The 102,543-nt window shown below is 39.5% G+C and overlaps 6 protein-coding genes and 2 long non-coding RNA genes across 9 annotated transcripts in view; 2 read left to right on the forward strand and 6 right to left on the reverse strand.

Moving 5' to 3' along the window:
• The window catches only part of LOC135462996 (uncharacterized), a 7,680-nt gene extending 7,260 nt beyond the window's left edge, over window positions 1-420 (reverse strand). The window contains exon 1 of the long non-coding RNA XR_010443515.1: window positions 297-420. This is a non-coding gene — a long non-coding RNA (uncharacterized LOC135462996). The remainder of the gene's footprint in view (window positions 1-296) is intronic.
• A 1,075-nt stretch (window positions 421-1,495) lies between these two features.
• On the reverse strand, window positions 1,496-8,706 carry LOC135462576 (putative mediator of RNA polymerase II transcription subunit 29). Its single transcript, XM_064739800.1, has 5 exons — window positions 7,761-8,706; window positions 6,559-6,837; window positions 5,161-5,745; window positions 4,217-4,339; window positions 1,496-1,566 (listed from the first exon to the last, which is right to left on the reverse strand). Exons 2-5 carry the CDS (start codon window positions 6,635-6,637, stop codon window positions 1,496-1,498), a joined length of 858 nt encoding a protein of 285 aa, XP_064595870.1. The 5' UTR covers window positions 6,638-6,837; window positions 7,761-8,706.
• Window positions 8,707-14,425: 5,719 nt separating this feature from the next.
• On the reverse strand, window positions 14,426-26,229 carry LOC135462848 (uncharacterized). Of its 2 annotated transcripts, none has more exons than XM_064740134.1 (7): window positions 25,999-26,229; window positions 22,869-22,913; window positions 20,167-20,523; window positions 18,643-18,804; window positions 17,256-17,387; window positions 16,770-16,844; window positions 14,426-15,317 (listed from the first exon to the last, which is right to left on the reverse strand). In XM_064740134.1, the coding sequence occupies exons 2-6, from the start codon at window positions 22,909-22,911 to the stop codon at window positions 16,771-16,773; spliced, it is 768 nt and encodes a 255-aa protein (XP_064596204.1). In that variant the 5' UTR covers window positions 22,912-22,913; window positions 25,999-26,229; the 3' UTR covers window positions 14,426-15,317; window position 16,770. The 2 variants fall into 2 exon arrangements, with proteins under 2 accessions (XP_064596204.1, XP_064596203.1); XM_064740133.1 differs by having other exon boundaries at window positions 14,426-15,660.
• Window positions 26,230-37,961: 11,732 nt separating this feature from the next.
• Window positions 37,962-44,410, forward strand: LOC135462577 (probable E3 ubiquitin-protein ligase MID2). The gene is made up of 6 exons (XM_064739801.1): window positions 37,962-38,642; window positions 39,043-39,138; window positions 39,477-39,707; window positions 40,964-40,986; window positions 41,248-41,435; window positions 43,827-44,410. Exons 1-6 carry the CDS (start codon window positions 37,971-37,973, stop codon window positions 44,408-44,410), a joined length of 1,794 nt encoding a protein of 597 aa, XP_064595871.1. The 5' UTR covers window positions 37,962-37,970.
• Window positions 44,411-56,195: 11,785 nt separating this feature from the next.
• LOC135463202 (uncharacterized) lies at window positions 56,196-60,204 on the reverse strand. Its single transcript, XR_010443539.1, has 4 exons — window positions 60,116-60,204; window positions 59,117-59,164; window positions 57,898-57,982; window positions 56,196-56,418 (listed from the first exon to the last, which is right to left on the reverse strand). It is a non-coding gene; the product is annotated as an uncharacterized LOC135463202 (long non-coding RNA).
• Window positions 60,205-62,498: 2,294 nt separating this feature from the next.
• Window positions 62,499-66,332, reverse strand: LOC135462578 (scavenger receptor cysteine-rich type 1 protein M130-like). The gene is made up of 4 exons (XM_064739802.1): window positions 66,098-66,332; window positions 65,059-65,145; window positions 63,333-63,471; window positions 62,499-62,685 (listed from the first exon to the last, which is right to left on the reverse strand). The coding sequence occupies exons 1-4, from the start codon at window positions 66,180-66,182 to the stop codon at window positions 62,499-62,501; spliced, it is 498 nt and encodes a 165-aa protein (XP_064595872.1). The 5' UTR covers window positions 66,183-66,332.
• A 2,383-nt stretch (window positions 66,333-68,715) lies between these two features.
• On the forward strand, window positions 68,716-77,932 carry LOC135463145 (collagen alpha-1(XVI) chain-like). Its single transcript, XM_064740462.1, has 6 exons — window positions 68,716-68,942; window positions 71,011-71,097; window positions 71,861-71,944; window positions 72,169-72,231; window positions 75,250-75,323; window positions 77,223-77,932. The coding sequence occupies exons 1-6, from the start codon at window positions 68,840-68,842 to the stop codon at window positions 77,361-77,363; spliced, it is 552 nt and encodes a 183-aa protein (XP_064596532.1). The 5' UTR covers window positions 68,716-68,839; the 3' UTR covers window positions 77,364-77,932.
• A 3,032-nt stretch (window positions 77,933-80,964) lies between these two features.
• LOC135462726 (angiopoietin-related protein 6-like) lies at window positions 80,965-95,732 on the reverse strand. Its single transcript, XM_064739949.1, has 9 exons — window positions 95,366-95,732; window positions 93,966-94,091; window positions 93,580-93,737; window positions 92,065-92,188; window positions 89,250-89,624; window positions 87,417-87,570; window positions 86,632-86,907; window positions 84,925-85,084; window positions 80,965-82,230 (listed from the first exon to the last, which is right to left on the reverse strand). Exons 1-9 carry the CDS (start codon window positions 95,619-95,621, stop codon window positions 82,054-82,056), a joined length of 1,806 nt encoding a protein of 601 aa, XP_064596019.1. The 5' UTR covers window positions 95,622-95,732; the 3' UTR covers window positions 80,965-82,053.
• Window positions 95,733-102,543: the final 6,811 nt, after the last annotated feature.

The following is a 102,543-nucleotide window of genomic DNA, read 5'->3' on the forward strand; positions in this document are numbered from 1 at the left end:
AATCACTGGACTGACCATAGTATTGTGTCAATTTTATTGATATCTAACACCCTATTCAGGAAATTATTGGTCCGTTGTATAAATGTACGATGTCGACCAGATTTAAACTGGAGACAGGAAGGCCTCCAAAACCACCGCCCTTTATCGAGTACTTGACAAACCTGCTGACATATTGCAGTATTATCAGCAAGAACTGAATTCGAACCTGTGACCTCACTGACAGGAATCGATAGGGTAAAGCCGCAACAATAGTCCCTAATATGGTCAAATAAACTAATTTTCAAAGGGTTACCAACCTCTGTCAAGCGGAACTGGATGTCGAATTGTGCGCGTGTTGCCTGTAAACAGAAACGAGTGGATCGTATAAGGAAATGACAGACTGATTTCATGACGATGTGGGGGGAGAGGGAAGGATGGAGAGTTAAGAAACCTCAGGGGTAAAATGGAATCTATCTGAACTTGATAACAAAATCTTTTCTTGCTTCATTTGGCAACAACTAGAAAGGCACTGTGTGATGGAAAATATCGCTTTTCTACGTGAATTTACTTCAGAATCATGCACCTATCACATTTAGCTGATAATTATCACATGCAAATCTCGTTGTAAATCGTGCTTGCCTTACATGTACAGGGATTCCATTCCCTGTTTTATCGTTTAATGGCGTCTGACACCATCGATGACCTTCAAGGTCACTGCTGTCTGTTACACCACCGTTCAAATGCAGTTAGTACAATGTAGATATTTCCGAGTTCAAAGGTTTGGGAGCTTAGTACCAGCCAGACGAATTGACATATATCGGAAATGTTTGCATTAATTCATTGAATCATTTATGGCTTATTTATTTATTTTTTAATTTTTTTTTTTTTTTTTTTGGTGTTTTACGCCGTACTGAAGAAAATTCATGTATGGCTTGTATGTTTATTGCACAAGAACATATGAACTTCACAGTTAACATTGTAATGAAATCTTTAAAAACAACGTTGCCATACAAAACAATTTAGTCAGTTAACTTGTTGACCGAATTTTGGGACCTTATTCTAGCACCTAAAAATCTTTCTTTTTTGTCACTTACAGTAAGATTTCATTATGATCTGTTGAATAAAATTACGATAAATATGAATTCTCTTTTTTTAATAGCAGCTGTTTAAAAAATAATATTGTCTACACAAAATGTTATTTACCTCTTTGGACTGAGACAGGATGAAGATAGCAGGTATAGCCTGAAATTAAAATAGGTATATTTATTTTTGAGCCACCTGGAATAAAATTTTGAAAATGTAGTTTGTTAGAAACAAAATATACATACATCTGTAAAATTTATTTTCGAAAAATTCATTTCTGTACGGAATAAAACTAAAATTTTCGCTATTTACCACACTGGGTTCTCTGTATACATAACGACTATATATAATCATGTGTGAAGTCGAACAGAGGGTACACTCCTTTATTTGCATTCACGCAAATTTCAATTCAACAAAAATAGCAGTAGACAAGTCAATAGGACTTACCGTCATCATTTACGCCAAGTCCAGTTTGCTCGGCTGAAGCGAGTTGGTGAACAACACCTGCCAAAGAGCATATGTGAGCAAGAGGTACTAATATATATTTATACATTTCATTTGATTACGGTATGGTGAGAAACTATTCCCTGACACAGCGGCGTGCATTCTGCACTGTACATCAAATAACATGCACAGAGTTGATCAACGATGTCACCCCCCCCCCCCCACTCCCTCTCTCCCACCTTTATTTTATTCTTATTACATACATGAAAAACTTGAGCTCAATACATGCAGTACTTTTTAAGATACCACTCTTAACCTTTGTACTTGAAAGTAACCCAGATACTCAAGAGGCTAGGTCGTGAATTTTATAATCTACTGCAATTAATATATACAATGACTATCAACGACGGAACATCCCACCCGTATTATTGTGCTTTACATTCATGAAAACCCTGAACTCAATAGATGCAGTACTTTTTCTTTAACAGTGACTCAGATACTCAAGAGGTCAGGTGTCTTTTTCTATAATCTACACCAATTAGTATGCAAACAGAGCATCAACGAAGGAGCATCCCGCTTGTGTCGTTGTGCTTCACGTGCAACACCTGAGCGCAATACATCCAGTATACTTACAAATATTTTGTTATAGCAACAGTATATTCTGCTTACCGTTTCTGTCTTTGACGTTTAATCAAAATAAAATAAGTAATATACGTTAGCTTGATGGATGAAACTTTTCCGTTAAAACTTTAAGCCAACAATACATGCAAAGGGATATATGTAGGCATAAATAATTATTTTATTTGAGTGAAGGCCACATTTCAAGGAACGGGCCATTAACGAAAAACTTTCACATTTCTGTCATTTTATCAATCTGTATATTGTTGGTTCAGATAGTTAAAGCTCTGGGATGGCCAGACTCTTGACCAATGACGGCACAATTCTACACAGGAAAAGCATTTGTGTGAAACAACACAAGTTTTTGTGTTAGATTACGTTACCTCAACACAAACAGGTGTTACATAATTGTGAAATACATATGTCAGTGTTATAAAATAATAAAACACAAATTTGTGTTGAACCAAAAACTTGTGTACATGTATTTTGCAACAAGTATTGTGTCTAACATCCAACATACGTTGTGTTCAGTTCTTTCAACACAATTCCTTCAAATATGACAAGACATTTGTTGGAAAGAACACAAATTTGTGTTCATACAGCACAAGTGTCTTTGCCTGTGTAGCTCTCCTTGCTTCCACTGCGGCTTTAAGTCAGGGGATTTGTCAGGTATCAGTAGAAGGCCGGTGATTTACTTCGGCCATCCACAAATCTGACCGCCGGGATAGAAGTAAAAAATCCCTGAGTACGTATTCAAACTGCAATCAGTTCAATTAGATGCTGTTAACGCCCATCCGAGTTGACTGTTATTATCAACTGGTGCTAGTAGTCGCTACTCAGTTATCTCCCTTCATGTGTATTCTACTGTTCTAAGTTTAAACTTCATCTTGGGACACAGATTGTCGGCCTGATGCTAACGTTGGTTCGCGAGTAATTTAAGGGTGACCAGCATATTTAAGCTAAGACGTGATTGGTTAGTTAAGATCTGTGACTCGGTGTTTCACGCCGAAACGGTTTATTCCCTGGCTGTTGATGCGCCTGCCCACAGAGAAACACTGCTTCGCTACAGGAGACAAGTTACAAATTGAGTTAACATTTTGATTTCTAATTGATCGGAAGCTTAGGTCAGCACAACAGTACAATGCTGAGGTAGACATAAATTCCTGGGCAGTGTGGTGTGAGGTGATTCGTTCGCCAGAAAAGTGTCGGCGGCTGGTTTTATGGCCTCGGTAGCATCTGGAAAGTCCGCACAGGTAAGGCCATCAACCCGAGTGTAAACTATTCAGACTTTCCTGTGGTGCTTAGCTGCTACGTCACTTCCGAGTGTAAACTATTAAGACTTTCCTGTGGTGCTTAGCTGCTACGTAACTTCCGAGTGTAAACTATTAAGACTTTCCTGTGGTGCTTAGCTGCTACGTCACTTCCGAGTGTAAACTATTCAGACTTTCCCGTGGTGCTTAGCTGCTACGTCACTTCCGAGTGTAAACTACTGAGACTTCCATGACATTTCGCCACATTGTGCCCTGTTACTTGGAGTAGTATTCAGTATTTTGCTACGTTTCCGTTTGAATGCATGTGTGATATGGCTTTTCTTACACAGTTATGAATGGCCGCGGTTGCCGACAGCCATCAGGTTTGCGAGGTCTCCATACAGTCAGAACTAAGGTCGGTACCAGGGACTTTATTTGTGTAAACCCAGGGGACACTAGGTCAGATCTTCGCCGGGTTAAACGTCGAGGCGCCATTTTCGTATTACATTTTAGTTATCGTGGTTTCAGTTCGCCGGTGTATATCTTGGGGACTCGCCTATAGCGGACGAGTAATTTGGGACAGCTTGCTGTTTAGGCCTAATTTTCTTCCTATGGGGACCAGTAGGCCATTCATGACCTTTGTCGAAATAAAGCAATGACCATGTCTATTCCAAACCACTACTCTGCTATTCGAATCTGCAGGATATAGTTGATTATTTTACTTCATACCACAACTTGTTGTTAGACGTGATAGGCGTATTACCTATTTAGGATGTTTATGATATAACTGCGAGTTAATGAAATAAAATAAAGCAAGGCGCATTCTACCAAGGAAAACTTACCCCTTCTACTACATCGACATTTCAGTATAACAACAACGACTACCAGGATCAGGGTAAAGCCGGCTCCAGCTGGCAGTACGCTGGTCAACGTGGGGTGTATGGCGTTGTTTTGGTCCGAGAGTCCTGAAAATCAATGCCATCATCATGTGACTGTTTACTTGTGCGATTGGTGCTTAAAGTCGATTTCATTATTATATGGATCTTATCTAGCCCCAGAATCTGCTCTCTTTGACTTAAGCCATATTTAGTCTCCCTATTTTTTAACTGTAACGCTAAGATAATTTCAATTTTGTCTTGAATGTCGAAGACAAGTCGTTTTAAAATTGCAGTTCCTAAGGTCAATAGCAATTCCTAAGGTCAATGGCAATTCCTATGGTTAATGGCAATTCCTAAGGTCGATGGCAATTCCTAATGTCAATGGCAATTCTTAAGGTCAGTCACAAATTTACTGCGGTAATGTAAATGCAGTAAAAGCCAAATGTAATTTCTAAAATGTTAAATCCCACATTTTGGCAGTGAAGGTAAAGCCAAATAATACCAGGGTAACACCTTCTAGAGTGTTACAAATCGAACATAATACAAAATGTTTACAAAATGTCATTATAATTTAACAAAAGTGTTGTGTTTCGCGTGCTGTATGCTAAAATTGTGTTTTCTAAGATTTTATTTAAAAAAGTAAAACATGTTGAGATGTTGACACTCACAATTTTACAAAATTTAACAGGTTGTTCCACTTCAACTTCTGCAAAGTGTACATTTCTCGATGCCTCCTTTACACGCTTTTAAAAATGAACAATTAAACAGCATATTCATTATGTAATTATATTTTGGTGGTAACTAAGGCAATTAGAGAAAAAAAATTTAAAAGTGGTAACAAAATCTAACAACTGGGTATACTTTTTATTGTTAGTATCTGATAAGTGCACCTGTAAAACTGTTCTCACCTCGCATAAAGTTAATAGTCAGGAGACCTGATGCAGCACCTTCAGAATTCTCTGCAGTGCACGTATAGATTCTAACATCTACACCATCGAGTCTGGTGACTTTGTGGATAAGGACAGAACCGATATCATCCCTTCCAGATGGTTGATTGTCGTTGTTTCCGTCATTGCCGTTATTGTTGTTATCGATGTCATCATCACTTATCAGACTAACATCAGCTAAGGTAGTTTTGTCGCTGGCACCAGTACTCATTTCTGCGAATACATCTTCTTGACTACGATGATTGCCACCACTACTATTGATGCTCTCATTGTTGCTGCTCTGGTTATGGCTGTTATAGTTGTCGTTGTTGTTCATGTTGTTGTTGTCGTCGTTGTTCATGTTGTTGTTGTTGTCGCTGTTGTTCATGTTGTTGTTGTTGTTGCCCTTTTTGTTCCTGTTGCTGTTGTTGTTGTCAGCTATGGTTGTACCTTCAAACACCCACTTCATTTTTGGCGGAGGGTTTCCATCGGCTATACACACCAGAAATATTTCTCCAACTGCAGAATTCTGGACTGGTCGCTTCTGAACCTTAACGACAGGTTTATCTGTGGACAAATTAATCAACTGTAGTCACAGCACAGAACAATATTTCTGCACGATAGAAAACTGCACAGAAGAAGCTTAATCTGGGGTATTGATTAAGACTCATGAAGACAGTCTGAATTAATATCCACAGCAGCAATTCTTGTTTTTGCTCGAGACTTAGAATTAGTCAGAATGGGAACAATTACATACTAAACGCCTGAAATATTCATTTTATTTATCTGACTGATGTTTTACGCCGTATTCAAGAATATTTCACTTAAACAACGGTGGCTAGCATTATGGCGGGAGGAAACCAAGCCGAGCCCGGGGGAACCCTCCACCATCCGCTGCTTGCTGGTCTGAAATAGTGTTCCTTAGTGAACAATTTTTCACTAAAAAAACTTATTTTGCTCACTTTACTACAATATCTGTTTGTAAAGGACCCACCCTAATGTGGTTAAATTAGAAGACCACTATGCACTATCAGGAAAATAAGTCGCATTAATTTCTAGACTTTTTTTCTGTGGCGTGTAACATCTTTGAAACATGCTTGCCGTCACTTCCGGGTTTTGCCACTTAACATATAGCCTTACTCACAAGTTTTATGCTTCTACATCCAAAACAACTTGAAGTAAATATACAGATACAGATCCGCAGTTATTTATTTAATTTTAAAAACATTTTATTACTCTGTTGGAAAAATTGTAATAAAAACACCGGTCTATTTTCCAGGACAATGCTTTTGGACTCTCTCTGCCCTTTTCCGTTCTTTCCGTTGAGTCACAGCGTTTCATTAGGTTGAGTCAGTTTCGTTGAAAGCACACAACACTTACATCTTATATCAAGAATCTTTTCCTCCGAGACAACACGGTCATACACTGACGCTTCACATTTGAGGCTTTTCCCGTTCATCTCTTTCTGCACAGTCAGTCTGACGTCACTGCTCCCGTCTGATCTCCCTATCTGTGACGTCAGTGGCTTTGTGGAGTGACCCAGATACCACCTTAGGATTGGGGCGGGGTTTCCTTCGTACACACGACATGTATACGTCACAGGGCTGTTGGCGCTAACAGAATTTACCGGGCCAGTCAGATTCACATGCTTTGGTGGCTCTAAGGGAATAAAAATGTTTATTTTATGCTTTTAAAGCAAAAACCACCCTAAAATTAAGTATTATTAGATAAAAGTCCATTAAAAACTGCCCCGGAAAATAGTTGGATTTATTTTTTTACAATTTGTTTAGCCCGGTAAAATACATTTGAATATCTTATTCTATGGTGGCCCGTTCTGACTACAACGTGACCAGTGATGTCACATATGCTTTTTTACAACTTAACACACATTAAGCTGCTACATTTCGTCATTCAAAATGCCTATGCATATAGATATATGGATGCATTTACTGATTTGACCTTGAGACGAATTATTTTGAGTCAAAAAGTATAGATATGACGGAACTAATACCTTCTGGGTCAGAACAGACCCTCGTAGAATCTGATCTTTTAACACAGTTTAACTCGGTTAGAAAAATTCCAAAAAAAAAAAAAAAAATAAATCCAACTGTTTTCCTGATCTGTTTTTGATGTTCTTTCACCTAATACATACTTCATTTTAGAGTGGTCTTTGCCTTTAAAGACACGGTGGAATAAACAGAGCACGCAGTAGTCTTTATTTAGAAATACGCATTTCACGGACAGGGCTCTGTGGCATATATTCGTTATGTGCCTATGTTGAATAATAATTCCTTTATATATTTGGCTGTGCGCCAACTCGACCCGCGTGCGAAAGGGATATTATTAGTACAGGCCAAATAAAGAACAAACAAGAGATTAGTCCATACAAGCAAAAGTTAGTGATTTTGTTTTAATTCCTACTTGCATCAAGGTGATACATGCCGGATTCCACAAAATAATTGTTGTAAGTAAGTACATTTACAAAAAGCAATCTTACGCTTAGTTGATTGCAACTACATTGATGAGATTTCAAACTCAATTTAACATAAAAATTAAATTAAATTGTAAACAGAAGTGCTCACGTAACACAGACAGGTAGACACCGCTGCTCCAGAGCTTCTTTTCGCACAGGAAAATTCCATCGTCTCTACTAAATGACGTCGAATTGATCAGTAAAGACGAATTTGATACCAATTCCACGTCCTCGCTAGTCCATGGTTTCTTAACTATGGCATCGCTGTCTCCAAGACTGGCGAAAACCAGCTGACAGGAGTGAACGGTTTGCTTGCACCATTCGATATCCGAGTGGTTCCTCTGGACCAAACATGGTAGCACGGCCTGATCTCCTTCCCAGACTGTAACGTTCGTGGTACGAACCGTACCACAGGAGGCCACACTCAAAACTGTGGACCAGGAAAAATAGGCGTTTCTTTTAAAGAATGTACTGTGAAAAATGTATGTTATCACAACAGGAGTGTTTATATAGGAATCTCCGTTATACGATTATGGGAATCCCTTTATTGAGTCTCATATAGGCCTGTGGTTTCGTAGTCCCCACAGTTCGTGGTAACCTGTGTTTCATATCGAAGTTGTTAAAGTGTAGCGGAAGTACTTTTTTCTTTCTAATTTAATGTTCTCTTATTGTTTTGTAAGTGGGTGTGAAATTTTAATTGGACAGATCAACGGTAGGATACGAAGGTCTAAGGGTAGCTCTAAAAGTGTGCCATAGAGCGCCATCCATGCTGCCAGCGTAAATTTGTCACGCTGACTGTCCGATTGTAAACATTTCTGTATTTATCTCACCCACCTCTTTTGTCACTTTCATATAAATCATGAGTAATCAGAATATCTTTCTGCATGAGCAATATCACAGATGTAACGTTAATTGGCAGTTTAATTGTGTTACATGATTACCGGTCATTAAAGCAGTTGTTGTGTGCGTTCAGGGCAGATAACTCTTGCTACCACACATTGGTACTAAATGTATGACTGTGACATTTCGTGTTCACGTGTTTAAATAGGTTATGATTTCTTTTGTATAATCCACTACTCTGTACAAGGAAAGCGCGACTTATGCGACTACATATAAGTAAATGTGAGGCAATAAGCATACGTCCAGATGTGTGCCCCAGGATGCCATCCCTGCTGCCGCTGTGAAGTTGTCACGGTGACTATACTGTTGCAAACATTTCTGTTAGTGACAGAGATCCTGATCAGAAATAAAGCACCAGAAACCGAAATGGTCTATCCACCCCTTATGATCTACCCACAGCCTTGCATTTAAGTTTATTTGCTTAATGTTTAAAGGTGTTGCTAAAGACAGGTGGTAAAAAATAAACGGCAGCTGGATTATCTCTTTTTTTAAATTTTTTTTGTCAAGGCCGCCCATATTAATCGCTTAAGCTACATATGCGTAATTCGGCCAGTTGGGTGCAAAACTTGCCTCCGAACTGAAGATTGAAGGAGGTTTGATTTTGTAATACTGCCACACAGACATTTTAGGTTGTTGATGCACAATAAATTGGTGCACAATTAGTTTGCACCTAATTAAAACATATCAGAATTTTGTCTGTTTTGGATAGAACTGAAAACTTTTTGCCATTGTTACGTCCCACGCCTTGGAGATTACGAAGGTAACAAAATGCTATGACCTCTCTTCCAACAACCACAGTTCAAAAAAGTATGGTCATGCGAGATTGATGTTTTGTTCCCGAGAAAATTGCAAGCTGTATGTGGTGATGTGACATTATACCAGGCATACATATTTCTGAGGTTGAAGTTGACAAATTTATAATGTAAATAGTAAGGAAAATCAATGCGCTCGTGTAACCTATAATGAGAAGCATGGCTTGTAAAAGGGCCATAACTCTTGATCTTTTTTCAATACTAAACTAGTGGCGGTTTCTCAAGTCAGAGCGCAGTTATACAGAGTGTCCTGACTCTTTCGTGGGTTATGGTGATCGTCAATCGATTTATAAGAGACTCCTAGCTTACTTTGGCGATGTGTCACAGCAAGAAAATGTTCTGCTCATGTGGTTAAAAGATAGACTTTACCATCCTGCCTATGTGGTTAAAGTTAGGCCATATCATCCTGTTCATGTGGATAAAGTTAAGCTATACCCTCCTGTTCATGTGATTAGGTGTGAGCTATACCCTCGTGTTCACGTGATTAGGTGTGAGTTATACCCTCTTGTTCATGTGGTTAGGTGTGAGCTATACCCTCCTATTCATGTGATTAGGTGTGAGCTATACCCTCCTGTTCATGTGGTTAGGTGTGAGTTATACCCTCTTGTTCATGTGGTTAGGTGTGAGCTATACCCTCGTGTTCACGTGATTAGGTGTGAGCTATACCCTCCTGTTCATGTGATTAGGTGTGAGTTATACCCTCCTATTCATGTGATTAGGTGTGAGCTATACCCTCCTGTTCATGTGATTAGGTGTGAGTTATACCCTCCTGTTCATGTGATTAGGTGTGAGCTATACCCTCCTGTTCATGTGATTAGGTGTGAGCTATACCCTCCTGTTCATGTGATTAGGTGTGAGTTATACCCTCCTGTTCATGTGGTTAGGTGTGAGTTATACCCTCCTGTTCATGTGGTTAGGTGTGAGTTATACCCTCCTGTTCATATGGTTAGGTGTTAGCTATACCCTCTTGTTCATGTGGTTAGGTGTGAGTTATACCCTCCTGTTCATGTGGTTAGGTGTGAGCTCTACCCTCCTGTTCATGTGATTAGGTGTGAGCTCTACCCTCCTATTCATGTGATTAGGTGTGAGCTCTACCCTCCTATTCATGTGATTAGGGGTGAGCTATACCCTCCTGTTCATGTGATTAGGTGTGAGTTATACCCTCCTGTTCATGTGATTAGGTGTGAGTTATACCCTCTTGTTCATGTGGTTAGGTGTGAGCTATACCCTCTTGTTCATGTGGTTAGGTGTGAGTTATACCCTCCTGTTCATGTGATTAGGTGTGAGTTATACCCCCCTGTTCATGTGGTTAGGTGTGAGCTCTACCCTCCTGTTCACGTGATTAGGTGTGAGCTCTACCCTCCTGTTCATGTGGGTAGGTGTGAGTTATACCCTCTTGTTCATGTGATTAGGGGTGAGCTATACCCTCTTGTTCATGTGGTTAGGTGTGAGTTATACCTTCCTGTTCATGTGGGTAGGTGTGAGCTATCCCATCCTGTTCATGTTGTTAAAGGCAAGTTACACCATCTTGTTCATGTTGTTAAAGGCAGGTTATACCATCAAGTGATTAAAGGTGAGTTCCACCGCCCTGGAATGTCCTCAAACATGAGTTTTAGCATTTTGTATATATCAATAAAGGTGATCCATACTATCATGTTCATGTGGTTAGAGTTTTATCATTCTTTTTATGTTGTTAAACGTGGACTTTACCATCTTGTTCGTGTGCATAAAGGTGGGTTGTACCATCCTGTTCGTGTTCATAAAAGTGTGTTGTACCATCCTGTTCGTGTTCATAAAAGTGGGTGGCACCATCCTGTTCGTGTGCATAGATGTGGGCTGCACCATCCTGTTTGTGTTCATAAAGGTGGCATCCTGTTGGTGTGCAGAAAGGTGGGTTACACCAACCTGACTATGTGATTAAAAGTACTTGTTCGCCTGTCCATGACGCAAATGAAGAACGTCAGTGACGTTCGCTATCAGTTAGCACCAATTAAGGCGAATATAAATTAATTTTGTTAAAGCAAATTGTGTTATACATCCCAGCCAAACTTCCTAATTGGTACTCGTCTAGTGTGAACCTAATCCGATCAAATGACGTCATTTCTTTCTTTATCTCATGCAAATTGTTCAATACGCTGTTAATATATTATAATAGTTAACAATAGACCTTACACATTGAGAGTTCATGCTTGCCACCCTTACACACTGAGAGTTCATGTTTGCCACCCCTACACATTGAGAGTTCATGCTTGCCACCCTTACACACTGAGAGTTCATGTTTTCCACCGTTACACATTGAGAGTTCATGTTTGCTACCGTTACACACCGAGAGTTCATGCTTGCTGTCTTTACACATTGAGAGTTCATGTTTGCTACCTTTACATGTTGAGAGTTCATGCTTGCCAACCTTACACACTGTAAGTTCATGTTTGCCACCTTTACACATTGAGGGTTCATGCTTGCTGTCTTTACACATTGAGAGTTCATGCTTGCCACCCTTACGCACTGAAAGTTCATGTTTGTCGCCTATACATGTTGAGAGTTCATGCTTGCCAACCTTACACACTGTCAGTTCATGTTTGCCACCTTTACACATTGAGAGTTCATGCTTGCTGTCTTTACACATTGAGAGCTCATGCTTGCCAACCTTACACATTGAGAGTTCATGCTTACCACCCTTACACATTGAGAGTTCATGCTTGCCACCCTTACACACTGAAAGTTCATGTTTCCCACCTTTACACATTGAGAGTTCATGTTTGCCACCTTTACACATTGAGAGTTCATGCTTGCTATCTTTACGCATTGAGATTCATGCTTGCCAACCTTACACATTGAGAGTTCATGCTTACCACCCTTACACACTGAAAGCTCATGTTTGACACCTTTACACGTTGAGAGTTCATGCTTGCCATCTTTACACATTAATAGTTCATAATTGCGACCCTTTCACAGCCTGCCAGCCTTAAACAGTCATCTGTATGACTGTGACAGTTATCATACTCTCAGTGTGTATGGGTGGCAAGCATGGACTCTCAGTGTGTATGGGTGGCAAGCATGAACTCTCAATGTGTAAAGGTGGCAATCAAAACCTCTCAATGTGTTAGGGTGGCGAGCAAAACCTCTCAGTGTGTCTGGGTGAAAAGCATGAACTCTCAATGTGTAAGGGTGATAAGCGTGAACTCTCAATGTATTAAGGTGGCAAGCAAAACCTCTCAATGTGCTAGGGTGGCAAACATGAACTCTCAATGTGTAGGGGTGACAAGCATGGACTCTCAGTATGTTAATCCTCTGCGGAACTTGCGGGTGGGGTGGGGTGAGTGGGTGAGGGGTGGGAAGAAGCTGGGAGAAGATCAGGGAACATATCTGATATAAAACATGTCTGATATAAAACACCGTGGAATCTGATAGTCTGATCTGGTTTGATGACGTAAGCAATTCTGGCTTGATGACATAAGACATTCTGGTTTGATGACGTAAGCGATTCTGGTTTGATGACGTAAAACATTCTGGTTTGGTGACGTATTCATCGAAAGTGTAGACATATATCACCTCTCTGGTGGAAAGAGTGGTCAAATAAATGACCTAGATCTCTAAGTAATACTTACATGCCACAAGGATGACACCTACACCTGCCATGTCTTGTTGTATTCGTCCTTTCCCTTCGCCACACATACGCTGTATATGTGGTATGATATATAACAATATGCTATATTTACACCTTAAAAACTATTCTGTTAAACTGACAGAATACTGTTAGTCTGTCGGGATAGGTTATGTACATGTCAGACTTGTTTTGATATCCCAACAGAATATATTCTATTACTGCAACGGCGTATTGTGTTTTTCATTACAATATTATGTTGCTGTGGCATAATATCATGTATTCTACCATCACTTGCTCATAATATTGTTGAATTTAACAGATTAGTTTTTGCAGTGTAAAGCCTGTTCGTCGTTTAGCGTAAATGTGTGTTCGTTTTTTTAAAATTCTATCGACGAGATGTAAGGAAGTATTTCATTAAAACTACTGTTTCAAACGGCATAGAGGGCCTATTAAAAAGCCTATTAATACTGTTTATAGTTGACATTTCTCCAGGAAGTTTCCGGTCAGAATTAAATGATACCCCAGTTCATTCCAATACTACAGCGCGTCACAAGATCGAATCCAGCTGGCGGTAAGCTGTATAGGCTACAATCACACGTTCTTCGTAAATAATACATAAGAAATCGATAGCTAAAAACCTATTTTGTTTTATTTTAACGATAAAATACAAAATTAAAATCACAGATCCGATCACCTTATCACAAAGTGGAGTGGTCATCACGCCTTGTATGTAGATTCCAAATTAACAATTTGCATCACCCAAAACAACCATACGCGCAAACCTCTCATTCTTCGAAGTATCCAATATTCATGGCGTTGTGATGCGGAGATTGCCAGTCGCAAGGGGAACAACTCTGTCATATGAGTGGGTAATACTGCACAGCGAGTTTACGCTTTCACCGTGAATCACAGAAATATGTCCCTGGCTCTTACTTGCACATCATACAACCAATACGTCATTGTAAAGATTTAAATATTAATGTGACATTGGTATCTTCTTCGATTTTCCCCTTTAACATAAAAGACAAGAGTACAATATAACAACATTCAATCCATCCAATCCATCCAACTCATCCAATGATGTTCCTATTCATATTTCCTTCATAACCGCTTACCTGAGTGAAAAGTGCATTTTGTTCACTTGTACTAACGATCACAATTCGCCACAACAATTTGATGACCAAGTATAACACAAATCATACCGTCATATACACATTCAAACATAACCAAATGCATAATAAAGTGTAAGCGTTATCTGTCATGCAGCAGGTTGTATATAAACATGAAAAATGGCCCTGAATGTTTCTGTATGTCATATGCCGTAAATAGTAACATAGAGGCCAAGTATTAATTGCTATACAGCATTTGCCCGAAAAGCAGGAAGTTCACGCATTTTAAAGCAGCGTTGAATTTATTTATTTATTTATTTATTTATTTATTTATTTATTTGTCTGATTGGTGTTTTACGCCATACTCAAGAATATATGGGCGGAGAGGAAGCCATTAGTCAGTTCGGGTTGCCAATACAAATTGTCCAGAAAAAGAAAATAACTCGCTCTAAACTAGTTAAAATTGAAAACATGTCGGCGCTCTCGATTTTGTCGATGTACCCGATTTTGTTTACTTTGAACTTGAACGTCTAGGTTATGCCACACCACAAAAAAGTGAGATGCTTTGCTCTTTAAATATTATGTGGGATACTTTAAAATGGTCATATACATTTTGTCCGGTGTTGTCTTTTCTTTTAGGTTGCACAGACCGAACTGAAAGTCATACTGGCCAGGTTGAAGGTCGTACTGGCCTCGTAGCAATGGATGAATCACGTCAAAGGTGTCCGGCTTGGTCCTGTAGTGGGACTATTGGGGTGTCATAACCGGTGTCCGGGTTGGTCCTCTAGAGGCACTATTTGGGTGTCATAACTGGTGTCCGGTTTGGTCCTGTGATGTGACTATTGGGTGTCATAACTGGTGTCCGACATGGTCCTGTAGAGGGACTATTGGGGTGTCATAACTAGTGCCCGGCTTGGTCCTGTAGTGGGACAATTGGGGTGTCATAACTAGTGTCCGGCTTGGTCCTGTAATGGGACTATTGAGGTGTCATAACTAGTGCCCGGCTTGGTCCTGTAGTGGGACTATTGGGGTGTGATAACTGGTGTTCGGCTTGGTCCTGTAGTGGGACTATTGAGATGTCATAACTGGTGCCCGGCTTGGTCCTGTAGTGGGACTGTTGTGGTGTCATAACTGGTGTTCGGCTTGGCCCTGTAGAGGGACTATTGGGGTGTCATAACTGGTGTCCGGCTTGGTCCTGTAGTGGGACAGCACTTTATCTCGACATTCCAACAGATCTGCTGCACAAGGACAACATTGCAATAGTACAATCTACGTATAATACTATGACAGGGACGTTAAAATAAATAGGTATCCTGAATATGCAATAACGTTTCATGTCGTCACTACCATGCAGTGACAAGAAAACAAGGGGAACAAGAAATATTACCAAGATGCGCTCACAAGCATGCGCGAACACCCTTCAACAATACTCATGGACACTTAGAAAAAAAAGAACAACAACAACGCCGTTCCGCATGACATAATGCTGCTCGCTACAGCTAAAAGGAAATACAGTGAATTGCTGAAGACAAACACTTCTTCAGCAGCTGTTTCGTGACCTTATATTCTTTTGCACATTCCCTGCAAAAAAAAAGAGTTTATATGTACAGAGTACCGTAACCGCCACGTAATATTTTTGTGGAAGTGAGATCTGAATGAATGAATGAATGAATGGGTCTGTAGCAGCGTGCGGATGGTCGTGGGTCTCCCCTGAGCTCTGCCCGGCTTCCTCCCACCACAATGCTGGCCGCCGTCGTATAAGTGAAATATTCTGGAGTACGGCGTAAAACACCAATCAAATAAATAAATACATAAATACATAAATGAATGAATAATTAGGGTTTAACGCTACACTGGCAGTATTTCAAGAACATGATAAAACACAACATCAAGACAAACAGGGAAAAGACAGCTAAAATAAGCAAAAAACATTTAAAATTCGACGAGAACATTAAATAAAGTTCTTGTAAAAGCTTACATTTCTTTTAAGTACCTAACCTCAGTATCGTCAGCAACACTGTCATGCCGACCGTATTACATGAAAACTACATCGGGAACACATTTGTCCTGTCCCACAAGGGAGTTAACTAGGTTAGTCAGGCATGTAAGGTCTGAAATAGTGTATATCACCACTTGGGGAACGTACAAGTACAATTGATCATTTTCGTATTAATTAACTGCTTGTATTCAAAGTCAGGCATTTTATTTTCTGTAAGTACCGCAGCAATGAATATAGTAGGCCTAATTGCTGTACCTGTAGTAAAGGGAAACTTCACGTTCATTTGTACAAGTGGGCAATCAAAATATATTACACGATAGTTAGTAGAAAGAGCTAAAACTTCTAATCGTTTTAAACCTCGGAACCTCAATATATCGCAGAATTTGAATGGCAGAGAATGCCCTTAAGGCTAGTTTGACTACTGACTGCTTTTCTTTGCATGATTCCGTCCTAATGTTGTACTTTATATACTTTTTAGTTCTCTCGGTGGTTTGTGTCATACGTCGCTTGGAGAATTGACCCGGAACGTCCATTTCGGATGACGGCTGGCATATGAATGTCTGTATCGACGTATAGATAAATGTAGCGGTTGCTTTGTAGATATACAGGTAGCATACGAACATCAAGACATGATGCATTATACCATTGGGATAATATGCCGATGGAATAAAATCAAAATGGCGTGACTTACCTCATTCGAGCTTCATATACTTCGCCATGTAAAAACACTGAATTGAAACAGCGATGATGAACGTACTGGCGCTACCTGTAACCAATGTATACAATGTAGAAGAAAAAAAATCAAATTTCGAAAAACAAATGAGAATGTCAGTCTGTCCGATAATTTGATTCACACCTTACTTTAATTCTGTTACGTAAACGCTTTTTTTCTCATTTTACCTATTTTGGATTCTATAGTTTCTGGGACGGAGAAGGGGAGGGGTAAAATTAATGGCACATTTTTCTCCATTGGATAAGACTAAAAACTACGTTACATAAGGTTTGTAATCGGTTACCCTGCTGTAGCGGTTGTTTTGTTATTTTGGTTAAATCCCTAACTAAAAAATATTCGCTTGTTTTTTTTATTTTGAGGGTTTTATAATTATAAATTATATTTTGTATTATATTATAATTCCCAAGTGAATTAGACAAGAAATGGCATGATTTTACGGGTTACCTGCTAGGATGGCTGTATTTCTCTCCACAACTCCGAACGCCGACGCCACGAATACTGCTATAAACAAGACGAACACGGCACGTGACAGGATGTAACGACATACGCGTCTGTTCCTTTGCTGGATTGTCTCATCTGAAGATGATACATGTGACATGCGCAATATGAGTGACTGATTTGATAACTGACTAGTTGACATACAAGCCCACTGACAAAGTCAGGTATGAAATTGAAGAAATATATGTAGGTATAGGCACGGGTCAAGACAAGCACATAGTGTGGTGATAATAATTGATGTGCTTTTGTGCAGTATGACTGACTTGATGCTTGACTGACTGATTGATAAAAATGACAGACACGCTCATTCACTCATTCACTCACTCACTCAGGTACGAAATTGGACAAAATATATTTAAGCATAGTGACCACACTGAACAAGCAGACTGTCGTGACAACACAAAATCTAAAAGAAAACGACATTAATTCTGCCCCAATATTGCAAACCAATTAGCCAACCTTGGGAGGGAAAAAACAGGTCGTCCTTTGGTTTTGTTCAGGCGCCTCTGAGTCTACTATGTCATTTGTACCAATTTATAATAAAAGAAACAATGAACAGATTAATTAATTTATGAATCAATTAACTGACGCATGAATGTAGGTGACAATGTACAGTGTAAAGCTCTGCTCCCATTTCCCTCACCACGGATTGTATAAATAAACTAATTTTAGGCCTATATAGACTTTTTGTACCTATTCAGTGGAGAATGTTGAAGGATACATAACAAAATACTGTAAAACGAAGTGCGTGTGGTTTTAAGGAATATATATGCCACAAAAAAGAGAAGAAAATCATCTTGCGAAATATTACATATTTCTTTATTTTTATTTTATTGTATATTTCTGGCTATTTTATGCACCATTTCCGTCAGCGGCTGGAAATATTCGGCTATGACTTCATCAATGAACATACTGGAAACGCGGGATCGGATCAGCGCCACCAATTCTGGTTTTCCCCTCAACAAAGTTGTTTTTTACATCTATCACTGTTGACGTCACCACAGCAAGCTACTTAACAGACTGGAAGCTGGGCCTGGGAAAAACCGTAGTTAAAATCCAGTTTTACGCCCCAAGCTGATAAACTTTAATGTAGTTTTGTATGTTAAACCACATCATATACTACGTGCCAAGAAATAGAGATCAAGCGTTTATTGAATCCTGTAAGCTATGTGTGCACAAGTAGGTCACAGCTTACGGGACATATTTAAGTAAGGCATTTCCAAGCTGACTTACTTGTGCACACATAGTTTAACATAGTATTCTCATCTCGCTTGATGAATGTGGCGAACATTTAATTTGCTGAACAAGGGCTTTCATTTTGTGTCACATTTACCTCTGCGGATGGAAATGGCGTCTTTTATGGAGATTGAAAACTGAATTGCCAGGCAGATTGTAGACAAGATTAACAAGATAATGGCAGGCCATAAATATCCCACTTCGTCAACTGAGGATGACTTGTCAGTGGTTGTTCTTTCTTGGTGCGGTTGTGTGTGACCTTGAAAGAAAAGTATAAAACACCAAACAAATAAACAAATACATACATACTGAAGACATTTTCTCACATCTACGTTGCAGTATTTGTTATAGGCCTAATATACTTGCACATGTGCGTAAAACACCAAGCAAATAAATAAATACATACATACTGAAGACATTTTCTCACATCTACGTTGCAGTATGTGTTATAGGCCTAATATACTTGCACATGTGCGTAAAACGCCAAGCAAATAAATAAATACATACATGCTGAAGACATTTTCTCACATCTACGTTGCAGTATGTGTTATAGGCCTAATATACTTGCACATGTGCGTAAAGCACCAAGCAAATAAATAAATATGCTTTGCTGTGAACCCCGTCTTTAAACATTGTACTATGTTTTGTTTTATTTCTTCCTGATTCATTGCCTGACCTACATTTTTGACCTACGTGCAGGGCCTGTTGAAACGCAGACCTTCCCACGTACGGTCGGAGAGGAAGCCAGCATGAACTGGACGAACTCACAATGGTAATGGTGAGAAGCGCCACAGTCAGTGCCCCGCGCTGCTCGACACACAAATCACACATGACTGGCTAAAGCATTGTAATTTACGGTATTTTCACACAACATTCGTTGAGTTTCGTGCATGTTAAATATTTGCGACACCTAATACATCACATGAATTCCTTCATTGTGGCAGACAACAGAAAAACCCTGGGATGTCGCCAAAGTCCTAAAGTCACAGCATTTGGAGGCGTATATAGTAATGAGCTCTGCGCATGCGCACTGAATTTAAGGACTAACAACCCGAAACAGCTATCTGGCTAATATGGGCTGTAAAATTAGTACAGTGTAACTAGAAGGTAGGATCTGACGTATTGTTCTGTCTCAATACAACAAACTTGGTTAATTGCTATCTAAAGCTATACCCAAGAATATTTCATCGATTTGATGGTGGTCGTTTTCATTGGTGAAAGAAACGGACCTATGGCAAGTTATAATTGTGAACTTTTTGACCTTTGACGTGTGATAATGGTGGAAGCATGTGACCTCAAGTGAATATCATGTAAAACTATTTCCTAAATAACTATAACATCAAACCAAAAAAGAGAAAAACAATAATGTGATTATTGAAATCTTCCGGTTTTCACTGCAATCGATTAAAGTTAACTGGAGGAAAGCTTTCGAAATATTAATTTTCAATATACGAATTATGAAATTCTCGGTGCCAAAAAATATTTTTGTGAATTGGAAGTTGTTACCTAATTGGAAGGTTGCCATGACAACAGTGGTTGAATCTTTCTTCTGTCTATCATGCAAACGGGTTTAGGTGTTTACGAAGGGTTAAACAGGAATAAAAGAACCAAGGATACTCACTTGTTCCGTCAGTTAACGGTTTTGTCGTAACAACCAGACTCACACGAGCTGTCACATCTTTGACAGTGTCGTCTGCAGCGAGAATTCGTACAACGAAGGAACCGCTGTCGTCAAACTTTGGCTTCAGCAGAACTAACGAGCAGGCATTTCCCAAGAAAACACGTCCTTTGTAACTGTCTGCCTGATGAACTTCACCATCAGAGTCTTTCATCAGGACGTTATCGTCATCTATTTTCCATCGAATAAGGAACTTACCATCCGGGTTCTCAAGCTCATAATCGCAAGGCAACGTCACTTCCGGCTCTTGCAAGCGAGCCGAAACTGGGCTGGTGACATTAATCGTTACTGCAGTGATTCCTGGATGAAAGAAAATGACGTCATCAGAACTTATTAATCTAAGCAAGCTTCTGATATACCAACACACTGTAAAACTGTTTACAACGCATAAAGTAAGTTATCTATTGGAATTAATACGCTCAAGATCATATTGCACTTGAACAAAGGCAGTCAATTTTACAAGCAAAGGAAAGCGAACGAGACAAACCGCTTGACGTACATCAACCACATACGGTAAATCTGTCACCCACTCATGGTACATGTGTAGATCACGTAGTCCATGTACATATGCAGGTGTAAGAATGTAATTAAGACGTACAGCATAGAGACAAAAACCAGCGCAGAGACGACAGTATGATAGACGTACAGTATAGAGAGAAAAACCAGAGCAGCGACGACAGTATGATAGACGTACAGTATAGAGAGAAAAACCAGAGCAGAGACGAGAGTATGATAGACGTACAGCATAGAGAGAAAAAACAGTGCAGAGACGACAGTATGATAGACGTACAGCATAGAGAGAAAAAACAGAGCAGCGACGACAGTATGATAGACGTACATCATAAAGAGAAAAACCAGAGCAGCGACGACAGTATGGTAGACGTACATCATAAAGAGAAAAACCAGAGCAGCGACGACAGTATGATAGACGTACAGCATAGAGAGAAAAACCAGAGCAGAGACGAGAGTATGATAGACGTACAGCATAGAGAGAAAAAACAGAGCAGAGACGACAGTATGATAGACGTACAGCATAGAGAGAAAAAACAGAGTAAAGACGACAGTATGATAGACGTACAACATGGAGAGAAAAACCAGACAAACGACGATAGTGTGATATACGTACAGCATAGAGAGCAAATCCAGAGCAGCGAAGACAGAGTGATAGACGTACAGCATAGAGAGAAAAACCAGAGCAGAGACGACAGTATGATAGGCGTACAGCATAGAGAGAAAAACCAGAGCAGCGACGACAGTATGATAGACGTACAGCATAGAGAGAAAAACCAGAGCAGCGACAACAGTATGATAGACGTACAGCATAGAAAGAAAAAACAGAGCAGAGACGACAGTATGATAGACGTACAGCATAGAGAGAAAAACCAGAGCAGAGACGACAGTATGATAGACGTACAGCATAGAGAGAAAAACCAGAGCAGAGACGACAGTATGATAGACGTAAAGCATAGAGAGAAAAACCAGAGCAGACACGACAGTATGACAGACGTACAGTATAGAGAGAAAAACCAGAGCAGAGACGACAATATGATAGACGTACAGCATAGAGAGAAAAAACAGAGCAGAGACGACAGTATGATAGACGTACAGTATAAAGAGAAAAAACAGAGCAGCGACGACAGTATGATAGACGTACAGCGTAAACAGAAAAAACAGTGCAGAGACGACAGTATGATAGACGTACAGCATAGAGAGAAAAAACAGAGCAGAGACGACAGTATGATAGACGTACAGCATAGAGAGAAAAAACAGAGCAGCGACGACAGTATGATAGACGTACAACATGGAGAGAAAAACCAGACAAACGACGATAGTGTGATATACGTACAGCATAGAGAGAAAATCCAGAGCAGCGACGACAGTATGATAGACGTACAGCATAGAGAGAAAAACCAGAGCAGCGACAACAGTATGATAGACGTACAGCATAGAAAGAAAAAACAGAGCAGAGACGACAGTATGATAGACGTACAGCATAGAGAGTAAAACCAGAGCAGAGACGACAGAGTGATAGACGTACAACATAGAGAGAAAAACCAGACAAGGGACGATAGTGTGATAGACGTAAAGCATAGATAGAGAAACCAGAGCAGTGATAATGTACAGATCTGCACAGGTCTGCATGGTTATTTATATATTTATTTTATTGCGTTTTTACGCCGTATTCAAGAACTTTTCACTTATACGACAGCGGCCATCGATTTGGTTATTTTAAAGGTGCTAAATGCGTTAGGTATTGATAATTATCATCGAAAGACAATGATTTTTTTATTATTTTATATTTTCTTTTCCTTTATCGTCATAGTCCAGCCAGCGAGAGCTAGAATCGAGCATATGACCTGATCGGTCAGGGACTGGTTGGGTGTGGTGAGAACAAAGCTTTAGAAAAAAAATGTATATTAAATATTTGCAAATAAATCTTCACGTTCTTTCATTTGATTTTGTTGTCATTTTATATTTTTTTCTCCTTTATCGTCACAGTCCAAAGTCGAACAAAGCTTTAGCCAAGGAGCCGGCGAGAACTGAAGTCCGGATGTAGTCCTACCCTCTCCGTCTGCGAACACGTCACTACAACATATCATTTTACTATTCTGGCTTGATACGGTACTGTAAAGAAGTTTACTTACCGGTGAAAAAAAAAGTACAGGAGAACAATAAGATCCACCGCATGTCTGTAACACAAAATAAGAAGTATTGAGCTCGTGAACAGAGTGCCACATGATGCCTGGACTTTCTATTGGGTAACTGTCCGTCAACTATGTGTAAATGAGAACTTGACTGGCCCTCAGTCACTCATGATGTCTCGCTTTGTAATGCATTAGCGTGAGGTGTGGAAATGCGTGTGAATTATCAGCATAGGTTAGTAGGTATGGTGTCAGTTAGAGGAGGTAACCCGCCTCTGGCTACGGCTGTGAGCCTGTTTTATTTTTTTCTCTCTTCTATTTTACTGAAGCAGACTCTAGATTGAAAGATTTCATGTTTTAATTCCTTTATCATGTTCCCAATGTGTCAGTGAGTGTGAGCCTGTTACGCTGAGTCGTAGCTTGCGCTATAAATAGCCCCGGTTCTCGAGTGGAAAAACCGGTTTTTCAATCGATATGCTGTACAGATCAAGGGTATTATATGGTGCTTCGAAATAAAATCCCAGTTATACACGTAGTTTATGCAATATACACTGGTTAAGTACACTCGCTGTTTCATTATTCGATTAAAGCCAACCGACACCGGAATAATGAGGTCGTGGGTTCGAATCCAGCCTGTTGAATAGTTCGAGGAGCTAGGGTGCTCTTAATGCATCTTTTTCCCACTCATAACATATAACCCTTGTCATACATGTATAAATAAAAAAATTATCATACGGAAGTCAAACAGCAGTCAAATACATGAAATAAATACACAGACACATCAGCATTTTTTGTCCGGAATTTTTGTAGTCGGAAAATCATTAATTACAAACTTTCTGACATTCCTCTACCTCTTGTACACTGTAAAATGGCGTTCCAAGTCCAAAATCGCAAGGCACATTTCCAAAACAATGTAAAAACCACTTTCCAAAGCAATATACACACAATAATATATATTCAAATAGTAAACAAAGTCTAACTCTTAATCCATAAATGATGAAGACTTCTCAATAGTTCAGGCCATGGCTCTAATGGTTCATGATTGTGCCACTCCTAGCACATTTGCTAATCAATTTTACCCATGAAAGGACTCGATGTTATCTATTAATAAAGAATATGACAAAGAAAATGTCAAATTGATAGAAGTATTATGAGAAAGATTCCGTTATATTTACTGTTAACGTTTTTTCACCTACACTTTTTTGACAAGTGTTAATGAAAAGACAGCACTGGGGTTTTTGTGGCGTTTTTGCACCCCACAGAGTCGATGCACCCCGTCATACGTGTAGCTGACGGTCCACCCAGCCATAGGCGTACATGTAGGTCAGCTCGACATTCAGCGTAGATTTAACTTTACCAAGACTTGGTCAAGATATCACAGCATTTTGAAACACGACGTCTTCAATGTGAAATTGAAATTAGACCTGCCGAGGAGTATTTGTTAACTGGGTTTTGTTTGACTCAACTTATTTAAAGCCAATTGTCTCTATTTTTACTCATTCGTCTTGTTTACCTGATCACAGAGATTTAATCCGCAGCTTTGCTATCTATATCTACCACCTCTGTACAATAGGATAAGCTGCTTGGTAAGTCTGAACTTCGATTTAAAAACTGTAATTTTTCGTAATTTTGTATAAAGTGAATAATCGACCCATTCAGTTTTGAAATAACATAACACTGAACACATCGAATTCGTATAAATGTACTCAGTCTCACTTTATACCTGTTTTTATGTATAGAACATCGGTGTTCAATGCTGTGTCTAAACTAGGCCATATGATTATAGATTTTACAGGTGTGTTTTGGAGTTACGCTGGTGACGATTCTAGCGCTTATAAATTAATAACAGACTTTAACAAAGTATATGGCAACAGGACTATGTGCCCGTACCTATTAACGCCGTATATGTCTAAGCAAATGTTGGGTAATAGCTTCTCCTATAGGTCGAACAATCGACAAAGAGGTATTTATGTATGTATTTATTTGTTTGGTTGCTCATTTGTGCCATGCTCAATAAAATACCGGTAGCACACCTACATCTCAATAAAATACCTGTAACTCACTAACACCTCAATAGAATACCGGTAGTTCACTTAAATCTTAATAAAATACCAGGAGTTTACTGACATCTCAGTAAATACCGCTAGCACTGATATCTCAGTAAAATACCGGTAGTTCACTTACATCTCAATAAAACACCGATAGTTCACTTACATCTTAATAAAATACTGGTAGTTCACTTACATCTTAATAAAATACTGGTAGTTCACTTACATCTTAATAAAATACCGGTAGTTCACTTACATCTCAATAAAATACCGGTAGTTCACCTACATCTCAATAAAATACCGGTAGCACTGACATCTCAGTAAAATACCTGTAGTTCACTAATACCTCAATAAAACACCGCTAGCACTGATATCTCAGTAAAATACCAGTAGTTCACTGACATCTCAATAAAACGCCGATAGTTCACTTACATCTTAATAGAATACTGGTAGTTCACTTACATCTTAATAAAATATCGGTAGTTCACTTACATCTCAATAAAATACCGGTAGTTCACTTACATCTCAATAAAATACCGGTAGTTCACCTACATCTCAATAAAATGCCGGTAGCACTGACATCTCAGTAAAATACCGGTAGTTCACTAATACCACAATAAAACACCGCTAGCACTGATATCTCAATAAAATACCGGTAGTTCACTGACATCTCAATAAAACGCCGGTAGCACTGACATCTTAGTAAAATACCTGTAGTTCACTAATACCTCAATAAAACACCGCTAGCACTGATATCTCAATAAAATACCGGTAACACTGACATCTCAGTAAAATACCTGTAGTTCACTAACACCTCAATAAAACACTGCTAGCACTGACATCTCAGTAAAATATTGGTAATTCACTTACATCTTAATCAAATACCGGTAGCACTGACATCTCAGTAAAATACCCGTAGTTCACTTACATCTTAATAAAATACCGGTAGTTCACTTACATCTCAAAAAAAATGCCGGGAGTTTACTGACATCTCAGGAAGATACGCTGTATACTAAGTAGATATTAAGCTCCTCATCGTCATACAACTGAAAAATTTTTCAACGTAAAAACCCAAGCGTACATACCTGCGCAATAAGCCGATGTCAAACACACTTGGAATTATACATCCATAAGCGTTCACACATATCCAGTAGCCTAAGTGCTTGTAGTTGTTTACAACATCAAATGGTACTTCAAGCTAGCGTGCTCACATTCTATATGACAGCGCATGTTATACGACAGAATGAGCTATAGTCCTGTACCTTCATATATACAACTACATCCACGCTAATATTGCTTGTGTTAACATGAGTTCAGTGGACGAACCAAAATGTAGTTCAGCATTACAATACGTAGGTAGGTTATATAAGCTTATCTCTGTTTGTAATGCGATACCGTCATAGCCATTACCAGGCAACCTGTGGGGGTTTTTGTGGGACACAGCCTACATGACTTGTAACAAACGTTTTTATGGTTGTGGGCGATTATAAATACGATGGATAAAGTGCTATCAGACTCGAAGTACGTCGACTGAAATTCCACGCAATATGTGGTGGTCACGTGATTGGGAATCCCGCTGGAAAGTCCGGTGGGGTTTACACATTGTATTGGCCGAACAAGTCTGTGCTTGCCCTGACGTTAGGTTTGACAAAATTTGGTTCGGCCCAAATTTTGTTCAAACCGACATCTTCATTTAAAAACCTGCCGCCGTCGTATAAGTGAGATGTTCTTGAGTACGGCGTAAAACACCGATCAAATAAATAAATAAATACGACAGCGAACTCCTTTACACCCCATGCATCGAGCTGCATGCTCTCTTTCACAGTTGCCAAGTCTGACTTTTTGTTTTTTGTTTTTTGATTTTTTTTTTTGTTTCAAGGTTTGCTTCACGACTTCACCACGGACGTATTTTCGGAATTTATCACTATGATTGCTCTATTATTCTGCTGTGAAAATGTGGTATATATATCAAGTACTACATATAACATAGAAATAATGGTTAAATGACACAAGTGTGTGTTGGGTTGGAGGTGGGCGTGGGGGTCGGGAGCTGACAATTACTGCTTCATCGCCAAGACCCCAGTGACCATGCCGTTGCTCAAGTTTTCTGTACAAAATTTACCAGTTGTGTTTGTGATATTGTATACAGCGAGCGTAGAGAGCGGCGCATGTGCCGTAAAGAGTATGACTGAGACCTGCTTCCGAGAAGTATTTTACCGGATTCTCCCAAGCGATGGATATAGAAGCTAGTACATGTAACGGATGTTGCATTTGTGGCGTTTTTATGTTTTTTGATCGTTGAATGAATATATAACTGAAGAACTATTGACTTCATTGTGAATAATCGTGTACAGTTAGAACAAAACCCTAAACCGAGATAAATTGACAAGAGGCCGTATTTTACGGCTTCAAGTGACTATTTGCCAGCTATCAAACTGTCATTGCTTCTCTGGTTTTACTCTGTGCAAGCTCGTCTTTTATTATACCTACGATTACAGGTAGTGTTTGTTTACACTGGCGGAGGTTTACCGTCGCTCTCAATTTTATCTTTGTTATATCACTACTGTGTCTGTATTTATGGCAAAACGGGTCTGTTGTAGAGTTGGCTATACTCCCTATATAGCGGCTAATACTGCCTACGTGCTATATATAATCACAAACCAAGCCAAGGCTCGAATGGCGCATGCCGAACTCGAAGGTATCTTATCATTTCCAGCGTCTTAGTCTTCTTAGTACACGGAGTTCACTTAGTACACGGAGTTCACCTGTACACGGAGTTCAGTTATACTCGGAGTTCACTTAGTACACGGAGTTCACTTAACGAATGCCGCTTAAACTTTGTTCACAAGTCGTTAAACAAGTTTCCCGCACTGTAGTAAATGTTCTATCCACAACGGATTGCCAAGAACTGCAGTTAGTAAAGCATGGATTTTTTTAATGAACACAAAACACAGCCTTAATTTTTAAACTGATATGGTTTTCAAGCTGATATATGCGATAACAATTAAGACAAAGGAATTTTCTTCACTGAGGGGCTGTACTAAAATTAACCACGTACATATTCTCAAAATATTCCCGCCACTTTCTTTGAAGGTATTTAGATTTATGTTTGGCATTCTATATACCCCTAAAGTTAAATCTTTTAAAAATCAATTGCATCCATCTGGTCTGTGTTGTCTGTTTGATGTAGTGGAGAAGAGAAAAAAAATCATTTTTAATCTCCATTTACAGTCTTCATAATATATTATGACTAGAATGTAGAAAACTTGCCCTTTTTAGTTTGACCGTGGTAAACTTTCCCCTGCTACAGGCAGCAAAAACGGCTCCTCGCTGCTCAACGAGGCTGAACCAGGTGATTGAACATGGAAGCGAGCAAGGGCCCAAAATCACATCCCAACTAGTAGGCATCGCAGAAAACGCTGGATGTTCAAACTATCTTGACATAAACTGTATGCGAAGCTCAAATTGTACATTCCGTCTCAAAACTGCAACAAATTATTTGTACCTAAGGTTAACACACCTCTTCGGAGAAAACTCGACAGTTTCGCCAGAAAGAAATGACTGGCGTTACGCAAATTTACCAAAAAAAGGCCTTAATTGCTGTCACTCAAATGCCCCCCCCCTCCCCCCCCCACTGTGAACTATGCCACTGTTATTTCCATGGCAACCGACCAAATCGCCTGCTTGGCCATGGCTTTTGTCTTCCCCAGACATTAAAGGATGCCAAAGAAGCAAACAGAATTGGACGCCCTGGGGATTAAGCTACCGTTTCATGCATTATAATAACAGTGGCAAAGGTAGTTTTTCGGTGAGTAAGAAAACTCTTTAAGGGAGAAGACAGTCTTACAAGGCATGGCATCCAAGTGTTATATGGCTTCTGTTGATCTGAAAGATCTTTTAGATTGACATATTGACAATCAGACACTTTTGAGGAGTGTGTATTTGTTTGACTCCCAGGGGCGTCCATGGCCGAGGGGGTAAGCACACCAGCACGGCAAAATGGCCCAGGTGCCTCTCATCAATGCGGTCGCTGTGAGTTCAACTCCGGCCGTAAATGGGAAGGCCTGCAGCAACCCGCGGATGGTCGTGATTTTTCCCCGAGCTCTGCCCGGTTTCCTCGCATTATAATGCTGGCCGCCGTCGTATAAGTGAAATATTCTTGAGTGTGGCTTATTATTATTATTCTTATTTATTTCAAATAAATAAATAAATAAATGTTTGACTCTCTTGGTTTTATTATCCATCCATTTAAGTCTGTATTGACACGAACACCAAGAATGTCATACCTAGCGTTTGTTTTGGATCCCTAGAACATGACCATCCAGGCTCTTAAACTAAAACAATTGTGCAGTAATTTGTTAACCATGCCTTTTGCTGTCTTCTGAGATGTTGTTAAACCGATGGGGGTATCATGCTTCCCAGGTGTTATGGACCTCTGCATTATCGTTTATTAGACCGGGACAAGACTAAATATCTTAAAGTCAGTAAGGGCAATTTTGATGCCCGGATGATATTGTCTGCAAAGACAAAACAGGAATTGCACTGATGGCGTGTTAATGTCGAAACCAGTTGTTGAAAAATTGCCGAAACAAAACCCGATATGACTATCCACTAGAGGGATAGAGTGAATGAGTGAGTGAGTGAGTGAGTGAGTGAGTGAGTGAGCGAGCGAGTGCTTGGGATTTAACGTCGTTCTTAACAAGTTTTCAGTCATATGACGACGAAGGAACCCTTAGAGTTTATGTAATGTGCCTCTTTGTTGCACGACGGATTTCCACCGCTCTTTTATCTAGTGCTGCTTCGCTGAGACGCCTTACCGGAGGCAAGGTAAGCCGCCCCGCCCGAGCCATTATACTGATACGGGTCAGTCAGTCGTTGCACTATCCCCTTCATGCTGAACGCCAAATGAGGAAGTCAGAAGTCTTAGGTATGACCGAAGCAAACTCTAGAGGGATGGGGAATATCTTATAATGGGATATCATCCGGAGGCCAGTAGATACCAGAAGGGTGTAAATATCACATTAATTATTTGAAATTTCTTGCTGGGTTTTTAGAGCTTACATGTTTTTGACACTTAGTGGAAAATAAACATGTCAGACTTAGGATGGTCCACCACAGAGCCATGGTCCATGCAGAAATACAATATAATTAAAGACGTACATCATTGAGAGTAAAACCAGAGCAGCGACGACAGTGTGACAGCTAACAAATTGTCACAAGTAACCGGTGAAATACAGTCTCTTGTCAATTTACCTTAACCATGGTTTATTCTAACTGTTCATGTAAATGCATAAATAGTAGCTATTCGTTTCTGCAATAATACGGTCAACACCACAACTACAACTGAATAGGGTTGGATTATGAGAACCCAAAGCCCTTTGGTAGACTGTGATCACCACAAGTTTTGGTAAAAGTTATGTCCACCCGTTGTGATAATGTTTTTGAGGGCACAAGTACAAATTCACACACAGAGGTAATGTGGGCCTAAAGTTAAAGGTGAGTCTTTCTGGTGCCATAAAATAGCATGATGGAAAAGCTAAAACAATAAAACCCTTTTCTCGCTTTGTTTGTATTCAAGTTTCTTTGTTTGTGAAATTGTTAAGGAATATAACTCAGAAACGACTTTAACAATAAGCTGGCGCACTCTAGTTTATGCTTAAATCGATGACTGCACGCGCAAGTCCAAGGATTCCCAACACCGACTCTCTACATCAGACATGCCAATGACGGTGGCAAAATCGGCCAAGGAGACCGGAACTAGTCCTGTCGATAAACCAGCAACATACACGTTACGCTCCAGCGCCTGACCCCAACAAACTGGCGGCCTCATACACCTGACTAGCTTATAAACCGTCCGTAACATAGCCCGGTACCGGGCAAGAGGCATATTTGACCTGGAATCTCATCCAGGTGAAACAAAGAAAACGCGCTATTAGGTCTTAGCTGACGGGTAACTAAGGATCTTCCAATCTTGACAAGACAGAAGTTTGTCCAAGAAAGGCCAACACCCTTACAACCGCTTCAAAGACTTTCAGAACATATAACAGGAGCGAAAGAGGGCAGCGCTGACGAGCTCCTCTTTCTGGAGATATATGGATGCTGGTAAACCCGGTGCCAGGACATGGAATATAAACTGCCGCTCCAACCTATATTGCTATATAGAAATTTTGCACTTAAATGCAGTGCCATGACTCCTACTTTGAAAAGAATCCCTGTTGGCTGTTTAGAGCTGCTGCTATAAAGAAAGTTGATCTTAAGAGGCGCTGGTGTTCTTACAGAATAAAAAAAAAAAAAAAATACACACAAAGCTTGGCCCTGGAAACGCGCTCTACAAGTGCTGTCAGTGGATTTTGTTTTCTCGTCCAGACGTTCTCTGCACTCTATTCACACACTTTGTACACAACAAAAACTGATAGGCACATACATGTTAAAATACAAATGGCTGTAAAAACCACCCTAGAAGACATGTCATATGTTTCTATAAAACCACAATGTTTTGGAGAAAACGTGGAAATAATATACTACAACAAGTTGTAGTACTTGACAGAGTTGCCACAAGTTACCCTAACAGAAGAAAGATCCAGTATATCCCGACCACATCACACATGTTTGAATCTTGGAGATACTCCATAATTCATGAAGTCAAAATGACTCATTTCTACAGAGGACATCTTCACACTCTCTGAATGCGAGCTTAACTTAACCATACAGCGCCAAAGGCTGTCCCCCGTTTATAGCCGTGTCAACAAGAGGCCCAGAGTTATTCCCCCTGAAGTTCTCTCTCACAAATGGTATTGCTGATTCTGTTGCTGACTTAAAAGCCGTATCCAATAAACGCCATCTGGATTTCAACTCTTGACCAGTGTTGGCCTATAAAGGATTATACATATCACTAAATACTTGTTAGGGGAGAGGTTTAGAACAACCGCTAGCCCAACAAACTACATGTAGTACACAATTATACCTTTGTTCATTATACATGTATAATATATTCCATATGTGTGTACATATATACATGTAAGCATACCTGTATTTAATGTAAAAAAATGCTTGAAATTACACAAAGGGATGTTCATATCAATTACTTCGTCCGTACACCGTATATATTCCTGGGGTAATACATACGTGTGCGTGTGCGTGTGTGCGTGTGTGCGTGTGTGTGTCATATTTTCACTACAGAGAGGCACTGATTATGTACAAAAATATGAGCAATTTGTCATTTAACACAGTTTAAATAACAAATAAACAAACAAACGATCACCATTTCCCTTTTTACATCAAAGACACTTGTACTGTCATCAGGTTACTTAAACACCGTGGAAATGGTGCAGGGAACATAAAAATATGCATACAACATTTTAACTGATGGTCTCTAAAATACTTCTTGGACTAGGTCTATGCCTGGGACATAGCTCATCGAGGGCGAAAAAGACGTCTACTGAAAGTTTCCTAGCCCTTCATCAATGATACCTATCGTAATCACACCGAGTTTAGCAGGATTATTGATTTCCAACCTATAGACATTCCCGCCGACAAATGAATGCAAGAATTTTGAGTCAGGCCTTACACACCAACTAAACAAACAAATAAATGACATCACTTTACCTTATAAGTTAGCCTGCATCCACAAATAAATAAAACTCCTTTCACCGTTAAACACTCTCTTCAAATTGCATTTTACTTCACGGGATATGTTGTAAAATAACAAACAAGAACTCCTTCTAGCACGTCACAAACAATACAACGCCACATACATGTAGCGTGGTGGATTAAAATACTGGCGTGATCACGTGTAAAATGAGATCGGTTCCACTCAGTGAACAAGCTTCAAAAGTATATATATAGGCTAGGTTATCTGCCCATGTCCGTCTGTTTTCGGTCCATCTGTTTTCTGTCCACCAGGGCTGCACGTTGGACACCCGGAAAGGTGGACAGTGAGGGTCCTTGGGCCACTATGGCTCTGGCTTGTTGCTTCTGTAATAGCAAGCAAATAAATAAATAAATATAATCATAAAAAATAAACAAAAATAACAATACAAAACACTGCTTTATTAATCCAGGATTTTACAGTCCAATAGTAACGCCTGATTAAATTAAAGGTCTGACATTCCTATGTTTCGTTTCATAAAATTCAGGGGATGTAACTCATTATACAATGATAATACACCCCCAGGTTTATTCCCCGTGTTAAAACTGTCCCAAAATGTTCGCTGCATACCAAACATGTTTGCGCCTTGTCATCAATGCTTTAAGATTCAAAGCACACATCGCCGCTTAGACACAAAGCAAAATAATGACATTGCCATTAACATGGTCCTAATTACAGGAGTTCAAAAGAAAGCGCAGCCGGCGTCCATCAGGGGATTACCGATGAGTCCCCATGGCTCTCAAATCAAACAGACAACCAGGGTGGGCCAGTATGCTCCATGGGTCTCTTGTTTAATTGTTATTTGTCATGGAACTCATTCTCGGACTACGAATTTGAACGTTGATATGGAATTCATGCCTGGAATATTCATTTTCTGCCGGCATCATTGAAAACTGATGACCGCTTCTCTCTTGTGTGTTACTGTCTTTATTTCTTATTTGTATAATTTCTTACATACCGTTGTCTTTGGGAGTTAGTGTTAAACGTTGTTTTGGAAATGGATCTTGCGATTATCGACTTGGAACGCCCTTTACGGACTACGAATGGTATAGGAATGTGACTTGACTATAGGACTTGACGTTTATATTCATATGCCCCATGGGTCTCATATGCCCCATGGGTCTCAATTAAACAGACAATCACTGCGGGCCAGTATGCCCCATGAGTCACATATGCCCCATGGGTCTTAAATCAAATAGACGATCACTGTGGGTAAATATGCCCCATGGGTCCCACATGCTCCATGGGTCTCATATGTCCCATGGGTCGCATATGCCCCATGGGTCTCATATGCCTCATTGGTCACAAGGAAGCAATTTTACATCTCTTCCGAGTCGTTCAATAACACACAGCGTTCAGACACATAAAGATATTTGTGGAATGTGCAGGCTGGCAATTTTAACTGTCAAGTTAATGCCAAATTTTGGGAGATTACTCACTTTCAAAAACTGGTACAAACTTTATAATGGATTGCTAAAGAATGTATGTCGTTTGTAGAAGATACGTAAGTTGGAAAATATTATAAAGTAACTGAATGTGATTGATTTAATATTTAGACCCCTCGGCCTACAGCCTTACATAACCTCAACCAACAACACCACAATGCTGTATCATCATTTGAAAGGTGGTTTATGACAGAAAATCGAAATCAATTATATGGGTGAACATAAAAAAAATAATCTCAGGCTAAGAGTAAATTTTAAAATCAAAAGGGTTTAAAATGGAGTATATCTTTTCTGGTTTGTGAGTGATTGATACTTCATATTTAAAGACGTTTTGTGATTATCTCATAACACTGAGTACAAAATTATATTGACTGGCGTAAGCCTGTACTGAAGGAAACTGAGTAACTGAGCATCTAAAGCCTTTAGGGTGTTACAGATATTACATGATCACTTCAACACAAATGACTACGTGAGTTTTTGGTTGGTTACAATATTCATAAGTTGTAAAACCACAAACAGTAGTATTCACCTTGTATTCCCTTTGGGTTTTTTTGCACATGTATGTCTGATGTGTTTTGCGTTCACTATGGGTTTGTTGTACATACATCTAATACATTTTGAGCTCTTTACATCTAGTGCATTTTGCGTCCCCTATGTATATGGGTTTCTGTTACATCTGGTCCATTTTGCGTCCTCTCTGTATTTGGGTTTCTTTTTCATCTTGTGCATTTTGCGTCCTCAATGTTTATGGGTTTCCTCTACATCGGGTGCATCTTGCACCCCCTATGGTTTGTTTTACATCTGGTCCATTTTTGCATCCTCTCTATATATGGGTTTCTTTTACATCTGGTCCATTTTGCGTCCTCTCTGTATTTGGGTTTCTTTTACATCTTGTGCATTTTGCGTCCTCAATGTTTATGGGTTTCCTCTACATCGGGTGCATCTTGCACCCCCTATGGTTTGTTTTACATCTGGTCCATTTTTGCGTCCTCTCTATATATGGGTTTCTTTTACATCTGGTCCATTTTGCGTCCTCTCTGTATTTGGGTTTCTTTTACATCTTGTGCATTTTGCGTCCTCAATGTTTATGGGTTTCCTCTACATCGGGTGCATCTTGCACCCCCTATGGTTTGTTTTACATCTGGTCCATTTTTGCGTCCTCTCTGTATATGGGTTTCTTTTACATCTGATGCATTTTGTGTCCTCTGTGTGTATGGGTCCTTTTACATCTTGTGCATTTTGCGTCCTCTATGTGTATGGGTTTCTTTTTGCGTCCTATTTGTATACAAGTTTCTTTTACATCTGACGTATTTTGCGTCCTCTATGAGTTTGTTGTACATCTGGTGTGTTTTGTATGAATTTGTTGTTCATGTGATGTTTTCTGTATGAGATTGCTCTACTTTTAACGCGTTTGTGCATGTAATATATTTTGTGTTATCAGTGGGTTTGTTGTTCCTCTGATGTATTTTGTGTTAGCAGAGGGTTTGTTATTCCTCTGATGTGTTTTGTGTTCTTTGTGAGCTTGTTCAGTTAACATGTGATGACGATAGTGCTCCATATCAATTCTTTACTCATCCTATGTACTTTCTTTTTCCGTATCAGTTTGCTGTACATTTAATGCCGCTTGAGTTCTGTGTGCAACTGCTGTAGCTATGGCCTAATACCATCATACTAGTGTCAGAAAACCCATCTTACGTTCCCACCAAAATATCAAGGATATTTTGAAAGTATTCTGTTTGAAAGCAAATGTGGTAACAAATATAAATGGCTCCCTCGCATGCCAGTCAGCACTGGAAGTATAGAGCAAGGAAACAGGGGTGGTTGGTCCCGTATCGGTATAATGTGACTGGGCGGGCTGTCATGTCTAGTGTCTTCGGCAGGATACATCAGTGACGGCAGCCCTTTTTGTCGCATTGACACGTCCTGCTACAAGGAAACACGGTATATCTTCATCCAATGACTCTTTGTCGTCATATGACTGAAAAATAGTTCAGTTCGACGTAAAGCCCAAAGCATGCATTGTACATACATATTCAAACTAATATGAATGATTTGAGCCCAACTGCTGAAGTAATTTTAGGGAAACTGGTATATTTCTTAAAATACGGCGCTCCCATGCATATAGCCTAGAGTTAAAAGGGAACTGAGTTAACCATTGCAGGGTATAACTGTTTAAAAGCATATTGACGGATTTACGTCCCCTGCTCAGATCACGTGCATTTCTCAGGACTAAGTATTTTCTATTTCAGACTGCGCAGTTTTGTGAAGTTGCGAATCACAGTGGGATTTGTGTCGACAGGTAAGCCCTATAAGATCGAGTACGTCTATTTTATGACGGGGTGTTTCTATCAAGTGGGGCTAGAGGCAGAGTAAATTGCCTTTACTCGGTCGTGATACCGACAGTATTTAGTTAGTCTGGTCGTCCTCGAAGCGACACAAAGTAGACATACGACTGAAGCTTGTCTTCATATAGACTTTACCCTCAGCCTGTGGGTGAACCTCCAACACTGTCGATACGCAGTCAGAATATTTCCATCTCACGAAAAAACAACTAATTTTGGTTCATATTGTTAATTGTGTCCATCACTATATCTGCAGGGCGATTGTAGGCCTACGTTAGTAATGTGAGTTTTTAAAGATTTGACCTTGAACGGCATTATGCACAGTTATGCCAAAGGTCGATTACTGGTGGTGACGTGTCGCCCGTGGTGCTCAAAGCCGGGACAACCTAACCAGGGATCGCTGTTTGTTTACTTTCTTACTTATTTACTTTGTTTACAACGCTTGCCTGCCTGAGCCAAATATTAAAACTTGTATATAAGCGACTTTCCCGTAATCACGTCTATTTTATAAAAGCCCGGATGTATATTTATGCATGAAGTGACTACATGTATTATTAACGCCACACACAGCAGACATTACAGCCTCGCCTCGTGATCACGGACAATGGAGGGTGTAACTTGACACAGCTTAGCCCGTCAGGACACCCATATACCCACATGCAGCACTGCTGATACATTAGCCAAGGCTGTCTATGTGAGGTTTTATCAGACTACTAACCTACTTCTACAGCCTACAGCTTGCATATCTCCTGTCCAGGCTGATAGGTTGTCTTTATATTGTCCGATTACCATGACAGCAGCCTGGGGTACCTGTCTGGGCATGTATGTCACATTTCTGGTGTGCTGCGAAGTCAACACTTACGGTTTAAACACTGAGCGTTTTATCAGCGTTGATCGCACGATATAGTAACACTATAGTCTTTACCTCTGTGGTTCATCACAATAACACAATACAACACTGAAAGCTGGAAGAGTTTGACCCGTCACAATTTTCTCAGATAGAGAAACTTTAGACATTCGACCCGATTATCATATGGTGCCCAGTTCTTTTCACTACCACTGTAGTCCAGACGTTTGACTCCATTATCAAGTAGAGTTAAGTTCCTTTCTGTGCCACAGTCGTCCAGACGTTTGACCTGATTATCAAAGAGGGTCATGCCTCTTTCACTACCACTATAGTCCAGTATTTGACCCAGTTATCTTATACCTGAAGTCCCAACATTTCACATTTTGAAGGTGTTTGCTATTCATGGGTGGAGCTGTACAAAGGTTTTATCATTGTCAAACACGTCTGGCCAAATTGGCTTGACCAGATGTTTGTCAAAAAAAATGTCAGGTACATGATAAATGCTAGAATCGTCAAATGTCTAACTAAGTTATTTTCTCTCCGGGAAGCGAGGCGCTCGAACCCTCATATAACATATGTATAGTAATGCTTCTTCAGCAATAGCGACAAAATATACTGTATCCCATATGTTGTTGGAAGAGAGGAACAGGCACTGAACCGCAGATGGAGACTGTGTACTGTGTTGAAATTTTATATTTTCGTAAATGGGTGGACCTGTATTCGTATTAGTCTAAGTAATTGGCTGGTTTTATTTCAGTGCAAAACCAAGCGTGTAATGGCTGAAAGCAAGGAAAATCCTGAAGAGGTTCTCACATGTCCGATTTGTGTGGAAACATTCCGGAAACCAGTAATGTTACCTTGTCAGCACAGTTTTTGTAGAGAGTGTATTGGTGTGTATGCTGACAAATCTAAACCTGGACAGACAGATGCGGCCTCATGCAGGACCGGGAGTGAGGGCGTTCACCAGCTGATCTCATGCCCTGTATGTCGGACGCCATCCAGTCTGGGGAGAGAAGGTGTGGTTGGCCTGCCTCCCAACTTTCATCTGGCAGAAATAGTGGAGAGGTTCTCTTCTGCTGTAAAGGTTGAGGATGAAATCCCATATTGTTCTCTGTGTGAGGATGATAATCAGACTAAAGCCGTCAAGTTTTGTACCGATTGTTGTTTACTGTATTGTAAAGACTGTCTGGCTTCTCTTCATCCCATGAGGGGGGCTATGAAACGTCACCGGCTGATTTCGTCCCAGGAGTACCTCTCACAGGAAACATCACAGCGACAGACCAGCGGCAGGGATGAACAATCAACTCAGCAAACGTCATGTGCGAGACATGGTCAGTCATTCTGCTTGTACTGTGTACCGTGCCGGATGATGATATGTTTGGGGTGTGTGGTTGACCATCCGAAACACGCTATGCAAGATATACCATCAGCAGCCGAGGATGACAAGGTAATGCGAAAAAGACAATCGTATATCAGCCATCAACCAAAAGAGACGTTATGAGTCAATAATTGCAAGGTCAATTCCCCAAAAAACGATTAATATGAGCCAGTAAAAAATAAGAAATTGCACGCAGTGCAAGATTACCTTGAAAAAAAGAGGTACAAAGAGAACTGTACTAAACAGTTTTCAATGATGTAAGAAAACCACAAGGAATGTTCTAAGTGAATGATTCAAATCGTGCACCATGCTAGAGTATCAGTCGATAATCAAAATAAATGTCATGATTTGGAACTAAATATTGACCCAAAATTTGTGATCTATAGTGAAAATGGGGCTTTTTGTCCTGTACCGTAATGAGTCGTTTGAAAGGGGGATTTTGTAATGTAACGTTTTTTTTCCATTACAGCCAGCTGTTTTGAAGAAGACTAGGGAACTGGAGAAAGTGCTACAAGAAACTAAAGAATTACTGTCAGGAGTTATGAGGCTGCACAATAAGATACAGGTTAGTATTTTTGATGACACTTGGTCAACTTGTGATTTATTGCATACTTGGTCACTCATTTTGCGTGTGTAAATTATTGCTATCATTCATAAATCCAGGAAACGTACAGCTGTTAATTATCTAGTTTTATAAATATCTATTCTGTCACATATTATGTACGTGTAGATTACAATTACAGAGGTTGACACGTGTACACTGCTAGACTAACAGGAAATCCCCTGTAGCCAGGAAGTACATTGCAGATATAGTTGTGTGGCACTTATATTTCACCCTGTTACACAGACATGTATAGTTCTAATGGTCTGGATAAGATAATAAACGATTTTTCTGTTCGGCAGGACAACCAGGAACTCCACACTCAAGAGGTAGAAAGGGCTTATTGTGCAGCCTTGGAGGCCTTACAAGCCTGGAAACAACAGTCTTTAGATGGCATAAAAACCCGCTATTCACAGTGGAGTGTGGAGTGTAGCGCCATACTCAAACATTTCCAACTACAGGCCCAGGAAATAGAGAGGACGGTACAGGCTTCCAAGGATTTGTTGGCGTCAATGGACGTCGAGTTTTTACAGGTAAGTCAAAATGCACAATCTTTACCATTCGTTCAACTGCCTCAACTCCAGTTAAATACCTCAACTAACCACACAGGACAACCGGTCATAACTTGTCAGCTTCAGAGAACATATAAAGATTTCTTACATGTATGGGCTGTAGATATCTTTATTTTGACCACTCATTTGTAAACAAATGTGATATGTATGTTGTGTAAGTACACAGAGGCGCCTCATTTACCATTGTCACATTATTGAAACTGTGACCGACCTCATACAATGACCCTAATGAACAGTGATAAGGTGTTCAAATCCATCTCATACTACCAAATCTACTGAAGTTTTAGGTTCAGAGTTCAATTGCTTCACTTTGTTCAGTGGTTCTCTCTAGGTCGCTGTCCGTTTTTCTACCCATAAACCTAACCGCTCTGCGATTAGACCAATAAACAACTCCAGGATCCTATCTATGTAATATTAAAAAAGAGTATGTTGCTTGATGTTTTTCGAAAAGGACGTGTGAATACGAACAGTAATAAAGTGAAACCGTAAATGGACAATCATTGGCTTATATTCCTCTCTTTAGCATGCTAGCGGGGACTGTGAAACTATGCATAGGCCTACGTCTGCGGTCGATTTACGGAGATTCCCACACTTCTCCGATAGTAGCATAGAATTAAATCATTATCACAACGTAGTATTTATACAACTAACCTCAAGTTGGTTACTGTTTTACTTGTATTTGGTGGAACAAACCGTTTCATTGTCAACTAAGATTGGGTGGTCAGGAAATCTTTGGAGGAAAAATTTGCACTGCCACAAGCTCCCTAGAATTTATTACACCGGACTTTAGAGCTAATTTTGACTATGTGATTGACAAGAGGGTAGTCTAATTTTTGGAGAGAAGAGACAAGGGTCCCTGTTTCTTATAGGGGAGGTAAGACATTAAAAATTTAACTGTGTTCTTGTTACATGTTGCGGTGAAGGTATACCCTAATTCTTCTAAAATTTGGGACATATATTAGCGGTGGTGAAAGTATATTACGTGTGTTTACCGTTTAAAAACGGTAAAGATATGAGTATGTTGTTCATTAGATGATCTAACCATGTGGGAAAAAAGTGGGAAACTCAATATTCCTGTCAGAATTACATATATATTGGCTAAAACGAGCAGACCAGGTGACCCAGATTTTAGGAGGAATAAAGTAGGTAAAGAATCTTAGTTTTGGTTGTCATGGTTACATGATGTTATATGTATGCTAAATTCTGTTTGTTGACAGGGTTCCACGGACTTCACCAAAACGTATGTATAAATGTGTTAAGCCTATACCTCTCTAGCTTTGTTATACATGTGACTATTGTCAGCAGGTGTGTTTCTGTAACACTGAGTACCAGCACTGTAGTTGTCCAAAACATGACCTAAGTGTAAAATATATCTAGTGTTCAAATATACATTTGCTCAGACAAATCATGAACATCATGACATTTTCACAACTGTGTGGTACACAGGATTACTACACGACAGTGTCTCTTTGTTTTCTCTCCTCTCACCTTTCTCTCACAGAATTGATGTCCAGTTGAATGAAATAAGAACAGATCTGAAGAAACATCAGGTCAGCAGACAGAAGCTTCTAGATTCTGTACAACATGACCTTGTTGTTCCTAGAGAGGTGACTGTAAAAGAGACACTGCAAGAACATCAGGACTTGGAAGCAGCAGTCGGTGGACAAATGTCACGCCCACGTGTTACAAGTAAGTTCTTATATGTATAAAAGATATACAGTAGAGTGTGCTCAGAGGCCATAAACGACTGTAGGGTTTACATTGGTATGTGCATCAAAGACACAAACATAAAGTGGTGAAGGCGCACAGTTGTGTGTGTGTGCAAACCACACGGTAGACTGTGTTAAGAATAAAACAAACCAATATGAGCTGTAATACAGAACGGTGCGCCCAGAAAATAAACAGTATTCCAAGAGTAACAGAAGTGAGAAAAGTGTGCAAAAAGCACAGATAGTGTGAGGTGTACATTAGGGTGTGAACAAAACACTAACTGATGTCAGGTTTACAGTAGGGTGTGGGTAAAACACACAAAGGAATGCGGTGTGCAATAGGGTGTACACAAAAGACTAATGTGAGGCATGCATTAGGGTGTGCACAAACATAAACTTATATCAGGCATCCATTGGGGTGTCCGCAACAGATACAAACTAATGCGAGGCAAAAAATTAGGGTGTGCACAAAACATAAACTTATTTCAGGCATCCATTGGGGTGTTTAAAAAAGATACAAACTATTGTGAGTCATGCATTAGGGTGTGCACAAAACATAAACTTATGTCAGACATCAATTAAGGTGTCCACAACAGATACAAACTAATTAGTTATGCAGTAGAATGGGCAAAAAGACACAAAGTAATGTGAGGCATGCAATACAGTGGGCGAGACAGATACAAACTAATGTGAGGCATGCAATAGAGTGGGCAAGACAGATACAAACTAATGTGAGGCATGTGATAGGGTGGGCAAAACAGATACAAACTAATGTGAGGCATGCAATAGGGTGGGCAAAAAGATACAAACTAAAATGTGAGGTATACAGTAGGGTGTGCATAGAAGACACAAACTAGTGTGAGGCATACAGTATGGTGTGCACAGAAGGCACAAACTAATGTGAGGCATACAGTATGGTGTGCACAGAAGGCACAAACTAATGTGAGGCATACAGATGGTGTGCACAGAAGACACAAACTAATGTGAGATATACAATAGGGTGTGCCCAGAAGACACAAACTAATGTGAAGTATACGAGAGGATGTGCACCAAAAAGACAAACTAATGCTAGGTATGCAGTAGGCGGGTTTGCCCAGAAGACACAAACTAATGTGAGGTATACAAAAGGGTGTGCCTGGAAGACACAAACTAACGTGAGGTATACAGTGTGGTGTGTACAGAGGACAAAAATTAATGTGAGACATAAAATAATGTATGTTACTTGTAAGTTGTACACTGGGCACAGAAGTCAAAAGGAATTCAGCAGGCTGTTCTAAGAAATTAATATTTTGTCCTCTGTACACACCACGCTGTAAGCTATATACAGCATGGTTTGCGGAGAAATAAATAAAAATGTAGTGTATACAACAACATGGTTGCCGAGTTATATATCAACAGGTGCACAGTTCATGGATGAAAAAACAATACATAACAATATAAAAATATAGTAAATATCGTAAATCTGTCAGCTGCAGCAATAATTCAGCCTTGAGTGTTATCTTCACGCACAGTAGAAGTGTAAGGATAAAGTGTACAGTAAAATTGTCTTTGTGCGTAGTAAAATATCTCGCACAAAGACAGTTTTACTGTACACTTTATCCTTCCACTTCTACTGTGCGTGAAGACGACACTCAAGACTGAATTATTGTGGCACCTGACAGATTTACTATATAGGCCTATACCTATCGCAAGATATGTTGAAAGAAAGCTCTGAAGAATCGTCATGATGCATGATGCGGTGAAACTAGTAAACTAAATCAACAAGTTGTGTTAACATTGATTAATTAATATTATGTAATTCCTCATATCTGTTTTTTGTATTATTATTTTTTATCATTAAAGCGTAGAGAATCCATGTATGTAGGCCTATATATTAATAATTGTTGATCTACATTTATTTCCTTACTTAATATGTTTTGGCTTTTTTTAATGTTGAAATGTTTAACTGTTTTTTTTTTCCAATCTACTGCAAAAAATTTAATTCAATGGTTCTTTACTACTAATAATTCTGATAGATTAAATAGTTTTTTGGGGTATTGTAGCAAAGAAAGTCACTTGCTAAGTTTTGTTTGGCGAGTTACCTCCCTTACTACACAAACTGCTTCGGCAGGTTCTTACGCCACGTCTATGTCGTACCCATCAATTAGTGATGGATCCAGCTCTTGTCGAAGCTCAACTCTTTCAAACTGGCTGAAAATGACTGAAATCTGTGTATAAATTACATTTATATCAGCAGTATGTGTCATTTTATTTCAAGAGATTGTGTTGAGAAAGTAAAAGTACCGTATGTGTATAGGTATTTACACCTCAGTCTTACAGCGTGTGTTTATGGTTTTCTGTTGTTTATACTGCTTCTGTTGTGTTTTTGCAGAGCCGACGCTGAGATTCACAGAGACAGACGACAGGAAGCTGAGAATCACTGACAGCGGCTGTGTGGTAAAGGCTGAGGTCTTGTCCTTGGATGGGTTCTGTGGGAGAGCTGTGACAGACGGGCGTTACCAGACGGGCAGGTACTACTGGGAGGTACACATCACTTGTTCACATGAGTGTTCCTGTCATGTAGGAGTGAGACAGGAGAGCTGTGGCGTGAGGGGGAGGACAGTCCCTCGCCGTAACTCCTGGTACATTGGGATGGACTACCATGGTGTTAAGGTCAGGTGTTTTAGTCACTATGGAGGTAAGATCAAACCTGGCTATCGACAGTACAGACGTTACACACACCCTCATCACCTGGGTGTGTACCTGGACTGTGATGAGCACACACTGACAGTCCTGGACTGTGACAACAACCAGGTAATGTACACAGTCAGTGGTGTTATCGTCACAGAGCCTCTCGTGCCATCGGTTGTGTTTGTCGGATCTGAATCTGTGTCTGCTCGTCTGGTAACGGGTGACTCTGCAACTCTGCCTCCTGTTCTTTGTGATAACCTTAAACACTTCCTGACCATCCGGTAATTATTCATTACATCTTTTCCGTCATATTATAATTTGTTTAAATAGACTAGTTAATTATGTCTCTGTGTACAAATTTTTTGCGTATAGATGTTTTAGTTAATGTCAGCAATGTGACTAATTCAGTATGTATAGCTTCTTCTGCAAAGTGGTCAGTGATCTGTCACAAGCTTACAGCTTGGTGTAGTTGTACACAGTCTGTCTGACTTGTCCTGAACATCAATGTCAGTTTTCTTCCAAACAAAATACATGTAGACAATGACTGGGTAGTTTTATTTTTAGTAACTTGTATTAGTGACTTGTAAATCGACATTATCAGGTGTGTCACTGAGCAAAACAGGTCACAGTTTATACATGACAATATATATAGTCAACATGGTACGTGTGGTAGGGTGTACATTTGTGACAAAAAACCTTGTCAAAATTAAAAAGCAATCGTTTGCATATGCAGAATAGTGCATTTACCACGTAAATAACAGTTCATTCCACTTTAAATTCACGCTCTGTAACAATAAATTTGGGTTACACTTTGTCAAATCTGCTGTTTTTCGGTGCACTGGTCTCCTGTCATAGTTGGGAAGTCGAGGATACGAAAGTGAGGCTCTCGTACCTAACCTCGTGGAAAATTGCCGCCGTATTTGGCCACATTGGAAAAAAAACGTTTTGCTTGTCACAGAACGCGAGTACCTCTATGTCGGATGTAACTACAAAAAACAACCTTTTTCGAAATAAGTAGCTTTCTGAGAAAGTGGCTAAGGGTATAGAAAATTATTTTTCATGACGTGATCGGGCCGGTATATGGTAACCCAGGACTGGTTTCAGATTTAATCGTAAAAAAAAAAGATCAGATCAGACTGACTTTGCTGTTGCAGCACTTTACACAAGATAATTCTGTTTTGAATGATATTGGCCATGTTTTTGAGAGAACTAAACTATAATTATAATGAGTTTGAGAGTGATTACCAGGCTGAAAGGTATTACATAATTAGCGACAACAAAGAAAAAGATCACGTGGTCGGGTACAAGTAGATCCTTTGGCCGAGGATGCAGATGGGCCTAGAACAGGTTGGTTGGATAAGCTACATGTAGTCATCTAGGTTGTGTTATGTAACTTGGATGTGAGTTTCAGATATAAATGAGAGAAAAGCATAGCCTGTGGGCCATTATTAAATTAAAACTGTCTCTTTTGAGCGTAATTCAACCAGCCCTCCAACAAAGGATCCTATTTGAAAGGGTATTTTTCTGATAATAGAAGTTTCATTACAAGAATTCTCTATCCACTGGCCGACCCTATTTGTTCTGCATGATGAGGTTAATCCTATGCTGAACAAGGACTGTTTTTAGGATGCCATTGGCTTGATAATGTTGACAGATGTAAGTTCCTCGTTTCCTGTATATTTCTCTATTTTTTAATTTTGGCATTCTTAACACTTTGTCAAGATCTGGGTATAGTTTGAGTATGTCACATGTTTACAATTGTAAACATTCTAAGCTGTTTATCAGATTTTTATCTTCAGTATAAACACAGTGACATTTACTGGACTATTTGTATTTATTGAATACATCTACCGCATTACTATGTAAACATCTGATATGTTTTCTGTAATAAACACTTATGTCTTAGTTACAAAAGAGGTTTTTCTATGAATAAATACCAGTTGGTATTAATCCACACTGTAAAGAAAATGTTTTTAAAAAACACTTATTTTTAGTGAGTACTATAAATCTTTTACAATTTTAGCCACTAAAAGTCTTTACTGGAATCTATGCATACATTTATTATGAAAATGATGCTAAAATGATTTGTTTGTGTCACTCAAGAAGTAAGCTTCATAAAACTACAATTATTTCTCTACAATCCATATTTCTCTAACAATATTTCAAATTATCGGTTAAAGAGGTGGCTGAAGAGGTTAAAAAATTAAGGTAAGCAATATGAGGAGGGTTGAAGAATTAGAGTAAACAATATGAGGAGGGTTGAACAGTTAGAGTAAGCAAGATGAGGAAGGTTGAACAGTTAGAGTAAGCAAGATGAGGAAGGTTGAACAGTTAGAGTAAGCAAGATGAGGAAGGTTGAACAGTTAGAGTAAGCAAGATGAGGAAGGTTAAACAGTTAGAGTAAGCGAGATGAGGAAGGTTGAACAGTTAGAGTAAGCAAGATGAGGAAGGTTGAACAGTTAGAGTAAGCAAGATGAGGAAGGTTGAACAGTTAGAGTAAGCAAGATGAGGAAGGTATAAATTAAGAAGATATATCTTATGGGTATAACCTTTTTTCCTTCAAATGACTTTTACATGTAAGTGCTGTGATATGACCTGTGACATGTATTATTGTATTCACTGTCCTCTAAGCACTATACCCACATTGTGATATTTTCTAATACATAGTTTCTAAATACATGTATATACATTGATTATGTTGTGTTTTATTCAGAGTAGTTTTTTATTTTTTGCTTCCATGTACTTAGTTTGATGAAATAATGGAAGTGTCATTGTTACATTGCTCTATTCTGTTGTTTTTTTTTAATTCTGATCCTGTCCACATTTTTTCTTTCATAAATGTAATAAGTTTTCTCGTCCATGTATTAACGTTGATTCTCTTCTATCGCAGACGTGTATGAATAACTACAAGATGAGCTGCCTCTTTCTTATGTTTAATTAACTTCACCCAGAGCTGCAGACCTACACGTGCCTAAAGTAAATTGACGTATATATTCTACACCCTGACATTATTTACTTGTAAGTTTTTCACAGCTGGCTTGTTATGGTCATGCATCACAATGTGTGCTAGATTGATAGTTTTCATTTTAGGTTTAACCTGCAAGACCACCTTTTGTCTCCAACTTGATGTGCAGTTGAAGTCATGTATCCAAAGGGCTTCTGTTGTCATCTGTGACTTTGTCTGGGTGTTTTTGAGTTCCCATACATGTATTTTCATTAAAACACACAAGAATGTGAACATGTAAAATTAGCTGGCAAATCATCTTTGATCTCTGAACTTTGCAAATGTGAAAGTCTGGCTTGTACCTGATTTACTTTAGGAAGCAGCTTCATCCCCAGTACTGTTGCTATGACAATCTGTGGTCAAGATGATGAGGTCACTGCACCATTTCATCAGCTTGCTATTATTTTGATTAGTCGTTGTTGTATTCCGCTATGATTCGGTGATATTTTGCCATTCTGTGCCTTTTGTGTTCCAACTTCTGAAACATATGCTTAATAAAAATAAGTGATTGTGTAATGTCTAATCGTCGTTTGAATGGTTGAATTACAGTGTCAAAACAATGTGGTAATACACACACACTTAATTCATGCAAAGTATATAGCACTTTTATACAAAGTGTTACGTATACCAAGTTTCATGACTCTTTGACACTTGGTCTACATATGACCTGATGTGTATCGTTTTAGGTATGGTGGGTTTCCTCTCTTTGATACCTTGTGCGAATAGTACCTCATGTATATCTTTTAAACTGTGATGAGTTTTCTGTATGTCTGATAGGTTGTGCGAATGTTACCTGATGTGTATCTTCTCAGGTGAGGTGAATTTTCTGTCTCTCTGACACTTGATCCACATATGACCTCAGGTGTATCTTCTCGGGAGAGATGGTTTTCGTATCTCTCTCTAATACCGGGTCCACACATTACCTGAAGTGTAACTTCCCAGGAGAGATGATTTTCCCCTCTTTAATACCGGGTCCACACATTATCCATGGTGTGTAACCTCTCAGGACAGATGGTTTTCCCCTCTCTAATACCGGGTCCACACGTTATACATGGTGTGTATAACTTCTCAGGAGAGATGGTTTTCCCCTCTCTAATACCGGGTCCACTGATTACTTGATGTGTAACTTCTCAGGAGAGATGGTTTTCCCCTCCCTAATACCGGGTCCACACATTACACATGGTGTGTAACTTCTCAGGAGAGCTGGTTTTCCTCTCCATCTAATACACGGTCCATACATTACCTGATATGTACCTTTCTCAAGAGACATGGTTTTCCCCTCTCTCTTCAATCTTTAAGCACATTGAAGGCTGTGTTTTATAGTCGCCGATATAAAACCCATGCTGGCTTCCTCTCCGTTCTTACATGGACGCGGAACGGTCTACCAGCAACCTGCGGACGGTCGTATAAAAGAAACATTATTGAGTGCGGTGTAAAACACCGACCAAATACATGTGTTTAAAGAAGGCTCCTTATTAACTCTTCAACGCCGAGGTTCTAAAAGCACCAATGCTGGGCTTCAAACTATTGTGATGGGCAAGATCCAACATTTTAGCTCATGATTTCCTGGCGGAATCGTAACTGATAAACCCAAAGTGCATGTACTGCCTAACTGTCTATGTACAGGGAAGCTATGAATTTAGTTAACCCACGACTCTTTCCTAAGGACAGGACGAGCGCCAGGTGACGAGGTGTTGAGGTAAAAAGCTACAAAATCGGGAAATACGAAGTTCGCTCAGTATTTATGTTACATAGAAACTATGCATCAAGATATTAAAGCATGGGGAATGAAATAAATACAGCGTGCCTGGCTGTAGATTTATGTATATCCTAACACATCACTGCAGCTCATGAAAACCAATTCTTTTAAAGTTTTATCATTTACGGGAGAGTGGGGCGTAACGGACTAGATAACTTTGGAGGCTCAGGTGCGAGTCTTGGTAGTTTCGTGGATAGTGTACGACCATGCTGCAATAGCCTACCTAAACTCTCATTATAAACATAGCCAGGAACCTCACATGTCGACAGTTGCGCCAGTAGGTGAAAAAACGCTCACCAGAGAAAAGTCCACAAAAATCCCCATATGTCCGTCTTGCCCCACGAGATATTTTACGCGTAACTCTGCACTGGCATTACGCTTTTTACTCTTTTAGTTTAAATGAGGTTAACAAAGGATTTGTAACACACATCATGTAGTATTCAGAGGCACGAATGATACAGATAACTGTACAACTGCTATGGTAGACTCACACATGCGGTGTGAAAAAGGCACAAATATCAATTCTTTCACTTCTATGTACAGTGTTTACCATAAACACATTTAACATTTCACATTTAATTAGCAGATGAATTATAATTAGAAAGCATACTTGATATTACCGTGTATGACAACGCTTAACTCAAAGAATTAGAAAGACTTCAATTGACAATAGATTCAGATTGTCGGTTTACAACAGTTGCCCGCATTTACATGTACGAGTCATGCAATTGTGAGGAAGGACACCTAAACTCCATGCCAGGTAGGAGTTGAAATCGTTTACTTGGCACTTAACACAAACATAAACTCAGATGTGAAACTTTCATTTTTTTTCAATAGTCGAACACACACACACACGCACGCACACACACACACACACACACACACACACACACACACACACACACACATAAATATAATTCTTTCTATTAAGCGTTGTCTTAATAGAATATCAACTAGTAGGCCTGCGCAGCCGTTGTGTATGTGAAATATTCTTGAGTACGGCGTAAAAACAAATGAAATAAATAAATTTCAAAGCAGATCGATGTGTTTGAATACAGCTCTTACGCTCCAAGTCAGAAGGTTTGTCACACATTTTGCTCATCGGGTGTATGATTCCGTCAACGACAAACATGCAGATAGCACCCTTCATGTACAGATGTATGCACATGTATGTACCCTTGGAGTTTAAAGTCGTGCTTAATAATTTTTCAGTCGATTGAGGACGAGAGTCAATAGGTGTGTGTACATGGATTGTGTTTTCTTGTGGCAGGACGGGTCCATACCGTACTGCCACCACTGAAGCATCACGCCGAAGACACCTGACGCGACACCCTACCCAGTCACATTAGACTGACACCCGGCCAACCTGTTATGTTTCCTTGCTCTAGCGACTCAATGCTCAGCGCCAGTCGAGGCAGCAAGAAGTGCCATTTTGAAAGTCTTTGGGTATGATCCGACTCTTGTTTGGTCCCGAGTCTCCCGACTTCAGCACACATATATAAAGATACTTTTTAAGCACGGCGATAAATTCGAATCAGAATAAACGATATATATTAAAAGCTTGAGTTTTATTTCTTGTTTTATTTTTTTATAGGCTGAATAAAAACATCAGCCACTGAACGACAGACGGAAAGACAACTTATCCAACAAAGTACTTAAAGTGACACCAGATGTGCCCATACAGGGCTGACAAAACACGGGAAGCTGTTTACGCTGCATTTGTTTATATATTTGATTGCAGTTTTACGCCGTAATCAAGAATATTTCACTTATACGAGCATTATTTTGGAAGGAAACCGGAAAACCCGTGGCCATTCGCATGTTCCTGTCAGACCTTTCCATGTACGGCCGGAGAGTCAAGCGTCGGAAGGTTGACTTGTCCAAAAAATGAGTATTTATTTATTTATTTATTTATTTATTTGATTGTTGTTTTACGACGTACTCAAGAATATTGAACTTGCACGACGGCGGTCAGCATTATGTTGGGTGGAAACCGGGCAGAGACCAGGGGACACCCACGACCATCCGCAGGTTGCTGCAGACTTTCCCACTTACGGCAGAATGAGTAAAGCTTAGTGCCAAGTTGGCAAAATTGCTGACTAAGGAAGTATTTAAAAATAATCGAACGTGTCCATAGAAATCATAGGAAACATGGATTTGTTTACGTGTTTTCTGCATTTGGAAGAAATCAATAAACAAGAGAAAAAAAACATAACATTCAACCTACCTTGACCACTTCTTCCGGTCTTTAAGATAACCGGGCTTCAGAAGAACCTTGTTAATTTGGAAGTCAAACAGGTAGACTTGCCTGTCTTTGGTACCCACATGTAGGAATGCAGGTCGACCATTTTTCCCCTAGGAAGCCTTTAGCATCGACAGCCACCTCAGACTCCTGACTCCTTAATATGCACACGATCTCCTTGAATCTGTTTAATTCCATAACAACCTCTGTTTGATACGTAGCCATACTTGATCAATCTTGGAATTTCTCGTACTCTATAGTCTGAAGTGTTATCAGTTGTTGCTAAAATCAAAGAAAAGTATTACGTATCCTTAGAGCTGTGGAAGGTCACGTAAGCACTTCGTTTATTTATAACAAGTAATATGAGTTTCTTTTTCGTAAAATTCGTCATTTCCTAGCGCTATACTCACAAGGTCCGGGCCACTCTTGTACTACCTGTCTCGAACAGAATAACCTGTGTTGTGTGAGGATATATTCTTGTCGGCGGAACCTAATTCAAAAGAACTGACACTCTACATTGCAAGATACTGACCCATAAATACTCTACCTGACTGCACGCACTGTGCATAAGCTAGATATCAAACATCTGTGTTTCGTGGATATGAAAACGAAAGCAAAATCTAAAGCATTAAGCGTCTAATTTTGATATAAAAGTGCACATTTTCATTTTGTCGGCTCCTGGGAAGCCAATAAATCCACACTGTTTTATGAGTATGTATTTCGATCTTATTTTGAAGACCTAATATCTCTACTCAGTCTTTACCTAAACGACTTACCCCTTACCATTTTAGAGAGTGAGTATCGTGGATACCCGAAAAATAGTGGTAAAGTATCTGACAGATACATAAATAACGCAGTATAAATAAGGATATCAAATGTTAAAATTGTCATGTGGAAGTTATTCGGCAAAAAATCCATAGCACAACTTAAAAAACATTAGTTTTCGGATATCCACATACGATTATGCTTTCATAACACCAGACAGGGAAGCAGTAGGTGTCAAATCATCATGGTATCATCCAGAAGCTCTCAAACAATATTGGTGACATAAATAAAGGCAGGTTCTTTCTGCTTGCAAAGGAATATGTTACTCGCAAACATTACGTCCCTCACATAGATTGAATATCTGAGGGAAAAGCTGTAGTTCTTTTGAATATATCTGCGTTAGAAAATTAGTTGGCATTCGTGAGAGGCGCATGTATAAAACCATGCAAATTTAGCAGAAAGTTCAAGTGTTTGTCAAAGCACTGCATTTTTCTGTCGTACGTGTAAAGTGTGTAAGGTTTCTCAGGGTGGCACATGGAGAACACTAGCTTTACGTACATGTATCACACACATCTAAATGCATGTCAAGCGTCACAATCTGATAAACCCAAAATTCCTTTAGTACTCTGATTTCACGACATTCGATGTGTTTTGTTATTATTGGTTGAACATATGATTTCTTTTCTTCATGTTTCAATGGTATATGTGTTAAATAAATAAAGGACTTCTCCACATCCATTTTTGCATACATTTCAACACCTCTACCAAACGACGTATAAATATTTCATCTCAGTGTATTTCATATTTTCTGCATTGCTGCATCAAGCTTTGCGTGAGCTTTTAAACGTCGTTTTAGCGAGGTTGGAAAATTTAAGGAATAAACACGGCGCGTTTTTTTTTGGTGTAGCAACTACTTTGTTGGATATTTTGGTGTAGCAGCAACTTTGTTGGGCACTTTGGTGCAGCAGCAACTTTGTTGGACATTTTGGTGTAGCAGCAACTTGTTTGGCACTTTGGTGTAGCAACAACTTTGTTGGGCACTTTGGTGTAGCAGCAACTTTGTTGGGCACTTTGGTGTAGCAACAACTTTGTTGGATATTTTGGTGTAGCAGCAACTTTGTTGGGCACTTTGGTATAGCAACAACTTTGTTGGAAATTTTGGTGTAGCAGCAACATTGTTGGGCACTTTGATATAGCAACAACTTTGTTGGATATTTTGGTGTAGCAACAACTTTGTTGGGCACTTTGGTATAGCAACAACTTTGTTGGATATTTTGGTATAGCAGCAACTTTGTTGGGCACTTTGGTGTAGCAACAACTTTGTTGGGCACTTTGATGTAGCAACAACTTTGTTGGGCACTTTGGTGTAGCAACAACTTTGTTGGATATTTTGGTGTAGCAGCAACTTTGTTGGGCACTTTTGTATAGCAACAACTTTGTTGGAAATTTTGGTATAGCAGCAACATTGTTGGGCACTTTGATATAGCAACAACTTTGTTGGATATTTTGGTGTAGCAACAACTTTGTTGGGCACTTTGGTATAGCAACAACTTTGTTGGATATTTTGGTATAGCAGCAACATTGTTGGGCACTTTGGTGTAACAACAACATTGTTGGGCACTTTGGTGTAGCAACAACTTTGTTGGACATTTTGGTGTAGCAACAACTTTGTTGGACATTTTGGTGTAGCAACAACTTTGTTGGGCACTTTGGTGTAGCAGCAACTTTGTTGGGCACTTTGGTGTAGCAGCAACTTTGTTGGACATTTTGGTGTAGCAGCAACTTTGTTGGACATTTTGGTGTAGCAGCAACTTTGTTGGACATTTTGGTGTAGCAACAACTTTGTTGGACATTTTGGTGTAGCAACAACTTTGTTGGACAATTTGGTGTAGCAACAACTTTGTTGGACATTTTGGTGTAGCAACAACTTTGTTGGACATTTTGGTGTAGCAGCAACTTTGTTGGACATTTTGGTGTAGCAACAACTTTGTTGGACATTTTGGTGTAGCAACAACTTTGTTGGACAATTTGGTGTAGCAACAACTTTGTTGGGCACTTTGGTGTAGCAACAACTTTGTTGGACAATTTGGTGTAGCAACAACTTTGTTGGACACTTTGGTGTAGCAGCAACTTTGTTGGATATTTTGGTGTAGCAACAACTTTGTTGGACATTTTGGTGTAGCAGCAACTTTGTTGGACATTTTGGTGTAGTAACAACTTTGTTGCGCACTTTGGTGTAGCAGCAACTTTGTTGGGCACTTTGGTGTAGCAACAACTTTGTTGGACATTTTGGTGTAGCAACAACTTTGTTGGGCACTTTGGTGTAGCAGCAACTTTGTTGGACATTTTGGTGTAGCAGCAACTTTGTTGGACATTTTGGTGTAGCAACAACTTTGTTGGACATTTTGGTGTAGCAACAACTTTGTTGGACATTTTGGTGTAGCAACAACTTTGTTGGACATTTTGGTGTAGCAGCAACTTTGTTGGGCACTTTGGTGTAGCAACAACTTTGTTGGACATTTTGGTGTAGCAGCAACTTTGTTGGACAATTTGGTGTAGCAACAACTTTGTTGGACATTTTGGTGTAGCAACAACTTTGTTGGACAATTTGGTGTAGCAACAACTTTGTTGGGCACGTTGGTGTAGCAGCAACTTTGTTGGACATTTTGGTGTAGCAACAACTTTGTTGGACATTTTGGTGTAGCAGCAACTTTGTTGGACATTTTGGTGTAGCAACTACTTTGTTGGGCACTTTGGTGTAGCAGCAACTTTGTTGGGCACTTTGGTGTAGCAACAACTTTGTTGGACATTTTGGTGTAGCAGCAACTTTGTTGGGCACTTTGGTGTAGCAGCAACTTTGTTGGGCACTTTGGTATTGCAGCAACTTTGTTGGGCACTTTGGTGCAACAACAACTTTCTTGAGCACTTTGGTGCAGCAACAACTTTCTTGAGCACTTTGGTGTAGCAGCAACATTGTTGTTTACTTTGGTGTAGCACCAACTTTGTTGTTTACTTTGGTGAAGCAGCAACTTTGTTGGGCACTTTGATGTAGAAGTAACTTTGTTATACATTTTGGTGTAGAAACAAATTTGTTGGACACTTTGGTATAGCAGCAACTTTGTTGTTCACTTTGGTGTAGCAGCAACTTTGTTGGGCACTTTGGTGTAGCAACAACTTTGTTGGGCACTTTTGTGTAGCAGCAATTTTGTTGGATATTTTGATGTAGCAGCAAGTTTGTTGGACATTTCGAGGGGCACTTTGATGGGCTACAACTTTGATGACACTTTGATGGGTTACAACTTGTTGGACACTTTGGTGTAGCAACAACTTGTTGGGCACTTTGGTGTAGCAACAACTTGCTGGGCACTTTTGTGTAGCAGCAACTTTGTTGGGCACTTTGGTGTAGCAATAAGTTTTTGGGCACTCTGGTGTAGCAACTACTTTGTTGGGCACTTTTGTGTAGCAGCAACTTTATTGGACCTTTGGTGTTGCAGCAACGTTTTGGGACCTTTTCGTGTGGCAACAATCTTTTATTCATTGCGCTGGATCACTTAACTCACTGGCAATAGGACGCTTTTCGGTAGAGATAACCCCATACTGTGCATTCCTACCAGCCAGTGTACCCTTTATAGCTTTTTTTATTTCCTTCTTTAATTTTTCTAATAATTGGTGATCTGCACTATTCAGTCTAAAATGAAGAATTCTTATTGTTTTTTGTCTTTTGGATTCGTTGACGTGACAAAAAAAAATTGTTACACTCGTTTTTATAAAAACAGCTTCTTTTGGACTCGTTGGTGTAGCTGAAACTTTTATGGATTCTTTCTTGTAGCAGCAACTGTTTTGGACTCTTTGGCGTTTCAGCAATTTCTTTCGGAGTGTCGAATATGTCAATTCGAGGCACGGAGGCCCCTCTGTTCATCTTTAGTTGTGCACGTAAAGCAACTTGACTTGTTGTTCACAAGTGTACCACCAGAGTATGGCAGTATGGCGTGATGTTACAGAGGCTAAAGAGGTTGACTGATAACACCCATTTATTGTGAAGTCCAAACACTTCCAAAACGAACAAGAGTCTGTTGATTTATTAACTCTCAAGAAATAAGATTAGGCACATTAAGAGGTCATCTTTTTACCATGTAAATACCATTACAACATAATGCTATTTATAGGTTACTGTTTGATTTAAATACCACTGGCGTTTTGGGACTGGATTCCAATATCCCTGTTTCATTAGTAAATAGAAGTTGCTCAAATTGTTGGTCTACAATTTGCTAACAATAGAAAAAACAAAACAACACTTCAATAAGCTGTGTCGTCTTACAATACTTTATTTATTGTTCTCTACAGGATGGCGACCACAGTTATCTCCCCTCTCAGAATTCTGCGGCGTTCCAGGGTTCCCCTTTCTCCCCAGGCAGGCCGGGAAGTCCATCTAAACCTGGTATTCCTGGTTTCCCCTTTTCGCCTTTCCTCGGCCCACACCAGTCCCCGCACTTCTCTTCGTGAACAGAGCACTGACAGTCCGTCTGCAAAAGAGACAAATATAGTATTTATTTACTGATCTTAAAGTGCAGCTCACGTTGGCTTCCTCTCCGGCCGTATGTGGGAAAGTCTGGCAGCAACCTGCGGATGGACGTGGGTTTCCGCCGGGCTCTGCTTTTAATGTGACGTCATCATTATGAGCTGAGAAAGGAACATTTGACGTCAATAAAATGACGGCAAGGTCCTGCTGCCGGACGTTTGGCAGGTCGCTTTCCAACATACGACACACAAACTTTCAAATGCACTATCATATTCATTATAGCGCATGCGTCTATCTACGTTCACTTTACATGACAGCCACCAGTAGCAAAATTTGTACCGTACAGAGCAACCACGACGACACCGGGATCACCTCATGAGGGTTAAACGTATATGCTTGGATCACTGATGTGTTTATGTTTTAAGACATATGGTTGCACATTGCGCCCATGTATAACTTTTCAAATCATAAAGCCATAAGAGTCAATAAGCCATCCACTTAACCATTGGTTCAGTGTAGAACACTGAACTAAGTGAATAAAACAGAGTGAAAGGGAGAATATACAACAGAAGATAACAATATACTCAAAAATTTAACCTTAATTTAACAAGAAAGTCCGTTGTCTAAGCGATGATAGAATGTACATTGCATTCCGCTATTGCGGCAAATTATTCTGTTAAATGACAGAACAGTGAGTCATAATAAACAGAATACATTCTAGCATCTCTCAGACAACAGACTTTCTGTCAAAATTAACAGATTAAATTTTTGAGTTTATTTGTTTCTGAATTTTGAATGGTATTTATGTTAATACTCCAGGTCAGCTATCTGGTCGGCTGTTGCTTTAAATCAGGGTATTTCCTAACAAATGGCAATGGTCTCTCTTCCGGTTTCCTAGACTCATAAACATTGCCTTACTGTCCGCTGCTAGACTAAGCATTACCCGAGACCTGGTCCCTTTGCATTGTTTTAATGTGATTGTATGTAACATGTGACGACAACATAGCATTTTAAGTAATTCTAGACCAGTGACGCCTAATAAATTGCAATTAATATCACTGTATTTGTATCCTACTCTTCTTAAGTCATGATGCTAGGGGGGCGTGTAAATTGCTACTATTTATGCATTTAGGTGAACAGTTAGAATAAAACCCTAACTGAGGTAAATTGACAAGAGAGTATATCTCAAAGGTTACGTGACCATTTATCAAGCTGTCGTCGCTGCTGTGGTTTACTCCATGTGACGAAAGTCTTAATTTTATTGCATTTAACAGTGTTTGACTTATGCTGTAGACCTGCAGATGGCCGTGGGCTTCCCCCGGGGCCCTTTACGGTTTCCTGCCACCATAAAGTTGACTGCCGCCGTATAGGTGAAATATTCCTGAGTATGGCGTAAAACACGAATCAAATAAATAAATAAACTGACAACGTTATATGCCAATCATGTAAAGAAATAAATAATAGTGTGAATGTTTGAACCCACCTGCTCGCCATTGTCACCTTTAGGGCCGGGTCTCCCCCACGGCCCTTGTAACCTTTCCACCCCAGCTTGATCTTTTCCACGAACACTAAACAACACAATAGTCGGTTTTAAGAAAAATGACATCAAATTTTTACAGCCCACTTTACCATGATAGCACAGTAAACACGCGGAGAAAATAACGAAGCCCATTTTTACACTGATATCAAACTAATTCTTGTGGAATACACTAAATCCCATTTTACCATAATAGCAAAGTTAAAATAATACAGCCCACTTTACCATGATAGCACAGTAAGCACGTGGAGAAAATAACGAAGCCCATTTTTACACTGATATCAAACTAATTCTTGTGGAATACACTAAATCCCATTTTACCATAATAGCAAAGTTAAAATAATACAGCCCACTTTACCATGATAGCACAGTAAACACGTGGAGAAAATAACGAAGCCCATTTTTACACTGATATCAAACTAATTCTTGTGGAATACACTAAATCCCATTTTACCATAATAGCAAAGTTAAAATAATACAGCCCACTTTACCATGATAGCACAGTAAGCACGCGGAGAAAATAACGAAGCCCATTTTACACTGATATCAAACTAATTCTTGTGGAATACACTAAATCCCATTTTACCATAATAGCAAAGTTAAAATAATACAGCCCACTTTACCATGATAGCACAGTAAGCACGTGGAGAAAATAACGAAGCCCATTATTACACTGATATCAAACTAATTCTTGTGGAATACACTAAATCCCATTTTACCATAACGGCAAAGTTAAAATAATACAGCCCATTTTACCATGATAGCACAGTAACACGTGGAGAAAATAATGAAACCCATTTTTACACTGATATCAAAGTAACACTTATGGAATACAACGAAATAGGAAAGTAAAAGCTGAGCAATACAAGCAAGTGCATTTAACTTGGTAGTCAGGTTCAGGAATACCATATGAAGCATTTTAGCACGTCAGAAGAAATTAATATGTGATAGAATATATATACACATACACTGACAATTTTTATCAGTGAATGTTTTTTTTTATTGTAATGTAAATCAATAGTTTATAAATAAAAATGATATAAACCGATGCCAAATTAAGGCAAGGTGTTTTCTTCGAGTAGTTTAGCACACAAGACTTTAAATAAATGGTTCGTATTTTGACTTTGGCAACAGTTACTTTGTGGAATATGCCTCTAAATTTTACCTTCATCTTCATACGGAGATCGGCTAATTGGAGCTATTATTCTTTTTCCTGCAAATAAGAGAATTGAAAAACAGAACGATATTTATCTTCCTTTTTATTAGAATGCTGCATTTGTAAAATTAATTGTAGCCAATACAAGCTTTACTAGATTGTTGTATTACCTTTGTGTAAAATGTATTTACACATAGGGGCCTTTAGTATGGCCTAACAGGATGAATTTGACTTGATATCTGATTGGCTACTGGCTCTTGTTGAAAATAATAGTTAAAATCTGATTGACTACTACCTGCAGCTCATGGGAAAAAAACAGTTAAATTCTGATTAAATGCTACCTCATATAAAAATTCGCTACAAACTCAAAAGAAGCTAATAGTTGACATATGATTTCCTTCCAGCCCGCATTGAATCAAAAATTAAAATAGTCGTGAATAAACAATTATAAATCCTGGACACAATTATTCACCCATTGTTACTGATTATGTAACCATCATCCCTGATTATCCCTGACTATTTATACAACCACAGTCACTGTTTATACAACTATGGTCACTCATTATACAATTATGGTCACTGATTATGCATCTATGGTCACTGATTGTACAACTATGGCCACTGGTTATACAAAAATGGTCACTGATTATATAACTATGGTCACTGATTATACAACTATGGTCACCTATTATACAAAAATGGTCACTTATTATACAATTATGGTCACTGATTATACAACTATAGTCACTGATTATACAACTATGGTTACCAATTATACAAATTTTGATACTTATTACACAGCCATGGTAGCCGATTAAACAAGTATAGTGATCATACATCCCCGGTGGCTGATATGGACAATCATCTTGCCTAATTTAATCAGCTGTGTTTACTGAAGGTGGCACATGGTGTAAAACACCAATCAAGTAAATAAAGAAATCAAATGAAGATGACGGCCTTTCCAGTTTTTAATCTTTTTCAAAGCAAAGTTTTTAAGTTTTTCCATACCTGGTTCTCCTTTCCATCCAGGCAGCCCAATATTACCTTCAGGACCTATGTAGTTGAGCAGAAGATCGATTATTTATTGAACTAAATATTTGATCAGATGATCTGACAATGATTCGCTGACTACTCTATGTGATTTGCCGACGTAATTCGTCGAATCGTCGTGATTCGTTCTCCGGGCGATACGTTGACTAACTGCTATGTTGACTAACAGACTCGTCTAAATAAACTAGTCTATTTGATTTGTTGATGGATTAATTCGTTTTTCAGTTGATTCATTGACTATGTCATTACTTAATACCCGAGCAGTGTAACTCTCAAAAATAAAAGGCTCATTTTAACTCATCGGCATCAATTCTCCTGATGATGGCAAAATATAGTGCGGAAATATTGAGTCGAAATGAGCCTTTCGTTTTTCTGAGTCAGGTTACTCCTGTATTACAGTAAACTGTTAGTGAAATTAGAGAAACACAAGATGCCATGACTTACGGGTCATTTAACTGGAGCAAAAAAAAGCGTTTCATATTAATGAGCATATGTAAGAAAAGCATCACAGTGTCTCATTCATTATCATTATAACCTTATGCTATCCTCAGCTCAGATATTCGATATATAAAAGATTTAAAGCAAAGAAAGTAAAACTAGAGCCACAAAGACAGTCTGTGACAACTGGTAAATGATCACACGTCACAGGTGAAATACGACCTCTTGTCAATTTACCTCAATGTTCCGCTCTAACCGTTCATGTGAAAGTTTAAATATTACACTGCCGCTAGCGCCATAGCTTATAAGGACCATAGAAGAGCGCACTCATTGTCCAGCCCTCCCATTTTGAGAGAGGTCTGAAGCAGATCAATAAAACGAAATTTTGGAGGCGATTTTGTTAACAGCTACCTGTTGAGAAAGTGGAGAGAGTGGTGGATGGCCATATTACATCTGCATGATCGGTAATTGAATTCAAAACTTACTTTTCCACCCTAATGATGATATATTTGTTATATGTATTGTGGATAAGGCAAATAGTAATGTAGATATATGGAAGCTGGTTCTTTTTATTTCTCTTTTCCAGACCCCTCTCAAAATGGAAGTGCTGTGCACTTTTCTATGACCTTAAGATTATGCATCTATGGTCACTGATTTGGCAAAAAGTTGACCGTGCATAGACGGCAGGAGAAACTGGCCACATCGTCTTACCTGTCATACCCGGTGGTCCGCGCACCCCCGGGGATCCAGATGGTCCCATCATTTGACAGTCACAGTGACACTGATCTGGTAGGGAAAAAAATCGAAAGAAAACAAATCGTCAGAGTTAAAGAAAATATCTTTTCGGATAGAGCGGTACAAAATAATTGTTATTAATAACTGGGAATTACAAAAGTTGGTGGGGTTTTTTGTGGGGGGGGAGGGATGGCTTTGTTTTTTTTGGGGGGGGGGGGGGTTGGGTTTTTTTTTTGCTGTGTTGTTTTCGTTGTCAATTTTACTTAGTCATATTTCCTGGTAAGTAAACTGATCTATAATTAATATCTATAATTAAGTCCATGACCTAGAAATTTGCAACATTCCTGTATATTGTCTCCACGGCACTTCACTCTTTCCTTCGATCTCTAACACTTTATATGATGTTTCTGCGCAGTCGTGTATTTTTTCTTTCTATTGCGCAGCAAATGTTTGAGAAACTGCTGATCCATGGTGGGGAAAAATGTCCCAAACGCAGTTATGTTGATATACAGACTGAAAAAAAAAAAGAACAACGTCTTTGATAGTAATCGTTTTAGAGTTGCTTGGAAATATAAAATTAGTCCATGGGTTCTTATCAACAATGATTTAATACCAAATTCGTAGATTTTCCATGATTGCGTTCACAATTTCCACCCAAGAGGTTGGCATATTTCTCCACCAGGTGGCGCGGGCTTTTACAGATGAAGTAACTTGTGTAATGTACCGTGGAGACTAGCTATTAGGAAGTTGCATATTTCTGTGTGATGGATCTCTGTTGATACACATACCATTTTCTCAGTCCTTTCCAATATATTGATTTGATTTATTTATTTGATTGGTGATTCACGCCATACACAAGAATATTTCACTTATACGACGGCAGCCAGCATTATGGTGGGAGGAAACCGGGCAGAGCCCGGGGGAAACCCACAGCCATCCGCAGGATGCTGGCTGACCTTCCCACATACGGCCGGAGAGGAAGCCAGCATGAGCTGGATCCAATATATCAGATGCCTCTTAGGCATTCTTAGAAGAATTGTTTTATGAGCGAACATGTGATTTCGTAACAGATAATTTCTCACAATATGTCAATAAATACATATAAATTTGATAAAAAAAATACTAAGGTTTGAAGAAAATGCAAATTTTAGAAATCGACGTTAAAGTCTCACTCCCGTGTTTCGCGATTTCCAGACTCGGTGTTGTCGCACGAGACTCGGATTCCATTTTGACAGGCCTTCCCGGTTTTGTTGATCACGCGACATTCCCCCAACGTTCTCTCCCATCCATCACAATCAAATTTCACAGGGTGAACCTCTTGATCTATGCTAATTTGAGAGAAGTGCGCAGATTTCCTGAAAAATTTACACAGTGGAGTGATAAAATAGTGGTGAAATAGTGCTTGAAGTCATTTTCAATCTCTATGTCCTTATTTTGATAATTCTTTATGATTCCACATCCAGCTAATGTTTAAAGACAAAAGTAACGATAATACAATAACTTCAGTGGTTAAGAAGAACTTCATTTTTTTTTTCTATAAACCGATATTCTACTTCCTTCAGAGTCTCGCCAGAAGCACTAGATTTTGCGAGTACCTGCAACGGTCTTGGAAAGTCTGTGACTATACATCGGATTTGCACGGATATAAATTCCACTTATTAATTTGTACTTGTTTTGACGCTTACATCTATATACCCACGTTTTCAAACATAAAAGGTCTGCAGCAACGTGCGGATGGTCGTGGTTTTTTCCCGGGCTCTGCGCGATTTCCCCTGACCATAATGCTGACCGCCGTTTGTATAAGTGAAATATTCTTGAGAACGGCGTGAAACACCAATCAAATAAATAAATAAATCAAACAGAAAAACCACCAGGCACTGTTTGGACATGTACAGCAGAAAAAGCGATGATATATGTAACGACTTCACAAATATAAACAGTTAATGAATGACGGAAAAATTGTTTTGATTAAAACTTTTGCCGCACTGAAGTTCTTGCCTACCCGAGTCCGAGGCTTCTGCATACCACATCCGCTTCCGCCTTTGCCCAGTTCCAGTCACAAACTGCTTTATATCGTCCGTCCTCGTAAATATTGACTACTCCATTCCAAAGGTTGCCTCCCCTTAATGTGACGCTAAAATCTTATCAGAAGACAAAATGAAACCGATAAAACATTACTTAAATGGTCATGACAAAATAATATCCTGTCACATTCAACGTAATATTTTGTTGGTCTGATAGAATATTTATGTTGAGTTAATAGAATATGTGTGTTATATTTTACAGATTAATTGTTTAGTGTAATGAACTTGCCAGACAAGAATAAGTACTTTGGTTTAACTTTGTACTGAAGAGCTCGATTGGTAGAGAGCCGCTGGTGTAGAAAGCGGCCCTCAAGCCAAATAACCCATGGAAAAGTTAATAGGCAAAAGAGTAGGACACGTTGAATTAAATCGCAACATTGGATATATGAACAGTCGCAATCAAAGCGCAAGTGAGGTACACATTTTAACTTTCGACAACTTAAACTGGCATGGTACACAACTCGGAGACCTAGATCCCGGAACATTCCCTGTGTCTTTCCAACGTCATTGACAACTGTAGACGGCTTCGCCTTGCACGATATTGGTGTTAATTTCGTACTTTTGGTTATTAGTTATAATGGTTGTTTGAGAGGGGATACGAAGTGTTTACATGATGAGACATTGTGTGGAAACTATCAATTTCCTAAAAACTGATCCTAGAGACCTTTAATGTTTTATGAAATTTATGAAGAAACGAGCGCCTGATAGCCCTTCGATGCCTCACAAAGGCCCGATGCTGATCACGTCTATCACGCCATCACGATATGACACGCATCCCCATTTGGATATGAACAGCTCGCTTTCAAGCGGGAAGGACGGGTGTCAGACATTCAAGGAATGTGGAGCAGAAAAATTGTGATTAAAATTAAACACTAGATATTACTACGAAAAAAAAGGTGTTAGACAGGAGTTAAAACAAATAGCCGACAGGACTAGCAAGGCAGACGAATCCGAGCCAAGAGGCAGTGATACTTCACTCTGCATTTTTTTTCTAAATATCACACGCTGGCAGAATTTTATAAGTGACAGTAGCACAGATGATCTGCTTCGCCGAAACGAAGTAGGCGAATACGTAAAATTTCGCGTTTCCATGGTAATCATCGTGTGGAGTGAGTGGAAACGTGTGGAAACGAGGTTTTGCCGTATCGGGTGGGTAGGACTCACGACACAGCACTGATTGGAAGGTAACTGACCAATCAGATAGCAGACAAACTAGTCTACAGGATAATAAACTTTCTTATTTCTTTAATGGTTTGTGTTTAACGTTGTTTCAGTTTTTGTATTGCACATATTGACCTGGAACGTCTATTTTGGTTGATAGCTGGTTAATATAAATGTCTGTTTTGACACCTGGATTTTACACTTACATGAGTCTATGTCCGAGGGGCTATCATGCAAGCGCTTCGCAATGACCCAAAAGCCTCTCATTAATGCGGTTGCTGTGAGTTCAGACAAGCTCATGCTGGCTTCCTCTCTGGCCGTACGTGGTAAGTTCTGTCAGCAACCTCTGGATGGGCGTGGCTTTGCCCAGGGCTCTGCCCGTTTTAGTCCCACCATAATGTTGGCAACCATCGTATAAGTGAAATATTCTTGAGTACGGTGTAAGGCATCAGTCAAATAAATAAATAAATGAAATACACTTACATGAGTCTGATGGTTGTGACAACAAGTGAATATCATCGTCCATTTCACGCGACAGAGCCGAGAGCTCATTCCATACATCTATCATCTCTGCAAACAAACAAAATAGTAAATGTGAATATAAACTTTCCTACACAGGTATATTGAAAGATAAATTAAAAAATTCTTTTTAGTTCATTTTCTGCTTGTTTTTTTTTTCTAGGTTTTTTTTTCTTGATTTTGGTCTTCTGTTTCCAATATAGTTTAGTTTGGTAGATATTTGAAATACTATAAATTATGCCTATGTTCACATATTTAAATCCCTTAGTTGAAGTGCTAAGGTATCAAGGATGTGTTAGACATTTGAATTTGTTGTTTTCTTTCACATTTCTTCATCGTGCTTAATATATATATATATATATATATATATATATATATATATATATATATATATATATATATATATATATATATATATTATTATTATTATTATTATTATTTTTTGTGGCGGAGGGGTGTTATTTCTTTCTTTTCTCTTTTCTCAGACATGCCCACCTCATTGGCGGAAGACAAATGGTCTTCGACTAACGTTAAACGGCGCAAACGCACACACGAGTGTCGTCGGGCGTTTATAATCACCAAAACCTCACGATATCCACAACTTCTCTGGCGAACACCAGGATTGAACTTGCAACTTACGTGTCATAGTGATTAAATTTATTCCATTTTTTTTATTTTATTGGTGTTTTACGCCGTATTCAAGAATTTTTCACTTGTACGACAGTGGCCAGAGTTAACAGGGCAGAGCCCGGGGAAAACCCACCATCACCCGCATGTTGGAAGACCTTCCCGAAATGGTCGGAGAGCAAGCCAGCATGAGCTGGACTTGAACTCACATCGACCGCGGGGCGAGGAGGGGAGAGTGGTGGGAGGTGCATGTTGGACTACGGCGAATTCTGGGTATTGGCAGGCAATATTATCTCACTTTCAAATCCTTGCCACAAAATACAGAGCAAAACGTTATTCCACAGATATCAGATACACGTCAAGAACAAACTCTTACCTTTCGAGAGAGGGGAACTCGGGCATTGTCCGTAAGCATGATATGAATGCTGGATAAATACACAAATCAGCAGAAACGCCTTCATACTGTGGCTGTGACTTGTAACAGCGATGGACGGCTGATTAACCCTTGCTAAAACTCGGCTCTTTCCGTACACTTCATCAACAACTTTGATGAGTCAGTGAAATCGTCCGCCGTCTCCGTTATTCATAAGACTTTTCAGCATAAACGTTTATTTAGCGCTTCCAGTTTAGTATATAGAGAATCACAGGGTTTTGGGGTTATTGTAAAGTCAACAGGGGATCGGAAACTGCCGAGCGTTTCCGGAAACATCTGCTGCTTTACACGATACGTGATACTCTTTGGTTGTATTGGTTTACATAGCGTCGAGAACAGACTAATAGGGAATATACTTAATACATTCGGTATTGTAAATCCATGATCCGATTGCAGTATACATTATGCAACATGGAGAGTAAAACTAGAGCAGCGACAACAGTGTGACAGTTAGAAAATGGTCACACGCAACTGATAAAATACTGCCTCTTGACAGTTTGTCCCACTTAGGGTTATATATTTCACTATGTAAATGATTAAAAGACAGCAATTTAGATCCCGCTAGCATCTCCGGTGTTGCATGGAAAGGTCTGTCAGCAAACTGGAAAATAGTCATGGATTTCGACCGCGCTCTGCCTGGTTTCTCCCACCACACTGCTAGCTGCCGTCGTATACGTGAAATATTCTTGAGTACGGCTTAAAATACTAATCAAATCAGTAAAAATAAATAAATATAACTCTCTAGCCAGAGTTAGTCTGTAAATAATGCGCTGATGTTAGAAATGACAATTCAGTAAGGGACACTCAGATTAGTCCGTTGCCATATATGATCAATGACATTTTTGTCGGATTTCCGCTGACCAGTAAGTCCGCAGGTTCGAATCCTGCTCTCGCTGCTTTGGCTGCTGCTTTACGTGAGGAGTTTTATCAGGTACCTGGAGAAAAGCTGTGGATTTCTCTCCATTCTCTCAAGTTTGACCCACTAATAAACCTGACTAGAAATTTCTAGTATATTGATCCAAGTATCAGAGTGCCACTAATTTTAGACAACAGAATGACTAATTTGAGTGTCCTTTCCATACCTTTTCATTGTTTTACCTCTTCAACAGGATGTTGTCAAAATTTATTTAAAAATATATATTAAAACATAGACAACAGAACAACTCAAGACCTGTCGAAGTGGTGAAACAATGGGAATCTATGATAATGAGACTCAACTTCGTCACTGTGTTGACTGAAAATAAGGGCGCTGCGATACTAAAATCAAAATACTAAAAATTATGTACAGTTTGTCGTATTTCCGAATTCTACATAAAAAAAAATGTAAAAAGGATTTTCTTGGTGATGTGGAAGTATAGAAATTCGTGGCACTTTTTTTCCAGATGTTTAAAATTTTTATCTTGGTAACATATTTCACAACAGGACAAGCCTCCAAGAAAAGAATTTTTTGTTTAAATTTTCTTTACTTTCAAAAGGCAACTGTACATATTCGACAAAAACAATGAGAAGAATGATGCATTTCTTTAATTAACTTGTCGACAAGTTTAGCAGTGTTGGGTCACCATGTCTGACACATGGAGACAGAAATGGTTCAAGGTCCATTTTGGGAGGGGGCGTGTCGGGGTTACCATTGACAATGAATGGTTTAGTTGATTGCTGCCCTCTGTGGAACTATTGCAAGAGTGTAACCCGATATTCCACATGACTTATACATCTGTCTGGTGTAGAGAAATGGCCCGATTATGGGTGTAATACAATCTCCATGCCTGGCAATATATACGTTCTCACAACCTTGAATTTCAATTACTGCCATCTTGTACAGTAACACGGTTGGCCAGACATTACCAATTGCAGATAAGCAATAAATTTTTATTTATTTATTCTGTATTTATTTTTTTTTTTGGTGTTTTACGCCGTACTCAAGAATATTTCCCTTATTGGACAGCAGCCAGCATTATGTTGGGTGGAAACTGGGCAGACCTTTCCACTTACGACCGGAGAGGAAGCCAGCATGGGCTGGACTTGAACTCACAGAGACCGGATTAGCAATAAAAGACTTAAAGGAAAGACAGTGAAACTAGAGCTGCAACGACATTGTGATAGTATGCAAATGGTCTCACGGAGCCAGTGAAACAAGGTCTCATGTAACTTTAGCTTAGTTAAGGTTTTATTACAAGTGTTCCTGTGAATACCTAAATAGAAGCAAATTACACGACCCCGCTGTTTCACGTTTCACGTCGTACTGAAGGACATTTCATTTAAAAGACAGCGCCCATTGTTATGGTGGAAAGAAACCGGACAGAGCCGGGAAGAACCCACGATCATCCATGGACTGCTGAAAGACCTTCTAAATCATATAATGGCATTCTTCTACTGGATGTGACTGAGGCCACAACTGGCAAGACTAACACGTTCACGTGCCATACTGTTGCATTTTAAAAACTAAACTTAAAAATTCATGTAATACAGCCAGTTAAACTTGAAATGAGAAGACATGGCGGAATAAAACGTACGAGACGAAGATCAAGCAGTATCCGGAAACTTCCGGCGAATTTCAACTAGCGTTGCCGCAGTGGACAACAGCTGAGGAATAACTCATCAACTTAAACTTTGTCTTAACTTTCAACACAACTTTGCACCTTCTGATAGATATTTTCTGATAGATATTCTGATCTCCAGTTTCCAATGGATTGTCCAAGGGCATTGTTTTTAGCTTTGATTTTCATATGTTTGAATTTATCTCACATTTTATGCGATGACGAAAGGTATGACTGCAGACGGGCTAATGGTAAGTAAATAGCATTTTATCCTCTCCGTTTCCCAATATGCTTCTACAGCTTTAGTGGCACGCCAGTCTCAGAGTTACGCCCCTTGGTGAGACGTCACCGTTTTATGAAAAAAAGGAGACCGGTACATTAACTGATATTTTCTCATTGCAAGTTAGAACGCCCAAAAAACTCAAGAGTCCAAAAAACTGATAACACAAGTGCTTTTGGCAGGTCTTACCTGTTTTCTTTTCATCTTCATTTAGTAAAAGCATGCAGTTTCGAAAATGTTTCCAAAGAGGCCGTCTAGCACTTCAGTGTCGATTCCACTGACGTTCATAGTGCTTATTTATTTGCCTGTTGCTTAATCCCAAATTGAAAAACTTTTCATTTATGCAATGGTGGTTTGCTTTGTGAATGGAAGAAATTGAAGCGCCACTAAACCATTATAAACATGACTCCCCACATACACCGTCATTTACAGATCAACAACTTTTCTTCAGATTGATCAAGATGGTCAGGAATCTGTGAATTTGAATAATGCAAGATTTGCTTTCACAAATTTTGTATTGTACCCATACTGCTATTTCCGAAAATAATCAGTTATAGGATTCAAACGTTTGAACGGGCAATTTTTCAACTGAGGTTAATGTTTTATCACTTTGAGAGGACAATTTTCTAATTGATGTTCAACATTTTCAACCTAAAACAATTTACGCGCCCTGGCCAAACGTTTCATCCCTTCAGGAGAATAATTTTCCCTTTGAAAAATGTTTAATCCAGATGGATAATTTTCCAACTGACGTCAAACGTTTGATCCCTTTCGTAGGACGATTTTCCGACTGAGGTTAAACGTTTTATCCCTTTAAGGGGACAATTCGGTCCCTTACGCCAAAGTTTGATCCCTTGGAAAGAACAATTGTATTATTTGCACTTTCATATCAAACGTTTGATCCCTTCGGAAAAACAATTTTCCGGCCGATGACAAACGTTTTTCGTCAAGATAATTCATCAACTGAGCTTTTTCGGAAAATTTTCTCACTGAGTATATACTGTGCATGACTCCACAATAAAGTATAAAAATATAACCGGTACTTTACCTCATATTTTTAACAAATTGTATTCAAAACAATTCGAAGTTTTTTCAACCTTAGCAATTTATTTTATTTAGCTGATAACCGTGTTACCTAGTACAAAATTTAAACGAATCACCTGCTCTCACTGTTCGTGACCCTTTGACGATAATAAGCGGTCGACCACTTGTCTCCCACCAGTATAGCGCGAAATCTCTGCGTCGAAACAGACTTTCGTATATGTCTACGAGCCGTCAACCAAAACGGATGTTCAAGGTCAATAATCACAAGTCTGGGTAAAGTTTGTCAGCAGTCAGCCAATGGTCAGTGGTTTACTCTGTGCTATTACCGCAACCTACAAAACTAAACGAACTCTTATCAGTGAATAATTAAATCATTAATCAAACAAATGGGGCTTTCGTGGGCAAGGTATTTAGCGTGCCAGCGCGGTGCAATGAAACCGTGGCCTGTCACAAATGCTGTGGCTGTGAGTTCAAGTCCATCTCGTCGTGCGTCGAAATGTCTGCCAGCTACATGCGGTTGGTCACGGGTTTCCTCCCGGGCTCCGCCTTTCCACCTACCATAATTCTGGCCGCTTCGGTATAACTGAAATATTCCTGAGTACCGGTACGGCGCGAAACAGCAGTCGAATAAAAAATTAAATTAATCAAATTAATTAATTCTGAAAGTGTGGGCCATCTTTGTGATGCTGCAATTTGTTGTAGGCGTTCACCACAAATCGAGACAGCTTTCAGTTCTTAGACCGTTTTGTACTGAAGTAATGTAAATATATTTTTTCACTGGTGAACCTACGAGGCCGTTAGCGTGCTAGTGCAGCGCAATGTCCTTACAATCTCTCACCAATGCGGTCGCTGTGAGTTCAAGTCCAGCTCGTCGGTTGGTTTAACCCCGATTTCCTGCCACCATAATACTGGTCGCCGTCGAATAAGTGAAATATTCTTGAGTTCCGCGGTATAACGTAAAACAATCAATTAAGCATTTTTTGTTTTTGTTTCAGAGATCAAGAAGAAATTAAAACGATTACAGGGGCTGAGAGATAGGATGTTTGAGCTTCAGCTGAACCAAAATGTAAAGAATGCTCAGGGTAAGAACAATGTTGTAGAAAGATGAATGTAAAATGAAAATAATCTGTTAAACTAAACAGAAAATCTGTTGTCTGAATGATGCCTGAATGAATTATATTATTATAACATAAGAATGTGTTATAATCAACATAACATCTTATTAGTCTAATGCAATCTTTATGTTGAATTAATTGAATATGTGTGCTGCATTCAACAGAGAGTAATGAGAGAATGTGGTACAATATTCTGCTGCAAGAACGGAATACATTCGGGTATCACTCGCCTTTCATCACTGGCATTGCACTCAAACACCTACTCTGTTAATTTTAACAGGAAATCTGTTGTCTGAGTGATGCTAGAATGTATTCTGTTATTATAACATAACAATGTGTCATATTCAACATAATGTCCTGTTAGTTTAATAGAATCTTTAAGCTGAACGAATACAATATGTTTTTACATCAGCTAGTGTACCTGTGTGACTATGCTACTTGCATTTGGATGAGCAGCTGTGATATCTGTGTGTGAGCAACGGGGGATATCTGTGTGTGAACAACGGGGGATATCTGTGTGTGTGAACAACGGGGATATCTGTGTGTGAACAGTGGCGTCAGTGCTGACAGACCTTCCGAGGGATCATCATCGTACCATCGTTTCATCGTCCGGTGATGGCATGAAGCGATGGCACGATGATGCGAAGCGATGGTACGATCGTACAATTAGTACAATGTATATCAAAAGAAATATCATTACATAGATGTTGATTATTCTTTGTGTTACTAGATGAGTGCTCCTTATGTGGATGTGTGCTTGGACCAAAAGGTAATCGTGGGATACCAGGCGATGTTGGGCCACCGGGGAAAAAAGGTAAGTGTATATGTGTACATCAAAATAAATCGACTCTTGGCTTAAGTCGCTGCAGAACCATCCTCAGCCCAAGCTGGATTTGAACTCTCGACGTAATTGAGTAAAACATGGCTGAGAGCCGATTGTGCATGCGCTGGGATAGGATGTCTTTTTTTTCCATGTTGTACTGCAAAATTGTTCAATCCATAAATACTTTGACTTTTAGTTTGACCCTTTGACTTCAGGTGCGCATGGGCCGCCGGGGCCGAAGGGTTTGACAGGATTTACTTGTTTACCGGGACCGGCACGTAAGTACTTTGAAACATTTGTGTACTGGGACCGGCACATTAGTACAAATATACTGTCAAAAAGTGTTATGTATCGCGACCGGTCACTGAATACATACACACTGTCAAAAAAAGGTGGACACAGGAGCTCCTCACCAATGCGGTCGCTGTGAGTTCAAGTCCAGCTCATGCTGGTTTCCTCTCCGGCCGTACGTGGCAAGGTCCGCCAGTAACCTGCGGATGATCGTTGGTTTCCCTCGGTCTCTGCCCGGTCTCCACCCACCATTATGTTGACCGCCGTCGTATAAGTGAAATATTCTTGAGTACGGCGTAACACACCAATCAAATAAATAATTTAAATAAATAAATCAAAAAAGGTTGCTGCAACAAGTGTGTACTGTACACAATGTACATATATACTGTGAAAAAGGTTGCTGTAAGCTTTGTGTACCGTGACCCTTAACTGAGCACATATATACTATCAAAAAGGTTACTGTAACATTTGTGTACTGTGACCATTAACTGAGAACATATATACTATCTAAAAGGTTGCTGTAACATTTGTGTACTGTGACCCTTAATTGATTACATATATTCTGTCAAAAAGGTTGGTGTAATATTTGTGTACTGTGACCATTAACTGAGTACATATATACTGTCAAAAAGGTTGCTGTAACATTTGTGTACCGTGACCCTTAACTGAGTACATATATACTGTCAAAAAGGTTACTGTAACATTTGTGTACTGTGACCATTAACTGAGAACATATATACTATCTAAAAGGTTGCTGTAACATTTGTGTACTGTGACCCTTAATTGATTACATATATTCTGTCAAAAAGGTTGGTGTAATATTTGTGTACTGTGACCATTAACTGAGTACATATATACTGTCAAAAAGGTTGGTGTAATATTTGTGTACCGTGACCCTTAACTGAGTACATATATACTGTCAAAAAGGTTGCTGTAACATTTGTGTACCGTGACCCTTAACTGAGTACATATATACTGTCAAAAACGTTGCTGTAACATTTGTGTACTGTGACCCTTAACTGAGTACATATATACTGTCAAAAACGTTGCTGTAACATTTGTGTACCGTGACACTTAACCCTAGTACATATATACTGTCAAAAAGGTTGCTGTAACATTTGTGTACCGTGACCCTTAACTGAGTACATATATACCGTCAAAAAGCTATCACAGAAAAATATGTAAAAAATTCTATAAAGTTTTAAAAGCCGAGAAGATGAAGTGCATCATTGAGGGTATGGATCTGGCGGACAATTCATTCCGATTAGCCATACTGCAGAAGCTGGCCAATCACAAGCGCTGGAATCGTCAGGTGATAATTTGCTGTGACGTCAAAGAACCTATTATCTCGCGATTGTCAAGGTTGTTTTTTCTATTGGTTAGACAGATATCGGTGCAATAAATTGGATTTTGTCGTTAGCTAAAGTGCTTAAATGATACATTTTGAACCACATGATACATTTATGAGCAGGGAACTGAGCACGGCTTCCCGTGTCACAGTGTTGGACAGGATACAAAACAATAACTTGTAAGGGTGAGTTGACAAGAAAATCGCCTCGGGAAAGTCATTGCTTAAGCAAAAGTATTCTGACTTTGCATTATTTTTCCTTAGCAAAGTCAGATTTATTACGAAAATATCTTCCCAAAATTTGAAAGAAAGGGTCTTTTATGAATCAAAAGATCCTGCTGTGTTTGGTAAATTCCCTGAAGGACGAACAGGACCGCTAAAGCACGATGCTTGTGTAAACGAACATTGCCCTGACCGAGCGTCAAACTAAAAGAATCATCGGCCGTTTGAACACAGAACAGAGCTGATACTCTTTGCTTGGGTATCAGGCGTTTTTGTTTGCATTTTCTCATTGTCACATTGTTTAATACCGATGGTGCTGGAGAGCTCCTAGATTTTGTGACGTCACACTAAAGCGCTATAAGATGGCAAAATGGCGTCACCAAATTGCGACACTTTAAACAAGTACTAGGACCGGTAAGTGAGTATGCCATTGTACCATGATATTCGTGGTCGAGTGGTTAACGTGCTAGCGCAGTAGAATGACAATATAGGCTGTCACCAAGGCGATCGCTGTGGGTTCAAAGTGCTTACGATTATGCAGGAAATACCGGTTTCGCCAGGTTATTTGGACTAATCACGTAAAACTAACAGCGAATAACATTTCCGTACAATCGTAAGCGCCCTACGTCTACCTCATGCTGGCTTCCTATCCGGTCGTGCGTGAGAAGGTCTGCCAGCATTCTGTGAACGCCTTTGGGTGTCTTACCGGGCACTTTCCGGTCTCCTCCCATTGCCCCCGGTTGCATAAGTGAAATATTCTTGACTTATTATTATACTCTATCTTTACATTTTAGTTTTGCACAACAAAATGTATAGATCGTCGGTTTTACATGAACCGGAAGTTATGGACGTTAAAAGACAAATCTATATCCTCGGTCCCAAAGTATATCTCTACAAATGTATGTTGTTTCCGGCTCCATTAGCTTCGGATGATCCAACAACCATTGCGGGACCAGAATATAGCGTGCAGTTTTATAAACTATGATACCTAGCAATCTGATCAAATATTTGGGTTTTGATTCCATGGGGGAGAAATGTCTTGTTTAGTTTCACTATTTGGTCACATCACGACGGTGTCTTCTTGTACACGTAGGAAGCCGGTTTCGAAATAGGCAAAGTGATGGTGTTGTCTCACAGGAGTACCTGGGATTAAGACATCAGATTACATGTATCACCTGATGATGTAAAACTATTTCATCGTTTGCTAAAATTTAACAAAAGTTGTCAAGAGTTTTCTTGTTTGTATTGCTCATTGTGACAATGAACCCGAGTCATCACATGTAGCCTAAACGTGTGTGGAGTCAGGGTGTTGATTAAAAATTACAGGTGCAAAGTCTGCCTAAAAACTATGCAAGATCATTAAAGTCAATTCCTTGCAATTTGAATTTTTTGGCGAAATAGCTCTTTAAAAGCAGAGAATGACTTTTGTTTTTAGAAATACCTCCGCCAATCCGAGGAGATAATGGAGTGAGAGGTACTGCTGGAGAACCAGGAGACAAAGGCGATCAGGTACTATTGTAGCTTATTAATGCCACTATAACAACTCTAAATGTCTAAAGCATGAAAAAAAAACAAAACCCAAGGACCTGGTTTGGTAAGGACCTGAGAATCGGCCCCAGCGCACGAAACTGCACCTAAAGAAGCGAAACTGACTATAGCTGTGATTGACAGCTGCTGACACACTCGTGAGGTTGCTTCTTTTTTCGGTTCTGTTTTACTGGGGTTTCTTTCTGTTATATGGCAAGTATGTGACTTATAAAGCTTCAAACATGCACTGAAGCGATGTATAGGTCATAAAATCCAAAAATGGTAGCCTGCTACAGTCACACTGAAATATCTTTTTTTTCTTTTCTTTGCCTCAGACACTGTAGAGTGGGGAAACTCACTGCGCCACAAACTTTCTGACAAAAATTCTTGCGCATACAGCTATGCACTAGTCAATTAAATACAAATGTTCAACCTTATACTTCCGCCACGTATAACATTTTACCGTTAATGATAGCTAGAGGACCACATCTGCATTCAACCAGGATTCACGTATGACTGTTGTTACTACACATTACGTCATACCATAGTTTAACAATTATTCATTCTAATGCATAATAACACTTATTTAATGCAAGGCAGCCTATATCTATTCTCACACAAAATTATGCTGCCAAAGAAAAAAAGAAGAACCACAAAGATTTGGGCTTTTCCTACTTCCCACAGTGACTGTGTTAGCTCACTCTACAATGAAGGATACCTTAGAGACTACGCCACAAATACGGGTTTCAAACTTGCCAAAATATAACAAAACTGATCACTTTATATAATGTTTATTTTCTACATATGAAAACAAACGTTAACCAAATCGAAACCTTCACAGCACGCACAAATACACACAGGGAAATTTCAGTAAAAACATTTTTCTGGTTAACGTTGATCTTCATAATGTAAATTAAAGAAACAGTGTCTCGTTTTGAGCGAAAAATTGGCGTTTTGAAAGAGAGTGCATTTTCAGCGGGTTATAACTAAGCAACCATCTCTTTTATGGCCGTATAAGATGAGGTCGATTCCCCGCTTTACCCTACCATGTCCCTTGAAACCCGAATAAAAGTAGCCAAAAAACAAAATATTCAAAAGTAAAGACAACACCAGATTGAATGTATATACGCATTGATAAAGTATCCCAAATGAAGTTTAAAAAGCATAACCTTTTGTGATGATGCATAATCGAGATATCGCAGTTCAGTGTAAGCAAAATCCACAAAACTTGACAAAATGTTATTAATTTTGACCTGTCAGGAGCGGATTGTCTCTATAACCCGAGAGCGCATTTAACATGGCGCATCCTACAGCCTTCTAAGAATTCCAGATTAAAAACTGATTTATTTAGCTAAAAAACATATCAGAAAAAAGGGCTGTGGCTGTTTAGATCTGTTTCCGTCCATCTCCCTGAACAACTCAGGGTGTACCATTTGTTGTTGTTTCTGGAAAGCATCACAGGAAAGCCAATTGTAAACTGTATCCAACACCACTTTTATTTATCTTTATTAAAATGACAAGAATAAAATTCTGTCAAATGTTCTCGTTACAAAATCACATTTGATTGTCATCTTCGTATCACCTTGCAGGCCATTTCGAGGGTTATTTTCAGATGAAATTTATCTGTGTTTATCTCAGAAGGCTTAACCGTGCTATCTGTGTCAAGACGATCACAAAATAATCACCGTGTTTTTATCTACTCCAGGTCCATGTATGTATGCGTGAGAACGTTTGACTGCGTTATCTGTGTCATGACGACCCCAAAATAATCACCGTGTTTTTATCTACTCCAGGTCCGTGTATGTATGTGTGAGAATGTTTGACCGTGTTATCTGTGTTATGATGAACCCAAAATAATCACCGTATTTTTATCTTCTCCAGGGTCCTTGTATGTGTGAGGACAACTTTTGGCCGTGTGATATGTGCCTGAGGGACCCCAGGGGTCCCCCAGGGGAGCCGGGTTTTCCCGGATTGCCAGGCCTTGATGGCATTCCAGGAGAAAAAGGTCAACCAGGTTTCTAGCTATCCTCAACTTTGACCTTTCCACTTTAATCATGGATCTTACAGACGATTAGCTATAAGAAATTGGGTAGCGGAATTTAACCAGAGCCTATTAAATAAGGACTTCCGTCATTTCGCCTGTTTGCCCCTCCACCTACCAGGTGGCGCTAATCGCATTTTGATGTTGATGACTGATGAACTAAGGTGTGCTCGTTATTTGAGGGGCTTAGGTTTCACTGGAAGAAGCATACGGTAGTTAAATACAACGTTTTGAGGACAGTTTACTATTAAACAGCCAGTTCAGACAAAAAAATATGATGCCAAAATGCGACGAAATATGAATTCATAATATCCAGGGAAATCTAGCTATCTTTCTGGTGTATGTTGTTGATACTTTCACATTTATTATCGTGTTCTAGCCAATGTAATATACTTTGTATCCTCCGTCAATCTGGATTGCTGTAGCGATCCAAGAAGAATGAATAATGCAATAAATGTAGGGATTTACTGCCGGTATGTACATTTGTTTTATTAAATAGATACTGACTTGAATCTGAAACACTCTTTCTGAAATAGAGCGTGGCAAACTCCATTTATTTTTGTTTTTTGTTTGTTTATTTTTTTATTTATTTATTTATTTATTGTTTTTTTTTTAGATACTAATACAACGGTCCAAATGCAAAGCTGTTCAGCAAAGAACATTTGTTTCTAACTAAGCAGCTCTATAAAACGCTTTGTCTCTCGACAGGTAAAGTCTTTCACAACCCTATTGACTAAACTTATGCAAGACGGTGCGAAATACTAGACGGGATTTATTGGTAACTTATACTTGGTTAGTCTTTAGTTTTTAGAAGTGTGTTGTCATCGAATATAATATAAATCCCAACATTTCCGTCTTAAACAATTAAACAAACGTATCGACTTTTTTACGCTGTCTCCACTAAAGATTTGCCAAATTACATAATAAAACAATATGTATCTGCTTGTTGACAACTTTCTATCGTCTGAGCTACACAAGTGCCATCCTTGACGCTGATACTGTGAACGTAAAACAGTTGTTTTCTCCACGCACCATCGGAGAGTGAACCGCGCTGTTGTGGTGTGCTTACCATCTCGGCCACGGAGGCCCCGACTGCGGCATTAATTCAGGAGAAAAACAAACGGTCTCAACCGTATTGCCTTTAATTCATTCGTGAGAATGATCAAATTTACTTTAGGTAAGGAAGTTTGAGCGATACCTGCCGAGGAACAATGGTTCCTTCTGGGTATTATCCGGTTCCCTTTGTAAATCCTACCATTGTCGTCTTAGTAAAGCCTAACTGACTGGTTGATTGATTCATTGATTAATTTATTCATCGGCTCATTGATTCATTTATTTATTGATTCATTTATTTATTCATTGATTCATTTATTCGTGCATCCACTCATTTTTATTCATGCATTTATTCTTTGATTTATTTCTCATTTATTCATTGACTGACTGTGTACTTTTATGACTGAATGACAAACTGACAGATTGGTTAACTAATTGAATTGATTAACTAATTGATTAGTTGATCCATTTACCCCGTACTCAGAAATTATTGTGAAAAACTATAGCCTCACTTCGGCAAAAAATACCAAATAAATCCTTGAGGATTTTTTCCTTTCAGCCATAGATAGGTCTACATCGTTCTCGCACGATTTATGTTTGCAAGCTTTACGCAGCTTCAATACTGAATATACAATAAAATAAACCAAGAGGCCTCCGTGGCCGAGTGGTTAGCGTGTCAGCGCGGCGCAATAAGTCAGAAGCCTTTCACCAAAGCGATCCTTGTGATTTCAAATTCAACTCATGTTGGCATCCTCTATGGTTGGACGTATAGTAAGGTCTGCCAACAGTCTGCTGATGGTCGTGGGTTTTCCTCCCGGCTTTGTCCGGTTTCCACCCACCATAATGCTGGCAGCCGTCTTATAAGAGAAATATTCTTGAGCATGGTGTAAAACGCCAATCCAAAAAATAAATAAATATGTCATATAGACTATTATTCTAACGCCCAGAGTGACATTTAACATTTAGCTTAGCAGACTGCACCATTGTTATCTGAAACAAGACAAGGTTATGCTGTCTTCCTCTCCGCCGTACGTGGGAAGGCCTGCCAGCAACCTGCGGATGGTCATGGGTTTTCTCCGGGGTTCTGACCCATTTCCTCCCATCATAATGGTGGCCGCTGTACTATAAGTGAAATATTTTTGAGAATGGCATAAAAAAACCAATCAAATAAATAAATAAACTAAATGTTACTAGACAATTCAGAATAACGGTAACTGATTAAAGTCGAAATTCTCTGCAGATTATAAGTCTGATGGAAGTATCTGAGCTATGGAAGAAACATTAAATTTCCGATTATATGTACTCTCTGGTAGGCGGATTGAAACCCTATCCACTGCGGGAAGATGATATCCAACCAATTCGGCAACTCCTTCAAATCATCGGATGACGCCGTAAAACAATCTCCGTTATTATGTTTAGCTGACATACATTAATTCAGGCCTAAACCCCAAAATGTACGTGCTTAAAACAAAGCAAAAACATTTTTAAACGCACATCCTGCAAGTATTGCACTGCAAAACGGTTTACTACAATTACTCCAATCACAAAAATTTGAAAATAAAAGAGCGGAATCTATCGGAACGAGTACTAAATTTTATGACTGTATGTCATTTGCGTATCTGGTTGGTGATTTCAAAATGGCCTTTTCTGAAACAGAGGAATCAGAGGACGTTACATTAGCGAATGGAGATCATATGTGTATTCCTGTTCTCAGTACGTAAATGACCTTACACTAGACCATGACTTGTGTTCATATCTTACGCCATTTGTTGCATACTCCTTGCAGGGCATGCGCCGCTCTCTACGTTCGATTTACTTCACTGTCACCACTAGTAAATTTTGAACAGAAATCCTAAAGTCACTGTAGTCAGTGATGAGGCAGGAAATCATGTCAGAAAAGAAAAAAAATTTGCCTTTGTTTCTAATAATATCTTGCACACAAGCAATTTCTTTGTCTAATTTATGCACAATACGACTCTAGCCAAGGCCTGGAGAGGTTGTATTGATAAATGCTGTTTAAATAGTTCGGCGCGAGGAACAAGCCTACGTGCGTCCCACAGGCTTCAAAGATCAAGCATGTCGACTTGTGGCAGTCATATAAAGCGAGTATAGAGAGCAGGAGATGCTGTGTAAGAAGCGTTTGTTTACTGTGGATGGTTTTCCACCATTCAAGTTATCGTTTGTGTGTTTTGTCAACATCCTGTGTCGAATTTACACAGGCCACGGAACGCGGGGATTGTTCCACTCTGCGGCGTCATCTTTAAATTCTTTTGACTAGAAACAGGGCGCTTCCCGTCGACAACAAAGTACATTCCCATTGTTTGCTTGATTCTGTGATATGTTGTGTATTAAAAAATATCCATAAATTATTAAGCAAGATTGTCCACTTGGTGTGGAACTCAAGGTAGCATACCACTGGACCGTGGTATTAAATACATAATACACTTAAAATTACCCACGCTTCATTTCATCATGCCTTCAAAGTATTTATTTAACTGAATGAGCAAAAATTGCTTGTACAGGGATTGAGTTAGCTTATTGTTAAGTAAGTTACATTTTGCCTTCATGTTTAAAATTTTAAAATCTTCGTTCAAAACTGCTGTATAATACTATAACATTAAAGTTGTATGTTCGTCAACAACATGACCTTTTTGTCGGCATAATTAAAGTATATGTTAAAGAAAAACAAAATAGTAGCTCATTTGTACGGGGGTTTTTTTTCATTTTATTTGAATAAAAATTCAATCCGATTTATAGCATAAACAGAATGATATGACATATACAACACAACGGGATTAGGCATCTTTAAGAAATTTTCTATTAATTATTAAAGCCTACAAATGACACAGTAAATTTATGTATAATTTAGGCATCATGGCCCTTTTAAAACAAAGCATATATTATAAGAATAAGTCTACGATATCAAACCCATAACATTAACAACGCGTTACTAAACTTACGCGTTGTGCAACGAACCTCAGCAGTTTTTAGTGTCTACTTTACAAACGTCCTTATAACTGGACACGAAGTCATGTCTGTGTACACTGGACATAAGGAATTCTAGTTACCATAGCAACCACAAAAACTGATGCCCACGAACACACAAATTCGCAAAAACCATACTGCCATTCTCGTAGGCTCGGCTATTAAAATTGATTTCGGAATTTACGGAGTTCTAAATCAGTTACATTAAGTGTATTATGTATTTAATAAGTTTTCCACAACACGGTACAACACGGATGAACATATTAGGCTGCGGTTGATCGGTATCCACAAAGTTTGACAAGATAAGTGGGAAGAGCAGCACGTAAGAAAATGACCACGTTTTATACATTAGTAACAGTCTTGTGCATTCTGTAGAACACGAATACGTCTAGGCGGCAGTTGATCGGTATCCACAAAGTTTGACAAGATAAGTGGGAAGAGCAGCACGAAAGAAAATGACCACGTTTTATACATTAGTAACAGTCTTGTGCATTCTGTAGAACACGATTACCTCTAGGTTGCGGTTGATCGGTATCCACAAAGTTTGACAAGATAAGTGGGATGAGCACTAATGAGTACACAAGATAAACAGTTAGATAAACAGCGCTTAACAAAGTAAGCAAACTTTCTACATCAACAACAGCCTCCGTGTATTCTGTAGTACTCGGTCAGTATAAACGAGTCGTCTTTCTCTGGATACCAGAAATCCCAGGTCACGGAGGTCGGAGCTATGGCCGGTCGGATCTTCATCTCCACTCCTGTCAAGTACTTCTTGGCGCCTTTCCATGGTTTCCACTGAAGACTTGGGGTCTGTAACAATGTACAAAACGAACTGAAAGTTTGATTTATTTCATTACCGGTACTTGGTAAGTCGTCTTCAAGAGTTGTTCAGTTATGCTCGAGGACGGTTAGTATTTAGGTGGGAGGAAGCACAGCCGGAGGAAACCCACGACCCTTCCAGGCTGCTTGAGGATGTGCCCGCCTACCACCGGAGATGTAGCCAGTATTAGCTGGACTTGAACTCACAGCAATAGCATTGGTGACAGTCCGAGGGCGGCCGGCATTATGATCACGTTCCACACATTTGAAATTATATTTTCACTTACGTCCCATGGACGCTTTAGCATGCTATATTCTTTCGTCGCTATTATTACAGGAGATCCCGATTTCTCAGGTACATTTAAAAGGGTGTTTTTTCTGGGCTCTTTCTGGTCTTCTTTCGTCCACCCTTCAACATCGACGTTGTTACAATAGCAAATACTTACGAAATGAAACGTAGCTGCTGCGCACCATCCATGTGATATAAACATGGGACACTACGTTTTATTCCCATTCTAACACACCATAACAATGGGGTCATTAAAGGGAAACAATAACACCGAAAACAATCGCTCTCTACTTTTTGTTAATATGTAACGGTCTACGATTTGTTGTTATGATTTTGTGCAAGTTCATGCCAATGGAATGGGTGGGAAATAAATCATCCAATCAGGGCAAAGCACGGGACACTTATTGACCAGCAAATGCACATTTCCCGCCACCACCTTACCATTTCTGTTTGAGCTTTAAATTCAAAAATAACGTTTGGTTATTAAAATAAAGGTTTGCGACGACGGAGGAATTATGCTGATCAGGAACTGAAATCAAAAGCCAGACACCCTGACACAAGCTACAGAGGCAACCGACGAATGGAAGGAAACAACGACAGAGTGTAAAACATGTTCACAGAGCGACGTTGTTCTTCAGACGGCCTCTGTATGTAACTCCTCAGGCCGAACTCAGTTGCGGACGTTATCCCATGTGTTTCATCATCGGCGGGGCCCAGAACTGTGGCTGCAGTGGCACCGAGACAGTGGCTTGTGTATCGCCGACTGCATCACAGGAGATGTCTGCCATCATAGAGCACAAGCGGTTCACTCCAGCAGCAAATACCAGCAATCTGCCGTTTGGATGGGTTACTAAGAAGGCGTTGAAAAAACCGCATCCTTGCCAACTTATCCAGCTACAGTCAGGAAATTGTTGTTTGATGCCACCTCTTCTTATCTCATATACGGGTTAAGTGCCTATTGGCTATATGATTTCGGTCATGGGAAATATTTCAACTTTTAACATAACTGCGTGACCAATATTTAATCCATTTTGCCTTTTTCCGCGGTAAATGGGAGCTGTCAAATTTTGAAGGAAACAGACGTTCTGACAGTGCATCCCAGCCTTCCTATATTTCATTAGCGAAATGAAACCGTCCCAGCGTCCATGGCGAGGACGGCAACTGCGTACAGATTATCAATTTGAGCAAACTTCGCTCTCAATTTCTTAGAGTGTTGAAGTTTCTGGAGGAATGTTAGAATTTTGATTAAAGCATAAAACCCCAATCAAACCAAGCCTTCGTCACAGATTTGACATACAAATCCCCCAACTACAGCGTGGTCGCCCATTATCATACGGTGATTTCCAGTGAGATGACAGTCAGTCCCTATAAACGGCTAAAACAAATATAGACATATACGTCCTAATCTCAAGAAATAGTCTGTTAAATTTTTTACAGAAAGCCAGTTGTTGGAGTGATGCTAGAACGTATTTTTGCTTTTGAAGCATATTATTCGGTTAAATATAGCACACATATTCTGTTAATTCAACATAAAAACTGTATTCGACTTAAAAGATATTATGTTGAATATGACACAGTATTATGTTATAATAACAGAATATATTCTAGCATCACTCACACAACAAATTTTCGGTTGAGATTAACAGATTATGTTTTGTAGTGTAGTCGGCAATGGTGGAAAATCGTTTCGAGAATTTCCTGGATCGAGATCCTGACAAGGTGATGACTTGATGATTTGTCAAAATGCATAACTTTTTCCGTTCCTCGCTTACAGGCCGACAGCTAAAAACAGCATTAGTCTGTGGAAATAATAACCAACCATCACTATACAAGATCACAGTATCATACTCCTTACAGCGCATATGCCGCTTCTTACGTTCCCTTAACATTACTGTCGCCACTAGCCAAGCTTGACCTTTGGAGTCTGTGCGACGCACGTGAGCTTGTTTAGGCTTAGCCTACTGCTGTCCTTAACCATTTCATCAGTATTCATCAACAAAATTTCTTTCAGGCTATGCGATACTTTAGATGAAGAGAATGCATGTGTATAAAGTATTATCAGAAACGAAACATTTTCTGACATCATTTACTGCCTCATCACCGTGACCAGAGTAACCTCAGCGTTATCCCAGATTTCTGTATTCTGTCTGGTGTTGTAAAGCGAAGGTAGAGGGAGAGGTAAAACGTATTCTACAGCATAGGGCCGTAAGTGGGAAGGTCTGCCTGCAACCTGCGGATGGTCGTGGCTTTTCCCCGAGCTCTGCCCGTTTCCTCCAACCATAATGCTGGTCGCGTCGTATAAGTGAAATATTCTTGAGTACGGCGTAAAACATAAATCAAATAAATAAATAAAAAAAAATCCTACAGCATAGAGAGTAAAATCAGAGCCATCTGACCTTCCTGTCGTCGGGCCGCGGGTAGACACCATTCAGATTAGCGGCGTAACAGTCATTGTACCACCATCCTCCCCCGAAGTGTGCGGCGCAATTGGCTAGGCTCCCGTCACGGTCTCGGTCCTTCGTGGAGAACATCATGTTGTTGTGACTTTCTTCTTCCCTGTCACGTGATAAAACAAATACGGATCAAAACTAATACAACTGCGAACTGATCTGACCTATCAGTGATTTGGTCATTTGGTTATCTGTCTCACTACCCTGACCGAAAACCTCAATTTACTCACCAGAATGGCTCACCATCCTAACCGAACACCTCAATTTACTCACCAGACTGGCCCACCACCCTGACCAATAATATAATTTACTCACCAGACTGGCCCACCAGCCGGAACGATAACTTCAATTTACTCACCAGACAGGCTCACCACCTTGAATGATAACCTCAATTTACTCACAAGACTGGCTCACCACCCTGACAGATAACCTCAATGTACTCACCAGACTGACTCAACACCCGGACTGATAGCCTAAATTTACTCACCAGATTGGCCCACTACCCTGACCAATAACCTCAATTTACTCACTAGACTGGCCCACATGACCGATAACCTCAATTTACTCACCGGACTTATTTACCACCCTAACTGATAACCTCAACTCACTCACAAGACTTTCTTCTTCCCTGGTCACGTGATAACACAAATATGGATCAAAACTAATACAACGGCGGACTGACCTGACGTATCAGTTATTTGGTTATTTGTTTCACTACCCTGACCGATAACCTCAATTCACTCACCAAACTGTTTCACCACCCTTAGCGATAACTTCACACTTTACTCACCGGACTGGCCCTCCAGCATTACTGATACCCTCAATTCATTCAAAAGACTGGCTCACCACCCTTACTGATACACTCAATGCACTAACCAGACTGTCTCACCACCCTTATCGATAATCTCAATTTACTCACAAGGCTGGCACACCGCCCTTAGCGATAACTTCACAATTCACTCACAAGACAGGCTCACCATCCTTACTGATACACTAAATTCATTCACAAGATTGGCTCACCACCCTTACTGATACACTCAATTCACTCACAAGACTGGCTCACCACCTTTACCGATAACCTCAATTCACTCACAAGACTGGCTCACCACCCTTACTGATAAACTGTACATTGGTGTACATTACCCCGGAATTCCCAAAAGTACTCACCAGATTGGTTGTAGGAACGTCTCACCACCTCTCCTCTGGCACCCATAATGTACTTACCAGACTGTCTGTAGGAACACCTCACCACCTCTCCCCTCAGAACTAAATGTACTTACCAGACTGGCTGTAGGAACGTCTCACCACCTCTCCCCTGGCACCCCTAATGTACTCACCAGACTTGATGTAGGAACGCCTCACCACCTCTCCCCTAGAACTCCTAAATGTACTCACTAAACTGTCTGTAGGAACGCCTCACCACCTCTCCCCTCAGAGCTAAATGTACTCACCAGATAGGCTGTAGGAACGCCTCACCACCTCTCCCATGGAACTCCTAAATGTACTCACTAGACTGTCTGTAGGAACGCCTCACCACCTCTCCCCTCAGAGCTAAATGTACTCACCAGATGGGCTGTAGGAACGCCTCGCCATCTCTCCCCTGGAACTCCTAAACGCCTCCCCGCCTCTCCCCTCACAACAAAAAGTACTTACCATACTGGCTGTAGGAACGCCTCACCACCTCTTCCCCGGAACCCTTCCACATTCAGCCTGTAATAGTCGGACTCATGTGAGATCCAGAACCCGTCATATTCCACAAATGTACTGTTCATCTCGTCCGACATGTCAATACGAACCCTCATCCTTCGATCTCGCGTGAACACGTACAGATTCTCGTTTCCCCACCAAAACTCTCCGTCACGTATTCTTCCGAAGCCATTCTTATATTCCTCCCAGTTACGGTTGAAGTTCACGTTACCGTTGAAACGTCTGAGACGACAACAACGGAAGTAAGGCATTAACACTTTCAGACAAGACTTCTCTATGATCTGAAATGTTGCTAAACTCATCTAATATTATTCTATACGAGTTTATTCAACTTTACAACACTGTGAAACTGTATTATATTCTTCTAATTAACCTTGTACCATGACTTATGTTGAGATAGTGGAATACTTTTTTCTACAATAAAACAATCTTGAAAATTAGCTCTGTCAATCATAATGACTGTAAACGAAACCCTTATTCATCGCATGGACCATAAAACGGACTATTTCAAGCAAAATAAATGGCTGTGGCATCATTGGATTCCAACAAATCACCGCAGAATTCGATGTTTTTTAAGACATTGTACTCGGCTGGAAAAATTCTAAAGAAATATGTCCAACTACTTCTCGTAACAGTGTTTAATTGTCTTTCATCTCATGTATACATCAACTTAATGCTTACGTTGCCTTTACTGTCATGAAATGAGTAAAGGGACAAGCTAGAAAATGTACCTCTGAAAGACGGTCCAACCTCCGCCGTCCGTAGCCATATCACAGTACACAACGTAACTTTTGCCATCTACACTGACATTGTACAGACCGCTTTTGTCTACACAGTGATACATTTTCAAATCCCAGCAGTCCCTGGTAGGCGGGTTTCCATTGGCTGAAAACAAAGCTGTTTTATGAATTGATACCATATATCAGTATAGTAGCATATATATGTAGCTGAATAATGTAACCTTATTTAAACTGATCGTTCTGAATACGGAGTCGTAGTATGGTCTCCTCCGTTGAAACTTAGCAACAGGCATCTAACTGGATGCTAAAGTTACGAGACTGATTTATTTATCTGTCTATTTGACTGGTGTTTTACGCCATACTCGAGAATATTTCACTTATACGACGGCGGCTGACCCGATTGAATGGTAGGTTCTGTAAAGAATATGCGTGTCCTCCACGACACTTTCCAGCAAGGAGAGTTAGTACCCGTATAATACAAACCGCCAAAGAACTAAAAAAGTATATAAAGTACGAAAATACGACGGAATCATGCAATGAGAAGCAGTCAACAGTTTTCTGAGTGACTGAGCGAAATCAGCATTCAAATCGTATACCATACTGGAATATCAGTTTTCGATAACAAAATATGTGTCTCAGTTGCGCTTTGATTGAAACTGTTGATATATCCACAGTAGAGATCTAATTCAACATCATGAATCTACTGCCCCCTAGTCCCGCGTTTAGCGGAATTGGACACAATAATGAAGCAGAGCGTCAAAGATTCTGGACGTTCTGTCTATATTCAATTACAAGAGAATTATACCCAAGAGATGGACGAAGAAAAGTGATAAACTTTGTGTGTATTAAACTCCCATGTACTCCCATGTACAGCGACTTAGCAAGCTAATTGTTTTAGCGTTCAAAAGACAGGCCACAATTTCCTAAATGTCAGAGCTCATAAGGTCATAACTCTATTCGCATTACTAGTTTTGGAATGTTACATAGTTTATAATCTATGCCTCGATCAGACATTCGTATGCCGGCCTTCGAGTAATAAGGACCTTCTCGGTCAATAGCCGCAAAGCCAATTCCCAAAACGATGTACAACACAAACTACCAAAGAACTAAGTATATTAAATATGAAATTAGACCGGAATCATAGAATCATTCAAGTTTCATACAGGTATCCAACGGATATATTAACTGAACAGCTGCTGACTACTTGCAGGTAGGGATATTCTGTGCCATTTAGGCCTATATATAAACATTTAAGAGATTGTAATGTTAATATCCTGTCAAATGCCCGACAGCTGGACCTTGACGTCATTTTATAGAGAACAGTATGACGTTATAATAAAAACTGATACATTGTAATATTGTAGACATTACACTACTAATCCATATTTGACGTAGCAATCACGTAAGGTCCTGATTACGTGGCTTGAGACTAGCTGGAATGAACTAAACATTGGCTAACATAGATAAATACAGAGAGGCTGCATATTTTAGAACTCTTTGTAACGATTGCAATACTGTACAGTTCAGAAATTAGAGTCGAACAAAAGATTTAACGTTTTGAGGCTTAAGGAGATTGTAAAGCTTGCGATTTAACGGGGCGAAATACACATAACACACTTTAAGATTTATATCGGCGAATTAGAGAGGGATCAAAACAATAGTCAAATTAAACTATGCTAAATACACCCAAAAGGAATTTTTACACAGCTTCAGATCTTCAGGAAACAACTAAAATCTTTCATAACTTGCGATTTACATGGATGGACGAAATTTTTACCCTGCTTGTTACTGGGTCGTCTGGGGAAAGTTACTTGTGTTCATTACCTGCAATTTTTGCTTCACACTTTTCTCCAGAATCTGTCACCCCTTTAGATCCAATCGCAGAAGGGATTCTCCGTATGGGCGGAGCTTCTGTCACCCCTCTAGATCCAATCGCAGAAGGGATTCTCCGTATGGGCGGAGCTTCTGTCCCCATTTGATTTCTGGGCGGAGCCTTAGTCGCTTTCTTCTTCTTACTTAGTTTTCCGTACCTTGGTTTTGATCTTGATATCTCCATGGCAGACCGCTGAGGAGGACGTGGAGATGCTGTTTTATGTTTGGGTCGCCGCGTTGTTGTTGTTGTGTCGGTGGTTTCAGTTGACAAAGGAGTTGTTGTTGTATCAGTTGATGGTCTGGGCTTTCTTGTCGTCTTTGGCATCTCTGTTAAAATCAGGATTTTTTAGGGTTACGAATAAACGTATTTCTATATACCTTAGGCATAGCCACTCAACATTAGACGCCTGCATAAGGCGATTCCAAGCCGTGCAAACACATCATTCTCTGCTGTTATGTGTACTCTGCAGTGCTTGTGAACTACCACTTTGCTCTACGAACATAAAGAGTGTCTGCCAGGAAGTCGGAAGACTTGGGATCAAACCCAGGTCGGGTCATTCCAAAGACTTTAAAAATAGTACTTGTTCCTGACTCGCTTGGCGCTGAGCACTGAGAGGTTAGGGCAAGGCAACAACCAACCTGGTTGGCCCAGAGTCAGTATAATGTGCCTGGGTGGGGTGTCATGTCTGGTGTCTTCAGCATGATACTTCACTTGAGGCAGCACTTTGACGGCATTCGCCCTGCTAAACGAAGACAGTATATGTACACACACCTAATGAATACTCGTCGTCATATGACTGAAAAATTGTTGTAGACAACGTAAAACCCACAGCTCACATACATAGGCCTACATCCGAACATAGCTATATGTAAATGTATACAGAAACAAGTCATTTACTACAGAAGAGAACGTATGCCACTTTGACATAAGTTTTAGAAAGGCAATGTTCCACATTCATTCATACAGCTTTTATCTCTGATCACCACAATAACTATATATCTGGGTTAAATATTATGTCTCCCGAAGCTCTAACCAATCATTTATTCCTTCACTCTTAAGTTTGTTAATATTGTACTCAATTATATTACTTTGATTTTTTTTTACTCGATGCTCATAACAAAGCTTTATTTTTTTGACTGGTCTTTCATGTCGTACTTAAGAATATTTCTTAAGTACTGGCCACTATGCACGACAGTGGCCAGCATTATGCTGGGAAGAAACCGGGCAGAGCCCTCGGGAAGCCCACGACCGTCCGCCGGTTACTTGGAGACTTCCTAGTACGACCGTTGGGAAAGCCAACATGAGCTGAACTTAACCTCATATCGACCGCATTGGTGAAAGACTCTTGAATCAATAAGAACAACGCTTAAAAGAAAAAACAAAGTAGTCCCAATGTGTTACAGGGAAAATGGCATTTTCTTTCCTTTTTTTTTTTTTTTTTTTTTTTTTTTGGCGAACCAGACAACGCGGTCTTTACATTACCAGTAGGAAAGACACAATCACTTTTATGCGATGGCCGTAACTGGATGATCGTATTTTAGCTGATGGCTTCTTGAAGGAAACCAAGTGAAGCAAAGGGAAGCCTACGCTCATCCGAAAGTTGCTGGAAGACCTTCCCACGCGCATATGCGACCGGAGAGGCAGCCAGCATGATCTGTACATTGGTGAGATGCTTTATTGTGAAAAACGTTTAAAGGAAAAGACACAGTATTCCGTCTATGTATTACAGGATTGTTTTGAGGATTCGATCTAACACATATTATACAACTGGGACACTGCTCTAGACCAAAAATGGCAACTCGCATATAATTTGCCATATTTTAATTTTAATTTAAGATAAGAGGGGCGTTCATCTCACACATGACATACGTTCCTGTTCATGTAGGAAATATGAAAAGGATTAGATGTAAAATTGAGTCAACGCAGAGGTCTTTTCCTCTAATTCGAAATAATCTCACTCTCATTGGTCAAGGTCGTCTTTTCATCAGATCCATTCCACCTAGGAGGTTACAGGTCTTGCCGGAGTTTATTTGTCTGTGTCTACTTTTCAGAAACTTTATGGAAATGTGACAGGCGTATTTGAATGAAATTTTGCACACAAACATTCCGTTAAATATTTGTCTGTCTGTATTGTATATTTGAATACAGCCTGTCGGCTACTTTATGGTAAAAGTGATTGGCCTATTGAAACGAAATTTTGTACACATATAGTCCATGAAATATTTGTCTGTATTTGCATACTTGTATATTTGTATACAGTCTGTCGGCTACTTTACGGTAAAATGTTATGGACGTATTGCTGCGAAATGTACACCAAATATCAACTGTGATCTGGATCTGCCTTCGTAATTTTTTAACGATTTGTCACCATTGACGCGCAGTAGAGAAATACAGAGAACTGTTTCTTTGCCTGCATATAGTGGGAGATCTGCACATTTGGCGATGACCAAATTCTTCCCTTATGCCAAGGCTTGTGAGTCTTATAGGTGTACGAAACCAGAGTGTTCTGTGTAATTCACGTGCGCTGCTCTTCTGCACTAAGTCGTATTTGAACAAATGAGAGCGGGTTTCGAACCTGCGCCCTCATTGTTCAAGTTCCAGTTGAATGGCTAAGGTGGAAACAGTCGGAAAAAAACATTGATACCTAAATGCATATAAACTTCATGTCGCAAAAGGAAATACAGGGGATATTCCAGCTACCCTTTGTATTTCTCCAGAAAAGGAGATACATGTTTTGGGGTATATTTTCGTATTCGTATATCTTACCTTTAACGTCTAGAATGAAGGTATGTTGTATCTGTCCATAGCGGTTCTTAATGAAGCACGTGTAATTACCCCGATCGTTAAGCACCATGTTCCTCAGCAGTAGCTTCCACTTTATGGCCTCTGTCTGCAACATTTGATTCAATGAATGAGCGATCCATTGATTGATTGATTGATTGAATGGCTGTCTAACGTTAATGGACGATCGCTTGTCTTCAAAAAATAAGGTGTGCATATATCTGTACATGACACTTGGAAAAGTTCATCAGTTACTGACCAAAGGCGGGTGGTTTACCCCGACACTCCCCTTTCTTTCACAATTAAAATGGTCGTGATGGTATGAGTGGAAAATCCTTGAGTAAGGCAATAAAATAACATTCAGTAAATCAATTTATAACAGTGTGGAATTGTTCGGTTGTAGAGTATTTACATTCAGGAGCGTCGCAATTAATTTGAAAGTGGTACGACTATCGGAGGATTATCCCAGCGCAAAAATCGGGGGTGAAGGACCCGCCTAGTCCCGGAAGCTGTGGGATGTTAGACGGCTGCAGATGCTTTGAAATCGGTTTACGGGGTTTTTATTCTTCACATAGATCCATTGTAGTTTTAGAAGCTTAACAGTCTGCAGTGTACATGTGTGTGGATGGACCTTCATTTTCTTGGTCGCCATTAAATTGGCTCGACTTTATCTTTGAATTTTTTTTCATTTCCTTTTTTTTTTTTTTTGACTGGCGGGAGGATAGGATGGATGATTGGTAAGAGGAGTGGATGGTGCCTAGCCTGAGGAGTGGGTGGATGACTGGCGGGAGGAGTGGATGGATGATTGGCAGGAGGAGTGGATGGATGATTGGCAGGAGGACTGGATGGGTGACTGGTGGGAGGAGTGGATGGATGATTGGCAGGAGGAGTGGATGGGTGCCTGGTGGGAGGAGTGGATGGATGATTGGCAGGAGGAGTGGATGGGTGACTGGTGGGAGGAGTGGATGGATGATTGGCAGGAGGAGTGGATGGGAGCCTGGTGGGAGGAGTGGATGGATGATTGGCAGGAAGAGTGGATGGGTGCCTGGTGGGAGGAGTGGATGGATGACTGGTGGGAACGTCAGCCTTTGTGAACCATAGCATTCTTATTTTATATTTACTCCAACAACAGTTATTTTATGAAATATTTGGCTGATATATCTTCAAGGCGCTCAGTTTGTCACTCTTGCTGAAGACATGCTTGTTACTGGATTCATTAAAATTGTACGACAATGAAACCTAATCAAAAATTCTTTTAAAGAGTGTAAACTTACCTTCTGGTTTGGTTTAAAACAGTGTAACGTATCGCATATTTTTTTTTCACATTTCCCTATCATGATTTTTATGTGCATTTATTTTTACCTAGGCAGGTAAACTCCTATCATGTTTAAGCTCGTTCTAAAAAATAAAGAACTCAAATAAAACGCCAGATTTCAGACAATTCCTACTTCAACAATACTAAATAAAATGAGTAAATAAACAAAATGTTTTGAAACTTACCATTCCTTGCTTGCGGGCAAAGAGAATGTTATTTTTGAGCCACATAATCCTGGGTTGAGGTTTTCCGGAAGCAGGGCATCGTAAACTGGCTGTCTCTCCCTCGGTCACAGTCACGTGATTAGGCAGCTTCACCTTGTCCAGAAACTTGGGAGGCATTCCTGCACCAATGTACGATTGACTGATCCACTGGCTCATTGATTGGTTTATTAATTGATATATTGATTCACTGGTTTATTGATTCACTGGTTTATTTATTCACTGTTTCGTCGGTTGATTATTTGATCCCCCCCCCCCCCCCCCCACCCACCAAAAAAAACTTCAATTTATGGACGAGGGCTTTTGTGAAAAAATACAAATATTTAATAATCAGCACGCGCTGAACTCACCTTCACCTGGCATCGGTTTTTTCGAATTTTTTGCTTCATTTGGCTTATTGCTGGTAAGCGCCTGTGCAGACGGCTCATGTGTTTTATCTTCATTTTCAGATTCCGGCGCCATCGTGATTATTCTTTCTGTTGGAAATAGAACAAAATATTTTCTTCATTGTTAAAAAAAAAACACTTAAGCACCATGGCTAGTTCATAGACAGTAGTTCCTGACCTACATGTGTATGCGCCTTTCCTTGGTTGGTATTTAACCTGTGAAACTTGTCAGGAAACCAGGCGGATTTACCAAAATCTGTCCAATCTTCTGCTCAGGGTAAACACGACCGATATTGCCAAACTAAAAGCTTCAAGAGCGCACAATACCAAACAAATGAAAAGAGAATACTGTACAAAACAATCTAATAGCAGAAGTCTAATAACAGAAGTGCATTAAGAAAGGTGTAACAATAGAAGTGTAATACCAAAAGAGTAATAGCAAAAGTGTGCTAACTGGGGTGTAATAACATAAGAGTGCGTCATAAGAAAAATATACATAGCAAAAACTGATAGGCACATACATGTCCAAATAAAAACGGTTATTTCATCACTCTCGTAGGCACGCTACATGTTTTCTATAAGAAAACGTCACTCAGTGTTTTACTGAAAACGTCAATGTTATAAATAGGATGCCAGCCTATGTTTTAACTAAAAGGATGCCAGTCCATGGTTTAACGAAAACGTATGCGTGTATAGTAACACCATATACATGTAACGCGTTTATGGATAAGACGTCTGCGTTTAAATAAAAACAGCAAGGCGTTTGAATATAAATGCGTGTGTTTTTTAAAAATACATGCCATGCGTGGTTAATATTTTCCGTGTAATGGCAGGAGTGTAATAACAAAAATCTAATAACAGAAATGAAATAACAGAAGTGTAAGAAGGTATGTGATACAGCGTCCCACATACGTTCCATTGAACTGCCAAGTAAATCGTGGTATTTCACATTTACAAACATACAATAGCTCGAATATCTAAATTCTAAAAGCTCTGAATTACACGTCACGCATATATGCCTATTATTTGTTGTGAATACATGTGAATTCTTTACCCTTTCTGCTCACTTCACTCCAAAAATTAATCTCCTAATCTTAGAAGAAAGTCTGCTGTCTAGTAATGCTAGAACGTATTCTGTTATTTCAACACAATATTGTGTCATGTTCAACATAATTTCCTATTATCTGATCTTTATGTTGAATTAAAATGAATATGTGTGTTATATTGAACAGGATAATGGGGTGCAAATAACAGAATACAATTTAGCATCACCCAGTCAACAGATTTTCGGTTAAAATTAACAGATTAATTTTTTTAAGTGCTGTCACACGGATTTGCTTCTCTCACTGTGTTTGCGTACATACCTAGTTCTGATAGCCGATTTTCGGCATCACGAAATATTCTGTTTAACCCTTTAACATCTCGCATGATGTCATGAAGATCCTGCCTCACAGTCATGACGGTCTGCTTCACCGAGTACAGCTCCTCCTCAACAGTACGGTTCAGTGGAAGCGTGTACTTAACCTTTATCTTCTTCCCTTTCGCTTTTTTCCCGTCCGTCATGTAAGATGACGCGAGGAGGACAAACGCGAAAAAAAGAATCCTTAGCGACGTCGCCATCTTGTCTTTGCCAGAGGTGATATGGATTTTACGCTGATTATGTAGACGCTGTATATACAATGACCTTAGATGACACCGTATACAGACCTACATCTGTTCACTGGCCGTTACATGGCGTCCTCGCCCCGAATCAAACAGCAAGCCTCCAAAATGCGGTCGCTGAACCACGAGATATTCATAGCCCGCCTAGTTATTTGACACCAAAATCTGTCAGAATGTCTATGGAAGCGCGTTCGTGACAGCGCAAATGAATGATGACATCGAAATAAATTTGTAATCTGGTGTTTGAATGAATAAAGTGATAAATTAAGGAAGGAATAAAGTGATAAATTAAGGAAGGAATGAATGAATAAAGAGATTTATAAAGGAATGAAGAGAAGAAAAAGGAAGAAAAGCGGGAAGGAAAGGGTGGAGTGAATAAATGAATAACGAAGGAACGGAGGAAGTCATAAAGACGGAAGGCGTGGAGGAAGACAAGAAGGACATGAAGGCAGGGAGGTAGGATTAAGGAAGGAAGGGAGATAACCCTGTAAATTGAATGAATGAGTGAATGAGTGAGTGAATAAATGAAAGTATGTATGAATGAGAGTAAGAAAGAAGGACGAAAGGAATGAAGGAAGACATGAAGGGAGGAAGAGCAGAAGGAATGAGAGCAGGATTGAAGGAACGAATGAACGGATTCACGCCATATATATACTCTCCAAAAAATAAGTCTGTTAAATTTAACAGGAAATCTGTTGTCTGAGTGATGCCAGAATGTATCCTGTTATTGCATAAGATTTTGCTGTTTAACATAGCAGTCATTTTCTATTCATTCAAAATAATGGTTGCAGTAGACCAACAGGGTATTAAAATAAAATACAATGTACATGAATATACAGTAGAATACGTATGCATACTCACCAAGGTATGCATTTATTTGACTACACCATTTCATGCTGGCTTTCTGGTTTGAAAGCAATTTGCGGATGGTCGTCGGTTTCACGTGAGCTCTGCTCGGTTTCCTCCCACCATAATGCTGGCCGCCGTCGTGAAACATTCTTGAGTACGGCGTAAAACACCAACCAAATAAATAAACAAATATTTGATTATATTTTGTTGTTTGCACTTGCACTATATTAAGTTTGCACTTGTACGCTGGCGGTTAGTATTTATGGATAAGAGCCCTGTGTAACGTACCACCGACCATTGGCAAGTTATTGACGAACATTGTCATTAGTGAACGTCAGGCTGTCCAAACAGCCTCAAAAAGGTGTCAAACGGTTAGAGTCATCGAAGTCACACAAGAGACGGAAGAGAGACGAAACTACAAGCCTAAAACAACCTGCCGATGGTCGTGGGTTTCCCCAGGGCTTAGGGCCCAGTTTCACAATGCGGCGTACAATATTTTTATCGCACATTTGTCTAACGATATTTTGTACTTTTACCGTACCATTGTCCTGTATTTGCTATTATCGTACATGTCCATCTTTGTGAAACTGTGCCCTGTCCCGTTTCCTCCCACCATAATGCTGGCCGTCATCGTATAAGTGAAATATTCTTTAGTACGGCGTGAAGCACCAATCAAATAAATAAATGAAATTTGTCCAAGGCCGGGAATGAACCCGGACCATGTGTTCCTGGTGCCGTGTGTCACGTATCACTCCGAAGCGGCAACCTATGGTGAGACATACACTGTCAGACGGCAAGCCCGGTAAGTCCTTCCTAAACGAAGTCTGCAGTCCAAAACTGTGGCTCTTATCTCTCAGTAAATTCTTTGTTCCTAATGCTAGTAAGACCCACGAAACGTAGCAAATCGGCAGAAACGTTCATTTCGAATGGCACCAACATTCCATCGTATTAAAGCCATACAAAAGAATTTTTCACTAAGAATTTTTTGCACCTAATAAACCTGAGTAAAATGCCTTTGGGAGTTTGCAGAAACAGACACAGCTGAATTCAAACGCCATAGGTCAAGAGCCTGTGGCCCGTTTTATGAGGCTCACTTAGCTAAGATGGCCTTCAAATATCATGATAACGTACGTTGTAGAGATATGAAGTACACTTAGCTAAGGGCTACTAAACACTAAATCTGTTTCATGAAAGTTGCGCTAGACAACACATTAAACTACACGGATTTGAGTATAAAATACATCAATTCTCAAATAGGAGCAAACCAAACAACACTGCCTGCATTCTCAAATAGGAGATTAAAGCAAACACCTGCATTCGATGCCATAAAACACATCCAACTAGATTTTAGATTTCTAAGACGTTTTTATTTGGCAAATAGTGGTACAGTAAGCAAATCTCCCTGTCGGCCGCCAATACACTGGCCAATACACAACGTTATACTTCACCAGAAGCAAATGTAATAAGCATATTATATAATGTATACAAAGTTACACAATGAAGAGGTAGCCACTAAGCCAGTGTTAGGAAGTGCACTAGTCTCGCAGAATCTCGTCTTTCTCGCGTTAAACCGTGTGCATTTGACAGTCTTGCAGTGGGCCCGCCAAAAAGTAAAATTCTGACTGGCTTACTGCTCTCCAAACGAGCTTGTTTATTTTTATTTATTCCATTGATGTTTTACGCCGTATTCAAGAATATTTCAGTAATACGACTGCGGTCAGCATTATGCTAGGAGGAAACCGGGCAGAGTCCACGAGAAACCCACGACCATCCGCAGGTTAGCTTGTTTATGCAGTCATAACCTGGAAAGCTAATCAACGTTTGCTGACGTTATGCTAATGTTGTGTTTTGGACCGTCCCGTTACAGAAGTGTTATGTTACATCATATAACGCGAGACAATTCGCAATTTTGCGAGACTAGCAGATCATCCATAATATACACAGAACAGTGACGTCACATGAGGTAGCTGCAAGAAGGTCCAAGACACCAGGTCACCAGTTTCACTAAACTTCGTACGCAATTTGATCGAAAATGCCGTGGTATTGAACGTCATTTATACGTCACCAAAAACGAAGACGTAAGAAGTTTTCTGAAAACATGGGCCATTTCCACGTACCTTAATATTCAGATTTTCCTCCAAAAAAACGAGACCTTACCAGGCTAAAACTTACTTACGGAGAAAAACGTTCATACTAAACTTACATGGAAATGGTCTCGTGCCGTTCTGGTGAAACAATAATTCTTGGAAATCACAAATGCGATTAATGGTCAGTATAATGATCAGAATAATGAAATCAGAAATTAATTTCCATAATGAAGAGCTCTTCTTTCCACACGCGTATACAAGAACAGTATTGTCTTTCTTATTTTTGTTTTCAAACCCTACTAATCGAATCTCTCACTCTAAAACGAAGAACATGACAGGTTTTCAGTATAAACAATGATTTATACTCCGCTGAAATTATTTTAACTTTCGTGCAGATCTTTCCTTATACAATTACTATTTGGCTAATATTGAATGAAAGGTTGTGTGGTTTAATGTCACAACTGTAATATCTCAGTCACTTGGCGAAGGATCTTTTCCTACCTTCTTCTACAAGTACATGTACACAATCCCATACAAAAGTTTTCATAATGCTTTATGTATCCATAAGAACAGATTCCATATTTAATCCGAAACATGGGGTTTAACATGGTGCTGTGGAAGTATTACCCTCATCCACAGACTTTATCCCTGAATAAGCGGCGTAGTGCACTAGCAGACGGCCATTCGCCATTTACACAGACGAACTGACTCACAGACAATTAAGATGACTTTTTCACCTATTACAGGATGCTATCTATGAGTTGCCCAAGGAAGTGCATTTTGTCCACGAACGAACATAGATCATGGCCAAAACAGATAAGTAATAAAAAAAGGAGGGGTCGAGCGGGACCGTGCTCTTAAAGAAGTGATGTACCACTCGTCCACGCTAAAACAAGCCAGGTATATGAACTGTTAACTATAATTCCCATTGTAATGCATGATGGCAGCAAAATGCACAATCTTGGTCGCATCAATTAGCCATAGGTAAGGTATCAAGCACCCACATGTTACCGTGCGACCATGAAACGCAATACATCACTACGCTCACCGTCAATCCTCGGACATTGCACGTCAAAATTTCAGCAGTTCCCATTTGTTTTCAGCCAAAATAAAAAAAATCTACGAAGGCTATTCACCTTTTCCTAACCACAAAGTACAGCATATTTACGAAAAATATTTTACGACATCGTGAATAAAGTTGTTGGTAAAATGTCACTACCGATTTCCACCTAATGTTTCCGACACCCTAGAAGTTCGCATGATTATGTTAGAATCCTATAAGCTAATAACGGCTAAACGTTGAATAAAAAGACTTTTAAAATCTTTAAAAAAAGCAGCAGTTAAAAAATATGTTCCTTTCGTTAACTGTCTGATTGTTGGAACTCGTTAAAATAAAATTCCAAAACCAAGACGTATCAGGTACACGTTCAATTGTTATGATTATTCAGCTTTATGAGAAAAGGCAATCCAGTCTGAATAGGGGATTACATATTGATCTTCAATTCATGAAGATCCCAAACTTCAAATCCACCTAAAAGTTTATCCCCTGGATACAATTCCCATGAGAGCAAAGCTACTTCTATAAATCCCTTAACTGTTGGAAAACGGCAATACTGTTAATCTAGAACAGCGCATGTTTACTGCGATTTTTACTCGACTTTCTACATAGGCAAAAATATACAGTTCTTGAGATCAGCGATCAAAGCAAGTGCAGTCCAAATGCCCCGCACTCCAAATGAGTGCACTGAACACGGCAAAATCTGAAGTGGGTACAGTCGATTTTATATGTAATATATTCCAATACACAAGATATTCTTCTGAAAACTAATTCTCGTATTTTTACAAGTAGGTAAGTGTTACCAATTAATCTCTAAGTTATAACTCTGAAAGTACTCCTGTTCACCATTTGCAATTCCTACGCACACCTAAACGACGACATACAACTGGAATCGATAAAATCTATCCAAGATAAGAAAATAGATAACATTAAATAATTACTTCAATATTTTTGTTTGTTTTTCCTTTTTTTGGTGAGCCTTAATACGCAATTCTTTACGCAGTATCAGAATCAAGTTACAAGTTTGGTTAATATGTAAGCACAGCCACCATGGGTGAAAAACAACAGCCACCGACCAATCAAAAATCTCCACACTGAAACTCTCCATTTTCAAATACCTTGGATTATGTAAAATATGAGCAAGTGCACACGCCACTACATGTGTGCATGGGTTACGTTCAATACATCGTGTGCTACGTTATCAATTTCAAGACAAAAATACGAAAATATTTAACGAGATGTTATATTGCAAGATAGTCAAACACTCCCAAAGGAGTGGTTAAAGCGGAACTTGGTACATGCATGCTCCTAACACCCTAACTAGTATATAATATCATCATTTGGACAAAAAGAGGAGTATATCATAATCTTCTGCCACAGCATTATTCGAAGAAATCCTCTGCCCATCATGGAAATCAACCCAACTACACTTACGTCATGAACTGAAAGTATCCAACAGGGAAGGGGAACAACTCTGGGGAGGTAATCTGTCTCGCTGACAATTCAGACATTGCTGACTACATCAATGTCGCGAGCTAAGAAGTGCACAGAGCAGAATTTCACAAGGCCAGTTTTGACTCGAGTCAAATGTGATTAGTCGCTTATTTCTGGACCAAGGCGTTAAAATTCGGCACGCCGTTTGCGTTTCCAAGTTGTGTGCTTTGCTAAATGTTACAAAATTTTGATCTCTTGAACAGTAAACTACGCAACATGTACTGACTTTAGCAAAAAATCGCTTTGTGCAATCGTCATTCAAAAATCGTCTTGCCTACAGATTACTTATATGTTACATATAACTTGCTACAGAAGTGGATATAAACTATGTGCTATACAGTCAAATTTTTCAATGATATCGAGTACTAAGCGTTTTTTAGCTCGATCCAAAAGTGAATGTACATCTATTAAACACTGAAATGGTGCCTTTGAAATGTTAACCTGGAATCCATCCTAAACGTCAAGGTCAAATGGCGCAAATATGCCGACAAACAATTGGCAAGATAAAGGCAAGTCTTTATTTCACAGGCCTCCTGCTGACTAGTTGGAGAATGACTTGAAGGAAGTGGACCACAGAAGAAAAAATCAACGGAAAATGTTGAAAAATCAACGGAAAATGTTGACAAATCAACAGCGAATGTTGACAAATCAACGGACAGTGTCAACAGATAAAAGGAGAATGTCGACAATGAAGAATTGCGGAGAATTCGCTTTATAATGTCAAGCATTCAAAACAGAAATACTGACAATCCAGCGAAGAATTTTGACAACTCAACAAAGAATATTGACGTCGAACAATTCAATGGAAAAAGTCAACAATTCAATGAAAAATGTCGACAGATAACATTGTCAGTTTACCGGAAAATGTTGACCCAAAATCCCCCAAAACATTTTCTCCAATGCAACATTTCATCGGTCAAGCAGAGAAAGGTTTTTGTATCCTCATTTCAAAATGTGTATTCAAATGTATCATCACACTGAGTGAGGATGCTTTCAAAATACTCAAGAGCAAACCTTGACACCTTAAACACACTGTAGACGACTGCACTGAATTCTACCAACAGTTCATCTGAAGGTGAAAAGGCAAATCACCTTTCAAGTTACATCATTAAAAGTTACCATGTGACGTATGACTGCTGATCATCAACAAACCTGTGTCAATGGGAACTCACGTCTTTAAATGCTATCATTTCTCTAAGCGAATATTTTATATGCTTCACTGTGTAGATAGAAATAGGTTACATTTTAATTAGTTAGAAATCCGTAATAAACTGTTAAACTAACTAGAGAAATAACTTATAAAGTGGGGAAATACTCACTCTGCTACGTATAAGCAAAGGTTCTAAAAATCATTACTTTTCGATTCAGGTGAAAATATCGGAAGTGAAATTCA

This window comes from Liolophura sinensis, chromosome 2, assembly GCF_032854445.1.
Source record: "Liolophura sinensis isolate JHLJ2023 chromosome 2, CUHK_Ljap_v2, whole genome shotgun sequence".
Taxonomy (NCBI): Eukaryota; Metazoa; Mollusca; class Polyplacophora; order Chitonida; family Chitonidae; genus Liolophura; species Liolophura sinensis.

Bases quoted from the DNA above. Each gene is read 5' to 3' on its own strand.
- LOC135462576 (XM_064739800.1), bottom strand. From the start codon at position 6,637: ATGAACGGGAAAAGCCTCAAATGTGAAGCGTCAGTGTATGACCGTGTT. The intron at 5,746-6,558 runs GTAAGTGTTGTG...ATTTGTCCACAG, and splicing joins AAAGATTCTTGATATAAGAT to ATAAACCTGTCGTTAAGGTT. The intron at 4,340-5,160 runs GTGAGAACAGTT...ATTGATTTTCAG, and splicing joins GACTATTAACTTTATGCGAG to GACTCTCGGACCAAAACAAC.
- LOC135462848 (XM_064740134.1), bottom strand. From the start codon at position 22,911: ATGCGGTGGATCTTATTGTTCTCCTGTACTTTTTTTTTCACCG. The intron at 20,524-22,868 runs GTAAGTAAACTT...TCTTTCATCCAG, and splicing joins CTGTACTTTTTTTTTCACCG to GAATCACTGCAGTAACGATT. The intron at 16,845-17,255 runs GTAACCCGTAAA...CATTGGTTACAG, and splicing joins AAATACAGCCATCCTAGCAG to GTAGCGCCAGTACGTTCATC.
- LOC135462577 (XM_064739801.1), top strand. From the start codon at position 37,971: ATGGCTGAAAGCAAGGAAAATCCTGAAGAGGTTCTCACATGTCCGATT. The intron at 39,708-40,963 runs GTAAGTCAAAAT...GTTTGTTGACAG, and splicing joins TGGACGTCGAGTTTTTACAG to GGTTCCACGGACTTCACCAA. The intron at 40,987-41,247 runs GTATGTATAAAT...TTTCTCTCACAG, and splicing joins TCCACGGACTTCACCAAAAC to AATTGATGTCCAGTTGAATG.
- LOC135462578 (XM_064739802.1), bottom strand. From the start codon at position 66,182: ATGAAGGCGTTTCTGCTGATTTGTGTATTTATCCAGCATTCATATCAT. The intron at 65,146-66,097 runs GTAAGAGTTTGT...GTTTGTTTGCAG, and splicing joins GAGTTCCCCTCTCTCGAAAG to AGATGATAGATGTATGGAAT. The intron at 62,686-63,332 runs GTAGGCAAGAAC...TAAATTTTTCAG, and splicing joins TGCAGAAGCCTCGGACTCGG to GAAATCTGCGCACTTCTCTC.
- LOC135463145 (XM_064740462.1), top strand. From the start codon at position 68,840: ATGGATTGTCCAAGGGCATTGTTTTTAGCTTTGATTTTCATATGTTTG. The intron at 68,943-71,010 runs GTAAGTAAATAG...TTTTTGTTTCAG, and splicing joins TGACTGCAGACGGGCTAATG to AGATCAAGAAGAAATTAAAA. The intron at 75,324-77,222 runs GTACTATTGTAG...TATCTTCTCCAG, and splicing joins CAGGAGACAAAGGCGATCAG to GGTCCTTGTATGTGTGAGGA.
- LOC135462726 (XM_064739949.1), bottom strand. From the start codon at position 95,621: ATGGCGACGTCGCTAAGGATTCTTTTTTTCGCGTTTGTCCTCCTCGCG. The intron at 92,189-93,579 runs GTAAGTTTCAAA...CAAATGTTGCAG, and splicing joins TTGCCCGCAAGCAAGGAATG to ACAGAGGCCATAAAGTGGAA. The intron at 87,571-89,249 runs GTAATGAACACA...CTTTGTTTTCAG, and splicing joins GTGTGAAGCAAAAATTGCAG to CCAATGGAAACCCGCCTACC.